The 144,179-nt window shown below is 33.6% G+C and overlaps 10 protein-coding genes and 1 non-coding gene across 15 annotated transcripts; 7 read left to right on the top strand and 4 right to left on the bottom strand.

Moving 5' to 3' along the window:
• The first annotated feature begins 34,819 nt into the window (after positions 1 to 34,819).
• Positions 34,820 to 36,398, top strand: LOC131848136 (transcription initiation factor IIA subunit 1). Its single transcript, XM_059197900.1, has one exon. It carries the CDS (start codon positions 35,189 to 35,191, stop codon positions 36,173 to 36,175), a length of 987 nt encoding a protein of 328 aa, XP_059053883.1. The 5' UTR covers positions 34,820 to 35,188; the 3' UTR covers positions 36,176 to 36,398.
• Positions 36,399 to 41,081: 4,683 nt separating this feature from the next.
• LOC131848313 (regulating synaptic membrane exocytosis protein 1) lies at positions 41,082 to 84,244 on the top strand. Its single transcript, XM_059198128.1, has 19 exons — positions 41,082 to 41,423; positions 54,522 to 54,636; positions 65,470 to 65,584; positions 66,847 to 67,000; positions 67,210 to 67,443; positions 67,774 to 67,949; positions 68,396 to 68,533; positions 69,035 to 69,291; positions 69,479 to 69,603; positions 69,735 to 69,906; positions 71,069 to 71,127; positions 74,921 to 75,111; positions 75,317 to 75,491; positions 75,875 to 76,028; positions 76,440 to 76,622; positions 77,065 to 77,247; positions 79,449 to 79,642; positions 80,460 to 80,618; positions 80,707 to 84,244. The coding sequence occupies exons 1-19, from the start codon at positions 41,388 to 41,390 to the stop codon at positions 80,890 to 80,892; spliced, it is 3,006 nt and encodes a 1,001-aa protein (XP_059054111.1). The 5' UTR covers positions 41,082 to 41,387; the 3' UTR covers positions 80,893 to 84,244.
• On the bottom strand, positions 57,299 to 61,347 carry LOC131848314 (uncharacterized). The gene is made up of 3 exons (XM_059198129.1): positions 60,250 to 61,347; positions 58,571 to 59,343; positions 57,299 to 57,838 (listed from the first exon to the last, which is right to left on the bottom strand). Exons 1-3 carry the CDS (start codon positions 61,258 to 61,260, stop codon positions 57,421 to 57,423), a joined length of 2,202 nt encoding a protein of 733 aa, XP_059054112.1. The 5' UTR covers positions 61,261 to 61,347; the 3' UTR covers positions 57,299 to 57,420.
• A 502-nt stretch (positions 84,245 to 84,746) lies between the features above and the next one.
• On the bottom strand, positions 84,747 to 106,873 carry LOC131848052 (intraflagellar transport protein 172 homolog). Its single transcript, XM_059197808.1, has 37 exons — positions 106,835 to 106,873; positions 105,768 to 105,939; positions 104,976 to 105,168; positions 104,304 to 104,490; positions 103,712 to 103,846; positions 103,069 to 103,256; positions 102,519 to 102,658; positions 102,006 to 102,082; positions 101,811 to 101,927; positions 101,313 to 101,451; positions 100,872 to 101,002; positions 100,394 to 100,482; positions 99,866 to 100,005; positions 99,313 to 99,440; positions 98,883 to 98,988; positions 98,270 to 98,491; positions 97,725 to 97,897; positions 97,219 to 97,335; positions 96,663 to 96,833; positions 96,205 to 96,273; positions 95,713 to 95,958; positions 95,420 to 95,561; positions 95,118 to 95,218; positions 94,720 to 94,826; positions 94,225 to 94,441; positions 93,946 to 94,069; positions 92,970 to 93,081; positions 92,490 to 92,657; positions 91,387 to 91,472; positions 90,620 to 90,831; positions 90,307 to 90,424; positions 89,422 to 89,564; positions 89,148 to 89,244; positions 88,110 to 88,250; positions 86,132 to 86,277; positions 85,615 to 85,726; positions 84,747 to 85,005 (listed from the first exon to the last, which is right to left on the bottom strand). Exons 1-37 carry the CDS (start codon positions 106,871 to 106,873, stop codon positions 84,881 to 84,883), a joined length of 5,130 nt encoding a protein of 1,709 aa, XP_059053791.1. The 3' UTR covers positions 84,747 to 84,880.
• Positions 106,874 to 107,541: 668 nt separating this feature from the next.
• Positions 107,542 to 110,153, top strand: LOC131848035 (large ribosomal subunit protein eL14). The gene is made up of 8 exons (XM_059197787.1): positions 107,542 to 107,651; positions 107,868 to 108,367; positions 108,557 to 108,582; positions 108,741 to 108,769; positions 109,202 to 109,264; positions 109,462 to 109,513; positions 109,700 to 109,742; positions 110,086 to 110,153. The coding sequence occupies exons 2-3, from the start codon at positions 107,871 to 107,873 to the stop codon at positions 108,579 to 108,581; spliced, it is 522 nt and encodes a 173-aa protein (XP_059053770.1). The 5' UTR covers positions 107,542 to 107,651; positions 107,868 to 107,870; the 3' UTR covers position 108,582; positions 108,741 to 108,769; positions 109,202 to 109,264; positions 109,462 to 109,513; positions 109,700 to 109,742; positions 110,086 to 110,153.
• On the top strand, positions 109,949 to 110,015 carry LOC131848330 (small nucleolar RNA SNORD31). Its single transcript, XR_009357755.1, has one exon. It is a non-coding gene; the product is annotated as a small nucleolar RNA SNORD31 (small nucleolar RNA).
• A 2,133-nt stretch (positions 110,154 to 112,286) lies between the features above and the next one.
• On the top strand, positions 112,287 to 113,963 carry LOC131848230 (uncharacterized). The gene is made up of 3 exons (XM_059198023.1): positions 112,287 to 112,457; positions 112,972 to 113,111; positions 113,818 to 113,963. Exons 1-3 carry the CDS (start codon positions 112,398 to 112,400, stop codon positions 113,918 to 113,920), a joined length of 303 nt encoding a protein of 100 aa, XP_059054006.1. The 5' UTR covers positions 112,287 to 112,397; the 3' UTR covers positions 113,921 to 113,963.
• On the bottom strand, positions 113,938 to 127,697 carry LOC131848228 (sperm-associated antigen 6-like). Of its 3 annotated transcripts, none has more exons than XM_059198019.1 (14): positions 127,580 to 127,697; positions 126,996 to 127,100; positions 126,449 to 126,606; positions 124,552 to 124,598; positions 124,205 to 124,289; positions 123,716 to 123,850; positions 123,317 to 123,430; positions 117,468 to 117,641; positions 116,710 to 116,862; positions 116,402 to 116,554; positions 115,979 to 116,137; positions 114,343 to 114,488; positions 114,181 to 114,250; positions 113,938 to 114,070 (listed from the first exon to the last, which is right to left on the bottom strand). In XM_059198019.1, the coding sequence occupies exons 1-14, from the start codon at positions 127,617 to 127,619 to the stop codon at positions 113,999 to 114,001; spliced, it is 1,611 nt and encodes a 536-aa protein (XP_059054002.1). In that variant the 5' UTR covers positions 127,620 to 127,697; the 3' UTR covers positions 113,938 to 113,998. The 3 variants fall into 3 exon arrangements, with proteins under 3 accessions (XP_059054002.1, XP_059054003.1, XP_059054004.1); XM_059198020.1 differs by having other exon boundaries at positions 114,181 to 114,241; XM_059198021.1 differs by having other exon boundaries at positions 126,996 to 127,080; positions 127,580 to 127,667.
• LOC131848229 (DNA-directed RNA polymerase III subunit RPC7-like) lies at positions 115,046 to 115,972 on the top strand. Its single transcript, XM_059198022.1, has one exon. The coding sequence runs from the start codon at positions 115,238 to 115,240 to the stop codon at positions 115,886 to 115,888; it is 651 nt and encodes a 216-aa protein (XP_059054005.1). The 5' UTR covers positions 115,046 to 115,237; the 3' UTR covers positions 115,889 to 115,972.
• A 609-nt stretch (positions 127,698 to 128,306) lies between the features above and the next one.
• LOC131848145 (uncharacterized) lies at positions 128,307 to 131,081 on the top strand. Its single transcript, XM_059197911.1, has 2 exons — positions 128,307 to 128,665; positions 130,600 to 131,081. Exons 1-2 carry the CDS (start codon positions 128,558 to 128,560, stop codon positions 130,882 to 130,884), a joined length of 393 nt encoding a protein of 130 aa, XP_059053894.1. The 5' UTR covers positions 128,307 to 128,557; the 3' UTR covers positions 130,885 to 131,081.
• Positions 131,082 to 131,143: 62 nt separating this feature from the next.
• Positions 131,144 to 142,787, bottom strand: LOC131848144 (coiled-coil domain-containing protein 93). Of its 3 annotated transcripts, XM_059197908.1 has the most exons (11): positions 142,263 to 142,787; positions 141,970 to 142,178; positions 141,293 to 141,560; positions 141,093 to 141,125; positions 135,903 to 136,064; positions 135,572 to 135,619; positions 135,026 to 135,324; positions 134,470 to 134,589; positions 133,574 to 133,803; positions 132,631 to 132,751; positions 131,144 to 132,551 (listed from the first exon to the last, which is right to left on the bottom strand). In XM_059197908.1, exons 1-11 carry the CDS (start codon positions 142,344 to 142,346, stop codon positions 132,323 to 132,325), a joined length of 1,803 nt encoding a protein of 600 aa, XP_059053891.1. In that variant the 5' UTR covers positions 142,347 to 142,787; the 3' UTR covers positions 131,144 to 132,322. The 3 variants fall into 3 exon arrangements, with proteins under 3 accessions (XP_059053891.1, XP_059053892.1, XP_059053893.1); XM_059197909.1 differs by lacking the exon at positions 141,093 to 141,125 and having other exon boundaries at positions 142,263 to 142,612; XM_059197910.1 differs by lacking the exon at positions 142,263 to 142,787 and having other exon boundaries at positions 142,085 to 142,172.
• Between the last annotated feature and the right edge of the window lie 1,392 nt (positions 142,788 to 144,179).

Genomic DNA, 144,179 nt, shown 5'->3' with positions numbered 1-144,179 from the left:
CGAAAGCACTAGTATGTTATCACTATATACATACTTGACAAGGACGCAAAATGGTTGTTATTCCTTATGAACAGACTCAGAATTTTTCCTGTTCCTATTTTTATAACATATTAAAAATAACATAAAAGGTTGCCTAGATATTTTTATTAATTTTATATAAATAACAAGCGGATTTTTCTGAATAAATAATTCATAGAAGTAAATCTGCGGATTATAGCTAGTAGGAAAAAATTAAAACATGCAATATATCCTAATATCTACGCAAGTAATTACTAATATTTTAATATGTAGAGAAATTGTTAATCTGCTAGCTAGTAAAGTTTATTAGAGCTACTGAAGTGGTCGAGGTGAAATTGTATATAGTTTTAGTACTCACGTTTGTTCAAACTTTATTACGGACACGACCGGACGTTCTGTCCCATTATGGATAAAATAAACTTCTCGTATAGATTATATCTTCCTCCCTTTGTGTACGAGTATATTGAAAAGCGAATGCGAAGCGTCTTACAAGTAAGAGAGTGTATAAAAAGTTCCCTATTTCGTTCATAAAAATAAATTATATTGAAATGAAAAGAAATCTTTTGACTTCAATGTTGTGTGGTATATATGTACATATTTTTAAAGACTTCTTATATAATATCTTATATATAAATAGCTAATGAATTGTTCTGTTCTTGCGTATATGAACCTTTTACTTCTTTAATGGAAATTCTGTAGATTCTTTGCAGGTTTGGATTTTTTGTGGAATAATCATGAATTGGTTATCACTTCTCTATTAATAGTTAATTATAGGTACTTGCGAAGTGTTGTAAAGATGAATGAATTAATATAAAATATAGTAATTTAGCATAACTTTGCCAATAGATAGTATAATCGCAGTAATTGACCAGTTTGTTTATGACTATATTTGGTTATGACTATGTAGATGTGACTGTGTCCTTTGGTTACTAAGTACTCTTGTAAACGATCCCAATACACTTTCGTGTGCGAACAGTGGTAAACCATGTACATGTTCATAATGGAATTAATGCACAAACTTTTAGATGACTTGTAACAGGTCACCCAAAAATTATGTTAAGGGGAGGGGGAAGTGTGGCCGACAATGTGTGACAAAGTTTAGAGGAATCCAAAATATAGTGACGTCACATTTTAAATCTAATATATCTAAGTAATAAAATTAGAATTTGTACTGCTAACGATATTATTAAAAAATCCATATTACTTAATAGATTGTAAAATACTGTTCGTTACATCGTTAGACCATAGACTCTGTCAAGTCAAACACATTCCATTGTCGAAATTAGTTTTTGTTAAAAAAAATATATATTCTTTTCGTTTGTTCTCAATTTGTATGATTCCAAATTAATAATATGGTCCTATATGCTCATAGTTGACAATGTAATAAATCCTTTAAGGGCGCGGCAAGCGCGGGCCGCTCAGATGTCGGTCACAGGGAAATCGGTCAGGGTCGTGGCTTCCTTTATCATATGTACCTATACGGAATATACCACGCCACCTGACTACTACTATACCTACTACCGCTGTGCATAATGCCATTGTATTGCATTGCGCATAGTCCCCCCTCTGTATTTTACCAGATTAGTCCTTTGTCCCGTCTATTTCTATGGACAAGCAACTTGATTCGTTAGCTCTGTTCAGATGGCAACATATTATATGAGAGGTAATACTAATAGCATTTACTGCTGTTACATGTAACCACATGTAACCTAACCATTTTTCATCAGATGAGCCAACTACTTGATTGTTATTCTGGTCATATAAAATACGTTAGTAATTATGCAAGTTGTCAAGAAAAAGTGCAGTTCATACAATAATAAAAACATTAAGGTGTAAACGCTATGAGCTACTTTATCATATTAAAATACATCATATGATTAACAATTCATCAAAGCCAAATGCTCAAATAACACATTTTTGAAACCAGAACAAGCATACAGCGTTATACGTTAGTTTGCAGGTATGGCAAAGCATGAGTTTCACATAATAACCTAATGTTCTTATTGCTGTTCGGCAACGGTTATTGTTTACTAGTGATGTTACGGAGCTCCGTAACCGTAACCGAAACTATCGGATAACCGATATGAAAATATATCCGTAACCGTAACCAAATCCGAAATAAAAGTGTCGGATAATATCGGATAGGAGCGGAGCCTAATTGAGACACATTATGTAACTATTTTATTAGCTATTTTTATTTTACTTTTGAAAATCCTTAAAAATTAATATCCGTAACCGAAATTATCCGAAACTAACGGATAATCTGAAATAATTTCATATCCGCATCCATATCCGTATCCGGTATAATAATCGTTCGTATATCCGAAACTTATCCGTATACGAAATTTCATATCCATAACATCCCTGCTGTTTACCATCAAGTGGGCGGTCAGCTTGTTTGCCATTACAAATAAAGTGGTAAATTATTGCTATAAAATACACGTTTTTGTAGGTATATGAAATATTATGTACGCGCCTTATTACGTTTTTTTGAAAACCCCATACTTAATCAACCTTGAAAATCCTCGACAGGTTGCTCATTTCACAACCAGGGCGTTCACAGGGGATTCTCTGAAACTGTACGTGACCACTTGGCTTCTAGGTATATAGATTGCCTATTGATAATTTGATTTTAAGAATTAAAATGATGATCCTCTGTAATAGTCCTAAGAATAATTCTTATATAAGTCTAACGTAAAATTGTAGGCAACAGCAAAGATAAAATACAATTCAGATTCCATTTTATCTGATTTGAATGCATGATTAAAAATGGTGGTTTTTTTTAGCTGCTGTGGCATAAGTTTCCTATATTTTAAATTGCTTTCCGCTCTTTAATTCTTACAACGAGACGCCTACTGAGTGAGAAACATGGTGGCTCAAGTATCAAGATAAAGTGAGGTAAATTATGTGTTAAAATATGCCCAGTAAAAGTTTGTGAGCAAGTACATGTATACAAGTAAAGTTTATTTATAACCAATTAAAAAATCTAATAATAGCTAAGGACTATTCGCTTTAAACCTACGTTAATCTCTTTCTACTTAATATTGCGATCTCAATTTTCTATTACATCTCTTTTCCATTTATAAATAAACCATAAGTAAATTAGATGAACGTAAAATTCATTTAAATTCATAAAGGAAAATTTTTCATAGTCATTACTTTCTAAGAAAAAGTAAAATGCATTATAAGTATATGAAGTAAAGGACATTAAGTATTCAAAGCAAAGTTAGTCTAAACGCAGAAGGTTTCGAGTGGCCGCCATTACAGTTCCGCCATTTGGTGGCTTCGGGATGGCCCTTACGAGACTCATCTTTTATTTAAAGAGCATTTCATTTCATTGCCTTGGTAACAACAATAAAAGAAACCTAGTAAACTCATAATTGTGTATTAACTCAAGAGGTATTCCAGTCATTAATTATTATTTTTAAAAAATCAACTATACATATATTTGCGTAAAACTTTTATACAAAATAAGCATATGATCACAATGGAATTGACATTACCGTCTCTTGATATAGGAAATCAGCCTTTTTGCTGCAATGACATTATAGTAAATAATAACTTAATAGACAAACATAACATATGACAGGCTAAATCCGTCATTACGATTATTTATTTATTTAATTCAGATTACAATCATATTGTGTAAATGTTATATATTGAGTAAATAAGTAAAAACTATATTAGTAAATTATAATATATAGAGATATGCTCTCAGTTCATATATATATGTCCACGTCCAAAAGCACTGGGTCTGCCTAATGTTATAAGATTAGTTAGTAGTGTTTAGATTAGACTGTGACTTCGTCTAACCTAAATACTACACAATTCTGATATATGCCATTTAACGATTCCAATATCAATTTCAAATAACTCATAGGAATATTATTTAATGGATTTATATTACAATACGTACGTAAACATAGCACATGTAAAAATAAAATATAAATTAATATGCATTTCATAATGCTCGTAACATTGATGCGTAAAAACAAATTAAATTTCAAATATCATGTTGCAACAGATAATCATACTCCATTGTATTAGTATTATTGTTATAAATGAAAATTATCTTTATGATCATATACTAGTCTTTGAGAAAGAGAAGCATACAAGCTACATTTTATCTCGGTCAATCAATATGTCTCCATCACGCGGACGAAGTTGTGGATATGGGAAGTAAGTAAAAAAATAAAATACATTGACAGTGCTACTATGTGAATATTTTTGCTGCCGTATGAACAAGATAAAAAAGAACTCAACTGTTTATTTCGGTCGTATATCTTTATTCAGTATTCAACAGTAAGCTTCTCTTTGTCCTTCTATACATACTTCCGAATAATTTTTCAGTACACATACTATCGAAATTCTTATAATATATTCTGTATAATTTATTTTGTTTTTTTTTAATTATCAATACGTTGTGTTGTTATCTTTTAAATGAAGAAAATACTAAAAAAGAAATGACAAAATAGTTCAATATGTAATGTAGATTTATTAGACATAACGGACGTATGTGCAAGGGAGTTACTGTCTTCATATCATGTAATTACCTATATACGCACATTATTAATGTGTTTTATGTTTTACGGTGCATATTTTTACTGAAATGCGGAAGCTATGAATAGGAGGAAGCTATAAATATTTACAACATTAGCAAAATACAAAAAAAAAAATGTCATAAATAAATGAAGTTATGGAAAAATATTTTTAAGAATTTTTCCATCTTTATGCTGTAGCATTATATAATCTGAAATTGTAATCGACACTTTAAATGATTTATTTTGACATAACATTTTATAAATAAGTAAACAAAATATTACTCTTAATGGTACAAAAACAGAGTATCTAAATTACTTAAAACAAAAGGTTTGCTATAATAAATATATCTCTTAAACAGATTTCATTTTTAATATCTTGTAATATATGGATTGTTAAATTAATACTTATTCTGTATTGTATACATAAACATAAAACTGTATTACTGCAATATAGCCTTAGAGATATAAAAAGTTCGACGGCTTGGTAAATATACTGGACAAAAGAGAAATATTTAATTAAAAAATAACGAGCTATCAAATAACAGAAAAGAAATGTTAGAGTTATTGTTCCTGCTGTATTTATATATGTACATTAAAAGGCTTTGTTGGCTTTGAAGTAATTTCATTCGTAGTATATAGGAAGAACCAAATTTCCTAACAATTATCTTAGAGCAACTATTATTTTTAATTGAGAATATTTGTAGCTATGTTTATAACATCCCGCTGCTATTTACTTCGGTGGTGGTTATTGTTTTAAATATCCTAAGGGCGCGCCGCTTCCGTGGCTTTACTAAACCATCCTTTCATGTAATATTAAAATTTTATAACTTCATATTATGTTATCATGTTTACCGGAGGCTATAAATTACTAACAAAGGTTCTGCTAAACTATGCCTTCATGTTCATATTAAGTTACCGATCTTATTGCGCTATGTAAATTTTCAATAAGTTCTTTTGAGGGATAGTTAAATATTCAATATTTCAAGTCATTTATATTATATTATATTCGTCCAAAAAATATAGAATGAAACATTTAAATATATCTAATGATTTTTGTTTAATATGTAATATTAATATCCCTGGACAATTTGCACAACGCCATCTCCCGAGCTAAGCAGAGCTTATGTTATGGGTACTAGATAACTGATATAAATAATTATATATATTTTTTGTAACTATATATGTAAACACCCAGATCGATATAAACAATCATATTCATGAACAATTGTAGTTTATATGCGAGGAATCGAACCTGCAACCATTGGAAGTAAAGTGGTGTGCTAAACTTCTAAACTTTATTCTTAAATGTTATATGAGATATCTACAATTTCATTAATGAAATTATGTTTTATTGTTCTTGAATAATTTTAATGGTATAGATTACTTAACTTTTTAAATAAATAGGTTATAAAACATATTATGTATTATATAGTCGTGTGTGTGTAATACACGAGACACTTGTATCGTGGGGCGTCCGTAGTGTCTGCGTAGCACCTGCTCGTACTTACCACAGATTGCGAGCTCGTTTCCATCTGCATAAAAAGTGATGTCTTCCTTATAGGCTGCTTTAGCACCGTAAGTATATGAATCCGCTACGTACATTTTATTATTTCATAGTAGATACATATTCATTACTTGTAATGAATGTTTAAACATAAAGTTCACGTGTCACTATTACGGTTTAATAAATTAGTAGCTAGATATGAATTCAGTCGATTCCGAATTTCAGCTCGATAAAAAATAAGTAGAGAATAACTTAAAAATGTGTATAAGTAGATCTTATTTCTTGTTATATTCAGGCTAAAAACATAATTTTATAATTAGCAAAGAGCAAAATTACAAAAAAAATCTCCTATAAAAGATGCGGATACACGTGGGATCCGTTTTTTCTATTACTACGGGAATTTTAAAAAATCGGTCTCAAATAGAAAGAAATCTATATTCTATGTGTACTAATAATACGGTTAAAAATGTAACTAATCTATATAACATTTGCTTTTCTATATAATCTTGCTCTGGGAGAATACTAAGAATCGCCTACAACTTTTACTATTGCTATGTAATATATATTATCTTATCTGTGCGATTACTGAACATGATATATGATATTATCATACTCGTATTAATATCCAAGATCAAAATAATGGCTTATGTAGCCTCTGGCTACATATATACATACGTTTATCAATGAACATTTTGCAGTATAACAGCTTTGAAGACTAATATCGTTTACTTTGGCCATTTGAGAAAGCTCAATTCTATTTTATAAGGAGCTCCTTTGAGAGTCTTAGCGCGTATTGGAGTACGAATGAAGGAGAGGTTTCAATAACTTAGATCACTTACATTGTACATACACCTATACATGTTGTTGTTTATATTTAATTTCATCATGCAATAACAAGGGTATTAGTATTTGTTTCTATTAAGATCTAGTAATAATTTCTTCTAATATTAGGCATTGTTTTATAATAAGGCTTAATTTTCATAGGAAATATAATAACTAAAGTAAGTTATTAGTGATGACAAGAGTTTAACTGAATTAAAAGAATTAAAAAAATGCAGATATAAATTATATGAATTATTTGCTCAAACCAAATCCCCAGGACTTTATACACAAATTATCATAAAACGTTAGTGTAATATAAGATTGTGACTTCATAAATAGGTTTTCAGTAATATGTGTATACTGATGACTCCTAGCTTTAAGTATTGAAATCACCTAATTATAGCTTATATTTCCTTGAATAAATGTTACATAATATCATAATCGAATGTGATACTTTCTACAATTAACTTCTGTATTGATTCAAACAAATTTTGTCGAGATACTAGATTTTTCTTACATGAACTCCAAAGATTCATGCATACGATAATAATAATAACATACTATGATTAACGTTAGATTATAAGAAGACTATAACATTTTGATAGGTCTATTAATATCAACGTGATCCAGAAAGTATTACGTTGTACCTGAAAATTGGTCTGAATATTGCACGGCTCCGATAGCCTATATTTATTTTATAGGTCAGACGAGAATACCTAATACCGACCATCATGCGGATATTGTACTTTGCATTTATGCGATATCATAAAAATACAAAAGCCTTATGGGTATTTGTCACTTATACAATTTCTAATTTATGATTCGAATTTATCCAATAACTTATTTCTACTTCAAATATATAAATAAAACGATAAAGTTATAAATTGAGTTTGTTTTTTATATATTTTTACAGGTGTTACTAAAGAAATAGACGGAAATAATCACACTGTAATTATAATAAATGGTATATATCGACGAAAGGTCGCTTATAAATTATATAACGTTCTCAATTCGACTTTATTTGGAAGATGCCACGAAATTCTGCTCAAGTTTTGGTATCCTATAATTATTAGTAATGAAGATAATCGTTTAAGTTAGGGTCGGATTGATGCAATGATAATGTCATAAATTGAGTTCGTTACGTGATAATGTTACCCAGTAAAGTAAGTTGTGGTCAACAAAGTTCTCAAATCCTATCATCAGGCATGTTTATACATAACTCCTTTATTTTGAAGTCTACTTCATATAACAACCAACAACTGAACCACTAGTAAGCATTTCTAGCATGTAAATGTCTAAAATTACGACGATATAAAGAGAAAAAAATATATTATATTATTTTCCTAGTATAAATTAACACATTTCAGTTTATTACGATTCAGTACCTCGATTGTCAAGATAGACATCCCATTATAATTCAGTGAGTGTTTTCCATTTGAATTTTATACAGTTCATTAAATAAATTGTCTTGCATCTTTCCTTAGGCAAAATTTAATAAGATTATTATAGAACATTTTGTTAGATGCTTGATTTAAAAAAAATGGTATGCACATGGTAATTCCATAAGATGGAGAGTAAACTGTGATATTTTTTATGTACAATACAAACAATCGGACGACTAGTTTTAAGTGATCGCTTATTTATCAACACGAAGAGCACTGATATCGTGTCATCAAATAAGGTATTCTTTAGGTTTTGCCATGTGGAGATTGTTTAGTCCGGAAAATTAAGAATTATCCCCTCTACATACCCTGTAATTTCGTTGCTATCCGTATATCATCCTCCAAACAAAACGTATTTTACCTATTTACAAAGACGCTGCTTTGACTCAGACGACTTTGTACAAAGTCTACTTACGGTAAAAATATTTTTCCGGTATTCATAAACCCACCAAAACTATATCTAACAATAAAGTTCAGGTAATATAAACATGTATATAGACTTAGGTATGACTATATGTATTATATAACTTAAAAAAATCTATTAGTATATTCAAGTAAAACATTATTCTCGTTATTTGACAAAAAATATGTGGTAAGTTATATAAGGTGGGTCCAAAGTGCGAAAATAGCATAGTATTTTGTAGGAACGCCAGTCTTATATACAGAGTCGTGGGTGGCATTGTTAAAGATCTACTTAGTTGCCTAGAACGATGTTCACCTCATTATATACACTGCCTACCTTTTGAACAGGTAAAAATATTCCTTACGTAGTCATTTAACACATTTTTATTAACAAAATTTTTCATATTTCAAGAACTTTATTTACCAACTCTCGGCCAGATATTTATTTTATTTTTGGAGAGAGAGAGAGAGAGAGCTGTTGAGATACGCTACTACTAAAGAGTGTTTGCCTTTTGGTAGACTGATAGAAAATTCGTTTTTTTGTGAAATCCGCCGTATTATCAAAATGTACGTAACATTTTCACTAAATGAAATTTAAATATGTGAGTTTATTGAATGTTAATATTATTTAAATATTAACATTCATATTAATTGTAAAATCACCCACGGCATGTGTCAGTATGTGAACAATCTCCAAAACTATTGAAATGATTATCTTTCGGTTTTTATACATCACAGAATAGGAATGTTTGTTGCGCTTTCACGCAAAAACTACTGAATTGATTATCATTAAATTTTGGATGGATTATAATGAACATAGTACCTATACTTTTTATTAAAAAAACAAATATGATTGATTCCATGCGAGCGAATCCGCAGGTAAAAGTTAGTATAAAATAAAAAAAAAACTTTTCATGAACTTAACCCAGATTATTTATTTAATTTTAAATTGCATCTTTACTTGTGCCAAAGATTCAAGATCATTAATTGTTTGTGTAATATAAAGCAGCACTTTATTCCTATTTTGTATTTATTTGTTTATTGAATTATCCAGTTTTAAATAGAAATAATGAAAATTGATAATGATATTTATCAACAGTTTAAATTTATTATTAGTGGATGTAATTTTATATGTTCTATGAGAATGTAATAGAAAGACCAGACTACAACAAAATAGAATTATTAATATACCTTCTAAATTTATAATACTGAAGTTGATCTATGTATCAGTCGTTTGGTCTGAAATTCGGTAAAGATAGACTGCGTAATAGACGGGATATAACACTATAGCCATCTTACAAACACGAGTGATCCCGAGTATTCAATGGCTTCAATTCAATTCTCTACTCTTTGCCTTTGAGTCTCGGATTGTATTCTATATTATGCTACCCGAGCATATACATGCGATAATCTGAGCTATGAATAGCTCATAGAATATGAGCTGTTTCTAAATACCAATTTGTTTATTTAGCAAAAATATATATTAATGTTTTGACTAAAATTATAATTATAAATTTTAACAAAAAAGTATGTAATACTGCTATATTAATTATAGCCCCGTATTCGCACGGGTGTACATGTGTTATATATATACCTTCCTCTTGAATCGCACTATCTATTAAAAAAACCGCTTCAAAATCCGTTGTGTAGAATTTATTTAAAATTTTAATTAGAGAAATATAATTACGTATTAAGCAAGACCGGCTTCTGAATGACTAATTAACTGTGAATTCCCCGTTCCTTACTTAAGATTCTATCAATTTTATTACGTTACCCGTGGTTAACGTAAACGTTTGCGATATCGAACCTGAAACAATGGACCCGCACATATGGTACTAAATTTACTTCAACAAAGCAACCAAACTGCTATTCTTACCGTACTAAGACATTACATTAAGGTACCTACTAAGATAAACGTTTATTTAAGAATAATTTATACAGAAATTTGGGTTAGCAGTTGGCTTTTTACAAAAACTAAAACCTTCTACAAATTTATTTCTCGCATGATTTTGGTTTCTTTCAAATGCTATAAATATATGGAGAAACATTTTAATTCATGTACAAAATAGATTACTAACACATTTATTGAAAATATTACAATAGTTTTAAACTATTAAGGAGCATTTAATAATGATCCTAAAATACTATGAAACATTTTCTTAATTGTATTCGTTTGTATTAAGTTTTTGTTAATATAGGTACTATAAAGTATTTCAAATAAACATATTTGCACCAATCCATCGTCATTTCGTATTTATCGTACAAATACTTCTTTTCTATGTAGCTACTGATGTACCTACTTATTTCAACAATATAAACATTTTTTATGTTATATTTATATTTGTCATTTCGTAGACTAAAGCTTACTGATCCTTTGATGGAACGAAAGAGACGGTACTTTATTACATTTTTGTTGAATACCAATGTCGTTCATGAGGAATTTTTCGTTATATTTTGATGACGACTTTTTGTCTTTTGCGTCTACAGACAGTGTGTAAATAGGGTGGGTGGGTGTAATTCATCTTTATTCAGCGTTTCCTACAACGCTTGATTCTGATAGACCACGTTCACTATCACTGCACTGCTTGTCTAAGTTGCTTATCTTAATTTATCCAGCATATTTTTATATTAATGAAATGAACCAAACTATGTACGTACTAAAACAATTATAAATTACCTGTGAAATTGAATGGCATCAAGAATAAAAAGTAAATTTTGATGTTTTCTGTTATATCTGAATCTACTCTATTCTACTTTTTACCAATATAAGCAATATTGGGTTTGTGAATAAAAAGTTATTAATCATATAGAGTAGATAACTATTTTAAAAAATCCTTGTTTACCTTCGTAGAACCTTCATAAAACTTTTGAAGTACCTACAAGAAATACTGCTTATATAGTTGGTCATATTTATAGTTTTAATGTATCCTAATACAAACTACATTATATTCTTAAAATCCGTAAAATTTATATATAAGTTACGGATATCGGTGTATATTATGATAATTTATTAATAATGCGAATATATTAAAAAAAAAAAATGCACAGAATCAACATACTAATAATACAGACGTTCTGGACATATTTCCGAAGAACATAATATAAGAAATGAACAGACAAGAACAAATAATCAGATCAAGCGACGTAGTTTAGGGTTTTAATTAGAAACTCCCATTTCTTGCACTTGTGCTATTTGTTCTCGAACGTGTTGTTGGCTTTTGCCCTATTTTGAAGATGAAAAGTAGTGGGATGTGGTTTTCGTTAGCCTATCAACCCTAAGTTCAATACTACACAAACAGAATAAATTACGTATTGTAGTTCAATTGTCCGAAAAGCTCAATTTCTGTGACTAACAAAGATTCGAGTTTAGTGAAGCGAAGAGAATTATTAGTAAAAAAATATTTAAAAGCGTTCAGAAATTAATAAACCGTTTGTTGTAGACACACCTCCCTACTCTCGTCTCCTTTTCTCACCCTTAATAAATAACAGAAAATCAGAACATAAAATTATAAGCAAATAATTAATTTAATCAACTTATATGTATATAGGTATTTTAATTTCATGACCGTCGATGAAAATCCTCTGCAATAGGTTTGTTTATTTTCCTTTTATTATTTTTATGGCTTCGTTTTCCTTATTCAATTAAAATGTAATATTACTTACTTTGTTTTGATGAAAATTCAATTTGATTTATATATTTATTTTTAGCCTTATACAAGGCTATGTTAAAATTATTTTTTCTTTTCTTATTGCTTTACCCCTTACTGCAATATGCAGCAAAAAATCAAGAGTTATTATGAATATACTTCCTTATATAAGGAAAATAAATATATATACAAACAAGTCAGTATAAACATAATAAAGTCTTGATCTTTTACTTTAAGGCTTTATCACAGATTACAGTAATTATATATTCTTATTCACATTATCTATACATCTATACATCTATACATATCAATAAAATTTGAGTGACTGTTTTTAATATTAAAATAACAGTTTTTTACTGTATGCTTATAAATATATATACGGTACATATAGCAAAATATTTTTTTTGATAATTTTTGTCTGTCTGACTGTCGGTCTGTTTGTTCCGGCTGATCTCTGAAATGGCTGGACCGATTTTGATGAGACGTTTTTTAGTAGGAAGCTGATGTAATAAGGAGTAACTTAGGATACTTTTATTTTAGAAAAAATAGTTTATTTTAGGTAAATAAAGTAAATTCCACGCGACGTAGTCGCGGGAACAGCTAGTGATAAATAAAGTGACTTACATACCTACGCCTAATGGAGAACTACACGAATATATATATTGAATAATTTCAGTAGGTTGATTCAACAGGCTGCAGATTCCTTCTATATTGCGTAACATAACAGGATAATAATATGCGGGTGTTCCGATTTCACTGTGGCAACACCGCCCTGGGAATACACCGCAATAAAGAGGGTTGTGCACGAAACCCTGGGTTCGCGCCTCGTCTCTTGAAAGCTGTTAAAATGTAACAACACCAATTTCATTTTATTAGATGGGAACGCTCAATTTACATTTTATTCTCCAATAATTGTAGTTTGACCGCACCACTTAGAATGAAAGCTATGGTCGATAATGTTTTATCAAATCGTCAGTAAGAGTTTTGATTTCAGGCAGTTCATAAGTTCATAAATCCTTCCGCGGCTTTGGAGTGCCCTCGGTTCTCGCCCCTATTTCGTTCGAAGCAGCTGTAAAGACTAAGAAATACTATTAAGGGTATTAGAATAGTTTGAAAAAAAAAGATACTGTTTTACTTAGTTAGATCTTGTAAAGAGTTGTATGCTTACTTTTCATCTATTGCAACATCCAAGTAGCTTGCTTTGTAAGCCGTGATTCAGTTGAAGAATGAATAGTCCATAAACATAAATAAATGTAAATAACACATTACTATTTTGATTTTTGTTGAATCTAATATCTTAATACGAGTATAATATAATATAAGCCAAGTAAACTTTTCAGATCTTGAGTTGAGATGTATCTGTATAGGTAATTATAATCTATCTATCTGTAATTTTATTATTGGCCGGGTACCCTTGGAATGGTTGTGTTAGATTCAGACAGGATTGGCGTTTAAATAATTAATTAAAATTGTGACCAAATTATCAATCCGTAGCTGTCTCCAGTAAATAATTGAAATAAATTATACTTCATCGCGATGTTGAAGTTCTAATACTCAGTAGTAGGGGTTAGTATTGCATAGGTCTGCCCTCATATAGTAAAAACTAGTTTTTCAATTTTAATATTAAGCTTACAACATGATATGATACTTCACTGCAGGTTGGTAATATTCGTTTTATGATACAACTGTACATAGTGCAACGTAAATAATATTCACAACTATCATCTAATTTCCGATACCTGCACCGAATAAGGTAAAGTCGACCTCCGACATTTGGATTTTGATAGGTAGGCCCACGTAATTGAAATTGATGTTAACTATACATGCTTAGAGATTAGAATTTGATATCGCATAGCTTAGTCACTGTCTAATGGATGTATATATATCTAATAAAATGAGAAAATATAGATAGCGACCTGGCCCGGCTTCGAGAATACTTATTATAATTATTCTTTTGCTCTCTATGTAAAATATATATATTAAATTTGTGTTTAATGTTCGATAATGTAAGTTGGTACAGGAAAATTATTTTTTAAAATAGGTTAAGTGTTTTAATAGTTAGTTGTAAGGTAGATAAGTACAAGTAATCGTTTATTATGAAGAGTAAAAAACATAGATTTCATATTTATTTTCTTCAGCACATAATAATATTAATAAGGTAAGGTAGATAAACATAAATAGCTACCTAGTATATATGTACTCCATGCATGGACGTGTCGCGAAGGCTGCTTAATTGATGCTCATTCCATATTCAAGGGTCAAAAAGGTATAAGTGTAGATATTTATAAGACGTGTCTTATTTTCGTCCCTTTTATAAATTGCTTTATTTAGTTTCTAAATTCGTATAAAAGTTGGGCGACAAGACGAGGCTGCTAGATTATTATACAAAGTGATTGTATGCATGGGACGTGGCTTGAATTTGTCACCACTCTAAAACTCTAGGGTGTAATAAAAACCTATTAAGACCCCAAATTTGTATTAGCATTATATACTAATAACATAAAAGAAAACACGAAATAAAATCTTGACTAACATGATAATAGTATGCTAAAACCTCGTATAAAGGACCAACAATGACACGAAACTGGTTAACATATATATACAGGAATGCAAGGAGTGGCTTCATTCGCAAATAAATATCATAAGTTTTTGATGACCTAAGAGCCGAATGTGCTGATTAAATTGATCATGCACACGTATCTATTCTAGACGATCAAGATTATTTGGTGTGCCTAATGAAGAGGATGATTTCAATGAGATTAGTGGCTCGCCCATTGACTTAGATTTAATCAATATTTGAATAGGGAGGCACAACGCATATCTACTATTGAAGAGTTTATATAAGCTATGAGCGATTATAGATATTGTAGTATTTAGTTTTCGGCTTAGCTCATTGTGAAAGTAACTTCGTTTTCGTATCAGACACTAAACACATTCGTATCAGACACAGAAACTAGACACTAAACACATCAGTTTTGTGTCTAGTAATATTTATTTTCGCATTCGTCCTCTAAAATCTTAGATCATACAACGTGAATGTCTTTAAGATGTTCTATGTAGATATAAGTAAACTAGACATTATGATAGTTATTGTAACATGAGTAATAATTGTTACATGATCAATCAAAATTTCCGTTTGTACTCACGTTGATTTCCAGTTCAAAGGCTAAAGTAATTTTAGGTAATGATTTGACAGTTTTACGGTCTTTCCGCTTGATAGGATAGTGTATGTGGCTTCAGTTTATTAGTGTAATTAGGGATGCTTTTATTGGTGATATCCCTTTTGGCAATTAACCTATAGAGATAACATCTATCTATATATCTGTAAGTCAGGATGGTCCCTTCCGGGGTAGATTTGAAAACGTAAAGATCATGACCTCATGTAAGTTAGTTTTCCATTATTTCACTATCAGGAAAAGACTTGTATTCTTGTATTTCTGGTCTGATAATATGATGACATAAAATACGTAAAGTACAAGTACGCTACCAAATTTTCTATTAATTATAATTATTACTCTATTAGTACTATAAATTTAAATTTAGGTATAAACGAAAGTAGACAATAGACAGTAGTACAAATAAGTAATCTCCACTCCATTTCATACAGGCGCTTGTATTAATTTGTTTTTGATCTTACTAATATTATAAACATGGAAGTTTGTGAGTGTGGATGGATAGATTCACTCAAAAACTAGTGAATGGGTTTTAATGAAACTTTACTTACAATAATATAGGTTATGAGTCAAATTAACATAGGCTATAAATTTCACGCGGAATAAACCGCAGGCACAGCTAATAGATAATATGCTATATAGACTTCGGTATATGAAAGTCAGATACTGTCATTGTTACATTTAATTACATATTTATTTATTATATCACATTTCATGTAGATTAAGCCGTGCCTTAAACAATAACTTGAGCTTAGTTCAGTCAGTCTCTGTTTGTTAATTCTACTCTCTCGAGGCAGAGACGGCAAGCGACTTCTCAGTTTTTATCTGTAGGTATATGGTTCTATCTTTGTATACGTGGGATTATCTGAAAATCGTCTTAGCGTGCTCTACTTGGAGTAAGGATAAATATTTATAAATGCGCTGAAAATAAAAGTAAATGACAACTTATATTGATAGTGGTTTATTAGGATAAAATTCTCAATTGATTTGATAACTATTTTGTAATAAAATAGTAATACGTGAGTTTTGCTTAGAGAATTTAATTCCAGTTCCCCGTGTGATTTATTAGAAAGTCTCCTTTTTGGGCTTACTTGGATGCGTGTGCAAAATTTCATGTTTATAAATGTTGGTAAATCATATGTTATTTTCAATTACCGTACTTTCGTGTAACAAACGTTTTTACATATATAGAACTATTATAAAATTTTTGCCAAATTCTATATTTTGCGCAGTAGTCGACATAAAATATAGAAATAACTTTTTAAATTCTATTATTTATTGTTAGCCTTATTTTCGATGGTCACGGGTTCGATTCAATGCAAATATTTGCATTACTTTTTTGTATATATATTACATAGATGCATATATTTCCAAACAAACAAAATGTATTTATATCAGTTGTGTAGTACCCATAACACAAACTCTGTCTGTGTCTCTATCTTAGCCCTAGATAGTGCTGTGTGTATTATCCAGACTTATTATTGTTATTATTATAATTCTCAAATACTAGTTTTAACTACGTTGTAAAAAATGTGCGTAATGATTGTCGTGGAAAAGAGTTGTCGAATGTTATTCTATCCGTAAAAGCGTCGCTTTATCCACCATCGTACAATTTCCAGCAGCTGTCATCATATAAGTTATGAGTACGGTGCTAGTCGCTTCAGCACGGTCATACCAAGCCGCATCGTTCCTAGATTGACACTTTGCCAGCAAACGGATCGCACATACATACATACAGTAAAAGCAACGGTTGTACAATCCTTATTAATATATCAAAACGAAACTTTATTTATGATTTAAACGCTTTAGAAATGAAGTACCTACAACGGAAAGTTGTTATTGTAGGTAGACGAACATAACGAATCTACTCACATGTAGATATAGAAAATTTGCACGAATTATGCATAAAGCTAAATTAACTCTAATTGAGGTGCTTCAGAACACGCGTATAATTAATTATTTCATCAACCTACAGACAAATGAAACCTTAAACAAAATTCGTTGAAACTCCATTTTCATCAATCTCAACCGAGTGTTGAGCAGTGTTTGTTTCTAATTAACTGAAACATAACCTCAGTCGCTTTGACTCACATTATACGGGCTCGTTTAGTTACACTGTTTGTGACATGCACGGTCTGACAACGACGTTGATGGGAGATAAAGAGTACATATTGTATCCTAGGCCCAAAATAAAACAAAAGGGTGTTGCGCGAACATTGTAACATGTAACAATGACGCGCTACCTAATCTCCAGCGAAAATATCGTATTCTGTTACAATAATGCGGAGATTAAACAATAAACGGAATATCGCACGATAAGCCTACAAGAGTCCTTCATAATAAAAATTCAACACTTGTTTCGCAAGTTGCGAATTTATTCAATTTTAACGGAACAAGTAATTCTGTTATAACTCTCAACAAAATAATGTTTTCATCAATCACATGAGTACATATACTACGCTGTTTATAAAAACATAAATTTCAATGACTTAAGTCAGTGGATTGAAGTGCAGGCTTTAGAATTTCTCATTATCTTCTATTTCTCCTCATTGTAATTATTTATAAATGTGGTTCATTTATAAATAATTACAATGAGGAGAAAAAAGAAACCAAATTTCTAATGAGAAATTGTTGGTTGTGTTTACTTTTTAATAATCTTAACATACCATTTAAAAAACAGTTTTAATAATTTTATTTAAAGTATATCATAAGCTATTAACTACATCTTACAAATATAAGTAGAATAAAATCCAGTTGTATTTGTTTGAATTAGAATTAGTAAAATTTCAAAAGCATTAAAAACAAAATTCCATATGCATTGGAATGTTTTTGAAAATGCAATGTCATTTTTCCTTATTAGATCTATTTTCTAACGATACTACAGAAAGTTTGTAAATCTTTGTTGTGTTTAGTATTTGTTTTCGATAAATATTCGCAAACTCGTATAGCGAACCTCATTTTATGAAAACGCAGTGTAGTGTAAGTTTCCAATGAGATAGTGCTATGATTTCAAAATTATACAGTTACCTATGTAATATTTCATACGTATTTTTAATATAACACTTTTCTACATTCGGTTTATTCATTTATATTTTTTTATAGAATGTCATCAATCTATCTGCTCACCTAATGGTAAGTGATAACCGTTGCCTATATATACATGATAAATCATGAAGCCAGTGATACCATTTATGTTGCCGTTCCGAAGTATTAATCCTGCCTATTCTCCAGTAATTTCCCTCCTTATTTCACCGTAAACACACAGTTTATAAATGGCGGCTGCTGTTTGACGGCTGAAATAATAAGACAGAGGTGGGTACCTCTGCTAAGTCTAAGTCTAATAGAAATATATATGTTTCTATATCTATTTCTCTTATATATAATATAAAAGAGAAGAGAAGAAATAAATATATATATATACATTATATAAATATACATTTCGAGGTGTTGTATAGGCAAAATCACATATTTTTTTACATCTACATTGAACGCTATATTCAATCTATTTTTACTCTACATCGCAAGTAGAAAAATCTCAAGATATACAAGAGTGACATAAGCTGTCGAGTAGTTTTATATGGCCACTGAGCAGTAGACGTAAGTCAATTCCCATTTTCAGTTTTCCATTAGCGAGATCACTAACAAAATGTTCCTTTGTCTCCAAAAGAGGACAGGACTCCCTAAATAGAACACACGTTATTGACGTTATTGTATCTATTATTAGATGATTTGTTGAAGTTAGATTTTCCTCTTTAGTCTTTATGTTTTGATGCCATGCTTTAAATACATAAATAGAAAAAAAAGATATCCAACTACTTAACAGAATCTCCATTCAACGTTGCCAAGATCAACAGAATCTCCAAGCCGATTTCAACGTTGATTATATTTTTAAAAGAATATATTTGTTTATAGGTTATAAAAAACTTAAAATTAAAAAAGTTGGCATTACAGTAACATTTAAATTCTCTCCATTCTTTCATTTCTAAAATACGATATCTGCACATTGCCTGTGTAAAATATTTTTTTATTTATATATTTATTAGAAAACCAACAGCTTACAATGTAATATATTAAATCAACAGTACATATTTAGAGAAAGCCAATAATAATACATATGTATATTTTATCTGATAACACAGGGATGAGATACATTTTCGTATTTAATTGCTTTTTTGTATCCCAATAAAAAAGGAGTTAAAACAATAATATTAGAAGCTATACTAGAAAATTGTTTTGTTATAAAAACAATACGACAAATTGACACTTTTCAAGAAGTTATGAAATAGAACGCGTATTTTTGTAATAAACAAATTAAGACTTCACTGGCGACTCGACCTATTAAAACCACTCATTCTATAATACTAGGGTTCGTTTCGCCCTTCGAATAAATACTACTTTATCCGACACAAATGTATTTCCGGTCCCGCCAATGACGTATTTTCTCTATTTTGCCTAAAAGGCCAAGTCTTTACCACATCAGGCTCCTATCTCAAAATAAAGATGACTTCATAAATTTAAACAAAAAAAGTTTTACCGTCATTGCCTATTGAGACTGAATGGAAAACGGGTTTCCTGTACATTAACAAACGTTATTTTATGACATATTTATTTGCAATATCAGCCGATGCTATTATGTTCACCCTTCTTGGTGTCTACGATGTTACTGCAAAGATATCTCACGATAATGCCTTTAATATTGTCGGTTGTAACATTGATTAGGTGTTTGGTCTCACTCTCGCTCTAAAACAATTCCATTAAATTAGCTGTAATTTGTGAAACTGATGTTATAACGTCGCTTATGCGATTATAAATTAATGGTGACATATAATGAAGTAAAAGCAGTGGTAACACTACTAATTTATACATATAAATAAAATTTGAGTGTCTGTTTGTAATATTGAAATAACCGTTTTTACATATGAATATACGGTACTTACACCAAATTAACATTTTTTACATTTTTTATCTGTCTGTCTTTCCATTTGTTCCGGATAATTTCTGAAATGGCTGGATTTATTTTGACGGGACTTTTACTGACAGGTAGCTGTAGCTATAAGAAGTCACTTAGGCTACTTTTATTTTAGAAAATTGTTAAATTTCACGTGGACGAAGTCGCGGGTATAACTAATATACTAGCATTCGATTGGAGTCTAGCTCCATGACTTGAAATGACAAGAAATAAATTATGGCAGCATTTATAACATTATGTGGACCTAAATAGGGATCATTATACAGGCAGTGAGGGTAAATAAACATTAGGGAACATGCCAATAAATCTTGAATCATTACTTAAATGGCATTTTGATATCAGGCTTCTATGTAAGTGAGACAATATATATAAAAGAATAAAAAAATCGTTCTAGTAGCTAAATAAAAAATATTTGCCTAAATAAATTTTGTCTAATTAATACCTACTATCCCATAGGTATTTCTTATACCTCCTATGGACCACTAATTAAATTCTATTTAATTAGTGGTCCATACCATGTATTTTATGCGAGTAACAAAATTCTTATATTTTATATTCATATTCTACCATTTTCTAAGCGTAATTAATAATAAAACCTATTAATGAAACATCCGAACATTTAATGTATTGACAATATAAGTAATTTTACCTTTATTACCTACAAACAAACAACAGAAAGATTGTTTGTACCTATATATTTTACATACAAACAATCTTTCTGTATTGTAATATTAATAGGTCAATATATTAAAATATATCAAAGAAGATATAATAATGTTATGATGTTGAATGTGAGATTGATTTAAAGTGACTTGAAGATTTGACGCTTCATATTGGCCATGAAAGACAAAAATATAACAGAGAACAAAACATAATTTGCTCGCGATTGTTCAGTGGGCGGGTAACTTGTATAAGGCAGGGTAAATTATTGTTAAAACTCTGAGTTGTTGATTTGGAGTGCGGGCGTGAAAGCTGTCAAGCGGGCTAATGTGTCTCGTATCGTACTCCCGCCCTCGTCCCGAGCCCGTATCGGTCTTGGCCCGCAACTGATGCTCGGATTACCACATGACAGGTCCTCTTTAATGAACTTGTTACCCTTCCGTCAATTCAACTTGTCGTTTCTAACAACGTAGAGCCGTATTACAAATTTTAAATTAGATATTGGTAAAATTTTCTACAATTTTAAACCAGGTAATTCATTACGATCTGTTTGTTAAACCTAGGTATTTTCGTATAGGTATGTTCGTAAAATAATTACGGTTTTTTTATAAACAAAATGAAAAAGTGCCAAAAATGTATACATGAAAATGTAGCTAAAGCTCCTGTAATAAAAATGTAAATATCGTCGTTGGTTTATCAACGCAAGGAAAATCTAATAAATAAAAAAACTAAGGTTTATCGAAAACAAAAATTAAACTCAAATACGTGTCGCGCTCATTCGAAATTAGTTACTAAATGTGATTCTACTTATGTAATATATTTTACAAATTAGATTTTTAATAACTGTAATAATAATGTGTTTTATTTATTAATTTACATGAGTGAGTAGACGTATATTTGTGCAGCCGGCGCGTTGTATTTAGATTGGGGCGCAGGCACGGTCGGGCCGCGCGGGGCTCGCTCGATATCGACGTGGCGTGGTGTGCCATGTCGACGCCGTGACGCGCCGCGACGCCCACTATACATATAGAATGGAAAGGGAAATGGGAAAATTTACCTGTTTTCCCTTTTACTGAACCTTTATATATATCTTATACCATACGTACGCAATAAATGTGTCGCAGATCTCTAAGCAGTCAGCTAAAAATAAATAAATATATGAAAATATTTAGATAATGATACCCTTTTAAAAGTATTGTTTCTCTTAATTATTTTGAGACTTATACAAATATTTACTTTCAATATACACCTATAATGTGTCAAATTACCCTTTGAGACAAAGATTTTTATTATAAATAAATAAAATGTTATAATAAAAATCTTTTTCTCAAAGAATAACTTGATATTTTTTTAAGGTATAATGAAATTAAAAATTATTAATTGTATCGAAACGGTCTATGACTCAGTGGAATGGGTTCAGCCTCTCTGCTATTCTATTATAGACTTTATCCGTAAATTATTTATTATTTATTTATTAAGAAAATATCCACAACGACTATAGCATTTAAGTTTCTACTGACAAATAATAATAATAAATTACTCCAGACAATATACACAATGTCATCTAACCCCAAGCTAAGTAGAGCTTGTGTTATGAGTAATTGATATAAATTTATGTATTGTGAAAATACATAATTAATATACGTAAAAATTCACCAGACCGTCTTTGTATTGTGTGGAGAATCTAACCTGCGACCGTTGGAAGTATTACGGTGTGCTAAACCACTTACTAAGGACACACTATGGAGTAAATATTACCATTACTTCAATTTCATTCATATAATTGATATTTTATTAACACTACTTTATACGGGTGTTATTGTGCTGTATATTGTTATTTATTTTTTCATAGGCGTAATATCAATAACGCATTTAAGGAATTTATAGACAACCCATAAGTTATTTTTTTATACACGACACAAAGCTTAGAAATTAGAAGTCTGTAACGTCTATATCACCGTATTGGTTTTATGTAAATACATGGTGAGGGTTACAGGTAAAAAATAATTTATCATATACCTGACCTTACACTTTATTATTAGGTAAAGGTAAATTTATATTGCAATCTAACCTATTTCCATAAGCAACAGTCACCTCGGCGTTGTCTCAGATGACTGCCTCGTATGTTATTCATGAGGCTCGATTGAAATGTGCTGCATACCCTTAGTGCTTACCACATGCTCACTTGGTACACAGTGCCTCGCCTACTCTTTTTTTATTATTTTTAATTACTTATTAATTTATGCAATAAAAAGGGCAAAAGCTATTATTATTACATGTTTATTTATATATATAGGCAATTACACAGTTTCCAGATTTAAGGCCACATAAATCTTATCAAAAATCTGGTATTTTATATTAGTATTATTATATTCTTTTGATAATAAAATATAAATGAATACGAATATGCCAAAAATATTGTAAAGACATTGATATATATAGAACTCATTGTGCTAAAATATATTTTTATATATTCTTAATAGCTACTATTTCATATATAGGTACGTCAAAACAAGAATCTGTTTGAAGACAGGGAATTAATAGAATCGAATATATTGGGAAAGTTTGTTTAAAAGTGGGTGGTATTGATCATTTTAAGCAATTTGTGTTTGAATATAATAGAAATTAATTTTATTTGTAAATAAATAAGCAAAACGCGTTCCTTATAACATTTAAGCGGCCTACATATCTACGACACTAAAGGGACAGGGACAATAGTAGTAGTGGTGAGTACTGGGTTTCACTGTACTGGATTGCTTATTAAATCGCCTGAAATTGAGGCCGATTTCTTAGTGTTTCCGCCGAGCTCAATCATTACACCTGATTTTAATATTGTATGTAATATCGGTATAACTAACCGAATATGTTAAAATTACTCATATTACTAACATAATAATGGGAATATTATTCAATATATGTACTTATACTTTTTTTTAATTCAAAATATTCTAATTATATACCGTTTTGATAGTGTTATCGCCTATCATTTAATATTATTAAATGTGAAAGTTTTAAAAAAGGTTTTTTGTTACTATATTACACCGCTTTACTTCCGATGGTCGCGGGTTCTATTCCTCGCACGGCACAAACATTTGTATTCATGAGTATAATTGTTTGTATCGGTCTGGGTGTTTTCTCTTGTATAATATGTATGTATTTACGAAAAAAAAAAATTATCTATGTATCTGTATCAGTTGTCTAGTACCCATAACACAAGCTTTAGCTAGCTTAACTTGGGACTAGATGGCGCTGTGTGAATTGTCCTGAGATTATTATTATTATTATATATATATATATATATATATATTGTTATATACCTACTTATATTACTAATTCCCGCAAACGGATACTCTTTATATATTTACATACACTATAATATTTACTCGGTTTCAATAGTTAGTTCAATAGTGTTTATTTTAGAATATACCTAATATTATTTTGATAAGCGGCGACCGATTTCGATACACAAAATGCCGGATGACGATGTACATATATGTACGTAATAAATATTCTAATCAATAACATAATTATTTGTATGGCTTTCAAAGAACTCAGCTCTTGAGGACATCTGTGTGTGTAAGTTTAGATAATGGCCGTGTTATTCTTTCTGTGAATTAAGAATTTTCTAGTAAATCTTCAGTGAATACCGGAAATTATTATTTTTATAGCTATCTTCGCTTTGCTCTGTTCTTATGCGTTTAACGTTTTGTTGTCGGGGTATTACATGAATTTCGATTTCCTGTAGGTACTCTTCTTGTAAAAAAGTACATCTTTGTTTGTATAGTTACTGAACTATAATATTTCAATTGTTGTTTAGTACAAACGTACGTAGAGTATGTGTTACGTACGTTGTAATACGAAATATATTCTTTTGTTTGTTGACTACATTCGCCAATTATTTTGAATATTCGTGTAGTGTTCATTAATTATAAACCATTGTATTGTAATACATATAGTCTTAGGACAACCCAATGCAACTTTATGATGAGTTGGTCTTCTGATTATACGATATCTGGTTTAGGAACGGAATAATGAAAGACTCTTGATATTAGTTTGATAATATAATAATATTTCATAAACAGGTTGTCAATTAATATAATTTTTAAACATCTTTTGAAATTCCTTCTTCTTCTTTATTTATTTTCCCTTCTTTTTAGTTCTTATATATTTATAAGGTTTTTAAATTATAAAGAATTCAGAGGAAAAAAATGTGTAAGTACCTATTAGCTAGGATCATATAATATAGTGAAATCCAGCTATAACTCTAGCTTATTTTGTTTACAGTTATATTTTTTTTTTTAATGTAGACAATCTAAATACCTACATCAGAAAAAATACTACGGTGGCCGTAGAACCTATCTACAAGTATTAGGCACTTAACTACATTGATAGAGTCGTGATCTTAAGAATTATTAGGGGAGATTATAGCGAGCTTCGGCTTCAAAGGTATATTTTCGTCTTCGTCGAGTCCCGAAAAGTTAATCTTTCGATAATTTAAGACTAAATTTAAAACTTTAGGAATGACACAGTAAATTCCAGTAAATGTGTAATGTAATTGTACTGTAATTTCTCAAATATTCATCTATATGCATATTATATATATATATACGTGTTCTAAAATACTATATGTACATAGACATGTAGTATATTAGAACACGTTTTATTAAGTGTAATTGTCATCACTTCATAAATCTGACTTAGGTACCATTATTTCTCCTTATATATTCATACCCATATAAAGGGATGTGTACATATTTTCTTTAACAAATAAAGTTTATACCCGTCTCACGTTACATTGTGTACTTAAATACAAAGGGTTTTCCACGTTACTGATCCATTCTTGGGTTTACGTGCGATGTTTTACAAAAAATCACGGCCAATCGGTTCAGTTCACAACACATCGTACACTTAAAACGTTCGCGTCCTGCATGCCATAGCAGGTCAACTTACAACTGAAAGACTAAAAAAGAAAAAAAATAGTTAATAATTAAAATGGTTAATAATTTAAAGGTTTCTGTTTTCCAACAGAAACATCAAAAAATTAACTATACTTTATCTTTATAAAAACCTACTCGTACATATGTATAATAATGGCCTAATGTACTATTGATTCTTAAACCAATAAAAAAAATTGCGTGTTGATTTATATTTCTAAACGGCTCTTTAGTGAAGGAAACACCGATAACAAAACCAAAAATTTATCCGGCGGTAACTACCCATACATTTTCTGCCGACTCGTTGGATTCAGATGTACTCTGAGAAATGTGTGTGCATGTCAAGTGCTGTGTTCCCCATGACGCCGTGACGTCGACATTTCATAATATCTTTGATTACCCCATCTGGGATAATAATCGTGATGTTATGTTTTACTGGTTTAATAAACATCTTTGAAAGTAGGTATATAATATACTTTGCAATATTTAATCATGGAGCAATAATGAGGAATCGCAGTATGTGCCTACATTTTCTACTAAGAGTTTTACTATTATTTGATTTCTTGTTACGAATTTACCTTAGCCCTTTTCACTCAGATACCTCTACAAAAACGTTTGAAAGTGATATGGGTGGAGGTTGACCTGTTAAAAATATCGTTTTTTGTAAGCCTTAGTGTCTAAGGCATCTATTTCAGTCTTCCATTGTAATATAATGTTAGAATAAAATCTATTTCTATTCTAATAAAAACGAGCATTTGTACTTGAATAGAGAAACGGAAATTCAATAATTTCATCTGTATACCTTTATCTCCATATTTACCACTACTGTGTTCAACTTCAATAGTAAAAGGGTTATATTTTATGATAGTATTACATATTGTATTTAATTTCTAAATAGGTATGATATGACATGATAAGTAATCATCTATAATAAGTTGCAATTACTATATTGCTTGCGTCTGATAGAAGGTACCACCAATTGTATTGTCTGTGGACCAATAACTTGCATTTCAGAGCAAATTTTCTATTAATTCTTTTAGTTTTGTTGAAAATTCTTACATGCTGGTGCACAGCTAACACAAATTTACATCAATATAACGCTGTTCGTTAAAGTCGTATTTCACTTTGGCGGGAAAAAAATAAAACAGTACCTACTACCTAGATGATTTATTCTGGGTCATGTCTCTAAAATAACTCACTTTCGCAACGTTTACGAAACAATAAATCAATGTTTCGTGAATTTGGGAAAAATGTGATTGTTGAAGTAAATAAAATATGGTACATTATTGTTTTTTGTTGATGATGATGGGATGATGTTCCCGCCTGCTTAATGGTATATGCTCTCACCACCAGTTAAATATGATAGAACGAGTTATAATGTCAGTCAGTCCATTATAGTGGTTATCGTAGGAGCCCACAATGGGAATACTAACACTAATAATCTAAGTCAAAATAAGGTTATTTTACTCGATGTGAGTAAACTACCTTTATTTTGACTATAACTGGTGGTCTGAGAGCATATACCATTAACGCAGATGAGAACATCATTCCCTCATCATCAACAACTTTGTCTACCCCAGAATCTATATTTGCGGCAAGGTTTCGTAATCTATGCGATATTGTAATTTATTTTATTTTAGTATCTTATAATGATTTACTTGCCAGAGATAAATCTGTACAGAAAAACATAGGGAATACTTCTTAAGGTTCAACTAATTGGTAATGGAATCTTAAATTACCGTCATTGCTATTGACATAGATTTTTTTCCAGGCCATAAAAATGTACTTATATAAAGATTAACGTGACAGTCGTTTTAGATTAGCAATTACTCGCAACCGATTGCACGCAATTAACGTGCCGGGCTTTAATTTCCGTCGCCTTGTGTCCTGGCGAGATCGAACTCATTCTGGCGCGCTCGCAGTACATCGTGCACCAGCTTCTAATCAATAATATTCGCGTCTACACATGTATATTTTATAATATTACCTACAAAATGGTCATTTTATTACTCAATAAATAAATACTAAATTATTACAGATATATTGGGACAAGTTACGCAGCGCCATCTACTCCCAAATTAAGCAGAGCTTGTGTTGTGGGTTTTAGATAACTATTTTATACATAGAAAATACCCAGATACAATACCGATACAAACAATCCGCCACCATCGGAAAGTAAGACGGTGTGATAAACCGACCACGGAGGCGGTGGTGGTGATGATTGGTGACTAGTTTACCATTACTATAAGTCCACACCCCTCCCTCTTTGTTTTTAGGAATAAAGATCTTATAAACTTGTTAACAGTAACAAAAAAAAAACAAATAGGCTAAATCATTGCGGTCGACAGGTTTGTCGCAATCGGTTGCCTATTAATTATCCATTTTTGTTTTTATTAGTTTCTGACAGGTATATTTCTGACAGGCATATAGTTTTTAACATTGTTTATCTAGAAAAGAAAGAAAGCCTTTCTGTGAATTATGTTAACTAAATAATTTATTAATTAATAAATTTATAAAATTAAGTTATAAAATACTAATCAAAGCATAACAGTGATTTTCCTTAATTTCGAAATGTAATGATACTATATAAAATGATAAATCTTGTTTAGTAGAACCGTAAATAAAAGCTGAGGTAGTAAATCTTAATTTCTTAAGACCAATGCATGTAAGCACAATCTGAATTGAATTTAAGGTAAAATAATTGTACGTCTTCATGTCACGTGCAGACAGAGTCTCAAGAGTGAAATTACGAACGTGAGTAAACAACAACACATTTCTTCAAGTCATATATTTTTATATGAAATATTATATCTTTAATATATAATCAAGATAGATAGTGCTGTGGCAGTCCTGACTTATGATGATTATACTTCTTTGTAATCATTATAAGTCAGGACCACAACGGCCAGACTGACATTGTATCGCGAATATTGGTAAAATGATAGGTATGCATACTTTTTTATAATATATGTAGAAACATATATTAATAAATACATAATTACAATTTTAGTTGGTAAAGAACCAAGCAAAATGTAATGAACAGAATATTATGTTTCACTAAAATATCTAGGAAATAATAGTATTCAAGAGTAATACCTAACCGTAGCAAAACTTTGCAGCAATTTTATTTTATTGTTTTGTGGACTTTGTTACGCAGAAGTGCTGGAAAATGGTTCAAATAGACTTACGAAGCAGAGTTTTACGCTTGCGCCTGCTGTTTAAACTGCTAATTTGCCTGGCGACACTGCACACCAAGATACGTTGAGAATACAAAGGGTGGCGTTTAATAAAGACACTTATCACGTTCTTCTCGTAGTAGTAATTTACGCTAAATTTGTCCATAGACCTATAATATTTTAAAATAAGTAAATTTATCAAGTATAATAATTAATAATATCTGATCTTATCATATTATTTTTATATATGTATCTTTATTTACTTATGAACTATCATTCTAGTGTTCCGAAAAATCCTTTCTTAGAAGATGAATGGATTATAAAAGAAACTTAAATTAAACATTTATATTCCAAATTGTTTATTGCTTTAAGTCGATATGCATTAATCAACCAGTAAACAAATGGAAAGTCCGATAAAGTATTTTTAATATTATATAAAAGAAAACCATTTTGAATAGGATGGTGTACTACAAAAGATCAACAACTAGTATTTATCGAGGAAATAGATACTTCCATCTGAGGACGATGTACGGCAAACATGACATGGGCCGAATACTTCCGCGAGTCGTTTGTTGTACACACGAGTATAACACCCCTCGTGAGCTCGACGCTGCCTCGCTCAATCAACTTCCTCTTCCCTCGGATGATGTCACGTTAAACGCAATTTATATGACACACCGAGCCTCCACAGTCATAAATTAAATTTTGTCAACAGTAAATGAAATATGTTTAACTACCTAAACCTAATTATATTATTATAAATGGCCTTTTAAAAATTCTTCACGATCGTATCGCAGATTGATTTAATGGTGAACATTGTTGTTATTATTGAATAGATTGTTAATTATAATTTAAATGCTACAGGGTACTGCTATAAAAAATATAAACCTAACTACAAATAAATTACTATTTTGTGTCACTTTCAGTTATGTCACTTCCTTTTGGTAAATGGACAAATCTATCTTTTAACATAGATAGTGATTTAGTTTAAACCTTAGGTCTAAAACAAGTGATATCCTTCTTGTTGGCAATAATTACTTACAATACTTTTATTATATGTACGGTGACTTTAATATTTGGTTAGTAATTCATAATATTCAAAAAGCTACCGGACCGACCCGAATAGGCCGCGTAACTCCCATCATTCATTTCTTTTATCATCTTTATGCCTAAGCTTAATATTGGAGAGTCGCTAAAGGTATGCGATTTACTTGGCCAAATTACTTTTATATTTCTTGAGTTTACAAATTCTATATTTTAGTTAAGGATATTATAAAATTACTTTTATAAGAATAAGATAATTAACTGGCGAAAAGTAATAAGAGATCCTACAATGAAGATAGAAGCAGGTTATAGGTAAGACAAACTGAAAAATATAACCAGTCGTTGCAAATATAAATATCATATAAAGGTCATTATGTATAAAAAAGTCGGCATTGACGGCATTGACGGACAGCAACTGTGCAAGTTACCTGCAATTATTTGCTTATTGTAAATGTTTTATTGTATTGTAAAAATACAGCACATAGGTAATAACGATTCTGCGGAATTTGTACCGTATTTAAAAAACCTTTATTGTACTACTAGTGTTCTTAAATAAGATAACAAAATAAATACCTATAGTTATTTTGTAACTAATGGCGTTACAATTTGTATTTACAATAATAGGTATATGTGGTAATATTTAAGGTTCAAACTTATAGTCGAGTCGAGAGTCGACCATAAATATTTTAGTACATATATTATTTACTCTTTTCATTATTGCCGCTTACACAATCTACTTGATTTAAAATTATCAATAAGAGAATAGAGTCTCATGAATGAAATATCTTTCTAACCATTAAAGATAACGAATTTTACAAAAATGCTAAAATATTAGAAATTTAAAAATGCTTTCAGTTTTCAAGACTACATAACCTTTTCTTCCCCTTTTTAATTCCTCAGGCGAAAGGAAATTGATTGTTTATCTGCGTCTTTTAAAATACCAGAGTGATTACTTTTATTGAATGAGATAGTTGTCTTGTGTGTGTTGTATAAAAATAACCTGTACTTCCAAGTATTTACAGAAAAATATAATAAATCTAGCAATAGGTTTAAATTAATATTTCATCAGAATTATTAAAAGTTATTTCAGTGACTAATTTAACATTTTTGAAATGCACAAATGAAATAGTTTATATTTGAAATGGTTTGCAGTTGAATGCGTAAAATGAGCATAATAAAGTGTGCACTCGTATTCCCATATAAGCAATAATGAGGGCGCGCTGGGAGCGGTCGCCGGCAGCCCGCCCTCCTCCACCGCCGCCCGTGTCGATAGCACCCGTATGTCTATTATGCCCGGGCCATATTCTATGCCTATCCATTCACTGCAATGAAAACTATTAACGAACGAATAAAACAAGATTTTTTTAAATTTTATTCCAAATAACATATTTTAATATCAGTTTGGTTGACTTTGTTTTCGGTAATTGTACTTACATGTACCTTACAATACTAGCTGTGGTATAAATAGACTAAATGAAACTATTGTGAACAAAGACTTCTGTGTAATTAATGTGCAACTTATCAGGCAAAAAAAACATAATTCATTGGGCTATTTTCTCGAACTGACTCAACAAATAGGCATTAATTCTAAAAATGATTTATTTGAGTTCATTTGCCTATTTTCACAATAGGTAAAGTACAGATTTTTTCTATTCTTGGATTCATATATTTTATCTCATGAAAAGGCCAAATGTTTAGCTAATATATTGTACCATATATTGGCATGTTATGAGCAACTACGAGATATGTATTGTACATTTTATATAACTGTAGGTTATAATATTCTAAGTAAATGTCTAAACTATAACTAACTTATTAAACTAAATAACTAACTTTTAATGTAAACTTTAATTGATTGATGTAGGTACATAATATTTTATTGAAGGATCCACAATTAATCTGATAAAAAATGTGTGTTTGAAGTTGGCAACTAACGATCTTGCATAAACACTTGTTAATGAAGCTATTTAAGACACAACACGTAGGAACATTTGAGGCATGCCTTGAAGGTATCTTATACACGTAACTACCACCGCAGCTACAGGTGGGCGAACTCATGGCCTACATATAAAGCCGAGACCAACTTTACGACTTCCCCATAAATTCCTACGCCATTCTTGAAGTTCAGTAAAAGTGATGAGTACATTTTTCAACGACTTCTATAAGGGGAAAGTTCTCAATTGGACTGTATTTTTATATCACATCTATATGTTATACACGAGTATCTTCGCCAGTTCTAAAACGATAACCAAGGGACATCCAGGTACCCAGTTATAAACAATAAAAAATTGCAATCACTTTTACAACAATGATAATAATGTGTAAGTAGAGTAGAGTTGTAGAGTATTTTAATTATACTTAGGAACGTATATTATTATACTTATTTATCTATTCAAACAAAAACTATAACTGTTACAATTGCCAATACTATTTATTATTTAATTAAATGAAATTACAGTTAGAGGTTCAGATTCTAAGTATAAAGTCAATACGAAGTCTAAAGGGTTACAATTGCTAACAGTAGATACTACACACAGTACAACACAGTTTGCATTATCAATTGTCAAATGGGTGATATAAAATTGTAAACTTCTTAATTTCTATCCATTTAAAATTAAAAGAGAATTCCCTACATATATCTTATGTGTATTGGCTTATCATTCTGTTTACAAATGGTTAGCCTTATTTATTATTAATAATAGTATAGAATTTATGTTCACTAAATCCTTTATATTTTTTTTTATTAATTTAACCATCCCCCCTGGCATATTGGGTAAAACAAAATCATTGTTAAAAAGCAGAAAGAAAAGAAACAATTGCATCAACATTACATAATACTACATAGCATGGCATTCACAGTCTAATAATTGAAGTAGATTGAGGAAGCTATTCTCTGTCCACAATGTGTTCCGAACTGAAAAATACGGAAATGAACCTACACAGAAAACAGAAATAGTGTAGCGACTTAACGATTATCTTGATAAAAAGATTTTATATCCCAGATTTCTCAAAACATGTGACAAACAATTTTATATTGAGTCGCGGGAACAGCTTTTCCGCGACTTCATCCGTGTAGAGTTTAACTTTATTTTTCTAAAATAAAAGTAGCCTAAATTACTCCTTATTACATCAGTTAGCTGCCAAAAAAAGTCCCGTTAAAATCGGTCCAGCCATTTCAGAGACTAGCCGGAACAAACACACCGACAGTCTGTTTGTTCCGACTATAATATTGAAATTACCGTTTTTTACTACATGCATATGATCTATACATATAAATAAAATTGGAGTGTCTGTTTATAATATTGAAATAACCGTTTTTTACTACATGCATATGAATACAAATACGGTACATAAAACCACTTTTTACAATTTACAATTTTCACTTTTTACAAACAGACACTCCAATTTTATTTATATGTATTGATTACTTGCGTCACAGTGAGATTTTACTTGAAGAACTTTTTGGAGGTCCTATGTGGTTGTTATTTTTAAATTAGTTCTGTAGTTTTAAACAGGAATTGATTCCTTTGCGCATTGTTTTTTTATCTGTTACCATAAAGAAACAGGTAGGTACGTATTATTAATTATATGTCCTATGTATTTTTGTTAATAAATGGTCAAAGCCTGTCCATATTAAAAAAACGTCAATTTGTCTCATCGTTATTTTATGTAGATTACTGAAAAAATAAAGCTACTAGGTAAGTTGTAGGTATTGTTTGTATCTGTCTAGATGATTTCTTTATACATTACTATCTATTTACAAATAATAAGTATTTCAGTATTTATGTCATCTTCCCATATCTTTACAATTTATATTGTGTTGAATTATTACATTGAATTTAAATTTAAATTTATTTTATTACATTGATTAGAATTTATTATTAGTTATGTGTCATATTTTTTAAATACTTACACATAAAAGAAAGGCAATAATAATTGATTCAAAGATATTCCTCTTCATAACACAATCTCTGCTACTATGACGTTGTGTAAATTGTCTAAAAATACGTTGACCTGACCGAATAATTTCTTTTTTCGAATTTTTAAAGTACAAATCCACAACATTAATGCTTTGTTACCAATATTTATTATCATATCTTATCAAAATTTTCTTTAAATCATTATACAGTGCCGCCATCTATCAGATCAGAATAAACTATGAGTTAGATTTTGTATTATGTTGTATGTCATAGTGCACAGTGCTATTACTTCAAAACAATAACTACTAGTAACGATAAAAAGGCTGCATGAAATGGAACGTTAATAATTTAGCCATAGACATTTAAATACGGTGTTGCTATATTAAAATATAATTTTTCATAATTTGTGAATAATTTAATTTAACTAGATTCTTTTAAAGTAAAAGCTATTTTAAAAATTTGCTGACACAAACTCTTTAATATGACATGTTAAAAATAGGGCGCGGCAAGAACATGGCGTCGGCAGTTTCGAATGGTCGGCATGGCGCTGAGTTCACGCATGCGCCTTTTTATCAATGTTCGTCTATGCAAAGACAATATTTGTAATCTGGCAAATTGTCTTTTTTATAAGGTTATGTTTTAGTGTTAATTGTCAAAATTTTCTGCTGAATATTTTTATGAGATTTGTCGAGAATATGGAGTGGACATATTTTATCGTATAGTGAATAAGGAAATCGGTAAATAATTGTCTAACATTTCCTATGAATGGCTGTGTACTCTTGAATTTCATATGACATTGATTTGAGATGTGAACAGGAAAGTGAATACGCACTTCTTACGATATATGATCTACGGCAAGTAATAAATTACAGCTGAACTGAGATAAGTAGTTTAAAAGTTCTCATAATTCATTATAAGTAGTAGTTAAATATCAAAATGACTATGAGTCAGGTGTCTGTATTAAAACTGTACAATGCAGTAATGGACGATGTCATAGCCGGAGTCAGAGATTGTTTCTTGGATGACGGTGTCGATGAACAAGTATTGCAAGAACTAAAACAATTATGGAAAACAAAATTACAAGCTAGCGGCGCCATGGACCCACCAATACCCGAAACTCCAATGCCACCACCCGTGTTACAAAACTTTCAAAAAGCCAATGGCAATAATATGTTACCTAAGAGATCAGTTGATAGCATGATGGCTCAAGGTTCTAGCCAACAAAACTCTGTAGTTGAACATGGTGTACCAACTTCTAATATTCCTGGCACACATTCGCACCATGTTTTGGATCCCAATAATAAAGTACCTGTCCAGTTAACATTGCCCGCTCAACCGGGAGTACCTGGATCACAAGCACGGTCCTTTACTATTCAAATACCGGCTTCCGCGCTGAATGGCAACAAGTTGCATCAGGTTCTTACTGGTCCCATCATTAATGCCACAATAAGTTTGCCACAGCCTCTTGCGGCTACTCTACTTCAACAACACATAAATTCTGCACTAGCAGGACAACAGAATGAATTTGATGGTGGTGGAGGTGGACGCAGTGGTGCTGCTCCATTTTCATTGGATGGTGCGATGGATTCCTCCGATGATGAGGGCTCAAATGTTGGAGATGCATCGGATGATGGGGCAGGTGATGATGATGAAGATGAGGAGTCTGCAGAAGAACGAGCAGAGGAAGAAGAAGAAGAGCGGGATGATAGTGGTGGTGCTGAAGAAGAACCTCTGAATTCTGGTGATGATGTGTCTGATGAAGAGCCTGGTGATATGTTTGATACTGATAATGTTGTTGTGTGTCAGTACGACAAGATAACACGTAGCCGTAACAAATGGAAATTTTACTTAAAAGATGGCATTATGAACCTTGCTGGTAAAGACTATGTCTTTCAAAAAGCAAATGGTGATGCAGAATGGTGAAACAGTTTATAACATATATATATAGACAAACAGTGTGTATTTTTATTAATGGTGTAACTCATTATACCTAAATGACTTTAGTAAGAATGAAAAAGGATCCAAAAAGACATTGGTTGAAATATTATCTCAAATTTATTTTAAAATAAATGACATCATTGACCTTATGAATTGCTTTTGTTATGAATTAAGGCCCTTTATACATATTTTAGTTTCAATCTATGAGTTGATTATTGTATTAGTGTTTTAATATCACACATTGATAATAAAATAGTAATATTCAAAATGCAGATATTATTGCTATTGTTTTAAATTCCTATAAATATTGATATTATAATCCTAATACATATACATAAATTTAATTTAGCGGTGAATTAATGTTGGTGTATTATAATTCTGAATAAAGTCAATGTTGTTATTTCCTTGTAATTAAAATATTAATTGTTTAGAAGTGAGGAGAAGAATCATTTTCAAACTTATAAATTGTTAATGCTAAATCTCTAGCAGAACTGAGCCATTTACTAAATTTCATTCTTAAAATTTTCTGTTCTCAAGACATCTATGTATAAATAAAGGTATTGCTAGTTAGGTGGACCATGTAATGGCTTCATTCTGCAAATGCTTATATTAGAAAATATAAACCAACATTGAAATTGTAATAAATATGTTGATGTTTTTGATATTATGAACAAGTTGCAATTTTAGCTTCACTAAAATTGATATTTCAGAAATACATTCTATATTTAAATATCATACAATACTGTTTATAGGTGTTTTATTATAGTGCCATAAACAAGAAATTACAATAGTAACATGCACCCAGTTAGGAGAAATAATGTAAGGATTGTAATCATGATAACATTCTAATACTGTTAGTCTATCTAAAGTGTGTATTCAAGCTATGATTTGATATAATATTTTTATGCATGTACAGCATATTATATAGTAAGACCCAATCATATTTAGTGAAGTTAATTAGCATTATTACAATTAAATTTCAATTAAGTGTATTTGATATATCTCAATTTATCAGTGTCTATTAGAATAATTTAATCCCCATTTTTATTGACAATATTTTGTATGCAGTATCATATTTAGTTCATTATCAGAAACATCTGTTTATATATTATTATTATTATTATTATTAGTTATTATGTATTGTACATTATAAATTATTTATTTTATTATTCACAAACTATCACATTTAATTTCTAAAAATAATTGAGGTGATCAGGGGATCTTTTTGTAATTACTTAATTAATTGTTAATGCACCAGTAGAAATCTTAAAATATTTTTTTAATAACTATTGATGATAATGTATGTTTGCATTCATTTTGCACTTATAAACAATGAATCTTATCATTTTGACTGAATTACATGTGAAAGTATTGCAAGTATTGGTTATATTATTTGCATATACAACAATAATTATTATCAATAGATAATTTAATTTAATATACCATAACTAGTTTATAAAAGGTATTATGGTTATGTATTAATTATGTTATCACATTAACTGGTCACCACAAAAATAAAAATAGATTGCTGTATTATTTTTTTATTTGCATATTCGCAAATTCGATTAATTTTGCACATTTTGAGTAAAGAAAATTAAGTTAATACATATTATTGTGATATGAATATTAGTAAAACTGTAACTTATAATATTCTTAGCAGCTGCTCATTGAGTTAACAAAGCCAGTAAGTTCTTTAGTTACATCTCAAATAATATAGGTTACTTATGGTTTGTTTTACGCCCCTAGATACATAACGAAGTTTGACGAGGATTGTAATTATAATAAAATATGTTGCATTGAATGATGTGTTTAATTATGAATTTGTAACCACCATACCTTAACCTGTGGGAGTTAGAATAAAGTTGCCTGTGTGTGATATGTGCCTCACATGTGCGAGTAGGAGCTATACTCAAAAATGTTCCTAAGTGTATAATATATTTTTCCTTTTAAATATATATTAATACAGAAAAGATTACAGTGAAAATATTATATATAGATATAAAATTAAGTCACTTAAATAAGGATATGTTGAGGATTAGAGATCGCTTATGCTCATTCTGACATTCTTCGCTAGTGTTCCACCAGAGATTACCGTTAGTACAAGCGAGTACACAATTCCATCATCATCCGTAGGAAAAAAACACTAGGATACCTATATAGATAACAAAGTGTATCAATGACATGCTCACTAACATTTCCAGACAGGTAGCGGAATCTACTTGTAAGGAGTGATTAGCACTAGCCACACAGATTTATTTTATTACTTAATTCAACTTGTAAGACTATCAGTTAGGTAAATTATGATTCTTAGCTGTTTGAATAAAAAGTATGTGTTTGTATTATATAATAGTACAAACAAAACTAAACATGTTAAATTCTATCGTAAAATATAATATTATATTCAGGCATAGTCGTATAGGCTTTACCAAGATAAAACTGTTTTTTATTTTGGTAAAGCCTAATAGACAGGTTTTTTAAAATCCTAACGAAACAAACTTTAAAACATTTTTTAATACTCTCAACCTGCAGCCAGGATATCAGTTTAATATGAAAACTACAACATTATCAGACTAGCTGAGCTGAACTTTTTTTCTTGTTTGTATTTCGAATGTAATAAAACACACTGGCCACTAGGTGAAGTGTATATTAGTGAAAACCGCAAATAAAACGTTTAACCTGTTTCTGAGAATAGATAAAGATAAAGAGACAAAAATTCTAATATAGTGTAATTTGTAATTACGTTGGATTCTATTCGGTTGATAAAGTCCGATTATAGTAGTTTTTCTTATATGTTTTCTACGTCAAGACAGGGATCAATTATATCTGTTAGGTAGGTAGGTGCCACATTATTTCATGAGTTGATTTTTCTACTTAGTTTTCGTCTTGATATTGATCCCTGTATATATCCTCCGTAACTTTTGTTTGAAAAGAACACTAGCCGAGTTCTTTTGCTGAATCTGCAAAAGGAATATTTTAAAATTAAGTTCTATTTGAATAAAAAATCTTTATATTTGTATCTATAGCCACATTTAATGTGAACCCTAAAATACTTATACGTAGTATTCATTGTATGTATTAAGGCTGGTTTAAAATGAGACACGTTCCTAGGTGAGGTAAAATATGTGTAATCAGCTCGCTATCAAAAATGTAAAGACTGTCAAAAAGGTTGCCTTCGGCAACAATAGGTTTTTGGAAAGTGGTTTATCCGATTTAAAAAAAAAGGTATTTTATAGATACACAACAAATCAATAATTCACTTATTGATATAATACGGTTTATTTTATATTTGTAATATGATTTCTAATATTGAAATTTCTTTATCTTCTTTTTTTTCTTCTTTTGGTTAATTACTTGCAACTCCAATCATATATCAAAGAGGCAATGTTGTATTTTACCTATATAATTAAATATAGGACACCATTGAACAATTATTCAATTTTAATTAATAATTTTATACATATTTTGTAATTTCACATAAATATTGGAAGGTAAATTGAGCAGTAGGTAATACCTATATCTATAGGTAGGTAGCAAATACAATAAATTATAGGTTTTCATTTTTGCATATCTATTAAGTCAAAAATAAACAATATAAAATTGTATTTAAACAAATGGTAATAAGCGGGCAGTTAATAGTTTTTTACATTTATTTAGTATTTATATAATGCCAGTTGCATAGTAGGTATCAATGTAATCAAGGATTATATTTATTTTGTACTAATGAACATAATTTTGTCACTTCTCGGTGAACGTTTATATAACAATTTTCCACGATTAATTATACACACAGACTTTTTCATTAGCGAGGGTGTACGAGAAGAGCAGTTTTATATTACCCTCGGGTACAATAAAACTGCCCCGTAATTAAATGATGGGAACATCTATGTAAGGATAGTTATGGGTTACGGTCGGAGATCAAAGAATAAGATCAAAATATATAGTATTATCGCTAAATATCACTCTCATATAAATAAATGAATAATTATTATATGACATCTTATTGATTTACTTATATGACCAGCTTATCCCGCAACTTCATACGTTTGATATTAAGAATAGCAATAACCTCCACTTTATTATACACCTATTCGTAGTTTATGAGTCTCAATTTTTTTGTGAAAAGCTGACTGACACCCGCGAAATTGTACCTAATCTTTTTTTAGGTAATAGATAGTCTACGAATATGTCCTCGTGATACAATGTATTTTCACGAGAAATTGAATTAAGATTAGATTTATAGTGAAAACATAACAAACAGAAAGACCGACATTCTTTCGCACTAATAATATCTGCTATCTGTTACCTAACTTCGATTGTTTAGATTTTCAGATTCAGATTCAGATTATTTTTTTAAAATGAGAGAATATCTGTTCTCGTAATAAAAGTATCTTCGTGTTTTTATGTGTTATCCGGTTAGTTAGGAAAACGTAACATGCGGAATGTCCGTAACATTCCACATTCCACATTTACAATATTTGTAAATATTTATGCAGTTTTTATGAAAGATAAAAAATAATATTTATATATGTCTTCATCGTAGAAAATTGTTGGTTCACCATATAATATTATAGAAGTACGTATACCATATACCTACACCTATTTACGAAATTAAACAATTTTCCACAATGATCAAAAGGTCCCTAGATTTTGGGATATCTATTACGATTGACTGTAGAGGTACATAGTTATATAACTAAGAAACTATCTACATTTGCAGTCTATCAGAACAGAGATACCTTGTAAATTACCTTAAGAGCTTACTTTCGTATCTATATCGACCTACACAATATTTAGGTACACAGTCAAAAAGAAGACACAAAGCCAACAAACAAAGTACGAACCTGTTGAATGCTTATATGTAGGCTCTTAGTTCATTCTCTCTCAGCTCGTCTACGGAACGGTCGACGTTTGTCGAATCTTGCCTTCCCGACACAAATTTCTATTTTTACTCTCTCTTTACAATGTTCACTGAACAAAGAATTAACCTCATTCTTTTGTTTGTTTCAGGATTTCGTGTGTGGCTGTGAGATTAAGTGTTACGTATAGGTATACCGATATAGTTCTTTTTTACTAAAATGTCGTGTTTCGGAGGCAGCGTCTTAATACCAGACTGAAAGCGCATGTAATCGAAGGTGTAAAGTGGAGTGCAGTGATGTGAGTGTGTGATATACAGCGCAGCGTCAGGGAAAGCGCCACCATGTTGCCTACAAATGTTATGTCCTTTATGAAAAAGGTGAGTAAATTTTAATTAGATACACACAATTATGTTTAAAAGTTGAATCTTAGAAAATATTTTTAAGTCCAAGTCGAAGTATTTTTAATTTGTTGGAAAGTTTTTAATAAAGTAACGAAACTTTGTTATCTGTAATCAATCAAAAAGTCACGTAGGGCGTCGACAACAAATCGTCCATTTTGAAATAATTGGAACGTCGCGTTTACCGTAATGCCTACGTCGACAGAACGATTGGATGTTATTGCTACTATGCCTTAATTAACATTCTCTGTGACGTTAACTACCTCCGCGCCGCCTTATGCTACCACATGTTCATTTAAATATAAAAGACCATCATATCATCATTCATATTTTATTTTTTCTCACAATATTAATATATATATATATATATATATATAGTATTCACAATATAAACTACAGTCTGGAAATTACCAGCTCGTATAATATTCATAAAACTAATCAAATTTCTCGAAGAAGTAGTTTAAAATAATTTTAAATCTTTCATATATACCTACTGCGGTCACGTGGCTCCATTTGTAATAAAACATATCGATTTTTAAATTTAACTTTATTTCTTTATGTGAGTTTCATTTTTCATACAGCGACTAATCGTGAATTCTAACGTACTCTAATGATTTTGTGTATTAACTTTTATTTCTGATTGCCTCTCCGGTGAAGGAAACATAGATAACAAACGAAATCAATTTGCAAGACAGTGGTTCAGGCTCGACCCCTGCCAAGTTGTATTTAAATGTGCTGATCGAAATGTTAAGAGTATATACCACGGCGTCGACAATTGTTAATGCTTCTGATCTGGAACAGTACTTATCTGGAACAGTCATTAAATATTCTTATTACAATTATGTTCATTTTTAATACTTATAAATTAATATTTATACATATATAATTTTCTATATTTAAGTTTTGTTGGTATTTAATTGATAACATTTATTGTACCTTCTAGCCGACTATTTAATTGCTTCTCCCGATTCAAAGCTTGCTGCTAGAGAGCGGTTTTAGCGATAAGACTGTCCATTGTATTTCGCCTTTATCATATCTTATTAAATATTAACATTTATTATTTGGAGAATATTTATTATTATTAAATCTTAATATATATGTACATCGAGAAATATCGTCTTACGATGTTATTGCTAAGTACATAGTTTGTTCCTAGTTAATGACAAGCGTTCATAAGCGCTTCTGTGAACTTCACGTACATTAACACTCCGCAGAGCGGAAACATCTCTCTTTCATCAAAACTATATTCTGGAATTTCGTCTCTCTATATTTATATCGCATGCAAAATAATAGCGTACCATATAATATCAGATTTCGTATTTAAAATGTGATTTACAAATCTTGTTTGCTGTACAGTAACTCTTTCACTCGTTGAATAACGCCAACCATAAATAAAATCTAATAATAAATGTCTGTCGAATAAATAAATTTGCTTGTCACAAGTTCATTATTTATATACATGTCGCTTCAGCTAGCTGTTTATCAGCAGAAAATTTCCAAATGTTTCAGCAAAATGTTATACAAAACAAACTTATGTAGACCCATATATTGTGGCAATAGCGCAATTAACGAAACAGCCCCTGTGTAGCTTGCGCACCGTGCACCTTTCACGACGTAGGCATTTTTGTAGCTGTAAGCGTAGCTCGTAGCCATACTTGTAACAAGGTATGTATTGCAGCTACGCCAACACTACAATGACAATTACCGATTCCATATAAAAGATATTCTAGAAACACACACTACTATCCAGTATGATATATATAACCAATCGTAAATAATAATATGAAAGTTACGAGAGAGAGCGTATGTGTGCCAGAATATATGATTGTATGATATGTAAAATAAGTGTAGTACTCATCTGTCTACATCTGTTTGACTTAATTAGTTAAGTAAGTTAGGTTAATAGCAGTAGAGTATGGTTATTTTGTAATCTGTGGCACCGAATATCACATTATTATATTATAATACTAGCCGGCTAATGTTGTTTCAAGATTGTTTTGCCATATAAATTAAAATTGCTATTGAAAAATAGGGGATGATGGAAGAAGAGTGAAAAATTAGGGTTGTATGTGTTTTTCAATCCTAAATAATAATAAAATGAAAATAAAATATTATGACGAAAAAATAAAAATATATATTTAGGGGTGATAAAAAATAGATAGTAGCCGATTCTCAGACCTACTGAATATGCATATAAAATTTCATAAAAATCTGTCAATGCGTTTCGGAGGAGTATGGTAACTAATATTGTGACACGAGAATTTTATATATGGGATATTAAAGAAAAATGTTAAAATGAATCGAGTAAGTAATATATTCCATTAGCTCTATAATAAACCTCATCTAGGTAGTACAAAGTGCACTTTTATCAAAGGTATATTTATAGGTATATTTATTACGGAAAATTATTAATTAAAAGCTACCTTTGATGAAATTCTGATGAATGCTCTTATTATGAAGGAGGATACACTTTTCTCTTCATTTTTGAATCTCTTTTACCCACTTATACTTTAAACTTAGATTAGATAAATATTACTATATACTTACTTAGAAAAAATCTATAAAATAAAATGTACATATACAGTATAAAATAAAATGTACATAGACAGAAGCTTTCTATAGACATTTAAAAGCCAATTTCACTTTATTTCATAGCTTTGAGTTGAAACAAAGAATCTTTAAATGAGCAAAATGCTTCTTAAATAAATGTTTTATCGACATTTTTTTCGTTTTAAATGCTAATTCCTCTAAGACGTGGAGAGTATCCTTTGAAAGAAAACCTTTGACTCCATACATGGTATTTATTTTAATAAACGTACAGGAATATATTTACGATTAAAACTGAATTAAAACCGAATGCTGATTATGTACTACATTGTATATATGATCCTTGTCCTATCGTATCTCTCGCCATCGACAGGAAATTCATCTTTACACTTTGGAACCTAAGTGATCACGGACAGTGCGGTTTCAGAGGAATTTCCTCCCACGCACGCTCAAATTGTGGAATGAATTACCTGCGAAGGTTCTCTCTAGAGACTACCGCATAAGGTTTTTTAAAAAGGGTATATTAAGATTACTTAGAGGTCGCCAATGCGATCATAATACCTCTGGTGTTTCAGTTGTCGATAAACCACGTTAGCCTTTTACCAACAGATGGGCGGTAACCTTGATTGCGGCCAATGTAGCATAAAAAAATATAAGATTATTCCAGATGACGTAATTACTTTTTGTAATAGTACGTTTAAATCCAAAGTGAGACAAACCTATCGTCGTGGCGGCGTCGTGGGAGTAATTTTAGTTTGTAGTTACATGCCATTACTGGTGAGATAGTTAAAATATAAATAGATAGACACATAAAGTTTTTAATGATTGAATGGCTAGATTCGATCTAATCTGATCTATTTTGGAGTTCAAATCGGACCATATACCACTTTGTCACGATTCTTTATTGTATGGAACAAAATTTTATATGAACATGCGTATACTGGAATACCATATTAGGATCGCTTACCAAGTGAGAAACTTGGTAGAGGTGAACATAACATTTAATTGTCCATTATACAGCCGAGTAAGCGTAATATTAGAAGCAGAAGTAACAATGACTAATAATAATATACATAGTTGTGGATACAGCTGAATCTTGGAAATTAACTTAAACTTAGTCCCATCTTAATGGGCAAGTTTATAAATAGAAAGGTTGTTTGCATAGTTTAATGTGATAGAAGCATAAATTACGCTAAAATTGTCTGGACCGTACCAGGCAAGACCGGCAATTAGAAGCATAATGGCTGATCAGATCCACCCACCAACTTTTGTCAATAGATATATAGATAACTCATCTATTTGTACCTATAGCATACATACGACAAAATAAAAATACAGTAAAAAAAGAACATTAAATATATCACAAACTAGTAACAAAATTGAAAAAGAAAAAAAGCAAGTGTACGCCACAGTGTTATCTGATAACACACAATGAATGTACGTTACTAGGTCTGTGTACTGCAGCAGTACAAATAAGCCATAGTTCAACATGTTTTTTTACCAAGAAGCATACACTGATTTTCAGTTACAGCATGGAGTTATGGCCTGGTAACAATATGTATATTAAAAATTTTAAAGGATAATAATTATTTGTGATAGACATAATAGTATATGAGTAATAATGATAAAATAAAACACAAACGTATGTTATTAAAAGTTATTTAAATTAACGAATTGTAATAATTAAAAAATATGTATAAAAATTTTCAAACTTCACGATAATTGTCTGAATACAATTAACATTTTTTTTAATATTTGAAAAATATAATATATATAATATAAATTTTATATGTCTGGAATTACAAAAGAATGTATTTCAGTACTTATATCAGTTGTCAAGTATTCATAACACAAACTGCTTGGAATTGGATGGTACATATTTGGAAGTTTGTTCTTTATTTAAACGATTGGATGGTTTTACTAATATTGGATACACAGGTAGACTATATTCTAAACATAACACCAAGTAAACTAGATATCTATTATATCTATACCATTAACTCGACAGCAGTATCATATGTTGTGAATATGTGTCATTGTGTGCATTTACCTCTGAAAACAACGAAATCAGCGATTGATATTTCAACTTCTAGTCTTATCATATTAACCTTTTTAACTTACCTGTTAATATTTCATAAATATCTAAATTGCTAATACAAATCCGAAAGTCTTTCATTATAATTGCTTTATTAAAAGTTATATAAAAATCGTCACTAAAAACTATTAAATTTCGAAGAATCAAAAGGTATTACGAATTTTTATTTAATATCTATGTACTTGTAAAAAAATTGCGTAAAAATATACGAGTACATATATCTAAGAACGTTCAAAAATAGACCTTAATATTTAGACCTTGATACTAAAATAACAAAATACAACCACAAATATGATAATAAACAACTAAATAAAAAGTTTATTTTATATCTATACAAATAAATAAAATTGCGAAATGTTTGTTTGTAATTTCTAATTACAGTTTTTAGTAAATGCATATTTGTATACACGGTACTTACATCAACAAATAATAAAAAAATATGTGTAACTGTCTGTCTGTTTATTATTACTAATTTCTAAATGGGTCGATTTTATCGGAACTTTCAGTCGCAGACAGCTAATGTTATAAAAAGAGACTTTTTTTTAAATAATGAGAAAAAAAATTAAATTCCAAGCAGAGAAAGTTGCAGATCTTATGTATAATTTATGACTTAATATCTTTATAACATCAGTAAAAAATATTAGAATAATTATAGAGTCTTTATCATATATTTTTTAAACTAAAATAGTGACATTGTAGTCATAAAACCATATGAAAAAGACTATAATTATCAAGCATACGGTGCATTTATGGGACCTATTAGATACTTTAATATATATACTTGGCCGGTTTCTCAATCTCAAACAATCACCGGCGTCAACATTATAGGTATTTGTTGCAGATTATTACCTGAGCTTTAATTATTTGGGTTATTAGACTTTATGAATTGAACGGTCGAGTTTTTGCGACTTGGTCACGTTCGCTTGTCTACTTCCCTGCCTACTAATGTCAATTATAATATTAACTGGATGTTAAAATTCAGGTCGATTTTATTTTCCTGTTAAAAATAATCTACGTTACGTTTCTTACATATAGAATACAAACAAATCCGCAATAGCGAATTTGTGTATGAATGACAATTTTTTTAGACTATGTAAAGCTATATTTTTTTCTTATTTTAGTTGCAGATATAAGAAATGCCATGCCATAACATTATACTGAAGCGATAACAATATCTGAGAATTGTCAGGCCTAGATAACTTCATATCCTCGAGAGAATACAATAGAAAACCTTCTCAAAATGCCACGTTACTTATATATAAATATTAACGAATGTATAAGGCAGCTTATTATCAGTTTCTGGAAGTAAAACATCACTAGAAGATACTAAAACCTTTAAAGGAATCAAACTCATGCGCGCAATCGATAAACATTCAAATCAACCATTATTAAATTAATTATTAATATTCAAAAACTCCCACGTCTTAAGCAGTACCGTTATTGTAATATAATCTATTGTGCCGAGACGACTGGCAAGATATAATTAATTTCTGGAACTCAATTATTAGCAGACGTGGGTAGATATAACAACATATAAATATGTATAAATACTAACAGAAAATCGCAAGAATTGAAATGTCTGTATATTATTCTTTTCGTTATAATAGGTTATGTGAGCAAAATTTATAATAATAGATATAATATTAAAAACCGATACTACAGTAGGTATGTACTCCACAATATAAAAATTACTGAACTATTATTATTATATTAAGTAAATGTAATGTAAAACAGTAAACTATTATTCCAATCATACAACATTTTCATACATGATATGACATGAAACTCTTGTTTTTTTTATTAGAAATTCATTTTGTACTTTTATATTACATATGTAATATTTAACTAAAGTAAAACAATATAACTACACACAAAAAAGCAGGAATGGCGTGTCACAAATTACCAATTAAAATAAAAAAGATCTTCCAACCAAATATATATACATATAAATATAAATATGAAAAAAGTGTCGTAAGTTAACAGTGTCAAATTTGCATAACTCACGGTTTTGCTTAAGAAAGCTTGCATAATTCGTAGGTCTTCATATCCAAATGAAATATTAATCAGTATTTAAGAAATATTACAAAATAGAAAAAAGAGCATCAAGCCGGTTTTGTGGTTTACGACCCTGAGATACACCTAAGAAATCGCAAGATCCTATCTGCCCGCCACCAAAAAGAAACTTTGTGTGTCAATATATATTTCGGAATGATTCCTCGCTGAAGGAGACACAGAACAAAAATAACTATTCGAGAGAATCCTTCTACCTTGAATTAAAAATATACCCTACGAATGCCAACAGCATGTTAACTTTTTATCTGGGTTAATAGTCGTCAAGTTAGGACTTAAGACTTGTGTAGATTTTAATATGTAAAATATAAATAAACATTGTATACACATTGTAAAAATTATATATATGAGATATATATTTATTGCCCATGTACCTACACAATAAAGAAAATTAATAGATGAAATATTTTGTAATAATAAATTTTAAAGGGTACAAATTATTCACACAATATATATTTCAAGTAACTCAAGTTTAATTAATAACTGTAAATCAGATAATAATTGTTCTGCGAAATTTTATTAAATCGTTAAATTAACATTTTGAATTACTTACAAATATAATACAGAAGCTTTTTTCATTAGCACATAACCGGAATGGCCATGCGCTTGACTTAATATAGTTAAAGTTGAAATCAGTTCTAAAAGTTAGTTTTCAATAAACAAACGGAGGTTTAATTACTTCTGTTCATTTTCAATTTCGAACTTTTTTAATTTGCATCATTGTACTATATAAAATGCAGTCTTGAATGCAACTAACGGTGCATTTTCAACATCTAATTGTGTTATCTTTAGAATCAAGTTTATTTGTTTAATTAAACATTGTATAAATTCTTAATACATATTAAGACTATTTTGACGGAGGATAGTAATAAGTCCTAAATTTTCTATAACCACTAATATTATGCTCTTCCGATCTAAATTTATTTGTATAATTCTAACGGACCAAGGTCTGATCTGATATTTGAACCTCATGCGATTCTCTCTGACTAACTGTAACACGTAACGATTAGGCAGGTTTCGAGAGCCTTCTGATTACCCATTTTCGTCCAGTGAAACTGGTGAAGCTGGGCCCAAAAGTTCGTCACCTTTGTAAGACTATTTAATATTGCTGAGTAACCGTTTTAATATTTTGGTTATAATTTCAATCACATAAAAGAAACACAAATCAGGGAGCTCATCCTATTTCTATGATATATTGACAATAGGCATTCAAAAGGCATCTAGTAATGAACCTCAAATACTCGTAGGTACGTAACAACTGCAGGTTTCATCTGGATCCATTAAGTTGGCTGAGATACAGATCTTGAAGATATGATCTTGTAGTTATCTTGAGAAGAAATTGAAGTTACGATATGCATTGTACACATAATATTTAGAATACGTAATTGTTGATGACACTGGCACATCACTATTCATTCGGTCGCCGCTTTAATGTAAAAATATATTGTGAAAAAAAACTATATTGTATGTTCTATTATGAACATACAATATAGTTTTTTATACTCACTAAATAAACTATTTAAACAAAACTAGTCGTTTTTCCATCGATCAAGCATATAAGTAATTCATAAATAAGTTCAACCTGGTCATGGTTGCTACTTAATACTTAAGGCGTTAAGGGTTAAGATCCCAAGATATAACTTGATGTGTTTCATAGAACATATCCCGGTCAAATTATGCTACAGCAGTAAGGCTGCTTCACCCACCCAGATGAAAGGCTTACCAACGTTATAGCCCTGTTCTATAAATCCCGACCCTACTATAAAAGCTTAGGAGTATTCTTGAATATTTTTGCGTGATGAAATGAACATAACGTTAATTATATGATTCGAATACAATATTTTTATATATAACTAGCTGCACCCGCGACTTCGTCCGCGTGGAATTAAACTTTATTTTCCTAAAATAAAAGTAGCCTAAGTTACTCCTTTCCTTATTACATCAGCTACCTGCCAATAAAAGTCCCGTCAAAATCGGTCCAGCCATTTCATAGATTAGCAGACAGACAGGTAAAAAACGGTTATTTTAAGATAACAAACAGACACTCCAATTTTATTTATATGTGTATATAGATGTATTGAGTGTGCATTTAAACGAAATATCTAACTTCAACATATTTATTTTAGGAAAAAACAACTATCTATGTTACTTACTAAATAAAATAATTACATAGTATAAAACAAAGTCGCTGCCGCTGTCTGATCGTCCCTATGTATGCTTAAATCTTTAAAACTAAGCAACGGATTTGGAAGCGGTTTTTTTTTAATAAATAGAGTGATTCAAGAGGAATATTTATATGTATAGTACATGTACACCCGTGCGAAGTCGGGTCGAGTAGCTATAATTATTTTAACAATTTCAATGTAAATCTGAACATTGAACACAATTTTTTCAATATTACAAACAGACACTCCAAAATTTTATTTGTTTTTTTATAATATTTATTTTAGTAAAAAACAACTATCTACGTTACTAACTAAATAAAATAACCTATAAATAATTTATAAATTTCAATGTAAATCTGAATATTGAACACAAATGTACCTAATTTATAATTATGACTTAAAGATAAAAAAGGAAAACCGTAAAAATGTAACAAATATTTTGAATTATATATATATATAAGAACGGATCGGTGGAATTATAAAATTATAAAATCGTTGGTGAGAGAAGTAGTGGGGGCGTTCGACGTAACGGCTATTGTACAGTACTCGGGAATTGCAAAATTATTTTTCTAAAATAAAAGTAGCCTAAGTTACTCCTTATTACATCAGCTACCTGCGGATCATCAGAGATTAGCCGGAACAAACAGAAAAGTCAGACAGACAAAAATTGTAAAAAGTGGTTTTTTGGTTTGATATGTACCTTATTTATATTCATATGCATGTTATTTCAATATTACAAACAGACACTCCAATTTTATTTATATGTTTAGATTAATGGACAATATATTATAGGTACCTATAACAAAACTATATAATATGTATTCCACTTCAAATATAATTTATCACATAGTTTAATTTCATTTTTACAAATATTACAACTCGGTAATGTATTTTTAAATCAAAGCTTGTGCGAGATATGAAGCAATTCTGTACCCTCACACTGTTTTTTCCTAGTTTCAAGCTTTGTTAACTCGAAGCGAGCGCACCTGCAAACAAAACATCCAATTCTGTACCAAGGGTGTGAAAAAAGCCCAGATTATTTAGGGATTTCGTCCGACCTTGCCTTACACAAGCTTTTTTACTTTTATTTCCATTTCCTTTTTAATTTATGGGAGGCTTTCGAACATTACGTTGTACACAGAAATTATGCATTCCAGTAGTGATTTAATATAAAATAACCTGTAAATACACCCTCGTCGATAGCAAGATGAGCTTGAAAAAGTAAAGCTTTATGAAAAACCTTTTCAACCATTCAATGGTTTTTCGATAGCGGCCAATTTCTATTGATATGTAATCTTGTTTTTACTCAGTGACGTGCGTTAATAAATAAGTCAGTAAATAAATATACAGAGAATATGGCCTCAATAGTACTTAACTTTCTGTCGCGTATGCAACGCCGTAACTCGATGTATCGACCTAGTGCTTCGCTCAACATATATATTCTTTTCTTCTTTAAATAGAATATCCTTTTGATACAATCCTTATTCGCTAGACAAAACTCTAATTCTAGTGGTCGCCCAGTGATCGAAATTCGAACATAAGCTTCACGTTGAGTAAGACTAGTAGACTAATTAATTAAAATTAATGACAAACAATATTAATCTATTTTCGATTATATTTAAGTGTGTGTAACACTTTTTTTATTGATTTAAAGAACTATCTATGTAAATGTAAACATATATTAGCATTCTGTACTCCTTCTCTATATAAACTATAAGTGTGGGAAATTTCATACTCCTCCGTACGCGCAATTTTCCGAAAAAGGGGCACAAAGTTTTCGCTTCGCGTATTAATATAACGATAAACCAAGTAGCGTAGTATTATGTGACAGGGAAGCCTAAATTAAACTGTTTTGACTATATAATATGAAATAATAGATAAAACATATTCACAATTTTCATAAGACCTCTTTTTAACCTATTGCCGAATAATTAGATAATGACCTGTTGATTTTTCAATCTAAAGGTGTTTTATTTCCTTTTTTTCCGTATAGAACCCTTAAATGTTCCGATTATAACTGTTCTTGTAATCTATAGATAATTTACTCACGTCGCGTAGAGTAGGTACGCTTGGCAAAATAATTGGGTTGCCAAAATGGGGCCCGTGTTAAGATCCTAACTTTAATATACAGGATGGTGCTAGTTATATCAACATAAGCTCTTGTCTGCGAAGAGAGAAGATTAAAGTAGATCTCCGAGATTCAGTCCTCGCTGATTTAGATTTATTCGAATGTAATTCCGGTCGGTCGAGCCCAAACTACCTTAATTTGATTCCGTGAGGGTTGTCCTTGTCTTGTCGTGAGACGTCAAATCTCTAAAATTAGTTTTATTTCTCCATTTAACGCTATTTCTTTATATCTTCTAATGTAAAGTATTTTCTTCTTCTTTACTACTATGTAATAATACTCTACTAACAAATGTTAGTAATTAATTGTTTTGTTAATATTCTCTTATCATTCAATATTGAGCAAATGCAATTCCGTCTCTCTTAATTTTTCATCTGTCTTCCTCATGCAGCATTAATATAATCTATTATTATTCGCATATCACCGCCATCAGCACCACTTGGTGGTCGCTTATTTATTTATATTATATACCTACTAAGAACTATCACCCTGAATAATTTTGGATGCGCTATCTTATATATAATAAATAACGTTATACTAACATGTTATGTGAAAGAGATGAAATAACTCATGCTCAGAACCTCTTATATATCAGTATAAAATTTTAATCAAGAGTATCAAAGTAATAAACAATTTTACAAGATAAATGTTGCGACATTTTATTTAAGATATTTCACATTTACAAAATATGTTCAAAATTAAACCGTTTCTGACGTACTTTATCCTCTCTAAGATGATAACGAATAAGAAACGGTTGGCCCGGCGCTAGTAATAAAATAAAGGGCTACACCTGCCGTGTACCAACAGCAATTAGACTTGTAATGTAAATAGCGGGTTGAGGCAACAAGTGGGTCAAACAGGGCCGTCGTCAGCCCGCCTCTTCACCCCTTGCACCCACAGCGGGTCATGAACACCGCTTGTTCATGACCTATTTTATCTTAAAAATCTGCAGCTCAGGTTAATCGAACCGCGCGGGCGCTCTAGTTTCATGAACTATCTATACTTGTGAAATGTAGTTAATACATTACTATGATAGTCTGATGATGCACCAATTTTTAAAGGAAAATTATTTCTATTTTACATATAGCAATAAGGTAAAATTTCCTGAATCACGACGTAAATGTAGCTATCTACCAATAGTTAGTAGATAATCTAATAGTCAATTGCTAAATTAATTAATTAATTTACCAACTCAAGACTCAGGTACGATATTTAATGTCGCCTATTCAAAGTAACAAACCTTCAAGTTCCCCTTTCAGCTTTTTGAAAGTACACACAGCGATTCTACAGACTTCTTCCTTCCCGACTTTCCTGCATTCATCTTCGTGCTCACGTTTTACAACGTCCGCTATGAAAATGGTCTTTGTCAAAGAAAACACAAATGCTTCCGCAAGAGATAGTAAGGCACACATTTTATATATTCGAGTATGCACGCTGATTCATAAAAAATACAAGTGACTAATAATAAGCTTTATAAATGCTGCTATTCAAGTGATTCATCCTTTTCTATCGAGTTATTAATTTCATACTAAGAATATTATGAAAATAAATGGCAAATTCCTATAGTTTTTAAAATGGGGTTACTTTGGTTTTTATGAATTGGGAGTAGGTAGGTATAGTACAAACAAATACTTGTTGTCTTTTTACAAAATTTTTAACAATACAATTACTTTTTGGTTTTAAATCGAGATACATCTGTGGCACCTGTAAAATATTCTCACGACAAAAATCTTTAAATGATATCGGTATCTTAACCTTGTTATAGGGAAAAAGTTTGAGCTGATTCGCAAGTGAAGCAATAAAATCGCTCCTTAGTAGAGTTCTGTAGACAAGAATATTGATTTTCCCCGATCTGATGTATTTCATTCTCCATCTGTTGCTCTCCATAAAATTTACGACAATACTACTGAGCCGTTATTTTTGTATGAAGAGTTTTATGGCTTTGGACTATAGCGACATAAGTTTTCCTTAGCACGAAGTGTCTACTGTGATCACTAGATCATTCAGTTTATTGTTATCCACATATTAATTTATTTATAGATAATGACTAAATGTATTACGTTCTAATATTTCAGATGGTGGCGACAGAAGACACGTCAAGTACTGTACCGGGGCAAATAGAAACACCGGGAACATTTGGTAAATTGCGCCAAACGCTTTCCTCGTCTCTGCTCACAGCTCAAGACAAAGGTATCACTGCAATACAAATGTTTATACGTCGTATATATTTATTGATAACTGTTTAAATGTTTGTATGATTAAAATCCCACCGCTAGTCAAAGCATAGGATAAAATAGAAGATTGACGTAAATATATCAAAATTGAATTCTTTAAATTATTTTGTGCACTCTATCAGTATTTCATAGCAATAGCATTCTAAGAGTTAATTCAAGCAAGCTCTCTTCCAACAAACGTAAAAAATATTAGACACTCACAAAAAGATCGTAGGTATCAATCCTTACAAGTTTGTCCCGTTGACAAAAAGTTTCTGTTGCGTTTGTAACGAAATTATGGACATAATATTCTACCTTCAGTGATAAGATCGGCATCCCGATATTCTTGATCTAATTTCTAACCATGAGTATCAATGACACTATTACAAAAATCACAACAAGTCAATCACAACAGTAACAGCACAAAGATATAAATATCGTGGTGTAATTAGTAAAAATTGTTAAATCTATAAAAAATAAGTTATTAGAGCTATTAGTATATTACAAAATAATCCTACCAAACCTGGTACTCTAACAAGATTTTGAGACTTTTGACTCCTATTGAAATATTACTATAGACCCATTATCATCCGTGACCCACAACAGCAAGTTCATTATGTCAAGTCAAAATAAGTTACAATAGCAAAATAAATTATGTTTCTGTTGATATATCTTCTTACTGTTCATATGATACATATTGTTGTTCGAGTAAATCATATTGTTGATAAGAAAATATTACATAATCATACTTAGTGATCATTAATTTCAATTTCTACATAATCTGACTTTAGAAATCTCTATACAAAATATTCTGGTGATCATGTTCATTAAAGGTTCTTAATGCCACAGCTACTGATATTACATATAATATAATTTTAAACTTAGAAATTAGGTATACTCCTCTACATATAACCGCACATTATTATTGCGAGAGATGGTGATAAAGGCCATTATTCTCCTATGACCATCAAGCGACTTGATATACTCGGTTATTATGGTGCGATGTGCTTTGTTACCCTAATCGACTCCTAGGACAATCTGGGGATGAAAAGAAGCGCTGATATACGTCTTCTTATACTATAATTATACTAAAAATTTGCTCAATTGAAATATATACAATTAATATGCTTTTAGTTATTGTTTATCAATGAGAATTTAAAAGTAAACATTAAAGTTTTGTAATACTTATTCGATATGTGTAAACTAGGGCGAGTTAGATTGATGTATGAGTATAAGCCCTCCAGCATTCCAGGCAGCCGTATGGCGGAAAATCAACATTCCTGCCTCTTGCCCCACCGGACCTGACATTGTAACTTTCTATTATCTCTGATGCTTAAACAATGTCTATTTATATACGCCAGTCAAACTCTCCTTCAGTCATGCTTCAGAGAGAATACAAAAAAAAATATTATTGTAATAAAATATTTTTAACCTTATTTGTAGTATACGTATAAGTATACGACGAGAGTTATAGGTGAATAATTCAACCAATAGATATCTTATTTAAGCAAATATAGGTATTGTGGGCGACATTTGGCATTTACTGTACACTGACAATCAACTATAGCACTTATACTAACAACACTACCATACTCTCGATATTTACTGTATGGCAGTGGCAGTACAATTATTGACTGCCTCCGTAGCCAGTCTCATAAACTTAGTCATCATAAACAGCAACACTATACATATATTTTTTTCTTCATGGCTTAAAATGGAATGGTGTACTCGCTTGCGCTAGCAACTTACGCTGGCAGTGCACCAGTTGAGGACGATAAAATGAATATGATGTTTTGTCAGTTGGCCCATCGTAATAAATTCAGTAGGAAAGTATCACGATGGTTTTCAGGGGGACCTGCGTGATCATGTCATGTCAAGTTGACCACCTTGACATGGTACATTGCTAGCGATGGAGTCAATACCTCACTATAGCAATCCCCTTTTCCCACACTATGTATGTAAAACATATTTACTTATGATGCTCTATAAAGGTACTCAAATGATATGAACAATGACATCATGTAAATAGTTTAAAGCTATATCTATATTACTTTATTAACTGTGTGTAAAATTTAGGAAATATATTATCTACATATATTATAGCAATCATTCTTCAGTTTGCGAACTATTCATATACGAGTTCAGAGATTGGAGCAAAGTTTTGTGGTTGTTTACCTGGGGGCCCTTTAACCCTTATTTACGTCTCTCTTGGCTCCCAAGCAAGATTAATTCATTTCATTCTATGGAAAGTTTAGCGGTTATATTCACAATAAAATATGCATAGTATGAACATACATTTTCATACTTTATAGCGATTATTATTTCAATAATGCAACCTATTTTGCAACATAAGCGTATATCAATATATATCGTCGTCAAATCGAAGTATTATCGCATTATAAAGTAATAAACCTTTCTTGAAGTGCTTGCATTTTGTTTGCGCCTTTCCCTCTGTATATTTTAGTTTCTTGTTTGTTATTACGAATAAAATCCTTTGATAGTAATACGTATTTAGTTTTAATAGTTTAATCTTTACATAGTAGCATAACACGTAAAAGTTTATAATGACAAGACAAAATTCGAAGCGCCGAGTGAAGTTGTTGCCAGTCCTGTCGATGGAGGCAATCCGTGTTCCACTTCACATTGATGACGCCTTTGATTCCTTATGAGTCTGATAGATGGCGTTAACATGGCCCCGCCTTTGAAAGCTAATGGAATGTATAGACTTTCAACATATGCTATAATTGAGGTTTTCCTTCCTTTAATTCGTTTCTGTGCCTTGAGGTAGAAGCGGACATATCTTAGAAGTGGCACGATGAATGATACCAGTTGCTGTGAGTATCTCTGCCACTCTGCATATTCCGTCTTTGCCCGGGAAGGTACGTGTAATTCTACCCAGTCGCCATTTTAGTGGTGGTAGATTCTCTTCTTTAATAAGTACTAATGTATTTAGACGAATGTCTGGTTGATGCAATTTCCACTTCGTTCTTGTTTGAAGTTCCGCCACGTACTCCTTAGACCAGCGTTGCCAAAAGTGTTGCCTCATTTGTTCTATGCGATCATATCGTATCAAACGATGTGTTGGAGTAGACGTCAGATCCTTGCATGGAGGCGCGGTCAGAAGCCGACCAATGAGGAAATGCGAAGGAGTCAAGGGGAGGAAATCGTTTGGATCGGAGGATAATGGATATAAAGGACGAGAATTGAGTATAGCTTCAATTTGTGTTAAGACAGTAGTGAACTCTTCAAAGGTCAAATTACAATTCCCTACAACTCGTCTGAGATGATATTTGCATGATCGGACCCCTGATTCCCATAAACCGCCGAAATGAGGAGCGTACGGTGGAATAAAACGTAATTTAATGCCATTATTGGTGGCAAAATCTTCGATTTCTTTAGCATTTTCATTTAAAAATAATGATAAGTCCTTTTGAGAACCTACAAAGGCCTTACCATTGTCACTAAATATCTCTACGGGCTTGCCGCGGCGAGAGATGAAACGTTTTAAAGCCAGTAAATAATCGTTTGTAGAAAGACTAGATACTAATTCCAAATGCAGAGCTCGAGTAGTAAAACATACGAAAACGCAGATATAACCCTTCACCAGAGAAGCACCCCTACCCTTACGGCTCAGTATCATCACCGGTCCGGCATAATCGACACCGCAACGTATAAAAGGGTACCCTGGTTCTAAACGCTCGGCGGGTAAGTTACCCATTATCGGTGTGATAGTTTTCCCCTTCATGCGCGTACATGTAACACATTGCCGAACTATCTTTCTAGCTAAGTTTCTACCAGCGAGTGGCCACCAATTTTCACGGATTGTAGATAAAAGTAATTGGGGTCCTGCATGGAACAACCGTTTATGTTCATCTCTAAATAAAAGCGTGCTAAAGTAATGTTTACTAGATAGTAATATTGGATGTTTTTTATTATAATCGAAATAGTGTGAGTTGGTCAATCTACCACCAATTCTGATTATGTCATTTTTATCTAAAAATATATTAAGACCGGAAACTTTATTTGAAACACCTTTCCCCTTGATCGGTAATTGTTTCAATAGATTATCATATTCATTTGCAAACGATTCCGATTGTGCAAACCGAACTAACATATTTGTCGCTGCGTCCAACTCGTTAACGGATAATGAGCCTGTTTTACGTAGGGACTTAGACGAGCGGGCGTTGGTTATGAAACGTATTACGTAGGCACTACTTCGTTTTAATCGTTTAAGTGAGGAGAATCGCAAGAAGTCGATTAAACTATTGGATATGCTGGAAGAAGCACATATGATTTGATTTTTTACTTCCGGCAACAAAACTGAATCATACGTACTATGATCGATTTTAAAGTCAAACTGCCGGTCTTGTAAAAACAAAGGACCCCTCCACCATAGCGTACAGTCGATAAGCATATCGAGGTAAACACCCCTAGACACAAGATCGGCCGGGTTATCCTTACTATTAACATGTAACCAAATTGAATCACCAGTTAACTCATTTATTTCGGTCACGCGGTGTTGCACAAATGTTTTTAATAAATGAGGTGACATACGGATCCACCCCATAACTATAGTCGAGTCCGTCCAAAAATACACTTTATTGAATTGAAACCTCATTGAAGATGTAATTTTCGTATATAATCTGGCTCCTAACAAGGCGCCGCATAATTCCAATCTCGGAATTGTGACAGGCTTAATCGGCGATACCTTACTTTTAGCACACAGTAGTTTAACTGTTACTGACGAATTGTAATCATTATTGTAACTACGAATATAGGCGCAAGCGCCGTATGCACTCTGAGATGCGTCGGTGAAAATATGTAATTCCTTTACGTCGCTGTTTTCATTCAGCACATAACGCGGAATTCGTAAATCATGTAATTTTTTTAATGTATTAAGGAAATGTAACCAATTTAATTTAATGGGTTCTGGAACAGCATCATCCCAGTTAATTTTACATAACCATAATTTTTGCATCAAAATTTTTGCAATTATCGTGACAGGTGTCACAAGACCGAGTGGATCGTAAATTTGCGATAAAACAGATAAAATAGTTCGTTTCGTTATTGTGTGTACATTGGTCACCGCGGTGGTGAAATGTAGTTCGTCGCTAGTGTTGTACCAACCTATACCGAGAGTTTTTGTTTGTTGATGATCTCCAATACCCAATTCTTTAGAAGTAACAATCTCTAGATCGTGATTAAATGTCCATTTACGCAATGGAAAATATCCCGATAACAGTACTTGTGATATTTTACTGCACACCTCCAACAAAATTTGTTTATCGTCATGACCTGTAATGAGATCATCAACATAGAAATCCTCATTTATGATTTTAGCAATGTTATCATCACTACAATCCTTTGCTAATTGCCTTAGACAACGCATGCTTAAGTATGGTGCTGACGCCGTTCCATATGTAACCGTATTCAGCCGATAAACACAGAGTGGATCCGATGGTTTCTCTCTCCAAACAATAAGCTGTAGATTTCTTTGATCAGTCTGTATAAATATTTGTCGGAACATTTTCTCGACATCAGCGCAAGCTACGAACTTGTACTGCCTGAAACGTAATAATATTGAAAAGATGTCATTTTGTAGAGGCGGTCCGACGTACTGAATATCGTTCAATGACAAGTTTGACGTGGTCACAGCACTAGCGTCAAAAACAACACGTAACTTAGTTGTCGTACTGTGTTCACGTAGAACTCCGTGATGAGGTAGAAAATAATATGGTTTATTATATTCATTTACCCTCGTCATATGCCCCAGTTCAATATACTCGCGTATAAAATCACAATACAATTTTTTATAGAACGGTAATCGATGTAACTTGCGTTCCAACGATAAGAAACGGGATTTAGCGAAAGAATACGATTCACCAAGATGATCAGCTGATTTCCGTAAGGGAATTCGCACTAAAAATCTACCATCTATGTCCCGTTTTGTTGTGGTTTCATATAAGTATTCGCATGCGTGTTCGTCTTCAGTATGTATTTCATTTCTACTAGTTATTTCTTCTAGTTCCCAAAATCGTTTTAAATTTGAATCTATTGTTTGTGTTAAATTACACTGAATCTGATTATTCTTACGCGGATAGTCGCTACCGACTGGACCTGAAATCAACCACCCTAATTTAGAGTTCTGTAGGAACGGTCCACTCGGTAAGCGAATTCTACTTTCGTATAACATATCCCAGAATACATCTGCACCGATTAATAAATCAATCACGGACGGTTCATTAAAGGATGGATCCGCAAGATGAATATTATCCGGGATACGTAATAACTTATAATCTACTGGCTTTGAAGGTATAATCGACGTAATGCATGGCAGAACCATGCACTGAACCCGCGTACTATAATCACAGGTTTTTGATCGTATATTAATCTCACATCTTTCATTCGACTGAGTGAGTGATTGTCCCACACCCGAAATTCGTATAGTGGACTGTATAGATTTTATATTTAATCGTTTAAATAATTCGCTAGAAATGAAAGAGTGTTGACTTCCATTATCTAAAAGAGCACGTATTGTAAAACATCTGTTTTTATTATCGACTATATCAACTAGTGCAGTGCATAATAGAACTTGTTGCATTGTAAACAAAGTCGCATTTAAATCGTCTGTATTATTAATTTGAGAATGAAGTGCAGTCGATGTACCGTGCAGGTTATCAGCCGATTGTGAATAATGCGCACGATCAGCTGATGTGCCCGTGTCCATCTCATTATCCGTATGAATTAAACTGTTATGTTTTCGTTGACATTGTTTACACGGACCAAACATACATTCGTTTATGGTATGCCCGCCGCGCAAACAATTTCGACATAACTTTTTATCATTAATTAAATTTATCCTCTCGTTTACAGATAAATTTAAAAAGGAAATACAAGTATAAAGGGCGTGGTTTCCGTTACACATAATACAATTACGTATTCGTCTATCAATAGGTTTATTAAGCTTACTGTTGTTATTCGATCGCGTTGTAATGTAGCTATGTGTTAACTGTGATTGATTCGAAGACCTTTTAAAATCCTGTACAGATTTACGTTCGTGAACTATTTTATTCGATTGTACTTTATGATTCAAAAGTGTAACTTCTAACATGTCGGCTTTATTTCTTAAAAAGTTTAATAAATCATCTAATTTTAATTTATTATTAGGATCACTAGAAATCGACCCCTTATGATTCTCCCATTCTCTTTCCGTACCTGAGTCTACTTTAGTCAGGACTAAATAAATAATTAGGGTGTCCCACGAATCTGTTGGTTCGCCCAAGGATTGGAGAGCGCGCAAATTACGCAAAATCGTATCAATTAATTTTCTAATCTGTTGTGATGATTCTTTTATAACTGCCGGAGCTGTGAACAATGATCTCACGTGGTTATAAACAAGGAGGCGGTTATTATGAAACCTGTTTTCTAATAGTTCCCAAGCATGATTATAATTGGATGCAGTGAATTCTAACGCACTAATTACTTGTAACGCACAACCGCTAAGAGAAGATTTTAAATAGTGTAATTTTTGAATAGCGTCAAGATCAGTGCGTTTATGGATCATGGTTATATATGAATTTCTAAATTCTAGCCACTGATCGTAGGACCCGTCGAAGCAGGCCAGCCGTATGTCTGGAAGCTTCACAGCTACGGATTTCGAAGAGTGCGAACATTTGGAATCAGTAGCTTCATCTGTTTCAATCAAACATTTCGCCGCGGCAATATTACTATAGTACTGTTCCTCGATCAACTCTCTATATTCTAATTGATTGTCCAATTCTCTTTTTTCTACTAGAACATCTATTTGATTTTGAATATCACAATAATTGTTAAAACACTGCGCAATAGTTTGCATTCGTAAGTTTATTTCTGTTATTTGCATTTTTGTTAAAATAACAGATTTGAATTTATTGATATATTTTTCGAATAATGTTAATCTACCTTTTACAGTAGCTCTTAGTTTTTTCAGTTCAATAAGTTTGTTTATATCAATTGAAGTAACGTCTCTAAATTCGTCATCACTCATTTTAATGGTTTAAAGAAATCAAGTGCAGGTAGGTACTTACGATTTAAATTTCCAATAAAATTAAACTTAGATCCAATAATGCACAACAGAATACAACTATATTATAAAGTTCAACACTGTTAACACAAATTTCGTTTAGGACGAGTGACACAAAGGGATGATGGCTCTGACCGTTTTCCTTGTTGATTCTTTATTTCTTCGATAATCCGGCTCGAAGGACCATTATGTTTGCGCCTTTCCCTCTGTATATTTTAGTTTCTTGTTTGTTATTACGAATAAAATCCTTTGATAGTAATACGTATTTAGTTTTAATAGTTTAATCTTTACATAGTAGCATAACACGTAAAAGTTTATAATGACAAGCGCCGAGTGAAGTTGTTGCCAGTCCTGTCGATGGAGGCAATCCGTGTTCCACTTCACATTGATGACGCCTTTGATTCCTTATGAGTCTGATAGATGGCGTTAACACATTTGTTCTGAAATATTACCTACATCATCATTTAATTATGTTAAAATTTGAACAAATTGAATTGTTCAAGTCTTAAATCATAGAGATCAGTTGACTATGTAAATAACTAAACATATATAGTCAAATAAAGTAATGTCAAATCATAAAAAAGTTACATTATTCACCGCTAAGGGTGCTAATAACAAGTTATTTACATCATTTTGACATGTTGTTTATGCGACACATCATAGCGGCGGTAAACAATGTCGCCTTAAGTGAATGATAATGGGAAGATTGAGGATAAAAGTAAAATTTTAATCATTATGTATCTACATATTAAGATTTTTGTTTCTTACTCATATTTTCTACAATAGTATGGATATACGGCAATAAAAAAATATGAACAAGTTCGATTCAGAAATTGACGACAACTATTGAACACTAAATACACACTTACTATGTCATAAAATGTAACCATTTCTTCAAATATTCGACAACTTTATAATAGGATTAATTAGTGATTAAAAATATGGCCGATTCTCTTGTCTATCAACATTCCAGCCTTCTATAACCACGCTTACTTGATTACGTTTTCCTTCTTTGTACTTGTACCACACAATATATGCTTTGTTGCCATTGTCAGTTCTTACTATACTAGGTAATTTCCACAACCGGAGTGTCTGTATGATATTTAAATTAAAATACAAGTTTTTAATGTTTTTAATGTTCTATAATTCGAATCCACGACCCTCGAAGTCTATAATTGAGAGTTAGACCTAAACCACTAGGACACGACGTTTTCCATCTTAAGGTACTCGCGTAATAAGGAACACAGCCTCATAAAATATTGATAGCATCAAAAAAAACGAGAATTGCCTAAGTATTTGAGAGTACTGAAGAGAAGTTTATCATGGAATTTATGATCATTTCTCAATATTCATAGCGAAATATCGAATGCGCGCGGAGAACGTCGGCACGCATTGTTAGTGGATTCCGTATCTAAAGGTAGACACAAACTGCGGACTTATTTGAATTCTCTCCATTTCGTTCCAATTCAGTATCTCATAACAATGAACTGAATGTAATTTGAGTCTGAATAACTTCAAGTTTATTTCATAAGCGATCAATATTGATTTAATTCAACCTTCATCTGGGCTCGATTCTTAAGTAATATTGCAAGCGTTACTTTTGAGATAGAATAGATCGTGGTATTTATACTAATTACATTTATATTAATGCTTGTAATAATGTTTACATCATTTATATTTAAATTATACAGTCTGCGGTCAAGTTTATGCAAACGATTTTGAAGGTACGAATGGAGTAAATCTGACCATTTTAATTAAAAAAGGCTTAATTTTAAGCCAAAAGCTAGAGACAATATTCATTAAACTGATCTACATTAACCCAAAGCACAGTGGAACTCTAAAAATATATATTTTTTAACTTTTCAGACTACTAAGCGAATAGTTTAAACCATAGATAAAAGTTATTTTTGAACATGTTGAACTTTTTTTTCTCGGACCATAGATTTGATTCAACATTGCGTATGTACCTACAATTAAATTATCTGAACGAAATGTAATTGTTATAATAGTAATAACCTTAGACAATTTTGGACAACACTATCTCGTCTCAAGTTAATCAGAGCTTATGTTATGGGTAGGTACTAGACAAGTGATATATAGATGTACTTAAATATATCTTTCTTATAAAGACAAATATAATATGAATTGTAAACACCCATTAATACTCGTAATCGTGAATACATATGTCTGCCTCGTGCGAGGAATCGAACTTGCGACCATCGACTACTGTCGATGTTACCTTACTCAGTAATGTTCTTAACCGCTAGGCCACCGAGGTGCCAAAATTTATGAATTTCGCTGACGATGAATAAATTGTCAGTGACAATCGCCTTTCTTGTACCTGCCTACGTTTATTTGGATTGGTGTTCAGTTTCGTGTGCCAACCGTGTCTTACCTATTATATCGTGAAGCTATATATACGGGCATTGTTATTATGTTCTAATGAAACTACCGTAAATCATACCAATGGATATACATAGATATATGCAGTATATAATGATAGCGAATGGACACATGTCGCTTATCTTGATACTCCTCAGGAAGGACAACACATGTCACGGTTCTGTGAGCGGGATGGTACCTTATGTATTGTCACATTGGCATATCTATCCTACCTAATCTTGAAGTATTTTCTACATTTAACCCAAAACATATGTATATACCTACCTTCCACCTTTATTGATATAGAACCCTTCATAATTATTAATAAATAACAAGCGTATTATACCATTACATTTATGGTTACAGTAACAAAGCTCGGCCCGAGAACGGGGGTGACGGAAGGCGCCCCCGAGCCCTCACCAGCTCCGCCGCCCGCACAGCCCCCACCCGCATCTACCGCACAAACCGGGAAGACTGAACGGTATTAAATACATTCAGACAATTTTTCATTTATTTTACATACACTGTCCCTTGCCTATTTATTTAATATCAAACCTACAGCGTATATTTGATATCTTAAACTTTGTTAACAAATTTATATTAATGGTAAAGTTAAATACGATTTTTAACTAATTTAAGTTAAAAACATTTAAAAATTAAATTAAAAGTTATAATAAAAATCTACCAGACATACTACCTACATACCAGATATAACATCGTTCATATTTTATACAAATTTAGCAGAGCAGGTAAGCATCTAAATAGAATTATAGAAGTCACTTTTTGGCAAAACATGCTGAAAAATTCTTCATGATAAGTTACTGACACCATAAAGCGTTAATTACGAAAATTATGATTGTACGAAGGAAGGAGAGAAGGGGCGCTACTAATTAAAATGTACGCTTAAATTGTATCTAAGTAATTTTACGAACCTTCTTAGAAAATTTCGCCTCTCCAACATTCTGAAATAATTGATAATTATGTTTTTTTTACTATAATTGAATCTTCTCTTCGTTAAACCTGTTGTTTCTGTCTAACGAAATGAAAATCAATATCGAGGAAACCGGACCTTCAGTGATAATAACGAAACTTGAATCCTTGAGTTACGCATCTTTTCCCATTTTCTGTGATTGCTATATGTATATGTAATATTAATATACCTCTAATTTATTATGTGTATATGAGTATGTAGAGGAGAAAATAAAATACAAATATATTTAGCAGAAAATATTGTGCTGGTATAATTGTAATGGTATAATTGAAAATATATCCAAATCACGATATAATATTGATTATTGAACCAAGTATATATTATGTTAACTGAACAATATACACTGCCGTAGTTACTTGCCTGTACAAGTTGGCTACAACTACAAACTACATCTAGAAACCTACTTATTTCTGAATCTAGTTACTAAGTATGTATGTACCGTACTAATATTGTAAATAGTGCATATTAATAGATATACTACAATCTGAAATATAGATAGATACCTAATAATTTTATTTATGTCTGCAGTAAGCACATAAATTCAGTTAAATACAGGATACATCCATTAAAGAATATTTGGAATTATACTATTAGATATGTGTAAACATACCACAGGAAATAAAAAATAGTACGTAGGTACCTACTAAGACGTCTGTGATTGCTCGACATTTGTCACAACGGACTAGACTTATTTTTGCTATTCTGAATCCTCTATAGATTAGAAATTCAATGATTTTATCATATATTTATAGTGAGGCAGGTAAAGCCCCTTCAAGAGCTGGAGCCTGTCGTGTGTGTTTAAAAGCGTTGAAACCTGGCGAGGTATTTCACACATGTAACGGCTGTCAACATCGTGTTTGTGAAGATTGCTCCTCATATTCGAAACCTGCCAGCGATGAAGAAGCGGTAAGACAATTAGATATCACGTTGTCAATACTTCGTTATATATTGTTAATTTTAAATATTATGCATAGCTACATAAAGAAAAAATAAAATTATTAAATTTTAAACACACGCACATTTTTAAACTTTATACTATCGTATTCTCATAAATTCTTGTAAAATATCTCTAAATGGTTAAGTTAATTGCAAACAAATTATACAATTGTGTGCAGAATTCATGGAGGTGCTCAGTATGTCGGCGCAAAGCGGGTCCACGACTGCCGCCCGCAGCGCAAGACAGCACAGATTCCTTGTTAGAGGTGCCTGTGCTGGAAGCGTTGCAGAGGCGGCATTCGGAGGCCCGGCTGGGCAGCGGCGGCGGCAGTTCTGGCCTGGCGCCGCCTCGTTCGCCCGAATTGCGCAGACATTCAGATGTATCACCAGCTTCGCTTAAGGAGCTAGAAAAGGTAATGTTATCGATTTTTCTGTACGCTCTTTCTCTTTGAATTATCTTAAAAAATTGTAATGAGACTGAAATTAGCTAATAAGGTAGGTATTAGTAGTATAAAATTATGCAAAAACACTTTATAACTTGAATAGAAAAGTCATCCTACATATATTCACGTGGCTTCTTAATGTCTTAGTTCTACCTGATATACAGAAGAATATACACAGTTTTATTACATTCAATAATATATATACGAATCGAAACACGGATAGGAACTAGTAAAGTAATAGAGTAAAATAAAATATGCTGTTGTTATATGAGTTTGTAACCACGCTGCCCGCGGCGGCAGTTAAAGGGCGGCGGCAGTACGACTCCGGACGTAGAGTCTCGTCGGCCGAGCACCGCAGCACCGGCCCGCCGGAGATCAGTGAGGGCACCGCGACAACGCTCCTGCGATGAGGACCAACCAGCCGCGCAGTCTGGACACCAACCGGCGCTTGCTGCACCGCCACCCATGTCTAGGAGGTAATTGTGACATCTTGTTGTTTACTCAGATTCCTATATCATCACACGCAACCATAATTGCACTGCCATATATTGATAATGACAGCGATGTTTTCTATGTTCTTTATACTGTATCTTTGCCTTTACAGTTAGTGCAACCGAACCAAAAGCCGAACAAAGTACTTGTCAGTACTTCTTAAACTTCTCTCTTCCAACTAAAGAGATTAAAATCAAATTTATCCCATATGTCCCATTAAATTATGCTTCTTTAGGTATGCCAAATTTAGAATTCTTTAATTATTAAAACATTTGTCATCAGAACGTTTATTAATAAAAAAGTAACGAAAGATTGCTGCACTTTGTATAATTTTGTACTTTTATCATGCATATCCATGTTAACTCTCTAACAATGGTGGTTATATTATGGTATATTTTCTTTATTGAAAATATAAATTTGTTTCTTGTAGAGCTTCGGCAGTGGATGTTGTGGGCGGTGCACAATCACGTCGGGGCTCGTACCGTGCCGACGACACCGAATCAACTCCCCAAATATCGGGCCTCAGTGTAGATGAAGACCGGCCAATAAGGCGTCGCGGAAGCCAACTGTTCGTGTTGTGTCTATTTAAATAATATCACATATCATAATAAGAAAGTGTTATTATGTAAAAAGCACGGTTTCATTTCAAAGCCGTTTCCAAAATAGTAAAAGAGTTCATTATAAAACTAATAATTCTACTTATTTTCTATAAATACTTTGCTCATAAATGATCCTAATATGATTATTTCATTACTGTTTCTTTGTGCCTGAAGTGATATAACATAATTGACGGTCTCGGTGGTCTAGCGGTTACCGACACACCGCTTTAATTCCGAAGGTCGCGGGTTCGATTCCTCGCATGGTGCAAACATTTATATTCATAAGTATGATTGTTTGTATCGGTCTAGGTTTTTCTTTGTATATTATATATCTACTTATAAAAAATATCTAAGTATTTATATCAGTTATCTGGTATCCATAACCCAAGCTCTGGTTACCGTGGGACTAGATGGCGGTATGTTAATTGTCCAGAGTTATTTATTTATTATGAATAAATAATCGTTTACAGACCAGATATAGCAGCTTTGCAGCAACGAACGGGTGCTCTAAGTGCAATGGCAGCATTGACGTCCCGCGCGTCAGACTCATCTGTGGAATCGACGCCGACGGTGGCTGCCGCTGCCGCCGCCGCTGCTGCTGCTGCTGCTGCCGCGCGACAGATGTCTGTCGATGCGGAAGCAATAAAGATCGTCATACACGATGTCGACGATCGCACCCCGAGACGCGTTACGTTACGTCGGGACCCTAACGATAAGGGCCATAGGTGTAAGTAATTTACAGTTGAAATATTTCGGAATCTATATATAGTCTTATGTAAATCAATAAGTATTAGATTCATACCTACTATAACGGCGACCACCGTTCTACCCATATAAAATAATTTAAAATGTATAATTCTATAATGACGGCATTACTAGATACGGAATAGAATTTAAGTAAAGTTTGTTTTCAGCGCGTGGCTTCGGTATGCGCGTGGTAGGTGGCAAGCCAGACGCGAGCGGGCGTCGCGAGGCAGTCATCGTGTGGACTGTACCCGGCGGACCTGCTGACTTAGCAGGCTTACAACAGGGCGATAAGGTTTCTTGTCTGATCTTTTTACTTATTACAGTGCGGAACCAAATATAGTTAACACGCGCTGAAGCACTGATTCTGCCTAAATTATGAATTCTTTTAAATTTATGAATCCTAAACCGTGTTAAAATGTATAGGTACTAGAGTGGAGTGGCGTGCCCCTGACGGAACGCAGTTTTGAAGAGGTGTGCGCGGTGCTGGAACGCGGTGGTGATAGCGTCGAACTACTGGTGGAGCCAGCACCACAGCTCGACGATGCTCCCACCACGCCCGCTGCTACCACCTCGCACCATCACCATGGACTTTATGGTATTATATTTCAATACTATATCACTGTTTATCTATCTGTATTGGATACAAATTTAGTCTAATGCCACAGCTGTTACAATTTAATGTTTTTATATATTACTCAATACTTATGTAACAATTCTATTATCTTATTTTCGAATTTGTATATTTTATTTATTTATTTTTCGTGTATTTCAAAATCTTCCTGTTATAACTTATACATACAGGATTTTTTTTACTGAATGTACAGAGTACAGATCTTATAGAATAAATGAAACTTTAAAAAAATATTGTTAAAAAGACTTTTGTAATGAAAAATTATATATACTCAAATAATTATGTATGCTCATTGAAGTTAAGATGCGGTTATACGATGCTACATTGTGACGTATACTTGAATAAAACTTAAATTCATCTATATTATAACGGTGTGATTCTAGGTCGTAATTCTGCTATTTTTATCAAATACACTGAGAAATAATTTGATCACTTAATTGATATAATGCGTATTCAACTGTACTATGCCAAAAATTCAGCCATTTGCAGCTATAGTACACCAGGTGAATTTCAATGTTGCAAACTGTAAATACAACCAAAGCTCCATGACATGTAAAGCAAAATCACAAAATATATATAGTACATGGCAGAGTGATAGAAACATGGAATGGTATTACTCATTCTAATTGCAAAAGCATAAGTAACCTAGCTTACAATCACTTATTATACCTTTCCGAATTAGCAGAATTGGAACTTAGAAATAGAAATAATTTAGAACATACAACCTAAAAGTTTTAATATAAGTTCTTTGCTACTCATCTTTCCACGCCTTCACTCTATCCGGTTATTATTATCCTGTACTATTTACTTATTTCTTATATTTACATCTATTAAAGTACACATATCAACATACATCTACTTGGATGCAAACTGAACTTTGCCACTGCACCATCATTTTATAAGCATTTTCTTCTTCTTCCTCGCCGTCTTCAACTTTACGGTAGTATAATTTTATTTTATATACAGTACCTACTTCTCTTCATCTCTATCTTCATCTATCTTGGAATATTTGAATTTTAAACGACTCTTTTTTACATAACACTGCTTGCCTGGATTTTACTAATATCACTATTTAAAAAGTTTCCAGGATCGGTAATAGTGTAATACACATTATTTTAATTCACAGAACCGGATACCGACAAATCACCATCATCGCCGACGCGACGGAAATTGCCGAAAACCCCGGTATAATACCCATACATAGGCTTTAATTGTAACGATCTGTGTTGTGAACCCATAAGACATTGAGCTGACTCGCTCATTCCTTCATAAACTCTAGTAGAGACTGTCACTCGGTGCCTATTCCTCTGCGCTTCTCGGATCGCACATATTTATAGTCGTGTCCAAATGGATAATCCTTTTGTACTTTGAATATATTAGTTGATGGATCACCTCATCCATATATGTCGTTTCTGTTACCAATAATATTTGATTACTCTATATGTGTTCTAACTACCATCAAAATAATATCATTATTAAATTCTGATATATATCAGAATTAGTTTATCACAGAGTACAGCAATAAAATTCATAATTTAATACGTAAACAATTAAAATAATCAATTAAATTAGAATGAACACATAAAGTCAATCGTTGGATCTTACTTAAACTTTGATATTTGTCTGCATTTATCAGTTCTACAATAATAAGCTCTCTCGCATATTGCCAATTATTATTATTTTTATTTCATTATATTTCACATTAATGGAGTTTGTAAGTTACATACTGTAAGGGTATTTACAGCAGTGTTTAATATATATACGTATTTTTTTTACGCATAATGATTGCATATTCCTGCATTTGGACAAAATATATAATATTTATATAATAATTAGGTTAATTTAATGCAAAATGTACACTATAAACTACTAACAATTTCAACTTTGTATATTTATTTGCACAATTACCGAAAATCATTATAAATATTGCTCTAATAAACAAGACATTTTAACATCTGTAGAAATATGCCCTTAAAATATACACAGTTGGAAGGTGATCCAATAACTATTTTAGTAAAGTCGATATCCATTAGGCAATAAATATTTATGTTGGTATTGAACACACAGCACGAAGATAAGACCAGAAAACCATTTGAAAACAACGAGTAAGAATTTGACTGACCTATAAATAAACTGTATTCCTGGATTTCCTGGTCTTATCTATAATTGTGGTTAAGAGATGATGATGTCTATTCGTGTATATGTTTTCCATCACTCATGCCAATAACGACCTAAAGGGTCGTCACGACGCGCAATCACTGCAGCTCTGATACCGGTCTATACCTTTGTCCAAACTAAAACCAAGACGCACTACCCTCAATGTTAATCTTAATCATATTGATTTGTTACAAGTACCTACTTGCCTATCGTCCAATTGTCTATACGTACCACGCCTTGGTTTTGTTTTAGGTTGGATAAAGAAATCAAGTGCAAGGGCGGGTCTCCGTTGAACTGCTGTGATACTGTAGTACTAATCAGTAAACATCTTCCACGTTAGCCTAGTTGTAAGAGATTAGTGTTTCTATTTACGATCGTAGTTGTACTTTAACTTTGTTAACTTTTACTACTTAGAAAAAGGGGTACCCTGTTTGTTTACTCAAAATATTTATATACCTATATTATTATTATCTATATATTTTTAACTTTATTTGTTATTCGTATTCGTTATCGTTTATATAATGATTATCCTAAGTGAAGTGTGTGAAAAAATGCTACCTACTTATTTTCAGATTTTTATTTTTTCTATCACCCGACCAATTTCATAATGTCGCCAACGGCGCCGGGCGGAGTTCGTTGTTAGGGAACAATCGGCAAATTGACAGATAATCACAAGACGATAGATAAGTAAGTGTTAGAGAGACGACAGTTTTAGTGTTCAATGGTAGATTAGGGGACTCGTCCCGACATCGATTATCATCTTTACGACACCGATGATTCGTTGTCTACAGACAGTACGAATAAAGTCGTAGTAAAGCTAGAACTGCCGCCGCTTGCAGCTTAGCAAAATTAACCGATTCTAACATACCTACTTATATTCACAAACGCGTTAGAAATACCGGCTCAAACAACAACTCTGTACATGAACAAGAATTACGAGTGAAACAGTAAGTTACCGACTCGGGGCAGTAGAGACGACGGTCAAGTTTTGGAGCGGCGAGACAGGAATCATGCACCGAGGTGAGGACGGTACCGGGCGACTGGGCGCTCACCATGCTCGTCTCCGGCGCCACATTCCCGTTTGTACCGACTCATAATGTTGCGCATCGAGTGTGTCTGCTACCGAGTCTTGTTGTTGAGTTAGCGTAGTGTGATGCCGCACTTGTATCGAGAGGCGCTCGCACTCGCAGCGATTTGCCACTAGTCTGTAGGAGCTTCGAGTGACGGCAGCACGGCATGCGGCACACCGCACTCGCCGAAACCCCTTGAGCGACAGGCGCGCACCGACGCTTCTGTCTCGTAATCGATGACCGATGACACACCTTCATCAACGCTATACGATGTACATAGCGCTCCGCTCTTGAAGTAGTTCATTGTTACGACACCTATATCGATCGATCGAGAACTGCATGAAAATTGCACAATGTGGATATGTGCATTGATATAGTAAAATGCACCCTGTGGGACGTGATAAATCTATGAGTGTCACATGATTTTTACATACGTTATGTTTTACTTCTAGAAAATAATGGAAATGTTTCTACGACTATGAATGTCATTTTATTATTTATTATCAATGTTCGTGATGAATTCATACCTGTGTATTGTTATCGCTTATAAGATTTAATATTCATTTGATGTGAACGAATGCTAAAAACACAATCATATCATGCTCTTCACTAGACACACTTCTCACAACTCCACGTCTTCGATGTTTACAATGTCCAAAAGTATTATTGACAAAGTAAGTTGCTGATATTTTTGATAAAAATAACTTAGATAACAATAGAAATTCTTTAGATAGGTGAAATTCAAATTGCATTCAACCACTTAGATTTGTAGAATATTATATTGGCCCAAATGCTTTGTAATACATAAATTTTTTTCAGGCTGAATTATCTAGGTACACGCTAGGTATTTGACCTATCACATCAATATAGATACATATATGTAATAGTAAAATTGCACACCACAAATTTAATGCAATGTATAATAAATATGAAAAAAGACACTAATTGTAGATACCTAATAGACAATTCTAACAGCCTTCCCCATTCCGAATACAAGCTTCTGCTATGTAAATATTTGAACAAATCGAACTAATAAATAAAGGCTACAGAAACAACGCATTCCCCTCTAGACTGCGTAAACGAAGCCTTATGTTTCGACTATTAATTTAGGCCCATAGGTACATGCAGCTTTTCGAACCAGTATCAGCATGATACAGCTTACTGCATGGCGGATCGAAACGTCCGGTTTTATTAATTTGTGTTTTAATAGAAATGCCTCAGCCCGAAGCATGTTTACTTCCATGAAATAATTTGCAAGTGTCAGTACAATTAATAAATTGTTTTCAAATAATTCAGATAATATTAATGGCGATATATAATTATTATTATATGCATTGTTATGAGTCGCACATGAATGACAGTCTACAATTTTATCTCTTGCTGATGAAGATTTGATTAACAAATAGCTGATGGTTGCTGCATGTTACTTTATAAAGTACTTGCATTCCCCGAAGGTTACGACTTAATTAGATTTTGCATAAAAGGACAACGTTTTCTTTTTATTTTGTTTATGTTTATGTACTTGGCTAAGAGAAACCACCTGTGATATATGTATGTTTAGTAGTCGTGTATCTACATTGTGTGCGATGTGACTTAATTTTAACGTAACGTAGAGATTAATCTATAAAGTTTTGCTTAAAAAATAGTGGGTCGTAAAGGCAGCACGGTCGCATTGTATTATGATGTACTTACACTATTATAAGTACATGCAAGTAGTAATACGATATTTCATATAATTTATGTGTATGTAGGAGCAAGACCGTGCGGAACGCGCTCGCGAGCGTCCCCCAGCCCGTGCTCAGCTACAGGTGTGGTTCGAGAGCGAACTACGAAAATTGGTGGTGGTACTGATCGCCGCCGACGACCTGCCGCCTCGAGATCATACACTTGGATATGGGGATGAGCCTGAAGCTTTCGCAAGAATTCGCCTATTACCATCATTGTAAATATATATATTTTTATTACCTTACCAAGTTCTCATTTGGTGATATAAAATAAGTATTTTAATATTCCTTGGTTACTGTCCACTCTATGTCCATGTACATGTCGAGTATTTGTAATGAAATGTTTTCCTCTTCATTTTCAAGCTAAGTTTCTTGCATATCTGAATTAAATTTTCCATTCCAATATAATTTCTGATATTACAGGGAAAGTTGTCCTCCGGTAGAAACGGACCCAGCTTCTGCATCGTGCAGTCCGGTTTGGAATGCAACACTTGGATTTGGTGGTTTAACCGCTGACTTAATAGCAGGCCGTGCGCTGGAACTGACATTGTGGGACGCCTGCCCGGGAATTGACCCAGTTCTCATAGGCGAATGCACCGTAAGTTCTTGTTATGTAAATTTTTATCATAATATTTTGTCCGAGCATTAAAGTTTATCTTTACTTTGAAATGTTCTTAATTTAATGCTCTATGACACCGTAGCGCATATATCTACGTAGTAGTTACTTTATACTATACAGTAAAATATTTAAAGTTTACTACTACTTTCTGTAATACAAATTTCACGCTACGTACTCGTAGTTTCATTATATAAAAGCATTAAAGTAAATTATAGTTATGTTTTATTTATTAATTTTTACGTATGACGGAAGTATAAATACTAATGTATATATGACTGTAATCTTTTACTTTTATAGTACGAAATGTATAATATAGTTATCTGATGTTAATTATTGAAGAATTATTCCATTTTAAATTTCAGATGGAGATAGAGAAGGCATTCGCGGAGGAGCGCGCTGTATGGTGGACACTAGAGGAACGTGGATCGCGATCAGCTAACGCCTCGCCGCGAGGATCTCTGACGGGTGCGCGCGCGCTGCGCCGCGGCGACTTCGCCTCCCAGCGCTCCGTATCAGGTACGGCCGGCAACGAAAGTACTGCCTACGTCATATAATTTCAAACCCATTTAATGTCAAATGTATTGTAATGATTCTTGTGCACATTACAGACAATATAAATCACAAGACACTAAATATTCTTCAAATTCTGCGCTAATTTTGGAAATTTTTATGTATAGATTGTGAAGTATTGTCTCTAATGTGATCTACTTTTGAATGTTATATTTTTTATATATCTGTGATCATAATATGCAAGTGTTACAGTTATTACTTTCGTTGTTGACCGTACAGTGTGAGCAGTTGTGAGCGGAGCGAACGCTTTTTTTAATTTCAATTAAGAAAGTTTAAGTTTATTTAAGTAATATAGAACTCTGAATGTTCTTTGTAATTTCTAATACGTTTCCAACGGTCGTTTGCTTTGGTAATCAGATGACGTGGATTCTATCGGCGAATGCGCTTCGCTGTTGCACCCGGACCATGCGTGGGTGGGAGGATCGCGTCGTGGCTCATCCCAGTCTGAGACTCTCGAGGTCGAGGTCTATCAACTCGGAAAGGACTTTTCCCGCTCTTTGCCCGGCTCTCGGCGATCATCGTTCCAACAACAAGAAAAGGGTACAATATTGCATTAAAGCTCCTATATTCACAAAATAAGTAGATCAAACGTACAAATCTCCAATGCTACTATATTTGGATACCTACTTATGGGGTCCTATGTTATAATTATTGCAATAGAAAATATTTTACATTTGTGTAATCGCTAAACATTTTAAGTAAGTACTATATATTTTATTTATTATATTATCTGTTTTTGCAAATTACTATAGGGCTATGTTTTATAGTGTATAAATTATTTATTCAGGACCTAAAAAGGTCTAATTTGCTAATACTTCATTCTTAACAGCAGAATTATCAAGATTTTTTCTTTATAGGTTAACTATAAAACTTTCTAAGTTAGCATTAGTTCTAGTACGATTTCTGACAAGACTAAATAGAGATGGAAGTTTACGAAGAAGGTAAGTACGTTGTGCGAGCGTGGTGTGATGGGTGTACACAGAGGGCGGCGCAGGCGGCGCGGGCGGCGGCCACGAGGGCGGCGCGGGGCCGTCGGGCGCACGCCGCAACGAGCGCCGCCGCTCGTCGTGCGTGCGACGCGACCCCGACGACATCTTGCGCTCGCTCCGCGCCGTCAAGGGCGAGCTCGGCCGCACTCTCTCGCTCTCCGGCTCAACCGCTAGGCGTAAGTGTGCACACGTTTTTTTTAGCCCAAACACTCCCATAATAATAATCACAGTTGACGATTAGGCAATATAGATGACGTGGTTACCTACACGTACGATTAAATACCCTCATCAAATTTTATACTTTCAATATGCATAATAAGTTCTTAATTTTAAAATTTAGTTGTAACTGTTCACTTATTTTCTGGAGATGAGGTAACTGAAAGACATACCTACCAAAATGAGTGATTAAAGTTCTATTGTCTTTTTCCGATCATCATAGCGTGAAAATATAATATATAAATTTCGTTAAAGACTTCTGTCTACCTCCCTAATTTTTTGCTTTAATTTAATTCACGAACGTTAACAATGGCGATGAAATGATTATATTTATCGCAACATTACATACATAGTCAATATACAGATACATGCTTTTTCTTATTATATCGTACATGTACGTAACCATATGTAATTTAAGAATTCAGCTGTATACATTAAAAATTTCAATGTATTATATAAAGAATAATTATACAACTAAATACAAAATTCATTTATTGACTTCCAATTCACTAATTTAATTGTTTAGTATATTACCAATAGTATCTATAATGTAAATAATAGATAATATACTTATGAATAATACAATATTTTATATCAGTCACAGTTCACTATTTTTCCAATATATTCCACAAGTATACTTCTTGTGCTCTCTATTTTAAGTGATTTATATACTACTTCTACACGATTTCTATTACGTTTTACTGAGTTGTATCACTAACATTTCAATTATTTTATTATAGTTTTTTTATTCGCACAATTTGGTTTGTATTGTTCAGTCACGAACCCCTAGCAATGATGCCCTAGTGCACTATACCGAACCTTGTGACTGAGGCGAACGCCAATCGCCATCGAAATAACCGTAATCACTGCCTCCAGACCGTCCCTCTGTCCACCACAAGAACCACTAGACTATGCGAACATGAAGGGTAGTACTGACTGTACTGTGTTGTGCTTGTTTGGTCAGCAGCGACGGACCGTTAGCTCCTCGGTAAGCGACTACCTGTGCCCGCACCCGCGCGTGCTTCCCTGCAGGGTTTGTTCGTGCGGGATGTCGGTGTACGCGATCCCTTGTGACGTCCGACGGCCGCCAGCCCCTCTATTCTGATCCTATTATGCCATTGCACACTGGCTACTATTTGAACCACATATTGTATCTCGCCATCGTGTAGACACTAGCGCTAGATAAAATATGTGGTCGGTGGTTCGAGAATCAGAATAGGGTCTCGGGCCACGTAGTAGCATGGGTCATCGCTTGCGCGGCGGCCGCGCGCACGCACCGTTGAATGTGGCTGCGCCCGATGCTTCTCATCACTTCACTGTGTCTGTTCTGTACTGTCCTGACGCATGCCCGGCCGCGGGCGATCACGCTCACTTCATCTGTCTCTGTGTACCGTCTATTCGGCTGCCCGTCTACGTTCATCTCGATGGCATTGTGTCGCCTAATAGGATGTTATGGACTTCATTACCTCTGCGAATGTCACTCATTGTTACGATACGCATTCTATTAGTTTTCTTGTATATATCTTATCCTAGGCCGTAGTTGGACATTACAATTTTATCAGTACGTTTCATTTTAACTTTGAATAGGGATGAATGGGAATGCAAATGAGCAAGTTCAGTAGGTCGCGGTTGCGCATGACGTAGCGCGTATACGATGCGACTCGCCGACGCCAACTAAGGCATGAGCTACTGAAATAGTCTTTCGCAGAACGCATCGATAATTCTCTAAATTTGATTAATGGCTGTTCATAACACGGAATGCTTTTACCATAATGAATTAACGACCGCTTGAGGCAACTATTAGTAAATCGACTACACTCTTGGCTGCACACGTTAAGACGCTTTTCTTTTATTTGTGTACATGGAAACAGAACGGATTCAAATCTATGTAAGAAAAATTGTATACATTAGCACGAAGCTGTTTGACGTGCTTATTTTATGTAATGTTTATTATTATTTTGATCATTTTAAATGTTTGATTGAGTGGTTTCCCTCGTTTTCTAATTTTATTTTTGTTATATTGGATGTTTTTGAATAATAAGTGATTAAATATATAAATGTTAAGCCTTAAAACTCAGCGTTATCGGTGTAATTGAGAACGAGTAGTACGATAGCACGGGTGTGGGATGTCGGGTGGTGGTGATCGGTTGTGGCGGTGCAGGCACGGCGACGGGGCGCAAGGGCAGCATGTGGGCGGCGGTGCCGGCGGCCGCCGCCTGCGACGCGGTCGCCGACGACGACGACGACGTTCCACTCGGGCCGGGACAACTGCCGCCGCGTAACGCGCACTTGCCACCACTACACGCAGAAATCAATATCAGCATTATAATGATAAAGGGCCAACTTGAACTCGAGGTCAGTAATAATAGTTAGATATGATATATGATTTCGCAGACATTTTTTTAGCTATTAATGCCCTCTATAAAACTGCACTACATCACTTTCTCCTATGGTCAACAATTTCCGCAGCATGCGCGTTTTAAGGATTTTTTTTTGTAACATTTTCACACATAAATGCAGACGAAGGGCGAAAAGGATGGATAAGGTGAATAACCGTAGCAGTGAGTTGACTGCAAAAGAGAATTGAAGAGAAAAACTAATTACACGAACCCCAAATGATAAGCGATGAAGAAAACCATATGATGGTAATACAAATAATAAGCACGACCTTGGAAGAATAGTACCTAGACGTGCTTACTAGATTAACTTTAGAAATTTATTAATCATATAAGGCAAAGTGTCATAGTTGGGGTTATTTCAGATGAGATTTAATATACATTTATTAATAGATTCTTTAGTACTAGTTACTCGCCCCGGCTCTGCACGGGTGTACATGTATTGTATATATAAACCTTCCACTAGAATCACTCTATCTATGAAAAAAAATCAGCTTCAGAATCCGTTGCGTAGTTTTAAAGATTTAAGCATACATAGGGACAGACAGCGACAGCGACTTATACTATGTAAGTGTATGTGTTTATACTATGTAGTGAAGGTTATAAATCGTAGCATAAAACTTTTTTATAGTCTGTTAATTAGTCTGATAATTATAGGGGCATAGAATCAAATGTCGATGTGTTCAACTATGCCGTAATACCACTTCGAAACGTAATAGCAACATCAAAACATTTAAAAAGCCTCATTTAAATTTTATATTATGTACAACTTGCAGGTGTCTCATGCTCGCCGGGTATATGGTGTTAACGGCGAGGTGCCGGATTCATATGTCAAATGTTACCTTCGCGATGGTGAGAAGTGGTTACATAAGCGAAAAACACGTGTCATTCGCCGCACTACAGAGCCGCACTTCAAACAGACACTCAAATACCAGGTTATTTTTTTCTAATGAAACAAAAATCTAGATTGCAGTATGGTGACCACAGTGCCATTTCTTTATTGGCGGTACTGTTATGTTACAGGCGAGCGAAGCCCTCGGCCGTACGCTAGTTGTAATGCTGTGGCAGCGCTGCGGTGGATTTGAGCACAACCTGGCCCTAGGTGGTGCTGAGATCTGTCTCGACAAGCTGACTCTGCCGCAGCGCACATACGGTTGGTACCCGCTGTTCCCGGCTACGTCGCTCGGCGGCGAGGAGTCCCCGGACTGATCCAGAGAGCCGTCGCCAGAGCGGCGTGATGACCACTAGTGCCCCACGACGCGGCGACGGCTCCATGCCGCAACAACAATCACCCTCTATGTTGCCGACCTCCGAGTTACCATAACATGTACCGGCGAACCACATGCTGCTCTATTATAGTATTCGTCGTCTTGTAAATACTCAAAAATTTTTGTTAGGTGTTTAATTGTCAGTAAATATACTGAAAATGTTGCCTAGTTGCTCGATCGAATGTGGTATGTAGGTATTTGACTGACGGCGTGTATATATATGCCGTTTAAATGTTCTTCTAAAATGACCTCAAGGACAAACTTTGAGAAATCTTTAAAGACAACACCATTTAGAGTATATACCTAAAAGAGGAGCTTATAGGAAGTTGCTTGGAGAATTTTTAATTAGGTACTAGACTCAGACATCATAATAGCTCATTAATATCGAAAGATTATATATACCATTTCCTGAGTCTCTTCATGCTGATACAAGTTACATGCACACGTTCCGTGCACTAAGTTAAGAATATTACGTAGAGCATTTCAGAATAAATATCTACGGGTGTCTTACTCTGTTTATAATAATAAAATATCATATTCACTACCAACATATAACATATGTGCAATTGTTGATGTTTGCGCCTACAGTACCTGCATATTTGTAGTAATTTTGTATGTTATGTGTAAAGTAATACCATTAAAATATAATTGCGTAAATACATTTCTGGAAATTATAACTATGAAATATCTATTTAGACAACGCCAACAGCGTGTAGCATCTTAATCTATAGTTTACTAGATACTTCGTAGATTTGGATCGACTAATGGTCCCGTCATATTCGTGATACTAGATACTCTGTGCCTGGCTTATTTCTGAAGTAGTGTTTTATTACGAGTTATGAGTTTATATTTGTTTTTCTTAAATGTTTTTCATAACCATGGTAGATGCACCGAAACCTAGCTTGTACTTTTGAAATAAAATGTAGCGCCATGTACACTTATACCTCTAATGTAATTAGATTATTTATACCGAATCTATTAATAAATGTATATTAAATCTCATCTCAAATAACCCCAACTTTGACACTTTGCCTTATATGATTAATAAATTTCTAAAGTTATTCTAGTAAGTAAGCGCGTCTAGATACTATTCTTCCAAGGTTGTGCTTTAGTGAATTTTCCTAATGTATACCTACTACTTTATTTGTAGACATCGCTAACTACTGTCAACATTGTAAGGATTTTATGTTTTTTTATTACAAACTATTTCTATTATATATTGTAAATATGGTAAATATTATTTTTCAAAATTTTCTACGCACAACTGTTTTCGTGATAGCAACTATTGTTATTAGTCTTTTTACAATCTTTAGAAACCAAACAAATATACACAATTCCGATAAGTACTTTACTTGTAACTTGTGATCACTCTGTAGTTTACCATTCTATGAGTATAGAATTACCAGCTTCATTAAAACAATCTATATGACTTTGATTAACTACGTGAATCTAGTAGAGTGGAGCAATAGTATGATAATATAGTCCAATCAGTGGCTGGCATTTCTCTCATACATTATACAGCCACTAGCGTAGCGTAAAATAGCTCATATGTAATGTAGATACAAACATTATATAATCGTGAAATTATATTTTCATTATTGGTGTTAGATAAAAGTTACATATCTACGGGAAATGTGTAATGTAATTATATCTCGTTAAAATCTGTGTTCTTCCAGTGCTGTCATAGCTTAGTGGCTCATCTGACAATACTAATCTTGTTTACCTGGTTTGCTGGCCCTCGTAGTCGGTGCGAGCACGACTTGTAGAGACCAGCTTATAAAGCTGGAGTTCGTTTCAACGTGGTTGTATATTTCCTAAGAGAGAGAATCTAAATATTCCTTTTTAGATTACATAGATTTCCAAATACTAATGTTTCTAAATGCCTAAATATATATCTGGCGTTTAAGTGTATTTTTACACTATAATTTTATAACCGATTAATTTGGGAATAATATATACATATTCAATATTTATATCATTGAAATATAGATATTTATAAAAAAAAAATATAAATATATTAAATGACTATTGGCTCTGATGAAGCGGAGACAGTCGTAACTAACTTACGCTTATTATCTCGATATATTAGTATAACAAATAATATTCTTACTTAAGTAACAAATGTAAAAAAATCATTATCTAATATTATTATGTGCCTCGACAAACCCCGATACCAGATCGATTTAATTTTCACGTTCTCTTGTATTGTGATTTAAAATATACACAATAACATCGAAAACAAAATATCAGAAATAGTCGTTTCGTGACAACAAGAACTAGTCATGTAAACATATTATTTATACTAAGATGAAAGTTTACAAAGAACTTTCCTTGGTAAAAACATGATTGATTTTGTTTAATCCAAAGTATTCAAATATTTGTACTAAAATAATAAAAGACGAGGAATAGTTACATAGTTTTTCGGGAAAATTGTCGTTATATAATAACATGTTAAACCTTCCTGTATTTTACAATCATCGCTTACGAGTATAATATACAATCCTCTCCTTATATAACTCTAAGAACTTCTCCCTCTTTCTTATGAGCCTCTTACTTAAGCCTAAGGCTGTGGTAAGCTCGCGATATTCTTTGAACTCTATGGTACAAACTATTTTCGGGGTATACTCGAAATATAATAAGAATATTCATATCAATAGTGGAAGTCTTGCCTAAAATTGTAGCCGTTTAGACTCTTAATACTTGTTACTAAGAATTCAGTGTGTCGACTTTTGTACTGGCGAGCTTGCCCTAACTTCATGCAATTGATATAGCATGTGGCCATTTTGCCTTTAAAGTTTCACTCTGTAGTGTGGATGGCGAATCAATGTGATATGGTATCGGATATCATATACCTACCTTCTTACCTTAGTGTTATAATGTTTCTTCCTAGATACAAAGTTATTGTACTATTCCGTTTTCCTGATAAATACTACAAACTATTATGACATTAATTCAATTTTTCTTTAAGATACACTATCACCTGGCACAAATTGCTATTGTCTATAACTAAACAAGTTTTTAATATATTAACTTACTTAAATTATAAAATCTCCATTTGTGTATATACACAATATATAATTACTTTATTTTCTCACAACATTTTTTTAGGTATTCATATACAAGTACAGAAAGCATATGCTACAGACATTCATTACTTGTTTACATCAGATCATATTTTCTATAGTATTTGTCACGAGCACGGAATAAAAATCTACAAAAAAATACTAGTACGTAACAAATATGTGTGTCAAAATATATTATTAAATAAATGTGATAACAAATGAGTTTATTATAGCGATATCAAAATTCGATATTGTTTTATTTCAATCTACTTCTCTATTTTCGTCTGTACTTTTAAGCATTAAACAATGAAACATATTAAACTATTACATTAGTAAAATCATAAAAGATTTTACTTTTCAAATCTGTTTAGAAAACAAACCTTTTTATGGGAATGTGTATAAAATTGAACAATAAGATACCAAGGCCTATACAGAAATTATTTTCAAATAAATTGAAAAAATTTGGTAAAAATAATTATTGAACAAAGCCTATTTACTCGCTGAACCATTATTTAAATAACAAAAGTGAATGGTAATTTTTCATTTACGGGATTTACATTTAATGTTAAATCTAGACTCCTATATAAGTAATCGATTTTAACAAACTGTCTTAAATGGACAAATATAAATTCATTTGATTCGATCCAACTTAACTTGAATAAAAAAACAAATTTGATAACATTAAAGTTTATTTGATAAATACAAATTATTTATTTAGTATTCTACCTGCACAATCTTCTATAAGTGTAATCGACACTTAATTATTAATGATAATCATGAAATTAATAACAATACACCTACTGTGTCATGCATGGTGCTATAGTGTGTACGTGATGTGATCGGGTGTGGTGAGGTGGCGCGTGTCGTTCACAGGGCGGCGTGGTGTGCGGGCCCGCACCACGCGGCCACGTGGTGCAGCAGCGCGGCCGCCCCCCCGCCGCCCCGCGCCGCGCCCGACACCCGCGACCACCACGAACGGTTCGCACACCGCCCTACATTTGAAATTAAATTTATTTTCAGAAACAGATACTGGTAATGTGTCCAGGTTGGTGAATTTGTCACGATGGGCTAATTGACCTGACCTGTTCATGCTCATCTTATCGTCCTCCACTGGTACCCTGCCTGCGTAAACCGTTAGCGCAGACGGGTGCAAAATTCTATTATCATCCAAAAAAATGTCCAGGTAATACTGATTATGAGGTGGGGGAGGGGGAGGTCAACGTAAACCGCTTAAAAAAGTAGATAAAGGTAATTGAATATAGTGTATAATATATATACACTATATACAATTGTATATACAACGGTAGGAGAGCTATAAACTAGGGGCATATACAACTTATATATACTCTTACATACTTAAATACTTCTTATGATAAACTTATAACAAGTCTATAAAAATACGTTAATATATAAAAAAATAATACAATGAATCACGTTAGAAAATTTAAATTTCTGTTATCTGATATATCTTCGCAGATTTTATACAGACTTTGAAATATAATTTGACCCACTAGAAGTGAGTGCAAACCAACGGGTTACTATGCTATGATATATGTACTATCACATGAACCATAATATTAAATTAAACTAACTATACTAACCATTACTGAAAGTAACGAGGCGAGTCCCCAGTGGATATCCGGTGATAACACAACACTGTTGCTCGTCGCCCACAAAGCTCGCGTATTGACCCCCATTTTCCACAGGCAAGGTCTGACAAATCATATGAAACAAATTCACTTTTGTGACGAGGTGACCGAGCTACGCTTCGCTGGTGGAATTCAAAAGAAGCTTATATTATGTATTAAGTTGGACTAAATTACGCATAAAAGGTAAGGTTGGCTGGTAGATAATGCTATGTAATATTATGTTATCTGTGCGAATAGGCTTTAAGCACGTCTATTGTACATAATAATATTTAATTGTTAAATTAGTAAAATCAACAAATCTGTTTAGAACTACTGGAATTACGTTTAAATAAATTTAAAACATCTGTAAAACTACACTAAACGATTACTTAAAGACAAACTTGAATGGCAATTGTTCATTTACGGTGTTACTACTATTGTACAAAATTCGATAAAGTTTGTATATAAATAAATAAAAGTGTTGTGTGACCTGTTCAACGGCCTGGTCCATGGACACGGCGAGCACCCACTCCCGCGCCTCGTGCAGCGCCGCGCCGCGCACCGCGCCTCCGCCCTCGCCACCACCACCACCGCCGCCCGACACCACCAATGGCTGTCGCGACCAGTCCGTGCACTCTGCACGATATATATACTATATTATGTATAATCTTCAATAAAATATGTCATATACATAACACTCAATAAAAAAATACTCATATTACGCACCGTACATTTTTTTTAAAGGGCTAGCACAGTAAATCTGTGTAGGTCGCAGTGCTACAGGTTTTAACACCTGACAATAACTCAAAATCCTCAAATACAATCCTTTCCATTTAGATTTTGAATTGTTTATTCATTGTCATTATCGTGACATCAATTTCAATTCACTTAAAACTATTACATCAAATTCATGATATGTTCACAAAAATATAAACATAATTTAATTTAATTTATTTAATTTATTTAACACATTTCTACTGTGAATTGAATAGTAATAATAATATAATAATAATTTATTTCATTGACATAGATGTTTTACAATTTTTTTTTTTTTACATATCAACAATCACATATTCCTATTTATATATTTCCTTAAGCCGGGGCTGGGATCTCCTTGTAAGCATAATTAAACACTTGTGTTAGGAGATCACGCTCTTCTAGGGTTATTTATTATTATATTAAGAATTTGTTTCTGTTTGTACTGTAAACACACAGTCTGTGTGTGTGTGTGTGTGTGTGTGTGTGTGTGTGTGTGTGTGTATGTATATGTAAGTGTGGAAGGGTGTTGGGTGCAAATGTATGTTTATTAAAATATTATAATCATTGTATATATATATTACATTGTGACTGCATTCCTCAAGACTACAGTCCAATTGCCCATAGACCATGCTGTCATCCAGAACTGTACAAAATAGCTTCAATTTCGTTATAGTTTTTAGATTTTAGCCATTTTGTTAAAACTTTTTTACAGGTATAAAGATTCATAGGGTAGATGTTAAGAATTTTATTTACAGCGTTATAAATATAAGTCGATTGTTTACCAAACTGTCTTCCAGCATAGGTCGATCTAACGGGTTGTACAGGTGCTACATTGTGCTTCCTTCTTTTGCTTAAAGATTTGGAGTCATAAAAGAGGTTTTTATGTACTCTTAATATTACTTGGATTATGTAAAGTTGCCTGGAAGAAAGAAGATCACACATCTGATAGAGCTTTTCCGTAGGAAATCTATGTTTCTGGAAATACATAACTTTTAATAAGGATCTCTGAGCTCTCTCAAGTTCTAGGAATTTAGTCTTTGCTGCTCCACCCCAGACAGGAATACAATAAGTTAAATTAGATTGAGCTATTGATGTATATATTTGATTTAACAATTCCTTATTTGTTACTAACCTTAATGTTCTAAATAGCCATACGAGTTTATGCATTCTGGACATTACAACATTTATATGGGCATACCAGGACAAACGCTGGTCAATAATTACGCCGAGGTACTTTACGCTTTCTTGTCTTTCAATGACGTCACAAGAGCATATGTTATAACTGTGGCTGTTATCTGTATGAATTTTAATTTGATACGTAGGGGGTGGTTGTGTATTATTGTATTTAGAAAAGCATATATAATTAGTTTTGGAGGCGTTCAACGTTAGGAAGTTTGTGTTCAGCCATTTGGCTATTTTGGTTAGTCCAGTTTCGGCAGAGATACGCACAGCATCCCAAGTGGGACCAGAGAATACCACCGCAGTATCATCAGCGTATGAGAAGACCTGTCCTTTCTCAATATCCAGGTTACACAAATTATTTATATATATTAAAAACAATGTAGGTCCTAAGACGCTACCTTGTGGCGTCCCGAAGGTTACATCGGCCTCATCACTAACAAGTTCCCCAACTCTGACTCTCTGCTTACGACCACATAGATAGTCCTTTAAAAGTTTTAAGTATACAAATAAATAAATGAAAAACATACCAAAATCAGTGTAGTCAAGCAAATGAACGGTATCATCTTCCGCCGCCTCCACCAAATCGAGACATCGGTTAAGCAGCACGAATGCTTCACGGAATCCACTAGTACCTTCAGTTCGAACTGTTAACCCGCATATATAGTAGGCTGTAAATAATATATTGTATTTTAAATCAACCCTGCAGTAGTACATTTTACACTAGCTTACTTAGCTAATTTGTAATAAATCTGCACACTCTTACGAGTTATTACAACCACGTAAGTACAACTTACAAAATCATTAATAATTAATTGCGTAAATATATACAAATTAATTGCAAAAATTAAGTAATTCTTGAATACTGAACTTCGTATAAAATATTGATAAAGCTAGCAACTACGTCCATAATTTATGTTTGATGTATATATATCATCAAGTACCGGGCATTGACGATGATGACACGCGAAATATAATTATTAAACTATATATTTACCACTTTACATTACAATCGGTACATGGTTTATTTACCCATATATATTATACGTATAAATAACAAACGAAATTAAGAATAACCTAAATCACGGATAAATGCCGAACTATGAGTTACGGCCGTACTACGATGTATTGTGTAGCGCTCGTAGCACTTACGTAGGCGATCAGAGACCTTGTGCAGTTCACACAACTCATACATAATGTCATAATTATAATGTTATAATTACATTTTAAAATAAAAATCTAGCAAGGATCTGCAAACTCATAGCTGAAATTTTTTCAAATATTTTTATGTTAAATTTCAAATTATTAATTCTTTGGAAAAGTTTAGCTTTTAAACACATAAAACCCACATTAGTGTTGTAAGTGTGAGGCCGTCCGTATGTTTTTTTACTATTTCACAACTAACTAAACTGCGGAATAAATATTAATTACATTTATATTTGACAGGAACTGACGATATACTAAATTAAACCGAAGTCGCGAATAAAAAATGTACTGTATATATAATATATTACGCGTAGGTATATAATAAATCAATTAATAGAATTTAAGTATAAATTTTCACTTACTGACATCAGCGACAATAATATCAGTGTACCGCGGCAGAGAACGCGCAGCTTGAGATGCAATTTGCGGGACATGCAGAGCCATTAGGAGAGTTATAGCCTAAAATAATATATATGACATGTTATATATAGCCTAAATATGACATGTACGAGTACATTGGTTAAAAATTACATAAATATAAAGTTGTAATATTTGTAAAAATATGTTGCTCAATAGGACTTGTACCCAGAGCCGTAAAACAACAAAAACATCAAAAAACACTAAAAATATATATACCTGCAGTGCCCTGTGGTCAGCCCCGGAGGCTAGTAACACCGCAGCGGCGTCCTGTAGCGTACGTAGCGAGCGCGGCGACAGCGAAGCGCGCAGTAACAATTCAGAACAAACCGCACGCGATAACGCTGTGTCGCTGCTAGACACTATATCAATTCAAATTATCTTTATTCATATTTATTACCGATTCTTATAATATCTAAAATTAGCCGTTAGTTCCGAGAGTTTTCGAGCTATGAAAAACTGACAAGAAACTCATCTAATGTAGTTTACATAAACGTTTCATTGAACTCGGCATTACACGCTGCACACTTCATCATTATATGAATTTAAAAAGAAGAGAACAATAAAATTTTCCTCAACGAACAAAATCATGGCAGATAAATAATTATTATGAAACTAGCTGACCCCACGAATGCCGTTCCGCTTCAAAATTAATTGTGTCAAAGGTTCTTTGAAGTTGAAGTTTAGTTACGCAATAAATTTCTGAACGCACCCAGTTTGATAGATATCAGCAGTTTGTACGGGAAAATATAATTGTTGTTTTTTCTATTTTACATACAATTTCTTCATATTTTATCACTGTTTAAACCTTCCCTGGACTTCCACGAATATTTCAAGACTAAAGTTAGCCAAATCGGTTCCGCCATTATCGAGTTTTAGCGAGACTAACGAACAGCAATTCATTTTTATATATATAGATGTTCAAAAGGTTGACTTTCACTTTATTTTATATTTAAACGAATAAGACGTGTTGCTTTATAGAATGCGCAAATCAGATTGTTGTGTACAATACATGTTGATGTGAACATACATATTATTTTAAAGTTTATTACCATTTGGTACAAATAAACAATACAGGAAGTATTACAATATATATAAGTTTACCAAGCACTGTGCCGTCTCCATCAGCCGCCGCAACTACCAGGTGTTCTCGGAGTGCCTCCAACGCCTGTGATAGGCCCTCTGGCGCTTCTTCGCTCTCTATGTCCACACCTTCCATACGCTTAAATCGCATAAATATTTTATTATTTAAAGCTTCACTCTCTAAGTTTATATGTGTAGGTATACATACTGTATATATATATATATCTATAACATGCGAACAAAAACGCGGGCACAGCTAGTAGGCTATTATATATATATTAATATCACGAGGGTAATAAACAATTGTTAGGTTTTAAAAATGATGTGTACATACGGGGTGTGCTTTGAAGAGGTGCGCGGCGTACCGCAGCGCGTAGTGCGGTCCGGCGGCGCGTCCGGCGCGCGCGAGGCAGCGCTGCCAGTGTCCGGCGCGCGCCAGGCGCTCCAACGCCTCCGCTTCGCCGGACGACTCCGCGTCCGGCTCCGGCTCGCGCACCACCGGACTCGCCGTCGCTTCCTCCTCGTATTCATCTTGTGCTGATGCGCCTAATGTCGTGTATTGATGCATACAAGTTACGTGATGACTTCAATGGTGAAGCGGCTTAGCACACCGCTTTATTTACGATGGTCGCTTCTATGATGTTCGAGCCCTCGCACATGAGTATAATTGTATGTAACGGTCTCAGAGATTTCTATATATTATGTATGTATGTACCTATTTACATAGTAAAGTATTTGTATCAGTTGACTAATACCTATACAAATCACACTCTGATTAGGGACTAGAGAACGCTGTGTGAATTCTCAAAGGTCATTATTACTATTAAACCGTTTATATATTACGGTTAAAATGTTAATAATTATCGTAAAATAGTAGCTATTTCTGAAACTTCTCAATATTGTGTAAATGCATTTTAACACAGAAAAAAGCTAGCAACACAGGCATTTTCAAATTAGTTTCCGAAATGAAAAGAACAAACTATTGTTATATATTGTTCCGTGCTTAGGGTATCGAATCTTCAAATTCTTTCAAATAGCATATACAAAAAATTAGATTATATTAATTAATTTATATTCCTGAAAATTTTAGTGAAAATTTACCTGGCATTTCATCATCGCCTTCGTAGCCTTCAGTCAATGCACCCCGTAATTGTTCCCCGATGTCGCTCTGACCAATAGCTGCGAACCTACAAATACAAAGTAACAAATTGAATAAAATGTCATTGAATGATCATCCCTAGTCGAAAAGTTGAGAGTATTAAATACTCTCGAATCTCGGCCAGTATAACCGAAGTACGGCGGCAAGCACGCATTTCTCTTGACTTCCTACAAATTATTTAATCTCTACTTCTTGTGTTGTTCACGATACGTATTATTGTTAATTACTGTGTGTGCATGTGTGCATGTGTAGGCGCTGATATCTGTCAGCAAGAATGTGCGCAGGCGGCCTGCACCGCCGCGTCCACCGCACTCGCTTCCTCCGCACTCGCGTCCACCACGCTACAGTACAATCAGCGCGTGCAGGTACTTGTCTGCGAGCATGTGCGCGGCGCGGGTGCGCGCGGCGGGCGGCAGGTGGTCGCGCGCGAGGCGGGCGGCCCGCAGCGCCGCGTGCTCCGCCAGCCGCGCCGCGCCGCCCGCCGCGTCCACCGCACTCGCGTCCACCACGCTACAGTACAATCAGCGCGTGCAGGTACCTGTCTGCGAGCATGTGCGCGGCGCGGGTGCGCGCGGCGGGCGGCAGGTGGTCGCGCGCGAGGCGGGCGGCCCGCGGCGCCGCGCGCTCCGCCAGCCGCGACGCGCCGCCCGCCGCGTCCACCGCACTCGCGTCCACCACGCTACAGTACAATCAGCGCGTGCAGGTACCTGTCTGCGAGCATGTGCGCGGCGCGGGTGCGCGCGGCGGGCGGCAGGTGGTCGCGCGCGAGGCGGGCGGCCCGCGGCGCCGCGCGCTCCGCCAGCCGCGACGCGCCGCCCGCCGCGTCCACCGCACTCGCGTCCACCACGCTACAGTACAATCAGCGCGTGCAGGTACCTGTCTGCGAGCATGTGCGCGGCGCGGTTGCGCGCGGCGGGCGGCAGGTGGTCGCGCGCGAGGCGGGCGGCCCGCAGCGCCGCGTGCTCCGCCAGCCGCGCCGCGCCGCCCGCCGCGTCCACCGCACTCGCGTCCACCACGCTACAGTACAATCAGCGCGTGCAGGTACCTGTCTGCGAGCATGTGCGCGGCGCGGGTGCGCGCGGCGGGCGGCAGGTGGTCGCGCGCGAGGCGGGCGGCCCGCAGCGCCGCGCGCTCCGCCAGCCGCGCCGCGCCGCCTGCCGCGCCCGCGGCACTCGCGCCTATCAGCAGCTCCACCGCCTCCCACCACTCGCCCCTGATATATATGTCATATAGTAAAAGTTAAAAGCTTAATTAGTAAACAAAATAAATTATTTTATTTAACTCAACGTCGATCCAATCATCCCGATGGGGTTATTATCTAGGGATGAAACAGTATCAAAAGAAGACCAACGACCGAGGAGCCGTCGTTACAAACATACCAATCTAGTTTAGACGCATCTTATCATTAAATTCATCTATAAATTACTCACATTAGTAGTACCGCGTTACATGATAACGTAATGTCATAAATGTTGTCTAAATAGTACCATAGAATAAATTTAATTATATTTTTATTTAAATATACCTGTCGGCATGTTCTGCAGCGCGCTGTAGCAACGGTGGTACGGTAGGCGGAACCGGCTCACCGCTGTCAGGTAAATACTCACGAGATACACGAGATGCCTCTTCCCAAAGCTCTGCAAATTAAAAAGAGTATATTAACAATATAACATTTATTTATTTATTTATTTATTTATTCATTTCAATATTACAACACCATTACAGTATATCCAAATCGGTGTCGCAACTTAGTACAGTATACATATATATATATATCAATTTACAACATAACATATTTTATTACATAATATAAACATTATAAAAATTCTAGATACTTTTGAATGGCTTCTGTGATCTTCGGCAGACTACAATCAAAAATATCAATATAATTTCTGATATTGTTCAGTATCTCTAAAGCACGGGTTACAAGTGAATATTTTAGTAAATTGGTCCTGGCTACCGGAATACTGAATAAAACGGGATGACGGCGCGCGCCCACGTAACCATTGGGTACCCATAGCTGAATTTGCTCTAATATTTCTGGGTGATGCACCCACCCTCGTAGTACACTCACAACATATTTTACGAGAGAGACATCTCTTCTCACCGCTAATTTATTATACCCAACCATGCCCATTACAAACAAACTCGGATACATCATGGGGTAGCAAGGATAAATACCGTATTCCTTAAAGTATAAAAATCGAGTGAATTTATTTTGTAGTTTTTCGATCATATGGCTATATTTAGTCTCATGTGGATTCCATATTATAGCGTTCGTTTCGAGATGACTTCGTACGAGCGAATTGTATAGTATTTTGGACTTAATACTTCTAACATGGACTTAATACTTCTTTAACTCGATTTTTACAGCACATTTATATAAAAAACACTTGTCGCTAAACATGTATAAAACTAAGAAAGTTCTGTACGATTTCTTGTAAAGTTTCAACTGTTTCTATGTAAGTGTCGTCTATATACCAATAAGCATAAAGTCTAACCAAGATCTTTGTAGTGTTGCACAACTTCCCGAGGTCTGTTGGCGCGAATCATCAGCGCCTCGAACTGCGGCAAGTCTCCACGCTCGGCCGCAGCACGCGCACCTTCCACCAAAGCCTCTTCCACCTGCCCACAGTATATACTGTTTAATTTGCCTTCAAAATAAATCAAAATTAAACTATTTGTGATGAGATATTTAGTGGTATATTCTTTTTAACCGATATATCGATATTTTTTGGTATGTGGATATCGATAAATATGGGTACTGTCGAGAGGCGTACCATGTGGTGAGCGTGCCGCTCGGCGAGCGCGAGCGCACGCGCGTGCTGCCCGCGCGCGGTCCACATGCGCACGGCGTCGTCAGCAGCGCCAGCTCGCACGAACGCTGCCTCCGCCTCCTCGGGCTGTTCCTCCGCCAGTGCTGCTGCCTCGTGCCGCGCCACTTCGCGTCGCGACACGCCGCCGCCCACTGAGCTCAGCTCCATCGCTATGTCCCATCTGAGACGCGAATAGAGATGTGTACGAATAATCCATTATGGAAATAACCGATTATTGTAACCGAATGTCACATTCCAAAATACAAGGACCAGGACCGTCACTTTCGTGTTGATCTCACGACCATCAAGCAGTGACATTTACAGACACGTAACATAAATCGCTACACGACTAAGACAATAATATTCTAATAGGTCCCTTTACACTTACGCTCCTTCACGTGCGTGTTGTACAAAAATTGTCAGCAAATAACATAATATCAATGTGAACTATGCAATAACCTCTGTGCCTGCAAGGCCCAGCGTGCGCCTATCGCCGCCATCCCTCTAGCGGCCAGCAGGCGGGCGGCTGGCGCGCCGCCCAGAGACGCGGCCCACTGTAGAGCTACCTGCGTACACATAACGCGTACGACAAGAAAAACACATACAATAAAAGCCCGTTAATTTGTATATTTTATTAAGAAAGACAAAATATTTAAGTCAAGTTACTATTTACTATTAGGTATATTATACAATCCCGTGGGATACAGTCTATGACTGTTAATATAGTTTTCTATACGTGAAACAATTTTGAAAATCATATGATTATTATGAATAAACACTTTGTGCAATAAAGCCAATGTATAAAAGCCGACAACAAACATGAGTAGGGTAACGAGCCGACGTGAGTAGGGTCGTACCTGTTGTTGCACCGCACTGGGTGCATGAGCCCGGGCAACGCGCTCAGCACTTTCCCACTGTCCAGCTGTTCTGTACATCTGGATTGCACTCTTCCAATCATCTGATAATACATATTTCATACAATTAATATAGCAAGCAAGTCAATCGCGTAAGTCTAAATCGTGAAAACATTTATGGTTATTATATTTTTTTCTTTTATGACACCAAAATAAGACATTTTTAAAACTCACATAAACTTGATTCCCGGTTTCTCTATACTTAAAATTTAGAGTGCAATTAATTTTCCATATTATTTAATTACCAGATTGTATATAATAATTTTCAGCGGCACGTAAATCTCCGGATGCATGCAGTGCTTGTGCGACATGACGACGCGTTGCTTCCAACAGAGAACTCCTGTGTGCTGCCACCAGTCTCAGCATAGCCTCGTATTGTGACGCATCCTAAATACGACATCAATGCATAGAGATCACCAAACACCTGATAATTTGGACAAGATAGTATTTATTATCATGGCTACTACAAAACGGTACTGTGCACTGGCGTCGCCACAATAAATCGTTAATAACGTTTGTCGTTTAATGTGAAACGTACCTTATACATAGAGATGGCCTCGTCGGGCTCGCCAAGGCCGATGTAGATGAGCTCGGCGGCTCGCATGTGGCCGTCGCTGCGCAGTTGTCGCGCGAGTGGCAGGTAGATGTCGCGCGTGTCGCGTTCCGACAGCTGCGCTGCCGACACCCGCAGCCCGTCTGCTACACGCCCGGCTGTGTTGTACGCGCGCACGCACCGCTCCGCCAGCCCGCACGATACCAGCACGCGCTCGGCCGTCTCCCATTCCTAAATTTCACTAGTTCTGTTACACTGGACACGCATTCCATCCCACATGATGTAAGAAACGACTACGGACTCAATTACAATATATAGGCTTATAATTTAATCATATTAAATTTGACCACAGAACGTATCGATCGATTTTATATATATGAATAACAGTGTACTGAACATAATATATTAGGGCTCCAAAATAATTATCAGACATACGATGAAACTATAATAGTTACAGATTAATAACACTATTCTTACTTGTGTTGCTATAAAATGGTCACCCAACTGTTCGCAGAATTCACGAATGGATTCTTTGTCTTCAATGACCTGTAGACAGTTTAAAATAATTAAAACAGGGTTAAATACATTAAGCACAAAGCCCTAGCACTGTATCATCAATCATCATCATTTTTATGTATATATGTATAATATAAAACTGATGTACTTATCAGTAACAGTAGTGTAGGTATTTTCCAAAAGCCATGTAGTAGTTAAATTTGTAAAATCATGTACTTATATAACTGCTTACATGCACACCCATCCAGTCAGTGGTGGTGTAGTTGGGTTTGTCGTATCATATTCCTTGACAACCAGCCATGCGCTATATGCGAGCTGCGGCCGCGTCACCTCGCCCCAACACGCGTACTAGTAGTGTAGTAGGTGGTCGGACCATGCCACCTGCTACACCACTACTACGCGTAGTACCTTAGTCATACCTCGACGATGTGCAGCGCCTTCCTGTAGTGGTGGGCCTTGAGTGCGGCTGCGAGCGCGGCGCGCGTGTCGCCCGCCTCGATGAGGTGAGGTACCGCGGCGCCCGCCTGCCGCGCGCTCACCAGCCACGCGCCCCACGCGAGCTCCAGCCGCGTCACCTCGCCTGGACATGCCTGCGCCACGCACACACACCATGCACTCATGCATCTCAACACCACTCCAATAGTTAGAGAAAATATTTTTTTTTTCTTATATAAGTGGAATAGAGAACTAGCCATCGATCCCTCTAGCAGCATTAAGTAATGATATGCCACACCCGGCTGCGCTAACGATATACGTTGGAGGGGCAGCAGTGGTGGATGAAATTGGGTCAGTTACATCTCAGGCCATCTACAATGGCGCTCGTAGGTGCACTGCGTAATTTTTTAGTGGATAAGTATTCCACACGCTTTTTTGATACCACTTTAGCGGGGTGCATTGAAGATTTTTTTTCAAACGTCGAATTAATTTTTCCATCTCGCAAATTAGCGACAAAATGTAACGATGTTTTTAACTTACTTCTCGAGCAAGTTGTACAGCTCTAGCAAAATTGTTTCCTTTGGCATAATATTCCACAGCAGTTTGATTTTCACCACTTCTTTCCGCGATCTCACCAGCCATTTCCCACCATTCTTCCTGTAATACACAGAGTACGTTGATACTTCACGTATAAATCATTTATTTTACATTGAAATCACTGATCTTTTATTTATGTCGTGGCTGTTTAAATTAATCATAGTGACTCATAATAGTTTTTTTTTTTTGTGAAAGATAGTGGAATGGTTCTTCCGCCTGCGCTAACGGTTTACGCTGGCGGGCCACCAGAGGAGGATGACAAGATGAGCATGAGGTCAGGTCAGTTAGCCCATCGTGGTAAATTCGCCATGAATTTATCACGATGGTTTCCAGGGGGAACCACGTGGAGGTTAACCTGACATGGTACATTGCTAGTAATGGGGTCTCATGAGTCCACATTACTAACAATCACCTTCCCCCCAACTCATAATAGATTCTCTGAGCCGTACCTGTATGAGCTGTGTTCGCACAGCGTCCACCAAATCCGAGTCTCGTAGCAAGGTGGAGTGCTGTAGGAGTAAGGCAGCAGCACGTCGTGCCCTACCACCTTTAAGCCATATCCTCACTGCACCTTGTACATCTCCAGAAGCCGCTAATACCGCACCTGCTTCTCCCAATCGACCTACAAAATTGATTTTTTTTTAATCGATTTAGGACTCTTATGTGATACTATGTTAGTTATTATGTATTAGCAAAAAACCTAGAAGGAAAATAAAAACAAAACTTTACTGTTCTTTGCACACGACGCGACTAGTCACCGAACTCTACGGATGGCGGTATATACAAAACTTGGACTAACCTTACTATCCTTCATTGCGGAGCAATATGACGATCTGTGACGCTTACAAAGAGCTTAATAAAGTACTATATTGTATATAAATTTGACTTATAAAACTTTGGACATTACACAAAATCAGGTGTTATTGAAAGGACCATCCAGTTTATTATAATTTGCTTTTTGTTATTTTGACTTCACGAACTTTAGAATACTAACCTGTTGAATATAAGTAATCCATGTGCTGCTGCTTGAGAGTTGACACCAATCCACGGTCTACTCTCTCGGCAAGAGCTATTGCATCTGTCCATCTATTGAATTGCTTGTACATGCTAATAGCTAGTTCAGGGCGACCGGCTTTCTTGACGTAACATTCCTCAGCGGTTGCCAAGTCCCCAGCAAATATTGCTAGCCTTGCTCGAACTAATGGACTTTTTAATCCTAAAAGCAATACACGATATCATAATATATTATTTTTAAGTATAAAATAATAATTTATCATTTTCTTAAGAGCACCTACTAGTACTTAATGATAAAAGTAGTCTAACTTCTCCACAGGGTTAAGACCAGATAATAACTTCTTTTCTTACGTGACTTGACTTTACTTTTATGACCCCGGATATCTCGTTGACACTAAAAATTCTTGGCAACATTTCTTTCTGTTTGCCCTATTAATTCCAATCAATTGCCGATATGAAGGAAATGTGGCCGCATCCTCACATCAAATACACGCTAGATTTTAGCTAATAAGAGTATCTTAAATTATACAACAAATTTAAATTATTTGTAAGCACATTTACTTTTTTTATTTCTAGGTTAACACTAAATGTACCTGCATTAATATTTTCAGCACCTTCTTCTGTAGCCAACTCCACGGTTTTGTCAAGGTAAAACGTGCGGGATTCGTCGCCTACTTCTCGATAACATTTTGCTGCTAGCTATTACAAAAATAAAAGAAAATAGTCACACGTAATACATTAACCACTTCTAAAGATCAAGGTAGATCTTGTTAGTGTTTTTTAATATTCTTTATTTGAAAATTGTTTGAATTAGCAAACGAATTGATATGACAACCCAGCTCGTGTAAAAGTGATGACTGTAGAATATAGACCAGAATAGCACCACAAACCTGCAAATACATTGAGATGCACTAATGCAATAATATTTATGAGAACCAGTGTCAGGTCGTACGAAGTAATTTCGCTGCAAACAGGAACAGTTAGAGAAGCGAGTTATGGTCGAAATAGATATGAATGCCTTACTTGTATATCACCATCAGTAAGTGCGCGGTCAGCCAACTGTCGCCACAGTGGTGCCACGTCGGCGCTGCTTCCCACGCCATCCAAGTACGCAGCACACCCCACCAAATCGCCGCTTCGTAGAGCATTATCTAGAAACAGCGATTCACAATTATTATTTACTCGGCTTACTTATTACTGTGTTTAATCTAATTGTTAATTGTAGCGCATATTAGTTCCAAAATATTAACTAGATATCGCTGTGTCATTTATGTACAAGTTCTACATCGCGGTGGCAAGACGTTTTTGCATTGTCTTAAGACATAGTACGTTTTGTAACTGAAGCGAATATTCTTACTACGGAATATACACACAATTCAGTACTATCCTTGGGTTTTTTTATTACACAGAGAATATAATATTGTAAATGTAAATTCAGAAATTCTAGAAGATACAGCAAAGTCGAGAAAGTCTTTGTATTAATTGTCTGTATAAGTTCTGCTTGAAGATAAAGAGAGGTGAGCCGTTAACTTGTTCCAATTTAAAATACAGTTTAGTAATAAGTGAGAAGGCGTACTGAAAGCAAGTCGGTGCTCGTCGAGTTGCAAGTACGGTGTCTGACCACCATCGAACATAACGCGACGTGCGATCACCTCCACGGCTACACCGCCGCTACATTCCGCCATTTCCACGCTACCCGGCTCCCATGCCGTGTACCTTAATTTAACAAATATTAATTTTATTTTTAAAAATCATGTTCGTTCTTGCACTTATATTTTAATAACTATGTACGGAAATTTAATTGACTTACTGTGTTTTCATCTTTCGCAACTTACAACTGTATAGAATACAGCTTATTTAAGCTTACATTAAAGAAGTCTCCGGCTTGAATCGAAGTTCATTAATACCATTCCATACATACATATAAAAATATAAGTATCTAGTACTAATATAAATATAAGTACTAAAGGAAACAATATTCAGCAATTCATTGCTAACTAACGTCCTTCTAAATAGACGATGAATAAATTAATATCATGATTATCCAAGTAGATAGCTAAAACAAATAAAAACGAAAAAACCTTATAATTATAGATAATCTTACCAAATTAATAAATGTGTAGGAGTTTGTGCCACAACTGCATCGCTGTTCTCAATCCACTGCACGAAACCGACCCCACTTGCTATAATTTCCTACAAAATTATAATAACAAAATTTGCATTAAAAATTCAAAAGGTGTTAGTGAATCGCATTATATAGGTACTTAACAAACAGAAAAAATATAAGTATTTAAAAACTATCTCCTTTTTTAAAATTAATTACCAATAACAATTAGGTAGATATAATAAAAGCAATCAAATCTAATTCAATCATATCTATCTAATAATCTAATTTCTTGCTTAAATCAGGAAAATAAATACGTTAGCGTTATTTAAGACGTGGTAAATAGTAAATATTGTAACAATGATTATCAGTTTTTCACACATCCCATTATTTATAAGGTCCTTCTATAATTGTTTCATTCAATTTTGTTCGATTTCAAATATAAGCAACTGAACTCAAAACCATCCGAGATCCATACCTTGTCACCATTGTGAAGACGAAGGAGTGCAAGTCTACGGCGCGTATCACGCAATAACAGCAGCTGTCCACTCTCGTTAAGTTCGAGCCAGTCTACACGTGCTTCATGCCACCATTGTGCCAGTTGTATGCCTGTAATAAGAACATATACATACACGAATAATTTCATGGTAACCGTGTCTTAACATGAATAATTTTATAGAAATGAATAATTTGGTAAAGAAAGGTATTATTAGATAATAAAGGAAATGGGCTGCACTAGCCGTGGTCATCCACGGCCAGTGAAATCTTGTAAAAAATTCGAGAAAGTAGAAAGCTTTATTTACCATAAAATTATTAATACCTTTATACCTTTTACTTAGTCAAGAAAAATCGCTTGGTAAGAAAGAAAGAGACAGCACCTTCTTCATGAAAAGAAAATAATTTCCTAATTAATCCTCACCAGTGGAAAGATCAACAACAGCGATGGTCTGCCTATCGAGCAGGTAAGCGAGGTGCTTACGGTCGCGGCCACTCGACGACGAAGTACCCTCGTTGATCCTCACGCTCAATACGTGCGGATTCACTCGTTCCGTACGTACCTGTATACAAGTAGATTTCAACGAGTAATAAAATTTTGCAGTTGTTATTCTTAGTTTGTAATCCGAGGATTAGAAAAAAGAGAAGTGTAAGTAGTGTTAAATAATTAAATTAATTGACATGTAATGGTCTGTAACTGTTTCTTAACCACTAATAAATACAAGTAAGTACCTAATTAAAAGAAAGATATTTTACGAAGTTAAACAAATTTCTATGATAACTAGTTTATGAAGAATATTTATAATTTCGTTTATAATATTGGAACTACAAGAAATTAATATTAGGTATATTAACGGCAGAAAAATAAATTATGGCAAATAATGAATCCAAAAGAGAATTTGGCTGTGACTGTGATACTCACGGTATGCAAAACTTTATTAAGTCCATATTCTACGACGCTCAATTCTCCAGCACGATGCAACAAGCAGGCTCCTCCGACAGCGGCATATATACGTTCACCGCTACCCGTCCATGGAATCTAGTATAATATATCAGATTATTTTGTATTTATTAATACAAAATACGAATTGTATATTATTTAAGGTTTTATTATCACCTCACTAGTCAAGCCACGAGCAATGTCGCAAAGAATCAATGAACTACTAGTCCGACAAACTGCATACCAATCATTCCCTGGAAAAAATACAGTCAGTCAATTCATCACTTATTACATTAAAATATATTTTTCTAAATATTTAAATAACGACTTTTCCATGCGTATTGAAAATATCACATGCAATGAGATGCAAAATGTATGTGACGGAAAAAAGCGAAAATATAGACAAATTAATTGAAGGAAAAACAATTTCGTCGCAGGAACATTTCTTAAGTAATTTTCGACACAGAATATTAGTAATTAAATTTTAAATAAATAAAACAATATATTAAAATAAGCATGGATTCGGTACAACAGTTTAAATTAACTAGTAGTTTAATTAGTTTTGACAAGATTTTGGAACATAGTGTCATCAAGTTGTATGTTAGGTCTTGATTTTTTAGTCTCTCCGAGCTTATGGGCGGGGCAACAGAGTAGTGTGTTTGAAGTACAACCGTGAAGCAGTGTGCTCACCTATGAGCCTGACATTGTATATGTCTGGCGCGTGGTTGGCTGTGACGGTGAGTGCGGGCGCGTCGTCGGCCAGCCGCCGCAGCACCAGCTGCCGGCCGCTCACGTGCTGCACCTCCACGCTGTCGCGCCACACCCACCGTCTGAACCCAAATTTCATATTTTTTTCAAACTATTCTAATTTTGTTAGCCGCAGCTGGCTTTTACAGCTTCCCCAAACGACAGAGGGCGAGTGTAGATGGTACTCTCACCCAAACTCTGCTCAGCTTGGGACTAGATAATGACTGTCCAAGATTTTTATTATATAGAACTATCCCTTGTTCATAATGCATGATATAAGTACCAAGAGGACATGCCCCCATAATCTGTAATTTCAGTACTATATCTTAATCGCTACACATTGAAACAAGGTATTTAGCAGCTGAAATAGGTGAAACAGAGAAAATCCCTCATCTCGTCTTCATGAAAACTCTACTACGGTAGACGTCTCCTGTTTCCCTATAAAGAAATTTGCAGAAAATACCTAGTATATGTTACTTCAATTGTTATTGACCTCAGAACAGCTTCAAGCAGTATAACAGCACCAGTCTGCGAGGCGACCGCTAGCTTGGTACCATCGGCGCTCCACGCGAGTGCTCGAGTCGCATACAAGTTCGGTATCTGCAGCGGCGACAGTTCCAACACACCGGACTCCTTCACGTCGCCTACCAGACACCCGTCGAATACCCCAAATGCTATTGTCTATTAACAATTACAAATATATGAATGAGCTTTTCTGGAAATATTATAAATATCCGAGTTCTTAACACTTTATAATACAAATACACAACTAACACAAAAAGATATTTTTCAATATGAAACTCAAAATTGGAAATATTATATATTCATACGACATCCAATGCAATAGAACGCCTATCTTCAAAGAAATAATAGAAACGACAGAAACATTTAAAATTCGATGCAGTACAAAATAATTCTCTATTACAAAATGTTCATATTAACACAAATTATTATTTCAATGCCTGTTGTTCATAGTATCCCTAGCACTTAATCTTCTTTAGTTTCAGGTCTGCTTAAATCAAGGAGGAAAACGAGTTAATTTGAATATCTGAATATTTACTTGTAAAGACACATTTTGAAAGAAAAACTGAAGCAATTAAGAAGAAAGGAAAGATAAGAATAAGTTAAATATGAACCTGTCCAGAAGGGCTTGGAACAGCGGCAATAATATCGCGTCGATCTGGCGGTAGTTGAGGCTCAATGCTGCGTAAGAGAGCGCCACGCTGCGCCTCGTACACTGTCACTCGACCGTCACACGAGCCCACTATCAACTGGAATTGTAATAATTGTATTTAAACTCATGCGGACTTAATTTTTATCCGCATTTATTTGATTAGAACATAGGGACATATTGAGCACTAAGGGAACAGGAGTTCATTACATTCTGAAACCCTTTCTTAACTATTTCCAAACATCTACCTACATTGTACATACCTAATAAAATAAGTTGGAGTGAAGAAATTAATTTAATGCTTGTTTTTGGAAGTGTATTGGACTATGTATCTGTGGGTGTAGAGATCTGTGTACAGAAAGCAGTAAGCGATCCTGATTACAGAATGACGCTAGTAAAAAATATAAGACAGCGCGCATGTGGATTCGGGCTGTTGCCTACCATGATATTTTGAATATCCTAATTTTATATCCAATTCAGTCAGCCAGCATAAAAGACTCCTCGACAAATAGATTATAGCGATAATATTTTATTCATAAAGACTACATTGAACTCACATAAGGCGGCAGTAATACTAAAGCGGTAGGGGGCAATGCGTAGCGCAGAAGCAGCCTACCGTTAAGGTACAGCGTACCATCGACATGGCCTGAAGCAAGGGTACCTTCCCCTCCCTTGGCCAATGATACGCAACATGCTCCGACTGTCCAAAGACTGGAACTCTTATTGACTTTACAATCCAACGATCTAAAAAATTAAAAAAACGAATAATAGTAAGTATGCGTGTACAGAAATCAAAATTACTTCTGTCATCGTTTTCTTTCTTTTCATGCCAAATAACTACTACATACATACGTGCCATATTAACCATTAAGGCATTCACAGGTAGACACCACCATAAGATTATGGGCAAACTAAGCATACTGGGTTTTATAAATTTTATAATTTCTACTGACCTACAATGTAATGATAATAATATTTAATAGCAGATTAATAATATATAATAGCAGTTTAACTGACTATGTAGTTCAGTGGTAAGTACAATGTTGTTTTGCGCAAATAAAATCTCGAGTTAGATGCTCAGAAAGAACAATTTAAAAAATTGCGTTTTTTTAACTCACTCTAAGTTATGACTTCTGTATTGTCTCCCACAGGATTTTATATCTTTAGTAGGTATAGGGAAAAATAGTATGTCAAAACAAAAGTTAATATTGTATATTTAAATACAGTGCCTTATCTTCCCATCCGTAGTGGCAGTAAAGAACCCGTTGTCTGCCGGCAACAGCTGTGTCGGTGCTCCAGTCAAAGGGAACTTATTGCAGATCACTTTCTTCCCAGACCAATCTGCGCCAACGCGGTATACGAAGACCATATTATCGCTTTGGGCTATCCCCAACAATTCAGAGTTCTCGCTAAATGATATATCTGTAATCAATTGCGTTAATTGTAATAGAAATAATCTTTATTCAAATAAACTCATTACAAGCACTTTTGAATATTCATATTTTTATTTCTATCACAAAATATATACAGATTCATCACAAGAAGAATGAGCAAGAAACTTATGTGTTGCTCTTTTAAATAGATATAAATTTATATATAATTACAGTATAACAAGTAAGAGGCAGGCATAACAAACAAGAGAGGATAATCAACATAGAAACCGCTACGCACTCATTCTTAGTGCAATCAGACAATATTGTCTGCGCTATGGACTTTAAGTTTTTCTATAAAAATCGAACTCTTCAATTTTATAGTAAGCTTTTATACAAAGGAAGTGTTTTATATGGACATTTAAATCTTTTTTCAGACAGATTTATAGTTAAAAAGGGTAGGTCCAAAAGTCAACTCTATTTTTTGTCACAATATATCATGATGATATTTCTTATGTAGCGATTAAACATACCGCCACTTTTACCAATTATTGTGCAATACAAATATTTATAAGTACAGGTTTTGTGTGAGTGATATTTTCTTAAATAAAGTACCTGTAAATAGACCTGATACCTGTAAATCATACTCACTCGTTATAACATATGATTTTTTTCCTGACGCGGGGTCCGCAGGTTTAGTGCTAAATTTGTCACGCCGCACACCATCCCGATCAAACAATAACACAACTCGGTCACAGGTTGCCACTGCAAGCTTCACATTGTTTGGTGACCAACTTATATCAGCAATAGGACTCTCGTATTCCTGAATATATATTTATATTTATATTTATATTTATATTTATATTTATATTTATATTTATATTTATATTTATATTTATATTTATATTTATATTTATATTTATATTTATATTTATATTTATATTTATATTTATATTTATATTTATATTTATATTTATATTTATATTTATATTTATATTTATATTTATATTTATATTTATATTTATATTTATATTTATATTTATATTTATATTTATATTTATATTTATATTTATATTTATATTTATATTTATATTTATATTTATATCTATATTTATATTTATATTTATTCATTAGAATATACAAAAATTATTTTGAAACATCCATCTACCAGTTTTATACACATCCGTTCTACCTGTTATCCAATTGTAATAAAAAATTATTACAGAAATTCAAACATTCCAGCAGCTTTGTGAAAATGTTATTTTTATCATACTTTACCTACATGATCAAAAGTATGATAAAAAATATTACCTTCTACAATAAATTTATCGATAATTAATTGATCTCTTGCCTACATTAATAAACGTATTTTCCTTATCGATAAGGTATCTACGAGTACCTATACTTCGACTTTGCCTATCTCTTTACAACTAGGGAGTTGATGTTAAGGCTCAATTTCTATTCCTGTATTATAAAATAACGTGACTTATCTAACGAACACTAGTTCATTTCATTATACTGTATGCTCTACTACGATATCAAAAGATAATAATGCGGTGTTCTTAAAATTCAAATAACTAATTTGGTCGTAGAATTAACAATTAGGAGGTTGCAAGAACTTTGTATCTTACAAAAGGGTCTGATATTTAAAAACGTTATTCACATTAATGTATAGTTTATTTTCGAACAGGTTCGTCGAAATAAAAACGATTACTTGCCTGTGCTTCTAAAAACGTTTTTGAATATTTAAAACGCATAATGTACTGAATATAGCATACAAATTTAATAAAATTATGCTATTAATGAACATCTATTCAGATACTTTGGTAATTTATAAGAACCTATGGTTTGTTTTGTTTATCGTTTCTTAGCAACTCTTGCAAGTTTTGAACAAGCTATTGCCGTAATTGTAAGTTTAAATTTGCCGCTTATTTCCACTTTATTAGTCATCATCAGACATCGTTTTTGTTCCACGTTTTTTTAATGACTTTTGTTCATATTGAAAACGCAAAACTCACTAATAGCATTGCTAACTTATATCATAAACTGAAAGCTTGTAGTTTAAGAAATTGCAGCCAGAATGTCATTTTTTTATATACAAAAATAAAACTCATACAATCATACTATGTGAACTGGCGAAACTGTCGTGTACACAGAACACCATGGTCGTGTATCTATGCATACAAAGAGTGTCGTAAAATGAATATATATTTCAATACCTATTTATAAAAAAAAAGTCAGATATTACACAATGTTTAATGGTGTAAATTCTTTTGTAGACAGATATTAATCTTATTCTCTTAATAATACAATGGCGCCCTCTGTGATGAGAAATTATTAGTTGCTTAGTCAACAAAATCGGCTCTTTATTTCTTCGTATGAGGCTACGCATTTTAAGGTTGGCAACCCTAAAATCTCCAAATTTTTCATAATACATATTCACTATTCCATAGAGTTCAATAATTTATCATTCATTCCATAAAGTTTATGGTCCGATTTTAGTTTCTTTTCCTTTTCTTGGCAAGGCATTGCGAGGTTAACATATTTTTATCGTATTTAATCTTAATTATACTGAAACGAATTTAATTATATTTTCGAAATATTGGTTCTTGTATACATGTTCCACATATATTATTAATTATTTCTGTTATTCAGTGACAAATCTAAATGTTATGAATATCTGTAATCGTGTTATTTATTGCTAATAATAGTGTACAACAAAGTAATAAAGTTTATTTTATTTAATTTCAGAACATGCCTTTCGCTCGGTACGTAGAACCGGGGCGTGTCGCCCTGGTGGCCGATGGAGCCCTAAAGGGAAAGTTGGTTAGCGTGGTAGATATCATAGATCAGACACGCGCACTTGTTGATGGACCCGGCAGCGGTGTTCCTAGACAACAAATCCGTCTGAATCAACTTCATTTAACTAAGTTCCGCCTTAAATATCCCTTCACTGCACCTACACGTATCGTAAGGAAAGCATGGACCGATGCTAAACTTAATGAGAAGTGGGCCGAGAGCCAATGGGCACAGAAACTGGCTAATAAAGAAAAACGCGCCCAAATGACAGACTACGACAGGTTCAAGTTAACATCAGCCCGTGTAAAGAGGAACCGCGCCAGGACAGCAGTCTTTAAGAGCTTGAAGGTGAAGGCGGCGCGTGCGGGCACCTTTGGCAAGAAGAAAGTCCCTAAAACACCAGCAAAGAAACCGCGTACAAAGAAGCCCGCCGCTAAGAAACCAGCCAAGAAGTAATTCTTTTGTGTCTGAAAGTTAAAGTGTGACTATTTATGGACAGATTTAAAATAAAGAATTACTTTTAGCTATTTACTGTATTATTAGAATTCCATAACTGTCCATATAAGTGACAATAGGTGAGTTTATTGAGTTTTGTAGAACATGTGATGTTTTTGATTTACTCAATGTTTTTTATGTTTCAGCCTGTATCAACGGAGTGTTATTTAAGGTTAGTAACTAGTGCAACTTTCAATTTGCTATGAATTGATATTTTTATGAATATATATATAAACAAAAATATTATTCTATAACTTTAAACTATTTTACCAGAAACAATATTGTAACATGGTTTATTCATACTACTAATCCAAATATTTTTTCTTGCAGATATTGATGGAGACAGAGCATGAAAATAGGTCAGTATAATTTAATACCTATATTCATTTACCCTACCAAAGCCGATGTGTGTACAGACAAAATCTATCATGCGTGACTCTGGTTAGGAACATTATCACACTCTGTGTAAGAAATGTGAGTTTCTATAGCCACATCTCTAAGGGTTGAGTGTGACATAATTAATCTAAAATGATACCTTCTTTTTTTATTTGTATCAGTTATTTTTGTTACCAGTCAAATCCTTCACAATCTCGCTTCAATGAGAGATATCATGAATATCACATACTATATTCATGATACCTACCTAGTATATAGGTTACTTTCCATAAAATGTGTAATGTCTTGTTTCGCTAGAATAGCTTATTGCTTTTTAGTATAAAAAACTAAACTTGTTGACCTATCTACAATACAAGACTTAACACTAAACTAATTTAATTTATTTTTGTTGACAGATTTGTAAAAGAAGCAAGATATCTAAGAATGAAATAAAGATTGCCATAACCTGCTAACTTACCGTAAGTTCTCAAAGATTTTGTAACTTGTATCTTTCTCAATTAATATTTTATCATATAAAATGATGATTTGAATATAGTCTCGTTCGTATGAATCAATGATTTTAAATTTACCGAAATACTGATAATATTTTTATCATTTTAACTCTACTGGAACAGTCAGTACTTCTTTTTAAATATGTTTATTTTTATGTTACCAGGAGTTGGAATCATTTGGAGTACATGGAGTTTCAGTTTTCTGTTCTTAAATCGGTTAGTATACATATAACTACATTTGTTTTCAATAACAAGTATGTTGTGTAAAATATATTTTATGATGACTAATAGTATCGCCCCTAGCTGAACAGTGATGATTGATCTTTACTGATTTAATATATAATAATATAAATTTATTGATATTGCATCAATATTTTTTTTACATTACAATATCTTTTTCAGGTCAGTTGAAGCTAACAACTAGGAGAATTTTCAGCAATCATTGGTAAGATATTATTTTTCTTTATACTATGCTGTTACGACATTAGTATTATCCCTATCTGAGTATCTGATCACCCACCAGGAGTTGTCATTTTATAGTGGTCACAAAAAAAATATATTTAAAAGTAGCACTAAAATTTAAATTATATATTTCAAATTAATATTATAATAGTATAAAAAAAAAATTGTACCTGCATACTTCTAATTAACAAACCTTATGATGATATTTATATCGCCCCAGTCTGAAGAAATGTGTTGATTGATTTTCTGAGTGTAATTATTGTACAATTTACAAATTCACAATTGTCTATAAATTTATATTCATAAGGCTTATATTTTTATTTCAGATGAATAGAAGAAATGAAAAGGAATACATATTGCATTTGACTACATCATTGGTCTGGTTATTGTTATGGTAAGTTATTTCTTGAATTATCAAATTTTCTTTCATATAACATCTTTGTAAGGATAAATTTGTATGCTAATTATATGCACTGACATACCATGCCATTACAATTAACATCCACTTTTGGTTTCACTAGTAGGCATCACTCTTGTTGTGGCGAGAAATATATTTAAATAAACATTTCTGTAATCATAATATTCAGAGGCAGCCAAATTAAATGATGCTACTATACAAGCATATATCATATATTTTTGATGATATTTTTTCCTGATATAAAGGTTCAATGAATATATAAATATTATAATTGGAATTAACATCTTTAATCATTATTAAAATTTTATTTCAGATGTCTTCATTGAAATTCAAAAATCTATGTGTTATGGTAAGTAGTTATTGCTAACAATCTTTTTAAGCCAGATATTAAAATTCTATAACTATTAAAACACTTCTTGTGCCTTGAATAAAATACTTTTTATTTAGAATGCATTCATTAATTACACTTAATGGTGCTAAAATAATACCGATTACTGACATTTTAAATAGATTATTGTTAGAACATGATAATTTGCCATCGTAATATTAACATTATAAAAATTGCTTAATGATGATAGAATTTAGTTATCCCTGTCTCACAAAATCATGGGGAAAATTATGGTATGGTAACAACTGAAATATTCAGTGAATTAATACAGAATATGATTAAATATGAAGTATGTATTCAGTGTATTTGTTGTTTCAGATGACCAATGAGGGATTAACTAGGAATAAGATTGATGTCATCCCCAATTTGGTAATTATGTTTACTTACATTAGACAAGACAAGTAGTGATTTCTCTACATGCTGTTCAGAGCAAAGAGACAACCTAAATGTAATTTATTTAACCGCCAATTACTTAAAATTTAAAAAAATGTTGATTCATAAAGTTTGTAATCTCAAATTATAAACGCATTAATAAGTGGTTAGCCACTAATTCCAAGTATTACATAGATATTCTTACATGTACAAATATGTAGCCTAAATATTTAACAATTGAAATTTAGTTTTTTTTTTAACTCACTAATATACACTTTTATATTTATCGCATGTTGTTATGATGAATTACTAAGTTATCCCTGTCTCACAAAGCCGTGGAGAAACTATGGTATATGGTAACTACTGAATATCAAGACTATAAAAAAAATTAACTATAGAGTTATGTGCAACTAATGACCTTCATTTTATTGATCACAGGTCAATGCCAGAATCTGAAGTTCGTGAAGTACAAAAGGTAATTTTTTATTTAAGCGCAAACTTATGTTGGCAGCAGATTTGATATTATTAAATCCTATAAATTCCACCTTATCATTTAAATGTAGTATACGTTAAATTTTTATGATGAACTTTTAAGACAAGCATATATCTAGAATTTACTTGAAGACGTAAATAACTGAAAAGAAATTGTACTGTATTATTACTAATTCCTTTTAATATGTAGTAAAATATTTTCTATTTGTTTCAGGTAAATGAAAGTTACACACACTTGTATCACGAAGAGAATTCACGAGTCGTGAAATCTGCAGGAAATATGTCTAGTTAAGTTTTAATTGCACTTGAGTTAATAAAAGCTTTATCTATACGAAAGCCTTTCAATGTAATACTAGTAACGAGTTTTTTTTTTTACTAATGATCCAGGAAGTCTAAGAAATTTATTAAATAATTCCATTATCTAAAAGGTAAGGGAAAAATTTCACTCAGTTATTATAATTAATTAACTTGTAATCATCGGTGACAGGCTCGTAATATTGAAAAACTTGCACACCACACTGTACTTTCGACTAATACCAAAATGCATTGAATGCTCCTAGTATGTATATAAATCGAACATTTAATTAAAAAGTTTCGTATTTACCACAACAGCCGGATTGAGTACGAATTTGGTCAGTTGCTAAACTGTAATAGATTATTTCATAGATTTGTAGTGTACTATAGATATGAATAAATTAAAACATCTTGTATATTATTTCCCCTTGCAACAATACTGATCCATAAGTAAACCAGTGCTGTGCTATATTCAGTCGATTTATTAATAAATATATATGTAAAATATATAAAACGTACTTATTATATGTCTGAAAAAATGGCCATTGCGGTTTGTAGATAGAGCCCCGTTTATCGTTCTGTAACCACTTCCATCCACTGTATCTACTTTGTACTCAATAGAAGTTGTTAAAATAGGTAACATTTTGTACTTTTGTCATTTATAAACTGACAAAATGCAGTACATCATAGTAACACAGTTAGAAACAACGGGACTAGTATCTTGTAAAATACAGGTAAGTCAGTATACCTATTCTATGTTACATTTTCCACCAGTGGAGGTTCATGATTAATCACGATTCATTGCATTGTACTGTATGAAGGAAGTACCTATTTTTTATTACATTGATTAAATGGTCCCATCTCTGCAAATACAATTAACTACGATGTTTTCTATGGTATCTATTTGACCTGACCATTGTTAGCAATGGGACAATACGGCTCCGTTACTAAGGTCAGAATATTTTAAAGCAGTCTAGTTCGCCAGAATACAAATATATTTCAAAGGGGTCCACTTTCTCTTAACATTTCTTGATTATTTTCTATAATAAGGATTTAATTCCATTACTAAAATGGGAAATTTAATCAGTTTTCAATTATCATCATCTTTTCCTGATTGATTTCATTGTTGACATAGATAAACCAAGACGTCGCGTCGTCGCGTCGGGTGTATATTTATCTATGTAGTTATGTAGGAATATTATAAATACTTTTTTGTTTTTAAACTATATATTGTAATATGTTGATCAGGGATTGAACGACGTGGATAAATTAAAGATAGAACAAGAATTAACAAAGTCAGGTTTGGTTTACATCATAAAAGATAAATTTATTGAAATCGACATTCAAGGAGTGCAAGTACTAAATCTCCTCGCTGGAAATCATTACAGGTAACACTATAATAGAGGAAACAAAATCTAGAGATCTGCGAACTAAATTAAGTTATCGTAGGGTTAGTAGTGAACTAATATGCACAATACTAATTCGCAGTTAAATGAACTATTTTAGAAATTAGAAAGACTAATAAAGAGAAAGTTAATATTTAAAAGATGCTGTTTTTGAGATGTGTCTCTATATAATTCAGGAATCAAAATGTATATCCGACTCTTAATTCCTTAGAACCAGAATCCCAAAGACTCCGGTTTTTCGTTGTTTTACGCCAAAAAATGTGAAATCCTCCTCTTAATAATTTCAATCCATTTGAAACTCGAATGTTCACAAATACATTGGATAATCAGTCTAGTAGCTATATGACACTATGTGCACACGCTTCAATAAGAAATATTGTATGCAAATTTAAATTACTTTTTTAAATATAAATTTATGGATTTATATTTACCATAAATATAAACTATAAGTATAATTACTTTAGGTGTTAAAGATTTTCATCTGCAACTCTTATTCGCTCGCAAATTAAATAGTAATATAAAAGACCAATACTTTTTATTTCTAAATAAAAAGTGATTTAAATAATCAAGTTCACCAATTGTCATTATTTGCCTGAAACTTTATGTGCCTTATTTACTGTTTCGAAGTAAAAAATGTCTGCTATGACTATTTATTGATTCTATTATATGTATATTACTTTTATTGCAGCTACAGAATTATCGGACAATCAATGATTATGGAAGAATCTAGTGTTGGAGGAAGAATTAGTAAAGTTGAAAAAATTACATGGACTTTAAAGAAAGAAAAATGAAAGCTGGCTTGGTTTTGTAACTAGCTCAATGAAAATTGTTTATTAAAATATACATTTAACATAAAATATGTAACAACATTAATTTCCATTTTCTATCGTCAATTCACTTTGGCAGTCACTCGGCAATCTATCAGTAAATAACTCAGGTATCTGAAAATAAATTACAAGTTACTTATCAGTAAACTTAGAAAGCTATTGTGCTAATATGGTTTATATTATATGTCTGGCGCCGATTTTAGACAAAACAAAATAAAAAGTACCTGTGGTGTATAAGCTTCGACCCTATCAAGCAAGGTATCCGAGTAGCCAGGCGTATAGTACCTAAAAAAACTAGAATTTAAGTTATCCTAGAATAGCTATATATATATTTTGGCTACTTTTGAGAAAGTTCAGCTTTTATGAGATAATTGACTTAACATTACCTTACTATTTCTTCAGGAAAACAACTATTTATTATGTTGATATATTCTTTGAGCGCTGTCCCTGGAACAGTATCTATCTCTTGTACTCTTTTTAAAGCACCAGTAGTTACAAATAATCTTCTAGCTCTTGCGTCATTAGGAAGTATCTTAAATATAAAACGTTAAAACACTAAAACTAATATCAATTTATAATTACAAGTCTGATCTTTACATACATAAATTGATTATTCAGACTAACCAAGGCGGCCGGTAAATATAATCACAAATATTTCTTTAATAAGGCACCAAAAACCTTTTGACTCGCAGTAGACATATAAATCTCAATTTCCCATTCAAATATAGGGATAGAAATTGTTATTAATTAGGACCAGTGATTCCATTGCCAGCAATGTAGGTCATATCTACCATGTACGGTCGTGTATATTTAATTGTTAGACACGTTTGTCACGATAGTTTTACTGATCCGACATCCTGCCAGTGCCCGATTAGCCTAGTAGCAACAGTAGGAAATTAGGAATTTGTTAGAGCTCCTCTCTGGTTTAATCCGGCACTACTTCCTGATCAACTTATCATTTGGTTGGGAAACATCAGTCATCGTATACAGTTAGCGCAAGCAGTATATAACATATGTAATCGCCCTAAAAATATGTTACTTACTCTGTGGAGTACATAAATTTAATATGTCAGACAATGTCAGTAAGACATCGTTGTCACTTAAAACTATCAACTATGGAAATGAATGTTTTTCTCGCCTAAAGTCACATTGGTTATTTATTTAATTTCACTTACCACATCTAGTTAATCCGTAACAAAAACAAAAATATAAAATCTATACTTATTAAATAATGTACTTGTGAAAGGAATTAACGTGTCCTTATAATATACAATTTAAATAATGGCCGGTAGAGGCCGAGGAAGGGGAAGTGGTTTGTCTTTAACCCAAGAACAATATCAAACACTTGGAATTACTCGTGGAGACAACACTCCAACGCCTCTTGCTCCTCCCCCGTTATTCCCGAAACTCGAAACAAAACCGCTGCCATTAACATGTGATGCCACAACAGATTATATGTTGATTGTAAAAGATCAATTTATAGAATATTTACACGAGACTCCTGCTTATGTGAAACTTCAAGCACAAAGCGATGGTATTGAACGATATTCTGATAAATATAAATTATTGTCCATAAATGCCAAACAAGGTAAAATTTTGGATTGCGTGTGGAACCATATGCCCACAGAGTTGAGACCTCAAACAGCACGCATTCGAGTTACTCGTAAAAGAAAACTTGATGACGCTACGGATATTTCCAAGAGGTTGGAAACACTCGAAAACAAGGAATTGCAAGAAGAATCTGGTGACACTGCAGTAGTAAGTGAAAATGAAGAGGTAAGAAAAGATGGCATTGAGGAAGAAGATTTAGAAGATGAGGAAGAACAGGACTATGAAGTGGATGATGGCACAGATTATGCAAACAATTATTTTGATAATGGTGAGGAATATGATGAAGAAGATGACAATCTAGATGACGGTCCAATATACTAAAATAATCAAATGTATATATATAATAGGTAGTATAAATTAATTAATTTGCCTCAGATTATGCTGTATATATTTATGAAAGTGGAATTATACCTTAGCATATTGTGCCAGTACATATTTAAGTATGCAAGCTGGAGCTGCATGCAATAGAGGCTCTAGTGCAGGACGATGTAGACAGCACTGTAGAGATTGCTTTAGTGCACAAGATGTCCGGGCACGAACCTCTCCTGAGGATTTTGGATTTGTATATAACTGTGAAAATATATATTATAATAATTTTTAATCTATTTAAATAATCATATTGTTTGATTACCCTCCCTTGTAGGCTTTAAAAGTTGATAAATTGAATTCTGTGGACTCAATGAACTGTGTGGACACAGTTATGGAAAACCAATTACAAGTAGTCTGATATAACAGAATATCTAATGTTGAGATGTTAGAATGACTGTTTTAAGTCTGAATGTTAGATGATTCATAAATATTGTAGTTAAAGTAATATTGAAAGCTGAACAGCACCTGCAACAGTCTGGGTAGAGTGTTAGCAACAGCTATGGCTAGACTGTGTTGCGGAGAGTGCTTTGATATGTGGCCAATTGTCCATGCTGCAGCACACAATTCTGCATCCTCTGCTTCCATATTTTGCAATATCTCCACTAAAGCTGGAATCGCCTTTGTACCAAAATTTTATGCATCAGTAACTTGCAGGGTGTATGAACAAATTATATATCACTTCTATGCCCATATAGTTAATAATAACTATATGGGCATAGAAGTGATATATGGAAGTGGAATTATAGTATTATTTTATAGGAATTTTTGCAAACCTTAGCCTCTATAACAGCCATCGCCAGCTGATCGGACTGGCCGGCAATAAAACCCAATGCCATGCACGAAGGGACACGGGCGCCTCCTGCTGGCTCTGATAACAGCTCCACTAGAGGCCCGCAGCCACCCGTGTTCACAACAAGCTGCGCCAACTAATTATATCATTAAATAGGTTACCAGATGCAAAGCGTCAATTTTATGACCGACAGTACCATTATATACCCATGAGTACGGCATTATAAACCATAATTAAAATAATATTATTTAACAATTAATAAGTACCTGTCACTATAAAAATTAATAAAAAAATCACAATAAAAAGGAAAGTAATTGAAGGATTGATTAATTAATCAGTTTAAGTTATTGGAAGGAAGCATATAAACGAACAAAACAATTTTAATAAAAATTAAAACCGCTAGATATTATTATACGTAGTGTCGTAGCATTAAAAAAAATGCAAGTATAGACAACATATGTTGCATACAAGATAATTTAATAAATCTAAATGTTAGAAGTACGTAGGCACTGGGAGGCTAGGACGTTGGCTACATTCGTCTCTATGTACTATAGGTATTTATAATAATATGTTCCAAACATAACTTGTTAAAAATCTTTGTTCACTATGAACACGGACACTATTTAACCATCTTTATATGAACTCAAACTCAAAAGATATGATAGTTTTGTTATCGATATTCGATATTTATATTTTTTTATAGCGACTAATAAGGATGAGACAAAATTAAATATAACGAACATCGACAGAATGTTTCACAATGTCTCTAAGCAGACATGCGGCGGCGCGTCGCACAGGTGCAGAATCATGGCCGGCATGAAGCAGTGCCGGTGGCAGAGCCCCACCAGCTACTACGGCTTCCGCGAGCTCCGACCGCGCACCAGCTACAGCGCCCAAGGCACACAACGTACTGCGCTAATTTTTTAAACTGTTTTAGATAATTGTTGAAGGCAATTGAATTCCTCTTTAGTAATAGCTAAATTACTGTTAATAATTTAGCTATTACTACTTACCTACTAGTTAAATAGTGATAATAGTAAAATCCTGGCTTAAACCTATTAATTAGTATTTAGTAATATTGCAAAAGTATTAAACTATGCTACGTCAAAAAGTTAAAGTGGTAATAAGCACTTAGGACCATATTTTTATTACAGAATAGCAGCGTTTTACCTGAAATAAAACGCATATTAAAGTACTTACCTTATTCGAAGCTTATTATTGAGATAGGCACTTCCGTTTCCCGTCATTTTTACGTCATGTCCTACCTATTTACTCGAATATTGGTACTTCCGGCAGCGTCACCGTGCAGTGGCGCCCTCTATATCCTTAAAGTAAGTTTAGTTTTTAAACCCTGGCGCCTGTATGGCTCATTGGATCGAAATTGAATGCACCAGGCAGAAATAAAAGATAAGCTTCGAATAAGGTAAGTACTTTAATATGCGTTTTATTTCAGGTAAAACGCTGCTATTAAAGCACTTGACCGTTATTCGAAGCTTATTATTGAGAAGTGTCTGTTATCGCCTGGTGATGCTGCAACCAAAGTACCAAAGGAATAAATACGCCAATGTGAATAAAATAAAATAAGGAGAAATAATATTATATTATAAATATTTATTTTAATCAAAGTTATTATACATAGCGTAGAAAATTTCAAACGAAAACAGTTCCTCCATATAAATTAAATACTATTTTATAAGTATATCGTTACCAATAATTAACAAAAGAAAATCAATTCATGGGACTAAATAAGTGCGCTACATGTGGAGAATCATCTGCGGCAATTATTTGACGTTGATAAAATTTGTGAAATGTATTGGCTGATCGCCAATTCCCACGAGCTAATATATCATCCAAGGGATAATTCTTGATCCAGTTCTTTGAAGCCACTGCCGAACGCACGCTTCCTGGTGTTCCAGTAATATTGGCCTCAATAAATAAGGTTTTTATCCAACTAGATATAACAGTACGAGATGCAGGCTTAGGATCGCCTCTTAATGTAATAAATAATTCATATAAATTATTAGTTTTTCTTCTATCATTTAATATAGCTATAGTTTTATCTAACCAAAATACTGGATTAAGATTATTATTGTCCGTATTATTTAGTAATTTCCACCCAGATTGTCTGTGTGAGCTATTGTCGGTTTTTGAACCGAATTGCGGCCATAATATAATATTATCGTTGTATTTAATACAATGTTCAGGATCAATTGTAAGCAACGTTAGGTCATGAACGCGACGCCCTGAACACAGGAGTAAAAGAACTGCTGTATGGCGCACAGTTTTAAAAATATTATTTTCGTTTACTGTATAACTAGATAAATAAGAAATTAATTTACTAACATCCCAAATAGGTATCTTTGGGGACTTAGTTATGTTTGGGGACTTCAAGGAAATAGCTTTCAAGATATGTTTAACTAGGACATGAGAGCTAAGCTTACTTGACGTTTCTACATTACATAAGGTAGACACAACAGATTTATGTAAAAGAACTGTACTGTACGATAAGTTATGTAATAAGTAAAGGTCTCCTAAGAACTGTGCTAACTGACCACCTGTTGGATTTCTAGAGTCAACCTTGTTAGTATTAGCCCAGCTAAGCCATCGTTTCCAAGCTACATCGTATGTTTTTGAAGTGGATAGACGCCAGGAATTCTTAAGTAACTGACGCTGTTCAGGTGTCCAAGTGTTTAATGCCGATGACCACCCCCACATTTCCATATCTCTAGAATCAATTCCTCTACCTTGGGAGGTGGGCGACCTGTCGTTGTGTCTACTAGATACCGTTCCAGATTTTTCAGTGTGAATGGCGCTGCGAGTGATCGGGCTTTGAGGTCGGCTCGCCAGTATACCTTCTTCCAACGAGGCACCACTAGAAGAAACGTTCCTGTTGAATTGTTGAGGTGAGTAAGCACCTTGGGAATTAGAAAAGGTGGTGGAAATACCCAAGCCAGGGGATAATTCCAGGATTGGCTGAAAGCATCGTGATATACAGCCAGAGGGTCCTTCAAATCTAGTGTGACATAATTCAATACCACGTGAGCCCTGTGGGATGCAAATAGGTCTATCGCAGGCAATCCCCACTTCTTGAATACTTTTTCTACGCATTCTGGAAGCAGGTGCCATTCGGGAGGTTGACGGTGTCTCGACAGATGATCCGCGTGGCTGTTGAACCTCCCTGGAATGTAATGTATTGTAAAATGTATTTGAAATTCGTCTAGTATTTTCAGAATTTGATAAATTATTTCCAGCAATTGAACTGATATTGTGCCTCCTTCTTTTCGCAAGTATGTAACGGCAGTTTTGTTGTCGCATTGTATGAGGATGGAGTTGCGACTCATCAGATGGCAATGACTTTGAAGTACACGCAATATTGCAAGTAATTCCTTCTGGTTGCAGTGTAATGGCTCCTCGTCTTTCGACCATAGACCGGAGAGGGTAATATTGTCCAACTGCGCTCCCCAAGCTATATCTGACGCATCTGTTGTCAGGAACATTCTTGGTGGCGGATAATGAAGGGGTGTTGAGAAATAACAATTTTGAACCCACCATGTCAGTTCTTGCTGAATTATTTGAGGTAAAGAATAGATCACCCTCGGATTGTCTGGTAACTTGCTCACGAATAGAAGCAGCTGACGATGATTGAGCCGGCCTCGAGGAACTACAAAGCTTGCGAAGTTCATGAGACCGATCAACTTTTGTAGTTCTCTTAATGTTCCTCTGTTGTGTTTTAGCACTTTGCTTACATTTTTTACAATTTTTTCTGACTTTTCTCTTGGTAAGCTCTTTTGGTTCTGCCATGGCCACCACTGTACTCCTAGAAATATCAAACTTTTTTGGGGAATTAGAATAGACTTTTTGAAATTTATTTTCCAACCCAGATATTTCAATATGTTTACTGCCTTTTTTACTTGATGTTTCAGGATGTTGATATCTTGATGAGCAAGTAGAAAATCGTCCAGGTATACGACAATTCTTACATTTTGTTCTCTTAATATCTGTGCTACCCAATTGGTAAGAAGAGAAAATGTTTTGGGTGCGGTGTTTAGTCCGAATGGTAGGCACGTCATTTCGTACAATTGGTGGTTGTAAACTAGACGTAGGAATCTCCTGTGAGATGTTCGTATTTTGAGATGAAAATAAGCCTGTGAAAGGTCTATTTTGCAGAGCCAATCTTGAGGTTGTAAAAAATCTGGAATGCGGTACATGTTTATTAGATGGAAGTGATCTGTTATTACAAATTTGTTTAAAGCTTTTAAATTGAAGATTGGACGAGCTGTGCCATCTGTTTTTAGTACATGAAACATTGGGGAGATGAAACTTGGTGAAATAGAGACTTTCTTTATTATTCCTTGATGCTCCATATTGGATAATATTACTGACATCTTTTTCGAAGTAGGAGTTTGATATGGACATTTCTTCAGATTTGGTTTTATTAGCGGAGGTATTTGAGAAAAGGGTATGCGATATCCTTGTATTAATTGCAGGATGACCTTTGGTGCTCCCATTAATTTCCATTGTGGATAAAAATGTGCTAATTGGCCTGCTTTGAAGTGTTGCGAGTCATTGTTTATAATGCCTTTTTCTCCCTCTGGATGCCCGAGGGGGAGACTGTCGGCTTCGATCACGATGTCCTTGAGTACCGGACCGCGAGCCACGGTTACGAAATGTGCCTCGGTTATGAAATGACTCTCTTTCTGATGTGCTTGGCTGATTAAATTGAAAGTCTACATTATATCCTTGAGCATGACCCTGGTAATGTGGGTATCTTCCCCGGGAAGATTTATAATTAGTGCGTAATGTGTTAAAATCAAAATTATTTCTCGAAGTACCACGCGATGGTATTGCTTTAGACGAACCCGACCCCCGCGAGGGGTGGTAATATTTTACGCTGTGTCGCTCTTGAAACCTTGCATCATTCTTTGCAGGCCAGAATGCCTTGCAAACACCGCCAGCTTTTTCTAAAGCCGATGAGAAAAGATCACTGTTAAATAAATTTGTTGTTGATGGCGGTATTTTGTTAAGGGATGCTTTAACAAGTGGATCTCGAATTTGTCTGAGAATAGTATCTCTGCGCATTTCAATACTCTCGGCTCGGTGTCCACACGCTAATTGCAAGAGGTCAGTAGATATTTTGTGTAAATGGCCTTTTAGAAATATTTGTTGGATCTTTTCATCTAATTTATTTAGACTTCCTTCTGGTGACTTTGACCATGTCACAAGTTGCCTTAAGCTGTCTTGTAATGCTTCCTTTTGTTCGAGAATGCAGTATGTTATAGCTGCATATGATCTTTCTGCATATTTTAAGTTACACGAGGTGTCGTACTTTTGTACCTCTTCGTTGGTATCTAGATCAATGAAACCTGGAGAATGAATGTATTGCTTTTGGGTATCAGCATATCTAACTTCTGACCAAGAATTTTTTCCCAGTTGCTGCACCTCATTAAGCATTTGTAAATAAATGTCTGGTGTTTTAAGGACAGAAGGTTCTTTTAGTTTTGTTGTTATCTCAAAAGCAAAATCTTCTGGCGGATTCTGTATGCTATTATTATTAGATTGACTCTCGTTTGTATCAAAAATATCGTTTCCATATAATTCACCACTAACCTCTGAACATATAGATGCTGCTTCCTGGTCTCTGTCGTAGAAGGACCGGCGTAAGTCACCCACTTCTTTAAATAATTGTTGTATCATTTTTTCTGTCCGTTGTTTTTTAACTTTCTTGTTACATTTTCGTCGTGATCTTTTTCTTTTAGAATCATACGATGCATCAGACGATGACGTGTTCGTTGAGCTACAATTATTACATGAACTATTACTGCAATTACTTTTGCTTCGACTACGACGCCTTTTACGAGTCTTTTCACTTGGTCCAGCCACTATTTGGGCATTTGGAGAGCCCTCAATTGCACTCATACTGTAAGAGAAGCTGTAGATGAACACTTACTTGCTAAATGATTAGTCAAAAATAACTCACTGTTAAACTAGACTAGAAATGTTTTTTTTTTTTTGAAATAAAAAATAAAAAGGAGTAATTCCTAAACTGCGAGTACTTTAATATCCATAGAATAATCACAAAATTGCAATATCTTTCATTAGACATCTAATCGTTTGATTAAACAGGTAGGTACACAAAATTAGACATAAAAGCTTAAATATATTTAATTTAAAATCAGAACCTGTAGGTTCAAAATTATATCGAACGGAAAACCCGTTAAATAAAATCACTGGAAATATGTTCATATTACCTTAGTTGCTATTTGAAGATTTTAATACTGGAGTAGCAAAGCTGCTGTACTCAGGTTACTTCGACGGGAAACAAAACGCCAATGAGCCATACAGGCGCCAGGGTTTAAAAACTAAACTTACTTTAAGGATATAGAGCAGGATATAGGCAGCGCCACTGCACGGTGACGCTGCCGGAAGTACCAATATTCGAGTAAATAGGTAGGACATGACGTAAAAATGACGGGAAACGGAAGTGCCTATCTCAATAATAAGCTTCGAATAACGGTCAAGTGCTTTAATATAAATTATTATAAGTAGATATTCTTAACTGTTATACTTACTGAAATGCCCGCCATACCTACCTTTAGTTTCGGATCTTGATTTTCCAATCCGCGCACTAAATGACATATAGCGCCTGCGTCGACTACAGCCTCCGGTTTATGTTGAGCAAGGTCCACCAGAGCTCCAGCAGAAATCTTGTTAGAGGTATAAGAATATATGTATACTAATATCATAAAGAGGTAAAGTTTGCAAGTTTAGAAGTTCAGGGTAATCCAGTACTACTGATCCGATATTGAAAATTCATCAAGTGTTGGATAGCTCATTTATCGAGGAACGCTAATATCATGCTATTACCGACAGCAGCGGAGCCGCAATGAGAATTGTTGTAATAACGAGCAAAATGTGACACTGACGAAGTTGCGGGGGTAAGCTATTATTTAAATAAAGTAGAAAGATTCCATCTTTGAAAGGAAACATACCTGTTTCAAACTCATTTCAGGTTCTTGAAAAGCCAGTACAAGTAACGGTAGTGTTCCTGCATCTACGACTAAGCCCGCCAATGATTCGCTATGCTTTCCAATATATCCCAACGCCCACGCTGCGTTCTCTTTGACCTAAAAAAATATCTATATACCTATTGTCAGTGGGGGAGGAGGTTGTCAGTAATGAGAAAAAATGTGTCACGTGGGGTTAACCTATAGGTAATGTCCTCTCCGGAAAACGTCTTGGCTAATTTCTGGTGAATTCTACATGATGAGCGAACCAATTTGACTACATACTCACCCTACCTCTACCTATCACCCTACACTGGTACCACTCCAGCGTATACCGTTAGCCAAGCGGCAGCATCGTTACATTATCATAAATAACAAAAACTATTGCCAGCTGGTGCAGTTAAGTTCTAAATAATAATGAAATAAGTAAGCTATATTTATAACATCTATTCTAATAGGCGTTGGCAATATTACCTGAGTGTCAAAATCTTCAAGGCACGACACGATATGTTCTAGTGCACCCAGCCGAACTATAGCTCCCGCTAATTCTTCATTATGTCTGTATTAATTAACAGAATACTGATAAGAATAAATACGTAATACATATAAACTAACGCTTTTATGTAACCTCCAAAGAACAATTCTGATCATGACTTCGTACAAACAAAAATGCATCGTAATTGGACCATTTGTTTAGGAGCTACCATGCCACAGCCAGACAATAATCTGTTTAGGTACTTATTACTATTGACTAAGATATAAAATTATGGTAATATTATGTAATATTATATTATCTGTGGTAATATTGAATAAATTCTTACTTTGCCACAGCTCTCATCAAGTACAATGCAGATCTTTTATAGTAGATCTGAAAACATAATTATATAAATAAATACAACATTTTTAATTGTCCTTATATATCAGACAATATAAGTACCTACAAAATTGAAAAGTACAAATTAATAACAACAATAAAAGTAACAGTTATATATTGATAGGATATTCACCATATCAGTATGGAGGTCCACCTCTCCTTTTTATCTTAAGGACGCAGTAATCCACTACTAAGGGAACAAAATAAACTAATGCAAGAGACAGAGTACTCAATTTAAGCCTCTATACTGAGCCGCTTATCCGGCGTCGTAATTACAGGCTATTTCTTGCTCTCATAATGAGAGACCAATGCGCCATTTGTTCTCAGCAGTAGGAAATACCTAGATACAACCTAACCCCTAATAGGCAGAATATGTAGTGTGCTGAAACGTACTACACCTATATTCATGAATATGGGCTATTAAATTATCATAATTTATTCGTTCGTGAGTGCGAATAAAATAAACTTTACGCCAGTGGAATCAGTTAATGAAGAATGTTAATAGGTATCTATGCCAAATCGGTTGAAAGTTTGGTATAGTATAGCTTGTATGTATACAAATATATTAGTTTTTGTTTTAGTCAAAAATACCTATTAGTTTTGATTTTATAGGCCACTAAATTTACGATAAATTTCGAGTCCCGCTAACAGTCACGTGACATGTGACGTCATTTTACAACGCTCCGCTCCGCTTAGTAGCAAGTCGCCGGCGGTAGGTCAGTGGCTAAGGAGTTTGTGCATTATTTTGTTTTGTTTTCATACGTGCATTACGTTAATATTCTATTAATGAAATGGATGAAGGAATCGAAAAAGGTCAATCCGATGATCTGCCTAAATTACATGCACTAATGGTTGCCCATTATTTATTTATCAACAAATAGTGATTTCGTTGCCGCCGAAATGCGAGCAATAAAAATGCAAAGGTAAGTTAACTTTTCTTGCTATTTAGAAAATTATTTACTATTTTAAAGTGTTTTGTTAAAAAAAATACCCAACTGATGTCGTATTGCAAGCATTGCAATTCAAATAGGCAGAAGTACCAAACCTTTTAAGTTGTACGTTGTGGACAACAAATGCGTGTTAGAGTTTTATGTCTATAGGTACGTATGTACATATGTGAATATATGTACCTCTTTTAGTAAATTTAACTAAATACATAGGTATATTGATTTATTGCAAATGTAGTGGGTTGAACAGATGTACTAAACCTTTTTCAATTTTGTTTTGTCTTATTAAGGTCGTTTTATTTATTTTTATTTGTAACTTATTCCAGGTCAATCAGGCAAGAGACAGCTTTGGTGATGATGCTATGACAAAAGAGCAAGTGATGTTTGCACGGTCAAATGTAGAATCACGCGCGAACATCGCGTACGTTATCATTACAGTTTAGAATGTAATGAAAAGAAACCAAAAAGTTTTAAACGTAACTTGCGAAGATTGTGCCGCCAACAGAGGCTGTAAACGTACTATAGCATTTCAAATTTGTTGGATTTTTTGTGGTTATAATAAAAATAACTATTACTTTGATGGTTGTATTTGTACATTTCGGCACAACACATGATTTCCTAGTATTTGGTTTGCTTATTTTTAGAGGTATTTACAATTTATAATGAAACGTAAGACGACTCCGTGCTGAGAGCGCGAGCGGACAGAGCGAGTGTTGTACTATGACGTCACACCGTCACACGAGTCCGCATCGCACGTTTACTTTTATAAATCAGAAACTAATTGACGTATTGAAGTAATTCTTTCACGTATATTTTTTATTTTTGACAGAGAATATGGAGAGTTAATATTCAAAATTAGTTAACATTCTTTATTATAGTTTTCTATAACAAACTCACGTTGTATTTGTTAAGGTTTTCTAGAGTTATTGTGACCATGCCCCCATTTAACAGCTGCCTTGCGACGCCTTCGTCGTGTTCACACAGCCTTGCAGCTGCTACCACCGCGCACTGGCGTACTGTGCTGCAGGTGTCCGACAGTAGAGGGCGTAATAGTTCTAATGAAAAATCGTGGACAAATCACGCACGGTACAAGAAACTGACTAAAGTATTGTCGATATATGTATATCAACAATCGGTCGATACAATATGACGCTAGTTGTATGGAAATTGGTACACCTCTTACGTGAAATATTCGACGCCTGTGCTGTAATATCTGTTAAACCTGAACTCCGCTGTTCAAAAATAATTGCGTAGTGGCAGAAATAAATGAGATCGAGGCACCGATATGAAAGTATACTCATTGGAAGGTAAGTACCTATACCCATCTGAACAAAATCTGATCAACTACTTATTATTTTAATTATATATATTCATCCTTTAATATTTTTTATTATATATAAGACAATATAGAATTACAGAGAGAAGAGATGTTTAAGCTACTCACCCAACACTCCAGCACTTTCCAGACATTTAACATTGGTAGCTCTTGTTGCTAACTCGGCCATAGTTTGCACGAACACAAGTCGAGCCTTTTGATACGTTTCAAATACTAGGTAATATGATAAATATTGAAATAATGACTATTAAAATATTATAATTAATTATTATAGATTAAAAACTTTATTCCTTTCACGTCAATCATTACAAAACGACCACTATGGCCAATTTTGATTAAACAAATTTTTCATTTTTGCTAAGCTAAGTAGTGTAACTCTCTCACAGCGTCTGTTTCCTGTCTCTTACAACATTGGGTCTTTGAAGTCAAGAGTAAATATTACTATAGGCACTATTTGAGCTTGCGTGCTTAGACCGCATCATCACTTAACATTAGGCTATATCGCGGTTAAACGCGCTCAAATTTTAAAATAAAAAAAAAGCAAGTAACTTAATGAAAAATATTTCAATTCTATTTAGACCAGAATGATGAACACCAAAAAATATTCTTTTATAACTGGTACACAATATAATGAAGCTATAAATTAAATGTTAGAGATTTACGTTAAAAATTCTGAAACGGAGGACAGGTACCTAATTGAATATTCCTAGAACTGCTCATAGAATGACTCATTTTGTTCAGTTAAAATAAAATGAATTTAGTTTCCAATATGTATCCGTGTACAATGAAATAATTGTTATTGTTGACACTAAACTTCATAATCACACATGTCAATTTAGCACTACATATAATAGGTCATATGTTGGTGTATTATATACAGTATACTGTATACTGTTATTGTAGTAATACTGATATTGGCAACTCATAAAAAATAAACCACAGAAAAATAAGTGATCCACACATGACGGGTATACATTAAGATTTTATCACGATCGCGATACCATCTGAATGGTAGCTTATTATTGTAGGTAGGTTTTATAAACAAAATTAAAAAGTTGCAAGATCTGACCACAAATAGGAGCAAAACACGGTTGCTTACATTACATACCTGTAGATATAATTTCAGTATCAATAGTTCGTGTAACGTAACATGTCTAACTCATAATCAGATAATAAATAAATACCTACCCACATACATTTCTGTTATATACATAAAATAATCAGTTTTAAATTGGTATAAAATATCAAGTCCGAAATATTTTGTAATTGGAAGAATTTCGTTTAGGTTCGCATCGTATACCTAATCATAATACGTGTCTGGCACGCTGCGCACACGCAGAGCAAGCACCCGTGAAGGCCATATATCGTCCAAAACTCGACGTCACGTCTATACCGCACCACATGCACATTACATCTACACGTTAATCTGAGACCACGTATGAAGCTGATTACCTGCTGAGTGGACGCAGTTCACTCACACTTCAGTAGCCACACAACCTGTCGCGGTATCGACCGCCTGCGCCCGCGTGTTTCCATTTTATTACGTAGTATATAACAAGTCGGCAAATGGGCTATTGTTAAAATGAAAACCTCTATTTCCCGGTGACTGCACTTGCGTAAGTAACTAAAGGTTATAGACGACCGATCAGTGCTTAGTGTAAACATCAAAAATGCCTTATATCATGGTAATGGGAAGTCTGAGCGCACCGCACCTCTCAAAGGATGAAGGCGCTACTGTATATGGACTCAAAAGTGAAGAACGAGCCACCTTAGTGCGGGTAACATTTTGTTTTAATAACCAACTTTAAAACATAAACGATTTCGTAAGTCAAGAAGTCAATACAAATAACAAAAACTTCATATGGTAACGTCAGCTAAGACTTTTTGATGTGCGGATGATTAGAAAATAACTATTCTAGTCAGAAATATCAACTCTTGTGCCTTTTTATTTAGTTTATCCTTAACTCAGAAAGTTCAAGCCTCGCAAGTGTGTTCAGAGGTGTAGAGTATTCAGATACATATAAATAGATTTTTTTACCGAGTGTTTATTTCTACTACTAATTCATTTAGGTTTTGTCTCCCTACGAAAGATACATAGCAGGATATTTATGGTATTCTAGATATATATATATATATATATATATATATATATATATTTGATGCATGAATACCTAATCATGATTCCCAAAGGGACCGGGTGGAAATCGACCCAAGATGGTACTGTACATAGACTAACGCTGAGATTCTTAGAATATTATTTAAATAAGTTCCCATGTACAAAATATATATTTAATTACCGTACTGTGTTTGCTGTACTGCCGTATCGATGACTGTCCTATACATTAAGATTTAGCCAATAACGATATTCTAGTAGTCATGTCATGTCGAATGCACACGCTAATGCTCCGCAAACATAGCAAATGTAAAGAAACAAAAGTGCCACATTATCAATAAGTCTGTCACATGTCATGTAGTGGCTATCCCGTATTCAAAGATTGTGTAGGCGAATTCATCCCTCCCATTACTTGCAACAGGCTCAGAAATATTCCTTGTGACAGTCTGTGAGCTGAGACCTATAATCAGCAGTGGACTGTGGTTGACAAGATGATGTTTAATTTTGATAAGATTATGATGTATAATTGTTATATTATAACAATTTAGTTGATAGATAAACAAAGATGCAAGTTAATTTAGAGGTTCTCCTAAATTCACTTGGCCGACTTTGAACTTATGACCTCATTTTAAATCAATGTATATGTGACTGTACCGTCATACGATTTTATAACAAATTGATAAAAATAAGAATTATTGAGTCTTTAATTTTGTTTCCCTACAAAGTTAAGGACTAAATTTAAACCACTCAATTTTGTAGTTTTGCCAGGACAAAACCTGTTCTATGATAATATAAGATGCAGTCTGTATATCAAATATCTCAAAAAAGTTACATTGAAATAAGTTTAAACAGCCTTTACTGGATGATTGACAAGTATCCAAAAATTAAATGACAAAGGTGGGTAGGTAGGGTAAAGTGTGGTAAATGAAATTTCATTGTAAATACAAGATAATAAACAAATGAATAACCGTGTTAAACAAATTTAAGTTAGGTCCATTTAAATACAGATTTTTTGAAAAGTAATACCTAATAATAATAATAATTTTTATTTTGCATCCAATATTTACAATTTAAATTGTTCTCTGGTACCTAAACTAAGTAGAAAGTCGTATTTTAGATACCAGTTTCCTCCTCTTACAATTCACAATAGTTGGAATTACAATTTATAAAAAGACAATCAAATAAGGTACATATTAAATTAAACTTATCATTATTTACTTGCAGTGTGTGTGTTGTGTGAGAGAGAGAAATAAATATTAATACGGGGACAGTATTTCACAGTTTTCATACTCAAGTGGTAAGACCACTTGAGTATGAAAACTGTGAAATACAACCATTGCCATTTCAAAATAATCTTTTTTATATCATGATTACATTTATCCTTTCATTTAATGGTGAACTGTCTTCATCAATTATTATAATATTGCATATTTACTCAGCCGTTTCAACCCAAGAACAATATGGCGTTATTGAGCTATTGTATATATATAAATAAGATCGAATCTATTATGTTTTTGAAAACTATCAATAACATTTAGTTTTATGACTCTTTGTTAGTACTAAATATCAAATATTTTCTAAAAATATTAATATTTGCAGGAACTGAATTCTTCATTTGGGATGTCAATCGCAACATCGTCAGATCAAGAGAGAACGGTGCGAGTTACGCAAAAGGGGTTGACTTTGGTCGTAGTCAACCGCCTCCACGGACTGTTCGGCTACGATGTCGTTTCGCATGCTATGGCGATGACAAACGCCAACCGTGAGCTGATATCCTTCAGTATGTACAAGAAGTCTGGTGGTAGTGGACATGGGCACAGCCACCTTCACGGACACACGAGCTCGCATAAAGTACACCCGCACGGCAACGTGGTCACACTTTAACAAATTGTGACCACTGAACACCGTTAGCGAACTCTCGTGCGACACAAGCTACACATTTATGGCTTTGGGATATTATGTGCTAATACAGGCAGTGATACCATAAAAACGTTGAATAATTGCAATGTGATATACATTCATGTATCAAGAGTATACCATATGTATGAAATTAATTAAATCATTTTTCTCTCAAAAAAGTATCATTTCTTATAATTTATATAAATATGTTGTTTTTAATAATACTTTCATTAGGTTTAAATAAAGAATAGGTTACTTGTGGTTAAATATATTATATTTTATAATACAACGTTGCATAAACAAAATATAAAAGCTATTTCAGTCTTACTATTATATATAACATAATATTATGTAACAATTCGATAACTTATAATATATTTGTTCTAAAAAGAATATAAAAGTAGGAAAATCTAGTCTCTAATATCATTATTCTGATAAGTAGAATTCGACGAACTCCGATTTGGACATATGAATTAGAAAAGATAGAACAATTAATAATTTTGCTGATGTGTATTTAAAAAAGTGATGTAAGGTAAGGAATTACACCTCTTATATCAAAGAGTGTAGTGGCTATCTCATAAAACCAAGACAGCACATTCATGTTTCATGGCAGTTTGCCGAGTGCTAATCACACTGCGGACAATGAGGTATTTTGTATTAACATATTAGAAAAGGCCCTAGGCACTGCATGGTTAGGTATTGTTGGTTAAAAAGTTATTCATTAACAGCTTAAGTTAGCAGTTATAATTTGTAAAAAGTAAATGGCCACACGCCGTCACAATATCGCGAACCATTGCGTTCTTTCTAAGACGCACACAATAAATCATATTACACAGATATATCATTGTTATTTTTTAAATAAGAGCGAATGTTAGAAACTGACAAAAATTCAACAATATCTTCCCAATTGCCCAATTCCACCAAATACTGCCAATGTGTTAATTCACAATGACATTATTCACCATAAAACAACATTACACCATAAATCATAAAGAGGTACTCCGAACCTGGATATACTAGTCATACTGTCACTTTTATATATTGCTAGCTGATCCGCGCAACTTCTATTCAAAATTTTTCATTATATTTTGCCCAATTTACATATCTTTTTATTTATAGGCCATGACTTATTCTGACGAATAAGCTATATTACTGTAGTTTCTTCAAAATCCGTTCAGTAATTTTTGCGTGAAAGCGTTTATTACTGCGATAATAAGATGTCACCTTAATAAAGTACTTTTGACTAAAAAACAGAATAAATTGTTTTCCCTAACAAAAGTCAAATTTAAATTAAAATTGGCTAATTATTTTAATCAGAAACAATAACACCAGGATATTTTGACAGTGATATATACCATATCGATATAAGATAAACGCACCATTCCGTGCCTTACTATTCTGATACTGTTAATTTTTCAAGAGATCAACTATTTCTGCTAATCTTTTGCCTTTCTTCCGCTAGTTTTTTTAGAGCAGCTGCATATTGCCTTTGAATCTCAAGTAATCGTGAATACTCGTTATGAAGAACGGCTTTTCGATCTTTTTCACTTTTATATTTGTCTTCCACTTTCCTCACAGTCTGATTCACCCAATCAACGATAGACTCGAACTGCGTCATAAACTCTTCTCTTTTTCGAGTTGAAGACATTGCTCTGTAAATGTAAACATATGTAAATTTTACCCATATTATTTTGTTAATGTAAATAAATAAATTTATTAATTCATACTTACTCGTCGTAATTATCCAATATAGAATTAAGCAAACTTAACTCTTTTGATGTATACAACTTCACTTCATACAAGGTATTATAAAATATATAATACTGTTTTGTTTCTCTGTGCTTCGAAGCCACTACAATTAAAAACATTATTACCGTTATTATCAGAAGGTAATAAACAAAAATGGACTGTGATACACATGTGAGTATCATTGCTTGTATCAGTCTGGATGTTTTTACTTATATTATGTATTTATGTATTTAAAAAGATGTATTAAAGTATTTCTATCAGTTCTCTAGTCTAGTACTCTGATGGGCCTGTGTGAATTGTCCTGGGTTATTACTATATACTAGCTGTACCATTGTTGCCTCCTTCCTTTGTCCATGTTATATGTTTATACATATTTATATATTAACTACCTGTACCGGCGACTTGGTCAGTAGCCTAAGTCACGCCTTATTACATCAGTCCTGTCAAAAAAAGTCCAGTCTAAATCGGTCCAGCCATTTCAGAGATTAGCCTGAATAAACAGACAGACAAACAAAAATTGTAAAAAATGTTATTTTAGTGTACGTCCGTATTTATATTCATATGCGTGTGGTAAAAAATGGTTATAATATTAATAATAAATTTATTTGTAGTTTTTGGATATGGAATATTTATAGTTTATGGTTATTTCAATATTACAAACAGACACTAATTTTATTTATATGTATGATGATGATGATGATGATTATTAAAGGCAAGAGATGTAATTGCCAAATATATAGTTTAAAAAGCAAACACCAATACTTCCGCTATATTGCGGACTTTTGACGTCATTTTCGTATATCATATTCCATAGTGGATAATTCAGACAGGCCAAAAGACAGGCGATTGTCTGTTACATTAAATTTTATACTATATTTAAACTTTAGTTCAACTACTTAGACAATTTTTATTAATATTAACTGACCTTGGTTGTAAAGTTCCATGAATCTTTTCTCATATTGTAAAAGTTCTGCAGTTCCTGGTACTTCATCTATATTTAGAGAATATCTCAAAACTTCCCGATTTAATTTTGCAAGCTCTAACCTCATATTTGTGATAAAAGATTTTAATTTCTCCTCTCTTTCCTGGAACTCTTTTAACTCTTCAGGAGTTAACGGTTTGTCCTCTACCACAGTATTTGGATCCCGTGCTAGCCTAGCAAATAATTTTCACACAAGTAAGTAACTGCATACAATACATACAATAAAATACAATACTACATACGTAGGTACAAATTTAATCTTAACTTAGATTATAAATTCATTTATTTTGGCGATTTCACGCTTCGACGACTTTTTTAGTAATTGGAATGACAAATCAGCTTATAGACGACGTTAATAACGTCTAACTACCACATAACGTGCCGCTCGCAATCTCAAACGCTGGATAACAATTGTCAAAATTAAAATCATAATTAAAATTATAATCATAGAATTTATTAATACGCAGATTTCACATAAAAATTAAATCAGACAGCCTGCTTTGATAGATAGTGGTAACTTTCTACTACTGGCATGAACAAAGATAAATCGTTATACTGTGTTTTGGCGCAGTCACTTCATGAGTTCCAATTCCTAAATACGAAGTTATCGCTTTAGGTCTGTGAACTCATTCTACGACAGAAATAGATACCTTAATAGGTAACATGAGCAAAATTCCAGCCAATCCTTAGCTACATGATATTTTTGTAAAGCAATTATATAGTTAGTATAGTTATAGTTAATTGTATTTTGAATCATACTTGACATGTGTTAATAGCTAATAGATACTAAAATTCTAAAAGTGTATATTATAACACTATTCTGCAATAAATAATCATACCTTAGTTCCTCTTCCAATCTCTTACGTTCCTTCTCCCTGTGTTGTATAATCTGAAGAAGTTCATTTCTCTCCTGTGCCAATTCTTTAAGAGATTTATAAAATTTCTTAACATTTTTATCACTGAAAATTAAAAAATATATATATTATTTAAGACTTATTTTATTTATGTATTATTTTAAAGTATTAAACTTTGTTTAGGAATAGTATAAGTCGCTGAATCCGTCTGTCTGCTTCTCCGCTTACTTCTAAATTACACAACAGATTTTGACAAGGTTTTTACTGTCATTACGAGATTTTTTTCCAGTTTTTATATTTCATAATACACGCTCCGTTAGTCATAAAATATCAGTTACATAACTTCCGTAAAATACCATGCACACCGATGGCAAGCTGAGTTGTTTTAAAATAACACATGAAAACAAATACTACATAGTTACATACCAAAATGAAATAGTATTGAGTGGAATTTTAGTAGTAAAAATATTATATAATAATATATATAAAGTACTAATATTTTTAAGTTTACGATTATTTTTAAATAAGGTTAGAAACCAACCTATTGTCATCAGATTTCATTAATTTATTTGTAATTCTGCGTAATTTTTCCACCATACTAGAGTAGTTATTTTTTGCCAACTCTATTCTATCAACATGACCTTTCTTGCAATCTTCTGCCTCTTTTTCCATTCTGTCTATAGCTTCAGTGAGCCTCTCAATATCCTCAGAATATTTTATCCTTTCATTCATTTCGAGTTCCTTAGAAACTTCCCCAGTGAGTTCAGATTGTAATACTGCATAGTGTATTTTTGTTTCCGCTGCATCTTGACTCTCTTGTATATTAGTATACTTATCTGTCTACATAAATAAATAACAAAAACAATTAATATACTCCAATGAATGTTTAACAGTGTTCATAGTTAAAAGATAATATCAAATTTTCGTATAATTTATAATCATATATGAGTATATGTATACTACTTACGATGAGTAATACTCATACAATAAATTATACGAAAATTTCGCAATGCTGAATTGAGTTGTGCACTTTGCGTAATATGCGTAAAACAAATTGATTATTTCAAAAATAATTGCACATAAATACCTTTGTTGTAGTTTCAGATGGATCGGCCAAAGTTTTTTCGTAATCATACTGAAAATAAAGGGAGTGAAAATTACTATTGCATTATTATTATACTACCCTGAAATACGTCCAAGAGGTATAGTGAGGGGAGTTGAAATCTGACTGTTACAAAAAAAAACCTTGTGTCACATGCACACACACAGTCATGATGGTACTTAAGTTCAACTTTTTTTTTTTTTGTTTCAGACTTAAGTTCAACTCTATTTTCCGCATTTAGCCTCACGTCACAAGCTATTATGTGTATTATAGACCTTATAAAATTAAGTATGAATTTATCAATAATTAAACTTACTAAGAAATCAAGTCCTTCATCATTCTTGGTTGTGTCTTTATTTGTAGACACATGCATTAACATCCGTTGATCATATTCCGAAAGTGTAGAATTCACTTGTTCCAACTCATTAACTGGCAAACCACCCTTACGTTTACGCACTCTACAAGGCTTATACAGATGCTAGAAAAAATATAATTACTTTTATCACATTTATCTATTAAAAATGTGTATTAAAATTCAAATTGAGCTAAGGACTAGATTTATATTGTAATAATTACAATTACAAAATCACTGTCACACTACCTCTCCTAAACTCTAACTAATAATTCACCAAGAAAATTTCGAGAGTGTGGCCTACTAAACCAAATTTAAAGACTACAAAATTATAGCAAAAACTAATTCTGACTGAGATAATGATCATACTATATTTTTAATTAATATATAATTACATATTAATGAAAACATATTGTGACTATGAACTTGAAGTAAATATATTTTTTTTTCCTTTTGTATCTTGCAATCGGCTCACCAAGCTTTTAACAGATTTAATGTGGGACTGTTGATGGGAGAGAACTGTACCTCCAGTGACGAAACTGTCTCTATAAGTAAATAAGATCCCATGCATGGAGTCTCTTCATCCTTCTGCATTGCAATGGGTCTCATAGTGCTTAAAAGATACAACTTGGTTGAGATTGGAAGCAAAACTGTTTAATATTCATCATACTTACATAAGTACCCTCACATAAATCAATTTACAAATAATAATCAAACTACCCATAGTTTACATACATAACATATCTCACCCTTATAATCTTTAAGTCTCAATTTACATACTAAATAGATTCATCAATTGAATTACATACTTTTATACACTGTTTTCATACACTCACAGTTGCATGACATACTATGCCCACTACACAAATTTACTTAAGGCACACCAATTATCTCTGGCTACAAATCAGGGTCTGGTATTAATACTTCCGGTGACTCATCTGGTTCAGTATCATCTGGTTGATCCCAGGATGGTCTGCGTTGAAAGCCATTGCAATCTTTACTACCCCGAGCTAAGATCTGATCTGCGTGGCGCCTATGTATTTCTCCATCCTCTGTTCTCACCCTATATGTACTTGGACCCTCTATATCCACAATGGTAGCTCTGAGCCATTTTTGTCCTGACTCATATACACGGATTAATACTGCCTGATTCTTTTTAAAGATTCTATATGGGACCCGGTTTGCTGCTGCCTCGAGTTGATTCTGGGCATCATCTGGTACACAACTCGGGTGTAAATTAGAAATAGCAGTTCTGTATCGACGACCATTTAGAATTTCTGCTGGTGTCTTATTTGTGCTATTTGGTACAGTGCGTAAATGATATAATGTTTTTGAAAGCTTCTCTGACCAAGTTATATTAGAATTGGCATATGTCAACTTCTTAAGTTTATTTTTAAATGTCTGTATAGCCCGTTCAATATGTCCATTCGTGGCTGGATGATATGGAGGTGAGTATTTGTGCTTAATGCCATTCCTCTGAAGAAAAGAATTAAATTCATCTGAGGTAAAAGCCCTGCCATTATCAGATACCAAAATCTCTGGCAATCCTTGTGTTGCGAAAATCTTCCTTAGCACACTTATAACTGTTTCACTGCTCATTGATGGAACAATCTCTGCTTCAAACCACTTGCTGTAACTATCCACCAATACCAGAAATGTTTTTCCTTGGAAGGGTCCTGCAAAATCTATATGCACTCGACGCCATGGTTTTTCAGAAGGTATCCATGTCTGTGGGTCTTTCGGTGGGTTATTTCTGACTTGCTGACAATGTACACACTCTGACACAACTCTCTCGATGTGTCGATCCATATCATGCCACCAAACATATCCTCTAGCATAGGATTTGGTCTGAACCACCCCAGCATGTGGGGCATGTAATAAATCCAAAACTTTACTCTGTAGTGCTTTGGGTATAATGACTCTGTTGCTCCATAGTAAACATCCCTTACTAAGTGAAAGAGCCTCTCTACGAGACCAAAATGGCTCCAAATCTGGATCTGGACATGAACGGGGCCAGCCATGAAGTATATGAAACATAGCCTTCTGTAGAATTGTATCTTTCTTGGTTTCTCCAGCAATTCGTGTCACGTCAAGGTCCCACCCCTCTGGCTGCTCATCCAGCAGTAGCACTTCTCTCAGGTCTTCTTCTTTTAGTGCGGATGTATTTGGCATTGTCCATCTACTAAGGGAGTCTGCATTCCCAATTAATTTTCCTGGTCTATATTTAATATTGTAATTATAACAACCCAGTTTCAGTGACCACCTTAACATTCTTGGTGATATTTGGTCAGGAATGGGTTTTACAGGATTGAAAAGACCAACAAGCGGCTTATGGTCTGTAATAATATCAAATTTACGACCAGCCAGATACTCATGAAATTTTGTGATACCAAATATAATAGCAAGAGCCTCCTTATCAATTTGTCCATAGCGCCGCTCATGTGGCTGAAGAGTTCGAGAAGCCATCATAATTGGTCGTTCTGACCCATCATCCATTACATGAACCATCACAGCTCCTAGACCATATTCAGAAGAGTCACAAATTAACAGCAATGTTCTGTTTAATTCATATCCAACTAATGTCAAATCCGATGATAGAAGACTTTTTGCTTTGTCAAAGGCCACTTGTTCTACAACACTCCACATCCAGGGTTGTTTTAAGTCCAATAGTCTGTACAATGGTTCCAGAATAGTTGCCTTGTCAGGCAAGAATTTTTCATAAAAATTGTACAGGCCCAAAAATGCCCTTAATGATACCTTATTCTGGGGTGCAGGTTTCTCTTTTATCTCCTTAACTTTTAATGGAGATGGATGTAGTCCTTCGCCATCAATCATGTGTCCTAAAAAGGTTATGCTGTCTGATGCAAAGACACATTTTTTTAAATTAAGGCGAAATCCCATAGAATCCAGTTTACTTAATACCATACATAATCTTCCATTATGTTCCTCCATATTTTTTCCACAAACAGCAATGTCATCGAGCAAACATGCTACTCCTTCCATGTTAGCAAATGCTGTTGACATTAAACGCTGGAAAATTGCTGGTGCTGCACTCACACCAAATGCCAAACGGTTCATCCTCATTAATCCCATGTGGGTATTTAGTGTTAATAGATTAGCTGTCTCTTTATCCACTTTCACCTGTGTATATGCTTGCTTCAGGTCAAGTTTACTAAATACCCGTCCTCCACTTAACTTTGCAAAAGCTTCGGCTGATGTGGGCAGTGGGTATGTGTCTGTATTTATAGCAACATTAACTGTGGCACGATAATCCCCACATATGCGTAAGCTGCCATCCTCTTTTTTAACAACTCTAATAGGTGTGGCCCATTTTGAATACTTCACTGGTGTCAAAACGCCATCATCAATCATTTGTATTAAAGTAGTTTCCACCTGTTGCTTGAGTGGAAATGGCACTGGTCGAGCTTTGAAATATTTTGGTGGCATCTCAGGCCGTACATGCAAAGAAACCTCTGGACCAGTATATTCCCCTAAATCATTCTTGAATAAACTTGGAAATTTATTTGTGAGGGATGTTAATTCATCATAGGTCCAGCACAATCCAGAAATATGTATCGCCAGAGGCTTGAACCAATTCCTTCCTAATAAACTTGGCCAAAGGGCCAAGTTTATTAGTTATATTTATGCCTGTTATCACCAACAGCTCACATTGTGCCTCTTTGCCACCAAGACTAGCTCGAACGTTAGCCAGTCCTAACACCTTCAGTGGTTCACGCGTCCATGTCACCAATTTTATGTTGGTAGGAATTAGTGGGGGTGGTGTAACCCATAATTTGTGGTAAGTTTCTTCTGATATTATTGTTCTTGAAGCTCCAGAATCTATTTCCATAGAAAGATTCACTCCATCTATTCTCACCTCTGCTTTAATTACTGGGAGGTTATTCTCCCCACAATTATACACACCCAACATCTCTTCGGCCAAGGATTTTAAGCTTCCCGCCCCACATTCTGTAGTCTGGTGTACTTTTGCCAGTCTCTTTGCACACGCAGAAGCAATGTGTCCATAACGCTTACAGAAGTAACACCTTGCTTTAGCAAAAGGGCATCGTTCGCCAGTTTTGTGTAATTTTCCACAATGTCGACAGTCATTCGATTTTATCCTACCAATTTCCATAGGTTCAGAAACATGGAATGGAGTTTGCTTCTGCACCTTGGTATCGGGGTATAAATCCAAACATGTGGCTTGATAGTTGAGACACAACTGAAGAGCACTTTCATAAGTAAGATCCTTTGTTCTCAATAATTCCCTTTTCAAGCGCACATCATTCACCCCTAATACCAGCCTGTCCCTCAACTGACGTTGTAAGTCCGAAAAGTTGCACTTCACAACTAATAAACTTATAGCTGCTACAAAGTCCTGAATACTTTCACTTTGTAATTGATGACGTTTATGAAATTTTTCCGTTTGTAAAATTTCATTAATTTCCAGTTCATAAAATTTGTCCAAAACTTGCAAAATTTGTGAAAATTCCACTTCAGTTGGTCGATGTGGCACTAATAAGGATACAATTAAACCATAAGTCTCTTTTCCACATTGAGATAAAAACAATGAACGAGCTTTATCAATGTTCTGTTCACCATAGCCAGCGGCATCGAGAGCACACAGTAATTGTTCTTTATAGTCACTCCATTTGTCTGTTTTTGGATTAAAATGTCCCGGAAGCACTATATTATTAATATTTGACATCATTTTCGCAAAATTACATTTATTTTCCTCAGTCGCCATTAAAAGATACAACTTGGTTGAGATTGGAAGCAAAACTGTTTAATATTCATCATACTTACATAAGTACCCTCACATAAATCAATTTACAAATAATAATCAAACTACCCATAGTTTACATACATAACAGTGCTGTTGCTAGGATATTAATGAAGTAAATATATACAGATATAAAATGAACTTACATTTTATACTATAAATATAATTAAAAATTTATATGATCATATTTATTTTTAACACACATTGTTCTAATTAAACCATAACAGTCCTTCCTACCTACTGTCTTTAAATATAACCAGGATATTGTCTGGATAGTTCAGTTCGGTCTAAAGTACCTACATATAAGTAAAAGTAGAAATTAATAGTATCTGTATTTTATTTACTGAATGTGCCCCGTAACGTAAACTTACATGATATATTTTAACAATCTTGTTAACATAACACTGCAATAATTAAAATATTTTTGTAATCCTTATTTTTTATAAATAAGGGCATAAGCCTATAGATTAGTTTTAAATGTATATTGTGGATTTATATCATAAAAAAAATATTATTAAGATTATAGCACTTGATATTGTAAAATCAAAAAAGAGAAGAAGCTAATAAATACCTGAACAATAGCTAGATTTTTTAACAACTTTTCCTTCTGAAGAAACAGTGCTCTATCAGATTCAAACATGTAATTCTTTTCATACTGCATTACAGCAAATTTCCGTAGCTCATCTTCCTTAGCTTCCCTGAATTCACTGGAATACTTTATCAACCACAAAATCAATGGAAATATATTAATAAAATCCAAACCCTGTATTTGATGAGGTTCAATTACATGTGGACACTTCATTGTTGGTAAAACTTTAACAATTTTCTCAGTTAATGCTCTGAAAAGGTAAAAGAAATTCAATTTAGACAAAATAAAAATGTACATTTCCAGTTATATTATAATAAATATAATAATACCAGGTAGATTATGAAGAAAGAATACACATTTTCTGTACATTTAATCAGTAATCAGCAGTAATAAAAATTGTGATTGTAACTTATTTCTGTGCTTCTATTTACCCCTAAGTTACTATTATTTAAATGTCCATAAAAAAACATATAAAAGTAAATGCAAATTACTGTTAAGCTGTGAGGCAGCATGTTCTGTGTTATCTAAATGTGCTATATATTATATAATTCTTAGCAATATTAAGAGGAGAGCCATGATAATCAGTTTAGAAGGAAACAATTAATACAAAAAAAAGCATTAACAGGCGCATAAGCTGAAATAGCTTACAGTATACTAACATCTTTTTTCCTATTGTAAGGTTTTCTTCAAATAAAAGACTAACATCCACATCTATATCGCATAGTTCGATGCACCAAGTTAATCCTCCCACTATCTTGTCAAAAGGTGACAGACCTTGGAGTTGGGCACGGTAATAACCAGCAGCCACCAGCGCATCCGATATTTCATGCCATTTCACTAATTGCTCGGCATCTTCTCTGACTTCAACCTGTAGAATTTTATATGATCCGATTAATGGACAGCTGCTTACCACAATTATCTATTACATATCTGTATAATATCGCTTCCTTACCTCTTTTCCTTCATGATCTATTGAGCTATAAATGTTCATCAAAGGTTTGCTTCTTGTGAATATGTTTTTTTTCTTCGTTGCCATTTTTATAAGAACGAATAACGTATGAAATTATAAACAAGAAAATTCGAATAGGACATGCATTTAGTTGGGCAGATCTTTTTAATTTTTTACCAAATTATGCAGGGATAAAATTTTTATGTTATCAAATTACATTATTTCGATGAAAACAAACAATCAATCGGCGACAGAGGTCTTACTACAGCACAGAGTATTATGATTTTTTTTTTTGGTTCGGTTATTCCCTTTATAGGGAAAGGCAAAAGGACTCAGCCCATACAGCCATTGTCTACAGTGATATTTTCTTATATAATTTTTTTTTCCAATAATTGTCTTCAGAAGTTACAAATCTTGAAAAGTTGATATAACGTACTCAAAAATGGGTTTGTAAGTTTCTGGGTTCTTCAATAGATTCTGGATGGAGCGCGGGATCTCCATTTTATCATATATATTGATCAATTTATCAATAAATATTAATTGCTGGATTGCGAAATGTTGACAGTCAAAAAACAAGTGATCTAATGATTGATCTTCGTCGGTAGAACAAAAGTCACATAGAGGAGACGAAACCATTTTCATCCTATGCAAATGCTTTTTATATCTTCCATGTCCAATTCTGAGACGACATAAAATTTGTGAGGGAAGTTACCTCCGAACTTCTCACGTTAACAGAGTAACTATAGTGGTGTTCAAGTAAATAACGTAGAATAAGATAAACAAAATATATTTCTAATCAAAATAAAATAATATAAAAACACATTTAATACAATATACAGATAAGTTATAGATACATCAATACGACGACAGACAAGATGACAAAACACACTCTCTTTTCAAATATTCAAACATACTTCATCTGCCATACCAGCCAGTCTAGACATCGATTGCAAACCTCGTTCTAACACTCTTCCTCAATCGTTGCCTTCAGACTTTCTCTCAGTAGCATACTCCTCACAATCCTCTCACACACAAACTAATCCACAACACCCATCTCACTACGACAGAACTCATGCTTGCCTCTATGCACTGTCTTTGTCATAATATCAGCAACCATTAACTTTGTCTCCAAATATTTCAAATCTATTACTCCATTCTCTAGAGTCTCTCGCACAAAGTGATAACGTACATCCACATGTTTGGTTTGCTGATGGTGTACTGGATTATTTGCTATCGCTATAGCAGACTGACTATCTGAGTGGATTGTTAGCGGTGGCTCTTCCTTACCCAAGAGTTCCTCTAGGAAACGCTTTAAAAAGACAGCTTCTTTGGAAGCTTCTGACAGACTGACATATTCAGCCTCAGCGGTTGATATGGCAACACTTCTTTGTTTAGTGCTTTGCCATGAAATGGCTCCTTTTGCCATCTTAAATACATTTCCGGAATAGGACTTTCTGTCGACTAGATCATGTGCATGATCAGCATCACAGAAACCTTGAACTGTTCCTCGTTCATCCCTGTAATATACCAATCCCAAACTTTTCGTACCTTTAAGGTATCTCAGGATCCTCTTCGTTGCTGTCCAGTGAACTTCCTCAAAACAATTGCAAAATTGACTCATAAAATTCACTGCGTGTGCAATATCGGGTCTTGTACATACAGAAAGATACATGAGTGAACCTATAAGTTCCCTATATGGAACTTTCTCATCTGGCCTATGCATATTGTCTGGTTTTATAAAATGTTGACCAGGAACAGCTGGAGTGGCAACTGGTTTGCAGTCTTCCATCCGAAATTTGCGTAAGAGTTTTTCTATATACTCTTCCTGATCTATTTTAATGCGGCCTTTCTCTTGTCTGAGCCTCATGCCCAAGAACAACTCCGCCTTTCCTAAATCCTTCATTTCAAATTTTGACATCA

Source organism: Achroia grisella, unplaced genomic scaffold, assembly GCF_030625045.1.
Source record: "Achroia grisella isolate CSIRO2021 unplaced genomic scaffold, CSIRO_AGI_Agris_v1 utg546, whole genome shotgun sequence".
Lineage (NCBI taxonomy): Eukaryota > Metazoa > Arthropoda > Insecta > Lepidoptera > Pyralidae > Achroia > Achroia grisella.
The sequence above is the reverse complement of the archived record's forward strand: the minus strand, read 5'-3'. Positions and strand labels throughout refer to the sequence as shown.

Coding starts and splice junctions, on each gene's coding strand:
- LOC131848136 (XM_059197900.1), top strand. CDS start 35,189: ATGACTATGAGTCAGGTGTCTGTATTAAAACTGTACAATGCAGTAATG.
- LOC131848313 (XM_059198128.1), top strand. CDS start 41,388: ATGTTGCCTACAAATGTTATGTCCTTTATGAAAAAG. Junction 69,907..71,068: donor CCATCACCATGGACTTTATG/GTATTATATTTC, acceptor TTTAATTCACAG/AACCGGATACCGACAAATCA. Junction 79,643..80,459: donor AGGGCCAACTTGAACTCGAG/GTCAGTAATAAT, acceptor TACAACTTGCAG/GTGTCTCATGCTCGCCGGGT.
- LOC131848314 (XM_059198129.1), bottom strand. CDS start 61,260: ATGCAACAAGTTCTATTATGCACTGCACTAGTTGATATAGTCGATAAT. Junction 59,344..60,249: donor GACCGCCTCTACAAAATGAC/ATCTTTTCAATA, acceptor AAGCCTGTCACA/ATTCCGAGATTGGAATTATG. Junction 57,839..58,570: donor AAAAAACATCCAATATTACT/ATCTAGTAAACA, acceptor ATATCCATTATC/CTCCGATCCAAACGATTTCC.
- LOC131848052 (XM_059197808.1), bottom strand. CDS start 106,873: ATGCGTTTTAAATATTCAAAAACGTTTTTAGAAGCACAG. Junction 105,940..106,834: donor AAACGTTTTTAGAAGCACAG/GCAAGTAATCGT, acceptor ATATATATTCAG/GAATACGAGAGTCCTATTGC. Junction 99,441..99,865: donor CGAGCACCGACTTGCTTTCA/GTACGCCTTCTC, acceptor CGCTGTTTCTAG/ATAATGCTCTACGAAGCGGC.
- LOC131848035 (XM_059197787.1), top strand. CDS start 107,871: ATGCCTTTCGCTCGGTACGTAGAACCGGGGCGTGTCGCCCTGGTGGCC. Junction 108,368..108,556: donor GCTAAGAAACCAGCCAAGAA/GTAATTCTTTTG, acceptor TTTATGTTTCAG/CCTGTATCAACGGAGTGTTA.
- LOC131848230 (XM_059198023.1), top strand. CDS start 112,398: ATGCAGTACATCATAGTAACACAGTTAGAAACAACGGGACTAGTATCT. Junction 112,458..112,971: donor TAGTATCTTGTAAAATACAG/GTAAGTCAGTAT, acceptor TATGTTGATCAG/GGATTGAACGACGTGGATAA. Junction 113,112..113,817: donor CTCGCTGGAAATCATTACAG/GTAACACTATAA, acceptor CTTTTATTGCAG/CTACAGAATTATCGGACAAT.
- LOC131848229 (XM_059198022.1), top strand. CDS start 115,238: ATGGCCGGTAGAGGCCGAGGAAGGGGAAGTGGTTTGTCTTTAACCCAA.
- LOC131848228 (XM_059198019.1), bottom strand. CDS start 127,619: ATGAGTCATTCTATGAGCAGTTCTAGGAATATTCAATTAG. Junction 124,599..126,448: donor AAAACCTTAACAAATACAAC/GTGAGTTTGTTA, acceptor TTATGTTTTCAG/ATCTACTATAAAAGATCTGC. Junction 123,431..123,715: donor CTGAAATGAGTTTGAAACAG/GTATGTTTCCTT, acceptor ACCTCTAACAAG/ATTTCTGCTGGAGCTCTGGT.
- LOC131848145 (XM_059197911.1), top strand. CDS start 128,558: ATGCCTTATATCATGGTAATGGGAAGTCTGAGCGCACCGCACCTCTCA. Junction 128,666..130,599: donor AACGAGCCACCTTAGTGCGG/GTAACATTTTGT, acceptor TAATATTTGCAG/GAACTGAATTCTTCATTTGG.
- LOC131848144 (XM_059197908.1), bottom strand. CDS start 142,346: ATGGCAACGAAGAAAAAAAACATATTCACAAGAAGCAAACCTTTGATG. Junction 141,561..141,969: donor CTTACAATAGGAAAAAAGAT/GTTAGTATACTG, acceptor TTACCTTTTCAG/AGCATTAACTGAGAAAATTG. Junction 136,065..141,092: donor AGATTGTTAAAATATATCAT/GTAAGTTTACGT, acceptor TATTTTTTCTAG/CATCTGTATAAGCCTTGTAG.